The 141878-nt window shown below is 52.1% G+C and overlaps 2 protein-coding genes across 5 annotated transcripts; both read right to left on the reverse strand.

Annotated features, from left to right (window-relative positions):
• Positions 1 to 21968: 21968 nt before the first annotated feature.
• LRRC32 (leucine rich repeat containing 32) lies at positions 21969 to 50612 on the reverse strand. Of its 4 annotated transcripts, none has more exons than XM_060605563.3 (3): positions 50477 to 50612; positions 30581 to 30671; positions 21969 to 25982 (listed from the first exon to the last, which is right to left on the reverse strand). In XM_060605563.3, exons 2-3 carry the CDS (start codon positions 30665 to 30667, stop codon positions 24078 to 24080), a joined length of 1992 nt encoding a protein of 663 aa, XP_060461546.3. In that variant the 5' UTR covers positions 30668 to 30671; positions 50477 to 50612; the 3' UTR covers positions 21969 to 24077. The 4 variants fall into 4 exon arrangements, with proteins under 4 accessions (XP_060461546.3, XP_060461545.3, XP_060461544.3 ...); XM_060605562.3 differs by lacking the exon at positions 50477 to 50612 and adding an exon at positions 35465 to 35790; XM_060605561.3 differs by lacking the exon at positions 50477 to 50612 and adding an exon at positions 34754 to 34992.
• A 195-nt stretch (positions 50613 to 50807) lies between these two features.
• Positions 50808 to 98676, reverse strand: LOC132660583 (guanylate cyclase D-like). Its single transcript, XM_081790164.1, has 23 exons — positions 98591 to 98676; positions 98054 to 98246; positions 87427 to 87811; positions 84697 to 85428; positions 81613 to 81908; positions 79492 to 79846; positions 77354 to 77502; positions 77027 to 77083; positions 75845 to 76029; positions 75123 to 75282; positions 74911 to 75039; positions 73513 to 73593; positions 72057 to 72233; positions 71673 to 71829; positions 71230 to 71379; positions 67609 to 67757; positions 64429 to 64592; positions 63811 to 64003; positions 57432 to 57606; positions 56303 to 56401; positions 55372 to 55466; positions 54967 to 55052; positions 50808 to 51141 (listed from the first exon to the last, which is right to left on the reverse strand). The coding sequence occupies exons 1-23, from the start codon at positions 98674 to 98676 to the stop codon at positions 51033 to 51035; spliced, it is 4362 nt and encodes a 1453-aa protein (XP_081646290.1). The 3' UTR covers positions 50808 to 51032.
• Between the last annotated feature and the right edge of the window lie 43202 nt (positions 98677 to 141878).

The following is a 141878-nucleotide window of genomic DNA, read 5'->3' on the forward strand; positions in this document are numbered from 1 at the left end:
GGGCTCGAACCCACGAACCACGAGATCATGACCCGAGCTGAAGTCAGATGCTCAACCGACTGAGCCGCCCAGGCACCTCTCCTGTGTATCTTTGAGGATAGATTCTTAGAAGTGGATTTGCTGAGTCAAAGGGTAAACACACATATATTTTTGCTAGAAGTTACCAAATTCCTCTTCATGTAGGGCTTGCAGTTTTTTGAATTTTTTTTTAAACATTTATTCATTTTTTGAGAAAGCGAGCAGAAGCAGGGGAGGGGCAGAGAGAGAGGCGGAGACACAGAATCCGAAGCAGGTTCCAGGCTCTGAGCTGTCAGCACAGAGCCTGACGTGGGTCTCGAACCCACGAACTGTGAGATCATGACTTGAGCCAAAGTCAGACGCTTAACCGAGTAAGCCACCCAGGCACCCTGCTTGCACTATTTAGTATTCCCATCAGGTGATCTAAGAGAGAGCCTGTTTCCCCACAGTCTTGCCAGCGAAAGACGTTGTCCAATTTTTGAGTTTTTGCCAATTTGAGAGATAGGATTTGGTACTTCGGCTTAGTTTTATTTATTTATTTTTAAAAAAATTTTTTAACGTTTATTTTTGAGACAGAGAGAGACAGAGCATGAATGGGGGAGGGTCAGAGAGAGAGGGGGACACAGAATCTGAAACAGGCTCCAGGCTCTGAGCGGTCAGCACAGAGCCCGACGTGGGGCTCGAACTCATGGACTGTGAGATCATGACCTGAGCCGAAGTCCAATGCTTAACCGACCGAGCCACCCAGGCGCCCCTATCCTCGGCTTAGATTTAATTGGTATTTTTCTGATTATGAACAAGGTTAAATGTATTTTTGATATGTTTAGATTCTGGTTCACTTGTGGGTCCCCGGTGCCCAGCTGGTGCAGGTGAGGTTCTCGAGAGAGATTTCTGGAAGGAAGGAGAGAACAAATGAACAAACCAATGAGGAAATCAAGTCATGAAGAGGGTGGTTGATTTGCTGAAGCTCTTGTGTCCAATTATCACCAGAACTGGGGCTAAAATTTATCTCTTCCTCCCCGCCTCTGCTAATTAATTTTTTCTAGTCATAAAATGAGTAAAAGTTTATAGCAAGTTTGTTTTCAGACAATAAAATGAAGAGAAGTTTATAGAAGTTTCGGAAAGTACAGGGAAGTAAAAACCTAGGAAAAATTTAACCTTTCTGCCCCAAGTCAACCATTTTTAACATTTTAGTCTATTTCTTCCCAGTCTGTATGCATTTTTTTTTCAGTTATGATCATACTACACATATGGTTTTGTATTCTGTTCTTTTTCACTTAGTGCTTTTCCATGTTAAGAACAACTTGCAAAGATCATCTTAATGGTTGTACAATATTTCACTGTCTGAACAGACATGAATGCACTTAACCTTTCCGTTAGTGCTAGTCTTCTAGATTGTTTCCAGACTTGCTATTGCAAATAAATTCTGCCATGTTCATCTTTGTTCACATTCTAGATGTTTCGCCTTAGGATTAATTCCTGGAAGTGGAGCTCCTAGAATCCCAGCACTGAGTTCCAAGTCCAGGGCTTTTCTTGGCTGCTCTCGAAGAGGACTGTTTGTTAAGCTTTGCCTCTGTAGTTTCCCAGAGCCCTGGGCCTGGCTTGGTTCTCAGTGCCTGTGATCTGGAGTAGGGACATACTCCCACCCAAGTCAGATCAGCAAATGGGCTGAACCTGGTGGAGGCTGCAGGTGGACGGTGAGGCCAAGTGGACGTGGTCTCTGTTTTGGAAGCAGTCACCATCCAGGGAGGCATGCAGCTGGAGTCAGACCCTCCCACCGCGAGAAGGGCTCCAGCGCAGCACTATTCAGAGATGGAAAGATCTGGGAAAGCTGCCTGGAGGGGGCATCAGTTGAGTTCAGTAGTAAGTAACATAGGTCTTATCTCACAGATGAGGTTGGGCAATGGCCAGTACTGAGAGGCTTATAAGCCAGGTTATGGACCCTGGATCTTGTCCTAAAGACAGTGAAGCAGGGGGATGACAGAGTCAGGTCTGTGTTAAGGACAATCCCTCTGGCTTCTGGGGGAGGGGGCAACAAGTTTGCAGGTGGGAACTGGACAGACTGTTGGAATGAGACCAATACTCAGGCAAGAGAGCGTGAAGCCTGAACAGGAGTGGTGGCCACAGGGATGGAAAAGGAGGATCAAGACAAGAGACACCGTGTATACAGTTGTCACTCAAAACGGATAAAGCTCCATCAATGTGTGGCCTTTCTGTGGCCTATGGGAAAGACTTTTGGACTAGCAGCCAAGGTACCGGGGTTCCAGTCCCAGTTCCTTGGGACCCAGGTAAAATTTCTTGCTTGTACCTGGGCCTCAGTTTCTACTTTTGTACAGCAAGAATTTGCACTGGGTCGTCTCTGAGGGCTCTAGTTTCTGAAAACTCTATGATCTGAAGGCTGCAGAGTGGCCGAGGTCCCTGGAGGTGACAGGAAGGAAAAAAACAGAGGCTGAGTCTGTGGGGGCGGGAGTGGGGGAGGGAGCCAGGCCTGGGGTCTTGGGGTCCAGGCTCTCTGTCTCCCCACCCCATCAATCTCGCAGCATTAATGTCAGTGGGCTGGCCTGGGCCAAGGCCAGAGGCCAGCTGCGGGGAGGGAGGAATTGTCTCTGGCTCGAGGACCAGAGAGGAAAGAATGCAGAGCTTCCAAAAAGCCGTGAACCAGTCGTCAGCCCTGGCCGGGAGCCCAGAGGTTTCACAACTGTCCTCTGGGCTTAAGTACTAGAGTGAGCCAGCGTGGGGAGGACTGCTAGTTTCTCCTCTGTGCATTAGAGACTGTCTGCGGATGAGGAGCCCTGAAGATGCCTTCGGCTGCAAGTAAGAGAGACCCTGCCTCCAACATCTCAATAAGGCAAGGACACAATCAGCTCCCTCCACTGCAAGTCCAGAGTGGCTCCAGCACCAGCGGCAGCTCCTGGGGGCACGAGGACACAGGCTTTTCTACTTCTCTCTTGTCCTTAGCTGGCGCCCCTGTGTCCCCATGATGGCTGTCACTCCCCTCTGGGTTGAGAGACGGCTGCCAGTGACAACAGGGGCTGCATGCTTCCATGTACGTGTCTGGCAGGAGAGTGCAAGAGGCTTCCCTCCCAACCCTGGGCTGTAAGTCCCTTTCTTTGGCTTGGATTGGACAGCTAGGTCATGTTTCCAATCAATAACAGTCTCTCGCGGGGACTGCCGTGTGCTGACCGGCTTAGATGAATTGGGATCTTGTGTTATATCCAGGTGGGGGGTGGAAATGAGCAATATTGGGGTCCTAGGAGGACAGAAAAGGAAAACAGGTGCTGGATGGGCACCTAACACATCCCCATGGTAACGAGCTTCCACTCCTCATCAGATCACCCGATCCCTACCCAGCTCGGAGCTCAGTAGGACAGGCATCGCGTCCAAATGACCACTGAGGTCACGGAGGCACAGAGAAAGGGAAAGACTCGCTTGGGTCACCCTGGGTAAGTGGCAGAGCCTGGACTGAGAAAAAGCACGGCAAACAAACCAAGCAGGCCTCAAGCTGCCAGGCCTTGGCTCAACCTCCTGACCCTGTCCCTTCAAGCACCGCGCCTGCTGCCTCCTCTAGGCCGCCACAGTGCCTGCCCACCAGCGACCCCTGACTCAGAGCTCACCTTGCAGCGCTGGGGGGCTACCTCCCTCCTTAGTCTGAGCGTGCACACTCCCACTCATGGCATGAGGCTTCCCAAGCGCTTCAGGATCCAAGGCCGGGGACATGGGTTCGAACCCTGGCTTTGAGCTTCCGTGTCCTCCTCTGTGCAATGGGCCCTTGAACCTCACCTATACCTCTTGGCCTAACTGTTGGGCGATGGAATGAAATGAGGAGATGATGCTTAACTAATGAAGTGCTGTGGGACCATCAGGTGTCCCTTCTCGCCGGGAAAGGGTCATTCCCTGGGCCTCATCTGCACTGGAAAATACCAAAAGACAGGCAGCCAGAGAGACCCATGAGACAGCCAGGTGTGGATCATTCGACCACAAATGCCTAGTTTGAATCTGTCATCTGATAGATGAGGAGATACGTCCAGAGAGGGGCGGTAATCCGCTCAAAGTCACACAGGACTAGAACCCGCCCCCCATCCCCGCCCCCCCGGATCCCAGTCCTGCCCTCCTTGCACCAGGCCCCAAGGATCGGGTGAGGTCCACTAAGCAGTCTGAGGTGGGGTGCTGCGGCTGTAACATTGGTGCCTGCCCGCCAGCACGTCCCCAAGTTTCTCGGGGGCCATTCTTCAGGGGTTCACTGAGGCGAGGCCACATTTCCCCTTGGGCGGCTTCCTGTTTGGGCCAAACAATGACTTTTGCCCGGACATGATGCCAGCTGGCTGCAGCTGTTGCCAAGGCCTTGACTTCTCGCATGCAGAGAGAGGAGATCCTGGCCCGCGGGGATCTGCTGCTGGCCTCCCCCAGCCAGGAACGCCACACTCAAATGCGGCTTTTGGGCCTCACTGAACTCAGTAATCCTTTCATGTACCGATCACACACACGCGAGCACCTTCTGTTTGCCAAGCTCCATCTGGATACCTAGGATACAGATACCTGAGAGTTGGACAATTGTACAAATATTTACCCTCTGCCCGTGAGGAGTAGGTCATCGTACTAGGCACCAGCGATGCAGACCTGAATAAGAAACACCCTACAAACTCACTGACTCACTCAACTGCTTGTCCTCCCTGTCCCTTGCAAGACCTCAGAATTGGTTGTCGGACATTTACGTGCTTGTGTGAATGAGTGAATGCAGCTCCTTCCTGAAATAGTATCTCAGGGCACGCGGGAAAGGGGTACTAAGGGGTGCGGATCAAAAGAACAAAATGTTTGTAATGCCTTTTTTTAAGGGGTGGGAAAAGCACGCTGCAGATATGTGAAGGGATGCACGAAGGTAGGGGATGGAGCTAGGACCTTGACCCAGGTCTTTAGACCCCAAGCCTTGCACACCCAGATGCTTCAGAGAGCTTCCAATCTAGTGTGAGGATTCACGGGACTGGAGATGCTGTGGGGGTGGCCCTGTGTACAGAGGGGGGGATGCTTGCTGCTGAATAAAAGATGGGGGGGGGGAACCTGAGAACAGAGGGAGACGTGGAGGGCTTGTAGGTGACGGCAGCCGGCTACTTATGGTTATACCAGCTCCCCTGATGCGGAAAATCAAGAGGTGGAAAATCTCCCTGAGCATCTGGAAAACAGTGCGGCTGGCCCTTTCACCCAGGCTCCGCACTGTGCGGGCCGTTCTCCGTCTGCCCCAGTCCGCCCGCCATCCTGCTCTGTGTCCTAGGGGGCTGACTTTTGTGGCTGCTTTACCTTTCTGTTAGGTCCTGCCGGTGGGAGGCTGCGGCAGGACACGGATGGGAGCGAGGAAAGGGAGGTCCAGGCTTTGCGTCTCCCTGCTCCTCCCTGCCTGGCCACAGCCCTGGCAGCTCGTCGTCCTCCAGCTCCGGGCACGCTATCGGCTCTGGAACACCTGTTGACCCTGGAGGCGGTGGAGGGTAACCGTTTCCCGCTGTTGCTAGCCTGGGTGCCCCTTTCCCCGGGTTGGTTCCTGTCACCCTGCCCATCTGTTCATTCATCGCTCTCCAGTGCCTCGCTTTGGGTGCCCCCACTTCCTGCTGGGATCCCAGCCAGGCCTGCGCTGGGCACTGCTCCCAACCCCCTGCCTTGTTCTGGGCCTCCATGGGGATGCCCCCCACCACCCATCCGCACCCGCCTGAGACAGGGCAGTGACTTGGCAAAGTTGGCTTCCCTCTGGGTCTCCTCAATTGTTTCTGGGCCGGGGCTGCTGTGGAAACAAGGAGAGGGAGGCTTCTAAGCCCCGGGACGGGGTCCCTCTGGGTCCCCCATCTCCTGGGACAGGCTGGATCTCCCCGGCCCCTGGCCAAGAAGAAGCAGAGTATCCTGCTGGCGGGGATGGGAGGGGGTCTTGGGAGAGGAGAGGGCTGGACCCAGGCTTGTCTGCCTCCATCCTCAAGTTGGTGGGGAGGAAGGTACCGGAGGCAGGGGGGCTGGGAGACTGTTAGGAGTCAGGCAAGGCAACCCCTCTTGATTCAGTAGCGGGAACAGGCCCAGGAGTGACAGATGCCACCCAAGTCCCTAAGTAGACACCGCCAAGTCTACGTCAAGCCCAACTTCCCTCCTAGGGAGAAGGAGGGCTTTGTAACCCACGAGAACCTATACCTAGCATGTCCCCCTCTTCCCGGACTCCTGTTCCGTGTCCCCTCCAAGTTCTCACCAAGTGTGCCAGTTCGACTTTCCAAACCACTCTTGACTCTGACGTCGTCTCTCCAGGCCAGCGCCACCTCCCTTGTCTGGGTTTTGTCATCTACACTCGATACGACCATGGCCTCCTCGCTTGTCTCCCTGACCCCCGTCTTGTCCCCTCCAAGCTGTTCTCCGGGCAGCACCAGTGTGCTCTTTCAGAAATACAGGCCTGAGCATGGCTCCTCCCGGCTTACATGGAGCCAGACCCTTTAACCTGCGTGCACGGCAGGCCTTCCGCTCCAACTGTACCTCTGAAGTGAAACCCTATTTGCTGGTCCGTGATCCACTGGCCTTTCCCGGCTTCCTGCTGTGTGGCTCTGAGTCTGCCTCAGCGTGACCCCTTGGAACGGGTTCCTCCTCATTCCCAGCAGCGCCAGCACTGGGTCTTAATCTGGGTTCCTCCGCAAGCAGAGTATGATGCAAGGTCTCGGTGTGAGTAGTCTGTTTGAGGGTGGGGAGGGGGGTGATCCCAGGAAGCAGGAGGAGGGAAGCGGGAAGAGGGAAATGGGAAGGAAGAAAGGCCGCGCTAGGGCGTGTTATGTCCTTCTCCACGGTGGGGGACGGGGCTGCGTTCCACCTGGACCCTTGCAGAATGCCTCCCAGAACCTGCCAACTGCAGGATGGGAAGCTGGAAGCCTCTCTGCTGACCAATCCCCCCCTCCCCCCGTTCGGGTGAGGCCCTTCACACCTCTTGGCCGTGCTCACCTGCCCAAGCAAGCTCTTATGGCGCTGAGGAGCCTGTAACTGTGTGAAAACTCAACCCAAGCTTGGGGCAAGATGCTGGCCATGGGAGGAGAGCTTCAGCTGAAATCAAAGGTGAGCCGAGGGATGTGACGGAGGCTTCTGGGGTGGCTGTGCAGAAATGTACCTTCATCAGTCCATGTATCTGGGGCGTCTGGATGGCTCAGTCGGTTAAGCGTCCAACTCTTGGTTTCAGCTCAGGTCACGATCTCATGGTTCGTGAGTTCAAGCCCTGCCTCGGGCTCTGTGCTGTCAGCACAGAGCCTGCTTGGGATCCTCTCTCTCCCTCTCTCTCTCTCTGCCCCTTCCCCACTCACGCACGCACTCTCTCTCTCTCTCTCAAAATAAATAAACAAACATTAAAAAAAAATCAGTCCCTACACCTGGCTTGTTGGAGCTCAGCTGCACACGAGGTGCTTGAATTGCCGAAGGGGGACCGTGGTCAGAGTGCACCTGAGGAGCTCTGGAAGGAGCATGGGCTTTGTTGTCAGGCTTCCTGGGTTCGAACCCCGCTTCGGCTGGTATCTGCCGTGAGACGCCCAGCAGACGACATCATGCTGGAGCCACTGTGTCCTCAGCCCTAAGTTAGAGACAGTAATATTTCTACCATACGAGGTGTTTATGAGAATCAAACGTACCCCCAGAAATGAATGCATATGGCAGAGTCTGATGCCAAATACAACTGGCTATGTCCATTTCTTTCTTCCCTCGGGAAGCTGCTGCCCTAGACACTTCCTCACTCCACTCCCTCTGTCAGGAGCGGCCTGTGTTCTCCATGCCATGGGTTTAACCTCCGTTCCCCACAAGCCCTGGCCTCCGGTAGGCAGCACTGGCTTGGCCCTGTCCTGGCTTTGGGGCCAGCACGTGTACAATCCCCAAGCCTGTACAGAGCAGAAGTAGCTTTTGAGGAAAAGTTGACAGGGCAGGCCACATAGCAATCACATTGTTTTAACCCCCTGGAGCTATCTCCGTCTTTCTCCCAAACCTTCTTCTGGCCTGGCTGCCTTTCTCATTTGGGCAATTCCACCTTGAGCTAATGCCTCCCATTTTGCTCCTCCACACTCATCCCTGCCCTTGGGGCTCTGGCCTCTACTCACCTCTTTTGGGTTGAATGTCATGCCTCTGAAATTCATATGCTGAGGTCCTAACCCCTCTACCTCAGCCTGCGATCTTCTTTGGAAATAGGGTCTCTGCAGATGTTAATTAGTTAAGAGGAGATCCCTTTGGAGCAGGGTGGGACCCCGACCCAATATGACTGACGCCCTGGGAATTTGGGCACAGAGACGTGCACAAGGGGCGGACGCCCTGCGACTGGAATTGTGCCACACAAAGCAGGGAACAGCCAGAGCCAGGAGAGATGCTTGGCACACATCCTTCCTGAGCGCCTTCCGAGGCAGCACGGCCCCGCCCAGCCCTTGACCTCGGACTTGCAGCCTCCAGAACTGGGAGACCATATGCTTCTGTTGTTTTAAGCCATGTAGTTCATGGGACTTTGTTCTGGCAGCCCTGACAGACTCATATGCCACCTAAAAGGGCAACTTCCTTCTCTGCTACAAACACCATTTTCCAATCCTTCTCTTCTAATCTCTGTGTCTGTGTTTGTGTGTTTCCCTTTCTCAACTCCCTGGTAGACTGTGAACTCCCCGGAGGCAGGGCCCGTGTCATTCTCACTGCTGTGTTCTCACGGCCCAGCAAAGACGCTGGCCCACAGGAGCCACTCAGCAAAGTTCTTCTGGAAACTTCTTGAAAGAGGTAGCTTCGATGCTTGCCCTTGAAGCGCAGTCCCTTTGGACAGGCGGAGCGGTCAAGGGGAGGCATTCTAGCGGGAGAGCCGCAGGAAAGGGCGGTGTGGGAGGAGCGAGCAGCCCGGTTTTTGTGGGGGGTGGGGGTGGGAAAGGTGGGATGCTGGCAGGGGGCGGGGGCAGGGGCAGGGTGGGACCAGAAGGTGGGGGTTAAGGTATCAGGGTTTGAATAGGCAATGGGGTCACGCAGAGCAACATCAGGGCTCTGGGAAGAGTATTCAGCTGCAGAACTGAAGACAGGAGACCAGGGAGGTCAGGGGGCCCCAATCCAGTGGCCCAGTGATGCCAAAGGCCTGAACCCTCAGACGGAGAGAACATGAGAGACTTAAGAGACGTAAGGAGGATGAAATGTGGGCCTGATGACTGATTTGGAAATACTTCCCCTTTGAGGTGCTTGCCTCCAAGCTCCTCCTTCTTCTGAAGATGCCATACTGAGAATTTCCATGATGTCGGCGGTGACATATAAATCACCCCACCCCCGGTCCCTCTCTGACAGCTGTCAGTCTTGGTAAGGGAGCAAAGGAATGAGCCACCCCCGCCCCAGGCTGCTGAGGTTTCTTCTGGTCCACAATTCAAAATGTCAATTCATGGAAGCAAGTCATTTTTCACCTTTTTTTTTTTTTCAACGTTTTTTATTTATTTTTGGGACAGAGAGAGACAGAGCATGAACGGGGGAGGGGCAGAGAGAGAGGGAGACACAGAATCGGAAACAGGCTCCAGGCTCCGAGCCATCAGCCCAGAGCCTGACGCGGGGCTCGAACTCACGGACCGCGAGATCGTGACCTGGCTGAAGTCGGATGCTTAACCGACTGCGCCACCCAGGCGCCCCAATTTTTCACCTTTTTTTTAATGGCAATTTTTTCTTATCGCTCCTGCGAAAGGTAAGTTAACTGTATAAAAAATCTGACTATACAGTGGCATTGGATAAGGTGAAAACTGCATTCAGTAAAAATGACCCTGGATAATCCCTTAAGTGGAAGGACCTGGGGTATTAGAAATTCAAAAGACAAAGATTACATTGTGTAATTATCTTTACCTCTTGACTGTGACCTTCTTTTCCCTGGAGCTCCAAAGGGGTTTGGAGGTGGGGTGTGGCTGGATTCAGGGTTTTCTGGGTGTGAGTCCAATATACATGTAAGTCAAAGAATGTCAAAATCACCTGAATTCCTCTTCCCGCTCTTCTGTTTTGGCAAATATCCTCTTTCCAGTCTTTTCTCCCCCTAATGCATGTTAAAAGCCACACTGGGTGGATGGAGTATGAGGGGTCTCACGATGCGGTAACCTGAGAAAGAAAACATCGCTTCTGTGCTATTCAAGACCCGACAGGAAATGTCAGACAAGACCGAATTGAAAACCAGTCTACAAAATAATTGGCTCGGACTCATCAAAAGTGTCAGTGTCACAAATGACAATGAAAGAGGAGCTGTTCCAGATCAATGAGATGAAAGAGAGGTGGTAACCGAATAGAGTGCAGGATCCTGGATTAAATCCTGGATCAGAGGGGAAACTGTCAAGAGGACATAATGGGCGGCAATTAGCGAAATTTAGATCTGGCTGGAAGATTAGATGATAGGAGCATAGCAATGTTACATTTCCTGAGTTGATGACTGTACTGTAGCTATGTAAGAGAGTGTCTTTTTTCTTAGGAAATAACATGTTGAAATATTTGGAGTAGTGGTGTATATGCAACTTACTCTCGGATGGTTTGGGGAAAATGCATATATAGAGAGAGAGAACGTGACAAAGCAGAATGTTGACATTGCTACCAGCTGGGGAATCTGGGTGAAGGCTCTCTGAGCATTCTTTGTACTATTCTTGCAATTCTTCTGCAAGTTCAAAATTGTTTCAAAACTACAAGTTAAAAAAGAAAAACAAAAAAACCCCACCACCAATTCCAGTCCAGTTCAACTGAAATTTCAGTGTCTGGGAGAAAATATTTGCAAAAGACCTATCTGATGAAAGACTGCTCTTAAAAAAAAGTCTGTTTGAAAACACACACACACACAAAAGAAACTTCAGTCTCCCACTACACTCGGATTAAATAGATTAACGCACAACAATATCAAGTGTTGCTGAGGATGAAGGAAAACTAGAAGTCTTACACGTTGCTGACGAGAACTAAACATTGAACGATCGCTTTGGAAGACAACTTGGCATTGGCTTTGGGAGCTAAACAAACACCTGCCTTAGGACCCAACAGTCTGACTCCCAAGGTTTTGCCCAAGAGAAACGAAACCTTACGTTCCAACCCAAACCCGTATGTGGATGTTTATAGCAGCTTTGTTTATAATTCCAGCCCCAAACTGGAAACAACTCAAAAGTTCTTCGGCAGGTGAACAGTCACACACACTGTGGCGCATCTGTTTCATGGAGAACTGTCCAGTCATAGGAGGGAGCCTTGGTACTTTCAACAACATGGATGAACTTCAAATGCATTGTACAAACTGAAAGAGCCCAGACCCCAAAGGGTATCTACTGTGTGATTTCATCGATATGACATTCTGGGAAAGGCAAAAACCGTAGCAGAAGACAGACCAGTGATTACTAGGGCCTGGAGATGAAGAAGGGGGCTGACTATAGAGGGGCACAAGGGAACTTTCCGTGGTGATGGCGATGTTTTATGTCTTGACAGTGGTGGTGGTGACACGGCTGTGCGTATTCGTCGAAACTTCTGGAACTCCACGCCGAGGGTGAATTTTACCGTACGCGAATTATACCCCAGTCACACAAGCAAACATGGAGAAACAAACTTGAGTTTCTCAAAGCTTCGCTCCTACCCTACCGCTCTCAGCCTGAGTTCAGAAACCTGCGATAAGGAAAGGAAGGGTTGTCTGCCTCTCTTTCTGTTCCGCGTCTTCGAAGCAAGGCTCAGTGTGGAGGCCGGGGGGGCGGGCAGTAAAGTGCCAGGTCTGCTCAGAATGGGGGTGTTGTAAACTGGCCTCAAGCTCCTCTGGGTGGCAGATGCCCAAATTCTGGCCCTTGCTTTCTTTTTTTTTTTTTTTTCTTTTTTTTTAATGTTTTTAATGTTTATTTTTGAGACAGAGAGAGGCAGAGCATGAATGGGGGAGGGTCACAGAGAGATGGAGACATGGAATCCAAAGCAGACTCCAGGCTCCAAGCTGTCAGCACAGAGCCCGACGCGGGGCCTGAACCCATGGACCATGAGATCATGACCTGAGCTGAAGTCGGATGCTCAACCGACTGAGCCACCCAGGCGCCCCTCTGGCCCTTGCTTTCATGAGGCAAACACTTGCGGGTTGCGCAGAGCTCCTTTTGTGGTCTCTTCCCACTGGTCCCTGGGCTTAGGTGACATACACCTGCTGACCACCTGAGCCTGTTCTCTCCACTCCTGCTGGGGAATCCTTCTGGAGAGACAAGGCAGACATCTTGGGTAGAGATCTTTCGGGATGACTCATGCTCAGCTTTGGTACACCGTGTCCAGTAGGTCCCACAGCAAATATTCCTTTCTTTTGCTGGCAGGCTCTGGAAACACAAGCCGCTCCCGCAGCAGCCCCCTCCCACCTTGGGCCATCACACTCTTAACTTCAGACTTATCCACGTGAGAGGTGGGCTCAGCTTCCGTGTCCTCTGAGCTCCGGGGAAGCCACCGTCTCTGGGCTTGAGCCGTGTGGGGTAATGCCAGGCACTTGGTCAACTCTCCCCACAAAAGCTTCAGCAACCACCCTCCTCTCCCGGGCCAGTGCCTGCTGCGAGGCTGGTGGCAGGGGCCGGGGGTGAGGACATCACCGTCTCTGCTCTAGTCCTGCTGGTCTGTGTCTGGTGCTGCTTTCAAGGCTCTGGGGGACAGCAGCAGTTCTGAGACGGAGAGGTCCCATTTAGCGTCCTGTTACATGTAACTAATAATGTTATTTTAGCCAAGTGGGATCTCACACATACTTTATAACCTGTTTATTTTTCACTTCATACTATGTTTTGAGCATCTTTCCATGTCACATTCAGATCATTTTATTTGTGTTTTAAATGTTTATTTTTGAGGGGCGCCTGGGTGGCGCAGTCGGTTAAGCGTCCGACTTTGGCCAGGTCACGATCTCGCGGTCCGTGAGTTCGAGCCCCGCGTCGGGCTCTGGGCTGATGGCTCGGAGCCTGGAGCCTGTTTCCGATTCTGTGTCTCCCTCTCTCTCTGCCCCTCCCCCGTTCATGCTCTGTCTCTCTCTGTCCCAAAAATAAATAAAAAACGTTGAAAAAAAAAATTAAAAAAAAAAATGTTTATTTTTGAGAGAGGCAGAGCAGGAGTGGGGGAGGGGCAGAGAGAGGAGACAGAAGCCGAAGCAGGCTCCAGGCTCTGAGCTGTCAGCACAGAGCCCGACGTGGAGCTCGAACCCACAAACCGTGAGATCGTGACCTGAGCCCAAGTCAGATGCTTAACCGACTGAGCCACCTAGGCACCCCATACATTCGTATCATTTTAAATGACTGATCAGTATTTCCCCGTATGGATATACTATAACTTCCTATGTCAAACTCCAGTTGTTGGCTGTTTTAGGTTATTTCTAATTTCAGATTATCATTACTAACGCTATGGTTGCATCAATTTACGTGAAGCCGATGAAGCTTTAGTTGCAGGGTCCCTCTAAATGGTATAAATTCAGGCCCCACAAAAGCTGGATGTGCCCTTGGCTCTGATAAACATCCTCACACTCCACTTTCCTTTGGCTACATCTTTATTTCCTTAGGATAAACTCCTAGAAACAGAATTGCTAGGTTAAAACAGATGCACATTTTTAAGATTCTTGGAACATATTGCCTAAGAGGCCTCCAGAAAAAGTGATCTAATTTACACCCCAACCCCGCCCTAAACAAGAACACCCAAGACTCGGCTGGTTTCTATGGGATTATGTTTCTCTGTTGTTGTGGCTCCGTTGTAACTGCCATTAACATCTTCTCCCCGAAACAGAGTCCTTGACCTGAGATCCACGGGACCCACGGGTAGAATTCTTGATGTCTGTGAACTTGGATGAGAAAAACAAATACATCTTTATTTTCAACATTACCTTTGAACTGAAACGTAATGGCTCTTTCCGTCATGGGTGTAGGCCTTTGACAAACCCCTGTAATAAATATTAGCAGTACCTGTTACGTTAGCAGTCCCTTCATCAACCAAAATCACAGATGTTTTCACGCCTTATTACAATTGTTGTTGCAGAGCTCTCAAAATCTTGTTCGTGCTCATCTGTGCTTTGAAAGTACAGTAGTTATTAGACCTCCCACTAGATCTCATCATTTACTATGTTAATAAAAACATATAGGACTCAATCACAATTATTACCTTAATATTTTGATAACTGCATTCAGTGCAATTCGCTTCTTTTATAATCGTGTATTTTTTGTCTTAAAAATTAAAAAAACTTGTTCTGAGAAGGGGTCCGTAGGCTTCAACAGATTGCCAAGGGGTCCACGGCACAATAAGTTGTCAGGGCCCTCACTGTAAGAGACTCCTACCTCATGTGTTTCTGAAAGTTGTGCACGATACAGAAAGAAAGAAATTGAACTTTCATGACCGCTGCCTGGAGCCGGGCTTTGTGTCAGGTGCTGGGGGACAGAGGAGACAGGATGACACCAAGCTTTTGAGAAGCGCAGAGTCTAGGTGGGAGATACCATTTCGCAGCTCCTGCCACTCATTGTCCTGCGGGCTGGGGACCAGGTTCTCAGATTTTCCAGGATTTTGCGAAAAATCAGAAAGCCAGATTCTTACATGTTTTCACATAAAACAACTCTTCCAACTTTTAAATGTTGGCAATTAAACCGGACTTTAATAAACCACTGTGTGGGCCAAATCAAGCATGCCTGAGGGCTAAATCTGGCCCATAGGCCACCAGCTTTCAACCTTTGCTCTAGGAGGAGGACGGAATGAATTCCAGTTCGGGTGGAACAAAGCAGCAGAGCTTGAGTTCCCCTCACCCACCCCTCCACTCTGCTCCTGCAAATCAGGGAGACAGAGGATGAGAGCCCTGGTCTTGGGAAAAGAGGACATGGAAGAAGAAGCTCTGTGGTGGGCAGTTGAGGGGGGAGGGGGTCCCTGCAACCTGGCTGCAGGCCAGATGAGGAGGGGCCTGGCTGGAGGCAGATGCTGCTGTAGGGAGGGTAGCAAGGGAGTTGTGGGAACGATGAGGTCATTAAGTGATCGTATACCTAGAAAACCCAAGAGGCTTTAGCAGACAAACAGAGAGCAAAAACACATGCAAAAACAAAAGAAACAAACAAAAAACCTTATTTGAATGAAGACAAATTGATAAGGTTATTGGGTGCAAGATAAATATACAAAACCAAGCACCAGCTCTCTGTTTGGACAATAAACACATCAAAATGCAAATAGAGAAAATACTCCATTTACAATAATGACAAAAGAGGAATAGATTTCACAGGAAAGACACAGGGCTCACATAAAGAAAGCAATACAATCTTGTAGGAAGGTTGAAAACGAGTTCTGAACAAATGGAAAGACACATCATGCTCTTGGACAGGAAGCTTTGATAATCACACAGATGTCAAAACTCCCCAGATCAATTCCAAACAGCATGAAATGTTTATTTGGAAGAATAAATGCTTAAAAATAGCCAAAAATTTATGAAGATAATAGCAGTGCAGGACTTACCTTATACATGTCAGAGCGAACTCTAAAACCAATCACTAGAGTATTGGTACAGGGATAGAGACACAGATCAGTGAAATACACAGAGGAGGAAATCCACAAGTAGATACCAAACATATGTCAGAATTTGATATTTGACAGGGTGACCTTTCAATTATTTAGTAAATGATGCGGGCAAAATCACTGTCCATCTAGAAGCAAATTAAAATTTGCCCAATTATCCAACTTCATAATCAAAAAGACACTTCCGATTATTTAGAGATTGAAATGTAAAAAATAAAAGAAGAAAAAAATCAAGAGACTTTATGAGCAATCCGAGTGAAACAATCGAATCAAGAGCTGTAAGGGAAAAATGAGGCCCCAAAGCACTGTGGAGCAAAGATACAGAAGCAGAGTCGACAGACAAATGAAAGATTTGGAAAACATTTGTTTAAAAAGTGCTAGATGAATAACTACAGTGCACGATGAGGTTTTACAAATTGACAAGGAAAAGATAACACAGAAAAATGGGCAAAGGACAAAAATGAGTGATTCATGGAAGAGACCATCCAAATGGCAAACAAACATGAAAAGCTGCTCAGATCCAGCCTAGGGAAATGTGATTTAAAGTAACAATGAGAGGGGGGTGCCTGGGGGGCCCTGTCAGTTGAGCTTCTGATGTGAGTCTGACTTCCTCTCAGGCCACGATCTCAGTTTGTGGGCTCGAACCCTGCGTCGGGCTCTGTGCTGACAGCCTGGAGCCTGGAGCTTGCTTCGGATTCTGTGTTTCCCTCTCCCTCTGCTCCTCCCCAGCTTGTGCTCTCTCTCTCAAAAATAAATAAATAAGCATTAAAAAAATATATAAAGTAGCAATAAGAGACCATTCTATACCTGTAGCTACCACCTGCGTTGCTGGGAGGGAGGTGCAGAAAAAGATATTCTCATAAATTGTTGACGGAAAGGTGAAACATAACCGTCTTTTAAATGAAGCTTTATTAAAATTGACATAACTTGTATTTCATATCTATCTGTTTGATCTGGAATTTCACTTGTAAGAACTTATCTGACAGAACTACAACTCCCAGAGACCATGAGCATCTGAACAAGGATGTTTTTGCAGCAGGTTTATAGTTGCAAGAAAATATAAAAGAGTGAATGTCCCTCCATCGATAAACAGCTGAATAAATTATGAATATTCACACTACGGAATATTAGGTATTGTCAAAAATGAATCAGAGCTATATCAGTTGGTTTAGGGGGGGATTTCCTTGCAGTATTGTTGAGTAAAAACAAGATGTAGGAAAATGTATTTACTGTGATCCTATTTTTATATAACAATGTACATGCATATGTGTATTTGCATATAATTTACATGTATCTGTCAGTGATAATTATGGAGACAATACGCAGAAGGCTAAGAGATGAGAATGTTAATAAGTTACCTAGGACGAAAAAGGAGGGTCGGTGCAGGCTAATATGGGTGATACCGGAATGGAGGAGGGAGCCAAGCCCATTGTACCTGTCCTACCCCCGCATCAAAATTAAACAGCAAGAGCCTTTGGAATTGGACTCTTAGCCTGCATCTAGCCCCCCCTACCCTCCCAATGCTTGGCTCCTGGGACCCCTCCCTTGGTGATCCCTCCCACCAATCTATATGTGGCCTTCCCTATTTTTCTCCGTGATTCTAGAATAGGACAGTCAAGGCACTGAGAGGGAGAGAAGGCAGAGAGGGTCCCAGTGTCAGGGGCTCCTTTCAGTGCGTGAAAATTGGCCTCGGGGTCTAGAGTGCAGCTCTTACTTTCCTGGGCATTTTGGCAAATTCACGCGAGTGAGGGGAAGAGGCCAGAAGGAGTGTTATTAACTCACTCTCTCGATGTGAGTCTTCCTTTAGGCTCAGCTTACAGGTGGTTGTCCTCCGAGAGGACATCTCTGTCTGCCCGTCTCAATGACATCTCCCTGTGGTTGTCCTCTCACGGGACTCTTCACAGTTGGCCATTTTGTCCTCATTTGTGTGTGCCGGCCTGTGTGTGAACGCCCATTTCTCCCAATAAACAGCGAGCACCGCAAGGGGAGGGGTGGTATATGTATAGCACCTAGTACGGAATGTAGCCGGGGCTTAAGAAATGTCAGTTGAATTTAGTAACTTACTCACTTATTCTCTTTCTCATTGACTCACTCTTTTATTCATTCCCTTATTCGTTTATGCCCTTATTCATTCCAGAAACATGTGCTATTGGGGCCAATGACTTTTCCCCTGATCTGGGTCTTCCACTTTCTAGGGTGGTTGAGGGGGGGTGGGGGCGGCGTGGGGACATGACTGCAGAATTCCAGGAACATGTCCACAACTTGGGAGAGCTGGATGAGTCGGAAGCTCTCCAGGGAGGGAAGGAAGATTCTGGAAGGCTGCAAGGTTGGGGCAGAAGGTGCTGAAGGATCAGAGGAGACACGGTTGGGAGCATGGGGGGGAGGCTGGCATAGGCAGACTCCTCTCTGCCCCACCCAGACCCGGCTTTTGCCGGCTCCCGGTTGCTCTGCCTGGAGGAACCTCTCCCCGGGCTCCACATGTTGAAATCCTACCCTTCCCGGCCTGGCCAGCCCAGATGTCCTCGAAGTCTCCCCTCACTCCTCCAGCTGGAAGGGCCACTCCCTGCTGCAAACAATCTTCCCGAGTACAAAATCTGGACCTCCCTCATGGCGCTGACCACTTCCTGCCTGTGCTATGGTGTGGCCCCTCCTTCCACCCAATAGACGGTGGCCCTGTCCGACTGTTCCCAGGAACCCTTCGGGGCCCAGCACAGAGTGGGTGCTCAAGCTACTCAGGCCTAACCTGTGAACCGCAGCGTGCGTTCGGGCAGTGATTGTGACCCCATTTTAGGGATGGGGAAATGGAGGCACAGACAAGTGGCTTGACTTGCCCTTACTCCCAGAGCAGAGCCTAGACTTAGCCCTGTGTTTCTGGTCCCAGAGGCAGGGCTCTTTCCAGGGCAGCTTGGTGGGAGGTGGGAGGAGGGTGGGGTGGGGTGGGGTGGGAGCTGGGTCCTGAGAACCAGCAGGCCAGAGAGATTTGAAGTTCGAATGGCCAAGTTCAGGAAAAGCACAGCTGGGGAGGAGCCAAGGTATTTATTATGCTTGGTTTCCCGCTCCAAACAGCTGATGGATGGAGCTGCTCCCGTTCCTATAAACAGCTCGGGCCTCCCTCCCCTCTGCCCCTCCCCACTCTCAGCCACCACAGCCCCAACTGCTTCTAGGGAGAGAGGGGTTGGGGGAGAGATGACCAAGGGAGGGAAGGGAGAAGAGTGCGGGGAGGAGGAAGAGAAGGAGGAGATAAGACGGGGTCTCAGAGACAAGAAGAAAGTGGAGGGAAGTAGGGGGTGTTGAGAGAATATTCTTCCTTTGACTCTTCCTCTGCGTCTTCTGTGTCCCCTGCATCTGTCACCCCCTTCTCTTTCTGAGGACTGGTCTTAATCCCAAGTTTTTAAGTCCTGAAGGGTGGGGGCCATGCATTCAGGAAGAGCTTTCTGAGCTCTCCTTCTGTGCTAGCTCACGGGCCCTGGGGACACAGAAAGGATTCTGGGTAGAATCTCCCCCCAGGAGCTCTTAGTCTGGTGGCAGATCAGGCAGAGATTCCGCCCCTCCCCCCAGCCCCCTGTGGCCTACAGCAGCCTGGGGCTGTGGAGGGAAATCAGGGCAAACTCCCTGGAAGAGGTGGTGCAGGGAGGGGTTGAAACAAGAGTTTGGCAGGTGGGTCAGTGTAGGTGAGACACTGTAGGTGGAGGAGGCGGGAGAGAGCCTGGTGTTGGCAGGTGGACAGCCCCATGGTTAAGACGGCGGGCTCTGGAGCAGCACATACCTGCGTTCCATCTCGGCTCTGGAGGTTTACAGCTGCGGGAACTTGAGCCTCAGTTTCTTTAAAATGAGGCTGATAATAATAGAAGTCTCTTCAAAGATGCTAAGAATTGCACATAACAATGTACATTAAGTGCTCAGTGCAGGACTGACTTAGAAGTGCTCAATAATTATCAGCTCTGAGCACCGGGTTGGAGATGGCCAGAGAGAGACAGAGCACCGGGCCCTTGTGAGCTCCCTGAAGAACAGGGGCACAGAGAGCAGACTGTGGCTCCTGGGCCCTGGGCAGGGGTGACAGCACAGGGGACTGAGAAGGTGAGGCAGCTTGCGGGGCCGTGGGTGCTGCCTTCCTCCCCTCCTGCCCGGCCTGGCCTGTGAGCCTGGCTCCTGCGGGGCCCTGTGCCTTCGGGGAATGCCACAAGAGCTTACTGAATTGAATGGGCTGGGCGACCTGGCACGCAGGCTGTGACGTGGGCGGACAGGGGCCTCCCCTCTCCCTGGAACTTGCCGGATGCTCTGATGACCTAGTTGGCAGCTGTGTCCCTGTTTGGCCGAAAACAGGAATTTCTGCCTTGCTGGGGGTCTTGGCCAGGTGAGCAGACTCCCCTGTTTGCCAGGAAAAGGGGTCAGGGACCTGGTGGGTTCCAGCTGGATTGGAGGTCCGCAGAGCCCTGGGCCGAGCTCAGCCTATGCTATTGCCTTCCTTTACGCCTTCACTGAGCACGTGGTCTGTGCCAGGGCACTGAGTCACATGCCTTCTGACGCCACGAGCCCCATCTATGAAATAGGCATTTAAGATTTTCCTTTAGGGCCCCTGGGTGGCTCAGTGAAGCATTCGACTTCGGCTCAGGTCATGATCTTGCAGTCCGTGGGTTGGAGCCTGCATTGGGCTCTGTGCTGACAGCTCAGAGGCTGGATCCTGCTTCGGATTCTGTGTCTCCCTCTGTCTGTGTCCCTCCCCCACTCTCTTTGTGCGTGTGTGTCTCTCTCTCAAAAATAAAAAATAAATAAAAATAAACATAAAATGTTCTTTTGGAGGGGCGCCTGGGTGGCTCAGTCGGTTAAAGCGTCCTACTCTTGGTTTCGGCTAAAGTCATGATCTTGCGGTTTGGGAGTTCGAGCCCCACATTGGGCTCCACACTGACTGCTTGGGATTCTCGTTCTCCTCTCTCTCTGCCTCTCCCCTGCTCGCATACTCTGTGTCTCATTCTCTCAAAATAGATAAATAAACTTAAAAAAAAATTTTTTTTTTTTTTTCCTTTGGAGTAGGAGCTCTGAGGTGAGAGGTCACAGCCCAGAGGAGCTACCGTGGAGAAATCTCCAGGGTGCTTGGAGGACAGAGGAAGTGGAGCGTCACTAAGCGGGAATTTGTGGGAGAGGAAGAAGGGAAGAGAAGGCACTTCTAAAGGGGATAGTGTCTGGGTGTCAGGCAGCTGAGAAGGGCTGATGGGTCCACATGAGGACAGGCACAGGGGTCTGGAAAGTGGAGGGTGGGGTAACTGCCTGCCCTCCGGACTCCACCTCAGAGCCCCTCACCTGTCCCCCACCTCCACCCCAGGTGAGGTGGCTCTTGTCCCCTCCCCCAGACCTCACAGCCCACACCCTCCAGCTCCCTTCCAGGGACCAGGAATGCTCTCCTCCTTGCCCCCCTTCCCACGGTCTTCTTTTAAGCTCGGTCTTGAACTGCAGCCATCCATTCAACTGACCACCGATTCAATTCCCTGGCCCCCGGGAGAACATTAGCTCTCCAGCTGCGGAGGCCTCTGGGTATCAGGGCCGGATGCTCAGGGCTGACTGGGGCTGGAGCTAGAGATGTGGGCATCGGAGCAACGGAGTGGCTACAATCATGAGGGTGATGGCATTCCTGAGGGAAGAGGGCCTGGAACAGCGTCCTGGCAATCACCACTCAGAAAGCTGGATGGAGATGAGCACATAGCAGAGTCTGAAAAGGAGCGGTCTCAAAGGAAGGCAGACACCATGTGTGGGGGGCCTAGATACCAAGGCGAGTGTGCTGAGTGCCGGGCATGAGGGACGGGGACTATGGGGTGAGGGACCCCCGCAGCTGAGGGGTCGAGGAGGTACAGTCTGGAAAGTGCACTGAGTCTGGCAAAGGATACCCTAGATGACCTCGGTTCAAGGCAGTGCGGGGGGGGGGGGGGTGCAGAGGGGCAACGACACCTGGGGTGGGTGAGAAGGGAGGGGAGAGGGGGGCTACTTCACCAAGGAGTTACCTATGAGGTAGGAGAAGGAGAGGGAAAGCAGTTTAAGGGTCTTTTACTATCTTTCAGATAAGCCAGACTTGAACACAGCCAAGGTGTGAGAGGAATGTGCGAAGACAGAGGAGAGGCTGCACAGGGAGGAAAATGAAGGGCCCGTGAAAGGCCCCGGAGGGTGGGCGGGAGAGACAGCAGGGCTCTGCGATGAGGCAGGGCCGTGAGCACAGAGAGAGGGTAAGAACAGAAGCTGCCGAAGGAGGAAGGGTCAGGCCTGGTCAGGGCTTGTTGAGTGCAAGGGTCAGAGGTGTGGCAGGGGAATGAGGGCTGAGGCCCCAAGGTCCCGGGCGGTGAGGACCCAGAGCCTCAGTCTCCCCTCAACAGCCCTCAGCCCATCTCTCCATGGGTTAGCCATGAGGATGCAAAGCCTGCAGTGGAAGCAGAGGGGGCAGGGCTCAAGCGGATGCCATGATGCCAATCACCCGCAGTGAGGAGGAGGCTGGCAGGCCACGCTGTTTCTCCCAAATTATTTTTTAATACATTCATGTGGGTTATACAAAGAGCTGGTCCCGAGGCCAGGGCTGTGGCCTGGCTCCTGGGAGGTGAGAGCAGCATTGCGTAGTGTTTTCGAAGATCAGGCACGAAGGGGCCCACGCCCCGCCCTCCAGGCCTGAGGAAGAGTGTTTATGTGCAGTGACCATCTGTGGTTGTGATCCCAACCAGGGCTGGATCCACCCGGCTGTCCCACATACCACCAGGGCCCCAGGCTGGGGCCAAGATACCAGCTTCTAGCCCCGGCTCTGCCACTGACTCCCTGAGTCCTTGGCCCTCTCTGGGCCTCAGTTTTCTTGTCTATAAAATGGGGCCGAGAGAGGGGTGTTTTCATTGTCTCACTCAAGCACCATCGTGAGCCAGACCACGGGCCAAGCTGGTGAAGACAGTAACACAGGGTCTTGGGCTGACCCCAGGGCTCCCTGGAAAGCCCATGATTCCATGGGTGTGAAGAATAGGGAGTTACACCTAGATGAGTATTTCTACTCATTTGTCTAAGAGGAAAAAGTCCCTGCCTGATGAGGACCCGAAAGAGTTTGGAGCCAGCATTATCTTGTGATATGACAGCTGAGAGAGAAGAGAATCACTCAGGTCCAAGCCCTAAACCCCCCTCACACCCCCAGGGAGGTCTGAATCCACTTTTTCTCACAGGCTTTGCCACCGACTTGTGAAGCTCTCAGCAAATTCCATTCTCTTCCCCAGCCTCAGTTTCCCTATCTGTGCAACGGGGAGGTTGGACTCAATAGTCTCAAACTCAGGACTTCGCTCAGTGGAGGAAGAGGGAACACAAGAGCAAAACAGAAAATGGTGAATACACACCAGTCTGCAAAGGAGGGAGTAAGGGAAACTGAGGCAGAGGAGGAGGGGAGGGCCTGTGTCTACCTGCCTAGGAGAGAGGCGGGAGAGGAGTGGGTGGGTATATGTGGCACAGGATGCCCCCAGGGCCTGTTCCCTCGATGTGGGTCCATTTCCTGTCCACCTAACGGCCTACAGCCCCCACAGTGGCAAAGGTCAGGCCCTGGAGACAGGAGGATTTGAGTCTGAATCTCAGCTATGTCGTTTTTTAGCTGGAGGACCCTGAAGGGAGAGTTTTGGAGTTTTGGTGAAATGGGATAAAAGACCAACCTCAGAGGGTTGTCGTAAAGAGGCAGACGTGTCACAGCTGCCGAGCCTGGTGCAAAACAGAACCAGATACCTAAGCTTCTAACTCCTGGCTCACCAGCCGGCGTAGGGCTGGGACTGAACAGCATGCCTGCATGTGCCTGCAGAGGAGCTGGGGGGCTGGAGCGGTGTTTGGGCTAGTGTGGGCACCACGAGGGTGCCAGGTAGGGAAAGAGCCTGTTTGGAGTGGGAAATGGGATGGTCTACCACCCGGCCGGAACCCAGGGCAACCGCCTCTTAAGCAGGACCGCTGCAGCCCGCCTAGTAGCCCGATCCATGTGGCTCCAGTTCTCTTCCGGTCACAAGCTCTTCATGTTCCAGAGAGGCTGAAAGTCATTATCAGAAGATGTGACAAACAGTCTGCTTGGAACCGGCTCAGACAAGTCTTCTGGGTCTCGCCCCTCCTTTGCTCTGGCCCTGCTGAGGCAGGGCTCGCCACTGAGCCCCAGGACTCAGCCAGCTGGGGCTGGAGAGCTTTGGGGCCCTGGATCTCCACACTCCGTGTGGTCACTGCCTGGCTTGGTGACCACCTCCCCACCAGGGCCGGGAGATGCCTGAGGGCAGGGATGTGTCTCAGTCACCGGGCGTCCCCAGTCCCCAGAGCAGGATGTGGTGCAAAACAGATGCCGGGCGAAGATTCGTTGACTGGATAGGTCGACCTTATTTTCTGTCGCTCCTGAAACTGCTTGACTTCCGGCTTCCACAGCTGGACCACATGTGTGGCCTGGGAAGTGGGTCACCTGCCAGTACAGCGGGATACAGGGAAAGGAGCCCTGGGCTGGGATTTAGAGAGCAGAGTTCTCAGACCCTGTGTGACCTTGGGTCAGTCCTCGCCCTTGTCCGTGCCTCTGGCTCCCCAGCTGACCCGGCGGGGCTCCCGGCCGGGCCGTTCTACAGTCTCTGGCCTCTCTAGGCTTTGTACTGCTGGTTGAACTTCTGCCGGCGGACACAGCAACAGGTGGCCAGTGTGGTGAGGAGGACGGCAGAGACCAGTGCGAAGGTCAGGATGATGATGAGGTTGACATTCTTGAGCCCCCCCTTCTCACAGTCCTCAGGACGCACGTGGCTCAGGGATACCTCCTCCCGGGAGCCGAAGCGGCAGGTCAGGTCCTGGGTGGCATCCACGTCCACACGGCCCTGGTGCAGCTGGGCTGCCAGCCAGCCGTTGCCGCAGCAGCTCAGTGGATTCCCCTGCAGGTAGAGGCGCCGGAGGCTGGGCTCGAGGCCGCCCATGGCACTGCCTGGCAAGAGGCTGAAGCTGTTGTTCCTCAGGTCCAGTACCTCCAGTGACACAGCCTGCGTCCAGGCAGGCAGGCGGCTCAGGCGGTTCTCGGCAAGATTGAGTCGCTTCAGGCAGCTGAAGCAGGGCAGGTCTACTTGCAGGATGGCCAGCCCATTGCCCTGCAGGGCCAGGACCTCCAAGGAGGCCTCCAGGCCCGCCAAGGCCCCCGTGGCCACATCCAGCCCTGGGTTCGCAGAGAGGTCCAGCTCAGTAAGCGGCGTGTGGAGGAAGGCACCCGGCCGGAGCACCTCCATCTCATTGTCCGCCAGGTTCAGGATGCGGAGGGAAGAGATGTCAGAGAAGGCCACACAGCCCGAGGGGCCAGGCTCACCTGGCCCCCCGCAAGGCCTGATATGGTTCCCCTGCAGGTTAAGCTTCTGCAGGCTGGCCAGGCTGGCAAAAGTGTAGGGGGGCAGGTCCTGCAGGGCATTGTCCTGTAGGAGCAGTGTCCGCAGAGACCCCAGGGCCCTGGGGCCCAGCTCCAGCGTCTCCAGCGCGTTGTGGCTGACGTCCAGGTGCACGAGGCAAGGCAGGAAGCCCGCACGCCGCACCTCAAAGGCTCGCAAGCAGTTTCGGCTGAGATTTAGGAAGCGAAGGGAGGTCAGGGGCTCAAGAAAGCCCTCAGGGACCAGCTCAATCTCATTGTAGCTCAAATCCAGATTCAAGAGCTGGGAGAGGGGGTGGGTGCTGGAGTTCCGGCTGGGGTTCGAGAAGGGCAAGGCTGACCAACCCTCGGAAGGTGCATGGATGCCCTCACCGCCCTGGGGTGGCTCTGCGGGGAGCCGGATGAGGTTGTTGGACACGTTCAGGTAGATGAGTCTCGGGAGCGCGGCCAGGTCAGGGAAGTGGAGCAGTCTGTTCTCCCGCAGGTCAAGCCAGGCGAGCTGATACTCAGCCTGGGGCTCTGGGGCCGTCTGGAAGGCCTCAATACTGTTGCAGCTCAGGTCAAGCACCCTCAGCTGTTGGAGGCTGAAGTCAGAGATGCAGGTGAGAGAATTCCTGGAGAGATTGAGGTGGGCCAGGTGCGGCAGGGCCTCGAAAGCGCCGTCCTCAATGTCCATGAGCACGTTGCTGTGGAGGTCCAGCCGCTCAAGCGCGGGTGTGCCCCAGAAGGTATGGCGGGCCAGGCGGGTCAGGCTGTTCTCTGCCAGCGAGAGGGTGCGCAGGGCAGGTGCCTCCCCCAGCAGCCGCTCCACCAGGCCACTGTACAGACTGTTCCCAGACAGGTCCAGAGATGTCACATGCGGCAGGGGGCCCAGGCCAGGGGCGCTCAGCACGGTGCCCACTGCCAGGCGGTTGTGGGCCAGGTTGAGGTGCTCCAGGTGGGGCAGGGCCTGGAAGACACCTGTCTGGAGGAAGCTGATCTCATTGGTGCTCAGGTCCAGGTGCCGAAGCTCTGTGTAGAAGCCCAGGGGCGAGGCCAGGATTCTCTGCAGCTGGTTTCCAGATAGGTCGAGGGCCTCGATGTCCAGCGGGAGCATTGAGGGGACCTGGAACAGGCCAAGACCCTGGCACAAGACCTCCTTGTCTACCTAGGGTGGGTCGGGGAGGGCAGGGAGAGCAGTGGGCATTAGTGGGTGCAGTGAGGGGTGGAACCAGACACAGCATCTGGAAAGGATGACTCAACCCCCTCTCCTACCCACCCCCACCCCAGCCAGACCTAGCGAGGGCTCCACATTCCCCCCCCCCCAGCCTAATCCTCCCATGTCTGGATGATCTCCATCTTGCCCCCTGCTCCCATTTCTGGCACTCAGCCCTGGGCTGGGCATCAGGGAGGGACTTAAGGAATTTTGATGGATACACACAGAAATAACAGACAGATATGAGGACAAATGAACTAACAAAACACCCTACATTGATTATTATCCCATTTTACAGGAAACGGAACCATATTTCACCTAGTGTGATCCCAAGCCAGTGGACAACAGGGCCAAGCTGATAGCCGGGACTCCTGGTTCATATCCTGGGTTCCTTCTTTGGTCCCAGAGAGTTAAATTTACCCAGCTGCTATTAGACTAGAAACCATGTGGGGAGAAATGTTTCCAAAATGCAATTTGTACTCCTCTCACTAGTTCTCATTTTGGCCTCCTACCCTCAGACCTCATTCCAGGGGGCAGAGCTCCGGGTCCTAGTGCCTGCCTTCCTTGCTGCCTATCCCCAGAGGAGACCTCCTTTCTGCTGCTGCTACCTGCCCCACCTCCATCCGTGGCCTTGCTTCCCAAGGCCCGATCCAGACTGGCCTCTGGAGATGGGAGCAGGGGTAGGAAGCAGGGGGAAAGATGGCCGGGGTCCCAACCCACATTCTTTGGTGACAAGAATATGATTTTGCTGTGTGAGCCTTACCAAATCACATCATCGCTCTGGTTTCTTATCTAGAAACTTAACAGCCTTCCTCAGCACCAACTCAGCATTTTACATTTTATTTAGCACATTCAGGCCCCTCGTCTCACTGGAGCCTCGCAGCAGCAAGCACGTCAGATATGATCACCCTTATTTACAGAAACCCAAGCTCAGAGAGGGTAGAGAGGCTCCAGGATCGCTCAGCCGATGAGGAGCAGAGCTGGGATTGGAGCCCGGGTCTCCTCACGATCAAAGGCCCAACTTTCGTCCTTCTAGTGCATGGGCCTTCTGGAGCCTGAATGCTTTCTGTGCAGATACAGTCTCCCCTTCTCATCCCTTCAAGGACCCCAGGAAGGCAGCCTTTCCCAGGAAACGGTCTGACTTCCACAACCACCAGTTCAGGCCTATTCCTGCCCCGGGGTTCTCTGTATCCATTGACCCCTTCTGACCCCTCCACCAGTCAAATGCCTGGCAACTGCTAAACAAACAAACAAACTCTGTGCCACCCTCTGCTTAATCCCCTCCAGGGCAAAGTCCAGGACCCTCAGTGGGGTTCAAAACTGTTTGTAGCCCTTGCCAACTTGTCCCCTCTCCCCCAGCCCACTCCTGCCCAGCCCACATGCAGTGACAACATCTGAGCAGTGCCCTTCATACCCTCCCACACCTACCTCTGGGCCTTCTCCTTGCTGTTCCCTGCATTGGTTAGGCCCACCCCCACCCAGATGTGCAGAGTGAGCCCAACATACTGAGCTGGGCAGGTTGGGTCTCCTCTGGGCTCTCCCCAGGCCAGAGAGGCCCCGGTGCTCCCTCTCTCAGAGTTTGGCCCCAGATTGTGACTGTCTGTGTGGGACCTGCTGCGCAGAGAGCTCAGAGCTAACAGGGACTGGTGTGATTGATAGGGATGCCTTGGACCTGGCCCACAAAAGGTGCTCAATCAGTTTTTTTTAATGAATGAGTCACGGACATCTCTGGCTTAGTAAAGGTCTGAGGGATTGAATCAATCACCTTTCTGAAAGGAAAGAAAAAAGAGAGTCGATGTATTCAAACTGGACTCAAAGCCCATTAGAGTAAAAAGACTCTGGCCCACCCACTTCTCAGATGGGGAGACGGAACCTGAAGATGGCAGTGACCTATGCAAGGTCACAGTGAGTTAGTGGCTGAGCCCACACAGCAGAAACAGCAGCCTGGGTGTCCCCTGCCTGGCCCAGCTCTCAGCTTCCTCCCCAGAACCCCAAGGTGAGTGTGTGGTGGTGTGTGTGGGGGGGTCCTCATCAGGCATCTGTGTGACTCTTCCCCGTTCCAGGCAGCCCAGTGACCACTCCTACCACCTCCAGCGAAGCAGCTTCCTGGAGGCCTCAGAGACCCACAGATACACCGCGGTTGGGCGCCCCCACGAACCAGAAACCCAGCCCTGTCACCTTGCCAGCGCTTCCCGTCTCTTGCCCCTTCCTCCCTCACACCCTCTCTGCCAGCTCGGGCCACTAGGCACGGCCTCACCTCCATCCTCAGCTCCCTGGACCATCCTGACTTAAGGAAGAAACAGCAAAAGGAACACAATGACCGCGGCTGTCACGGAGCGCCAGCTCTGTGGCAGGCCCCATGGCGGACTGCGCAGACCCCTTGCCTCATTTATTTACCCTGCTGTACTCCCTAAGGAAACTGAGGCTCAGGGCAGGGGGGTGAGCTTCCCCCAGCTCTGACGGTCAGAGGCTCCAGGGTACCAGTGTGAGTTCCTTTTCCTGTCGGTGCCAGCTGAGTTCTGATCACTGGGCCCTCAGCTGGCCCAGCACCCACATTGACTACTCCAGCACAGTAAATGGTACCATTTGCCGAGCATCTGCTGTATGGGGGGCACTGTACTGGGACCCATGTTATCCCACACCCCATCTCGCCTCTGGATACTCAAAGGCTCCCAAGACACCAGCCCCTGAGAGCTGAGCCAGGACACAAAGCTGGCCAAGCCCAGGGCCTAAGACTTGCTTTCCACCTTGGTGCCCACGAAGGCTGGCAGGGCGGCTCTGGGCTGCCAGTCCAGGAGGGAGCGTGAAGGCCAGGGTGGCTCTCAGAACTCTGTTTCTAAGGGTGTCCGCTACGCCTTCGGCTCTGAGCCTCCAGCATGGCTGACATGGCCAAGTTCAGAGCTGTCCCTGACAATCTGCTACCCGCTGTCTCTGGGATGCCAGCATGCCACTGCCCTGCTTTTTTTTTTTTTTAGGAGGGAAGAGGACTTTCCACCCAACTCCATTTTGCCACTTGCGCATAGAAGGGAAATGAGGCAGAAAGAGGCACCCGGCAGGGGACAGCACCAGCTCGGGAGACATGGGTTCAAGTCCTAGCTCTGTTGCTTCCTGTCTGTATGACCCTGGTGGGTCACATCTCTTCTCTCAGCCTCGGTGTCCTCAGCTGAAAAGAGTTCTTTGTAGGATAAAATGAGAGAAAGCCCTCAGCATGGTGCAGGCACCTCGCGAGCCCTTAGTATGTGGCAACTTCTTTTCACTATTTTGAAAGTCATCGTCACTCCTATATTGATCTTCCATGGTAGTTCAGAAAGTGCTTTCTGAATGCACTTTTACCCAGAATGCAAAGCTCACTCAGCTTCCCTCTGCCTGTTGGGTGGTCCAGCCCCTTCACTAGGACCCCGCCAACCCAGGGAAGGGCTGCCGGCCCTTCCAGCCCCCGAGGCAGCTGCCCCACCTGTATCATGAGCTTCCGGCCCCAGGTCCAGGTGGGGCTGCTGGAGGGCCTGTGCCTTCTCCAGCCTGACTCTGGCCTTCACCTGGGTGACTTATAAGTGGACCTAGGTGGTCCCTTTTCCCTGTATCCTGCGGGGTCCCAGTGACTTCAGGGCTAGTCTGCCTGGCTCAGGGCAAGAAAAAAGACCCAGAGTGAACCAAACCTTATCTCTGCCCTCAAGAAATTCTTGGTCTGGCAGGGGAACCAGGCTTGGACCCACTCACCCACTACCCCACGTGCTCAGTAGGAGGGTCCAGAAAGAGGAAGCAAACAGAACCAGAGCAGCCTGGGAGTGGTCAGGGGAGACTTTCTGGAGGAGGTAGCATTTGGCCTTGGCTGTACTGAGTGAGAGGCATCCCATCAGGGAGGGAAGCAGCAGACAGGCCCAAGTCAAGGACCCCAGTTAGGAAAGGAGATTTTCTGCATGAGGGACCCAGCTGGCCCACCCCCAATTCCCCACACATACACATACTCTGCATCACCCAGATGGGTCCACTGCCCTGCAGAGGCAGCTTGGGGAATAGAGTCCAATATCAGCCCCCTGGTCCTAGTTGAATGACCTTAGACAAGTAACCTAGCCTCTCTAAACAGCTGTTTCCAATTCTATACAATGGGAATAATGGTACTTACCCAATAGGATTAATAGTGCAGAAGGTATTTAAACATTCTAGTAGGTACTTATTAAATGTAAGATTTAAATGCATTAAATGCATTCCCTGGGGCACCTGGCTGGCTTGGTTGGCTAAGCATCCGACTTTGGCTCAGGTCACGATCTCCCTGAGATCTCCCTGAGTTCAAGCCCTGCCTGGGGCTCTGTGCTGACAGCTCAGAGCCTGGAGCCTGCTTCGGATTCTGTGTCTCCTTCTCTCTCTGCCCCTCCCCCACTTGTTCTCTCCCTCTCTCTCTCTCTGAAATAATAAATGAATAAACTTTGTAAAAAAATTAAAAAAACAAATGCATTCCCTTTCCTCTTCTAACTCCTCAGACTTCTGGCTTGTGGGGCTGGGACGGCAGGACACCCTAGGGGCCCTACCCTGCCTAGGTGGGGCTTTCTTACCATCTTACAGGGCACCTTGTCTCGGTGTTGGGAGGTGGCCAGGCCCAGGGTCAGCACGGTCAGGAGCAGCAGGATCTGGTGGCTCATGGCTCTGTGTAGGGTGGGAAGGAAAGGGGAACACTGTAAGATCACTGGCTCCTTTCCACTGCCCCCATCCTGTCTGTGCCTGCCTTCAGGGAACCCCAGATCACAGTGGAGGTGGGTGAGAACTGGGTCCAAAGGCTACCACAAAGGATCCCTAGTGCCAGGCCATTGCCCCAGGCAGCAAGAGTTTTTAAGGAGTGGGTGACTTGGTCAGATTTGGGTTTCAAAAGACCCTACTTGCCAGAAGACTGCCTGGAGGAGGTGAGCAGGAGACAGAGGGACTCTAAGGGCTGCCCTGGGCCAAGCTCAGGGCTGGGGTGAGGTGAGGTGGGGAGCTAGGCCTCTGACTGCATTTCCACCCAGGTCATAAGCAGGTCCCCCATCCTGGTTCCTTAGACCCCAAACGGAATTCCTCAATTCCCCCCACCCCCGGACTTTTATTTTGCCCTTTTTCTTTTGATTTTCTGATTCTGGAGTCGCTGCCATTGTTTGAAGGCTGGGCCTGGAGCCCTGACAGGAAACCCCGCCAGGAGGCCTCTGCCCTGCCCCCAGCACTGTCGCTGTGGACTTCCCCAGGAGCGGGCTCCAGACCCTTTACTTTCACTGAAGCTACTGCCTACTGCCAGTGCAGGGGGACTCTTAGGCCTGCTGGTGTCCTCTCCGTGTAGAGCTGAGGTGGCATTGAGGGGGGCCACAGAGGCCCTGAGCAGGGTTGCATCCCATTGCCGCTAGCAGCTCACTTGCTGAGGAGCTGGGCCAAGTGCTAGAAGTAGACAGATCAAGCCACTGATTTCATTCATTCATTCATTCATTCATTCATTCATTCACACCTAAACTGAATGCCTCCTCAAGTCTGGCTCTGTGCTGGGAACTGAGGCCACATATAAATGCACAGAAGTGATCATAATGCAGAGTGTTAACAAGGAAGGGCACTTTGTAAAGCCCTCCAAGAGCACTGGACTCAGTCACCTGTAACTGACTCTTTCTCTTTCCCCTCCACTTGCCTGTTGTGTGACCTTGCACAAGTCACTTCACCTCTGTGAGCCTCAGTTTCCTCTTTTTTTTTTTAAATGTTTGTGTTGTTTTTTTTTTTTGAGAGAGAGAGAGAGAATGCATGCACGTGCACAAACGGGGGAGGGGCAGAGAGAAAGGGGGCAGGAGATCCAAAGCAGGCTCTGTGCTGACAAGAGTAAGCCCAACAGAGACCTCGGACTCATGAACCGTGAGATCATGACCTGAGCCGAAGTCGGACACTCAACCGACTGAGCCACCCAGACGCCCCTCAGTTTCCTCTTTTGAGGTTAATGCCAACTTTGCCAAGTTTTGTTAACGATCAAATGAGATGCATTCTATGAAAGTGCCCTTACAGAGCCCTTTATCATAAACCAGGCACTCTTCTCGATACTTTACGTGTATTAACTCACTTAATCCTCACAGCAGTTCACACACTTGGTTCTATGATTACCATTCCCATTTTGCAGGTGGGGAAACTGAGGCTCGGAGAGGTTAAGTAACATGCCCAAGGTCACACAACTAACCAGTGGCTGGCACAGGCAATCTGTGCCCTAAACGTCTACACTAGAAGGTCACCCACGGGTGCTTAATAAACGAGCACTGAATCGCCACTCCGAAGGGTGCTTTAGAAGAGGAGGCATCTATGGGACCTTTGAGGGCTGGGTCTTTGTTGGAATCCACCAGTGTCCTTGTGATAAAGTTTAGATTAAGATGGCTGGTTCTGAGGCCACTTCTTGCCCAAACATTCAGGGGCATCTTTTAAACGCCATTGCCTAGGTTCCCCTCAGGGCCATGCCCTCCCCACCCCCCCCCCCCCCCACAGCTGCTCTCCTCTCACCTGCTTTCACAGGAAATTTGGTTCTGCTGTCTAAAAAGCAGAACATCACCCCCCCCCCCTTTGAAAGCTAGTATAGTCAGAATTGAGTGGAAACCTCTCAGGGGGGCCTTCAAGGCCCTTGGGGAGTGTGCCTGCACGGTTAGTTCTTCCCTCCAGCTTCATCTAGCACTGTCCCCTTTCCCACTCTGGGTTCTGGAAGCCTCCTATTGCCTTCAGTTCTCTGAGTGCCTTTTCACTGCCCCAAATCTTCACTTCCTCCCCTCTCTTGTGCTGAATGTCTCCTTATCCTTTGGATCTCAGCTTCAATACCACTTCCTCCAGGAAGCCTTCTCTGATTCCCCAAGTCTGGGCAATGTATAGCCCCTCCTCCAGGTTCCCACAGACCCTGAGCTTCCAGTGAGCACAGCACTGAGCACTCCGTGGCTTGTGCCTCCAACCCCTTTCCCACGGTCAGTGCCCCAGGGCACAGAGGACTCACTCTCCCCTGGGCTCCATTTCACACCAGCAGGCAGGCCAGGGAGGCACTGAGAATTGACACAGGGTGACGCTGGCGAGAGCAGCGTTCTCCTAGGCTCTCCCTTCATCTCCCTGCCGTACCTTCCCCCCCATCAGCGGGTGCTGCCTGTTCTGCCTGAAAAACAGACCCTGGGGCGGTCTGCTGCTTCCCTCCTCCATCACTGCCCCACAATGAGGCACCATCACAACCCTGGGCCTTGAAGCAACACCATACTTCCACCCTGACCCCTTTCAGGCTGCCCTCCACGCACAGCCAGAGTGAGGTCTCCAAATCATATATGAGATCATGAATCTCACAGCTTGAGAACCTCCAATAACATCCAGGCTTTACACAAGCTCTTCTCTGCCCGCATCTCCCATTTGCCCTGCCCTTACCAAATTCCACCATTCCTCAAACATAGCAAGTGCATTCCTGCCTCAGGGCCTTTGCCCTTGCTGCTCCCTCCACCTGGAATCCTAGTCCCCAGATTCTCACACATTTTATTGTTTCCTTGCATTGATCATTTTCTGCTCCTTTATTTCTGATTCTGTGAGAACAGGGGTCTCTTAAGTGGTGCTCACCAAAGATCTATTGAACGAATGGCAAAGTGAGGGGTAAAGGCTCTACTGCAGGGGCCTCCGAGGTCAGGACAAGGTCAGGACCTCTGGGTCCTGAACCTGAAGGCATTGTTGCCCAAAGGGGCCCTCACCACCCCTCCTCTGCCTGCCAAATTTTACCCTACCCCTGAGGCGGGCATCTGTGCATCCTTCCGCAGTGCCCAGGACTCGATGTGTGGCATTGGAGGGCTATTCACCCTCGAGGGAGCACTGCAGTCACTCAGACCCAGGCTTACTTCCAGACTCTACTGCCTACCGACCCTGCTCCCTGGGCAAGTCCCTTAACCTTTCAGTGCCTAAGTGTCCCATCAGTCCAGCAAGCAGCCTGGTTCCTGTTCTGCCACTGGCTTCCCCCAAGCACAGTGATGATCAAGCTGAGAATGGCTGTCAAAATATCTTGGACACATCTTTCCCAGCTGGGGCAAAGACCCACAAGGCTGAATGGCCCAGGTGAGGCATGTTGAGGAGCGAGGCCTCTGGCCTGCAGACCAGTAGCCTAGGCAAGAGAAGGCAGGAGACATTTTAGAACTCTAACTGGGAGGAGAAATGCCAGAGGATAACCGTGCGCGTGTGTGTGTGTGTGTGTGTGTGTGTGTGTGTGTGTGTGTGATAGAGACAGACAGACAGAGAAAGAGAGAGAGAGAGAAATAGTGGGGGCAATGTCTGCTATTATAATAAGCCCATCTCTACTATTTCAGGACGTTAGACACTCTTCTGAGCATTTGACGTATATTATCTCTTTGAAATCACAACCCAATAAGGTGGTTACCATAATTTCCACTTTACAGATGAGAAAACTGAGGCTCAGAAAGGTGAAGCGACTTAGCCCACAGTTACTCAGCTTATTAGCATTTTGGGGGTTAGCCCAGGTCTCCATGACCCAAATGCTGTGTTTTCTCCAGGTGCTGAGCTGCCTGCTCGTCCTCCCTTTGCCCATGAGGAAAACGAGGCTCAAAGAGGTGACTTACCCAAAGTCACACAGTAAACAGCAGAGACTGATTCAGAATCTGGTCTGTCTGCCTTCAGAGCAAATGTTTCCACTACACCAGGCCAAGTGCTCCCTCCCTAACCCCTTCCGACGACCCCCACCCCCACCCCTACCACACACAAACAAACAGGCTCACAGGACTGGGCTCTGGGGTGCTCCTCTCCCTCCTCTCAGCCCCAGTCTCCAGCAGAGTGGGGTCCTGGGAGAGCTGCTGTGGACGTTCATAGCAAGCAGTGAATCACTAAGGGCAAGCCCCATTCTGGAGACATGTGCATCCCACGGGGGAATTAGACCTTAACCCAAAGGAATGTAGCTGTGATGGTGGAATTTCAGGCAGCCTGGGGTGGGGGTGGGGGTCCCTCACATCTTACCACTCATGAAGAAGGCCGGCTTCAGAGCCCCCTGGGAGAGGTGCCCCCCCCACCCCCCGCCCCTACCAATCCCCACCCAGAGATGGGCAAGGAAGCTCTTTGGTGCGGTGGGATGGGAAGCCCCGGGGCGGCCTGAGTCAGAGGGTGGTGGGAGACTTGGATTCAAATCCCGATCTGCCCTAGCCTAGCTGTGAGTTCCCGGGCAAGTAAGTGCCGGCCTTTCCGCCCCTGTTTTCCCATCTGTCAAATAGGAACGCCGGGCTCTCCCTTCGCGGGAAAGATCAGCTGAGACAGGAGCCGTGGGGCCGAGGGAGGGTCAAGCTTGGCTCCACGCGCGAAGTGGGCGGCGGCCGGAGAGGACTACTGGGGGGCGCGGGAGGCGTCCCGACGGACTCGCCGCACCCCGCGCTCGCCAGGGGCGCGGGACAGCGGGCTCCCCGAGGGGCCGGCAGCCTCGCCCGCGGGGCGGCTCCTACCTGGCTCAGCGCGGCCGCCGCTCCTCTCCCGCGCAGCCCCGGCACATTTTGCGCAAATCTGCCCCCCACGGCCCCACCCCGCGCCAGACCCCGGGGTCACGGCCGGCGGAGGCCCACGGCTGCTCCACTGCCCCACGGGAACCCGACCCGCGAGGGGGCGGCTCGGGCTCCAATTTAAATACCTCTCCTGCCGACCCGCCCCACCACGCCCCCCCTCGGCCAAGCTGCGGGGTCCTAGCGCCCGGCCGGCGCGCCCCCGCGTGACTCGGTTTCTCCGGAACGCGCAAGAGGGTGAAGCATCTTTCCGCTGGAACCCGGGCTGGGAAGGGGCGGGGTGGCAGGGGGCGGGGTGAAAGGGCCGGGGGTGGGAAGGAGGGTCGCTAAGGAAGCTCTGGGCGGGCGAGGCCGCCCCGGACCGCCGCACGTGCAGCTCGTGGCCCCGCGGGGTCCGGAGGGGCGGGAGGGGGCCCTCTAGGAGCCGCAGGTCCGCAGAGGAAATCCGGCCTGGCCCCGATTTCCCCGCTGCCGGCGCCGCCGCACTTAGGGGGGACAAACAGGAGAGGTGACGGCGGGGCTGAACGCGGAAGGAAATGACCCTTCACTGGCCCTGGGGCGGCCGCAGAGGGGGTTCCCCACACCGCGGCCATCCCCTCTGACGAGTCCAGGCAGGTCACTTCCCCTCTCTGATTGTGCTCTTGTATCCAGACTCGCCTTCCTCCATCATCTCCCGGACCCTTAAGCCGTCCTGTGAAATGGTACCATCCGAGCCTCCAGTTTTCAGATGGAGAAAGCGAGGCTAGGGATGGGACAGCGAATATATAAATAGAAACCAGTTGTCTGGGACTAGTAAGGTCCCCATTTATGTTTGGGGAAACTGAGTCTCGTAAAGGTTAAATGGCACATCCAAAGTCACATTGCCTAACAGAGCAGGGATTGGAACGCAATCTGTCCATAAAGCTAAGTCCAGGTGCCTCTGGGTCCCCTTTTCCAGGCACCATCTTGCTCAGGTTGGTTTAAAGTGCTGTGAGCACAAGGAGCATGGTGGAATCGTTGTCTTTTACATTACAGGTTGAGGCACACCTTCCCCAAAGCCAACCCCTCTCCTAGATGCCTCGGCCCTACCTAATCATGGGTACTCTGTCCTGCAGGGTGTGGACCCAAAGATGGGGGAGAAGGGTCATGGCTGTCTCCTGGGCCTCAGTCCCAAGGATAGAATGTTTCTCTTCCCAGCCCTGAAAGTGACATGGGCTGCTCCATTTTACAGATGGTAAGTGACCACCCAAAGCCTTGTGTTAAATCAGGGCAAAGCTGGGCTTAGAAACTGGGTTCCCTGAATCCCTAGATGGCTGACATCTTTACTTCTTCCCATCTGGCTTACTGTGGGGACAGGTGTGGGCAGATGGGGATGGTCCAGAGAGAGGACAAACTGTGATAGCAGGTGGCCCAGGGCCTAACCTAATCTGGGAGGAGATCAGGGAAATCTTCCCTAAGGAGGGGCCTGAGCTGGAATGAAGGCATGGGTAGGAAAGGGTGCAGGAACAGGGAAGGGTGTCGAAGCCTCCCCCTTCCCTGTCAGCCGCTGGAGGCCTCCGAGCTATGCTCTTGGAGGTCCCAGCTGGTCATCCCAACCCTCTCTCTTGATTCTAATGCTCTTCTGGTCAAACAGAACCTCAGTTTTCCTGTCCGTAGAGTGAGGCAGATAGTAGCCACTTCTTGGGGTTAGTGCCAGAACGAAGCTTAGCGAACCCCTCCTGGGGCCTGGCCCCAGTGGGTGTTAGGGTAACTCCTTGCTGGCTTTATTGGTGATACCTTTGCTGTACCCTGAGGGCTTCCTTTTCCAGATCCTTGTCCAAGGGGCCAAATGTCCAGAAACTGCTTCGCAGCATCCTTGCAGCATGGGCAGAGCATGGCCAGGCAGGATTCAGGCATTTCCCGGGTTCCCCCACGTGACCTGCTCCTGCCACACCCAGGCCCAGGCCGGCTGAGCGCCAGCTCGTCTTTCCCTGGGCTGCTGCCAAGCAGAAACCACTGGGCTGGCACAGAGCTTTGGCCAGGGTTGGGTTAGGGTGGGGCCGGAGCTATGACGGGCTGGGGACAGCGGCCTGCCTCCCACACACCCCCAAAGGCTGTGGTTGTGGTTAGTTAGTTCATGGGGTTCCACCTCACCCAGTGCCCGGATGGGGCTCCCCGAGAGTCGGAGACAGATGGGCAACCAAGTGTGACCACCTACTGCAGGTGCCTCTTGGGACCAGGGGCTAAAGCCAAGAACCCTACGTGCTCAGTGCCCCTCCCTTCATCTCTTCACTTCTGCAGCAGTCATGGTGCTGTGTGACTTTCGGCAGGTTGCTTGATCTTTCTGACCGCGGTCTGTGGATCTGCAAGTGAGACTGATAATATCACCTGACCTCCTGGCTTGCTGTAAAGAGTCAAATGCAACAATGTATGTAAAGTACCTGGTCAGAGGCCTGCGGCCCATGGTACTTTCTCAATAAATACAACCTCCCTTCCCTGGCGGGCCCCAGAAAGCTGATGAATAAAAATGTCCAAGCTCCAGTCTCGCATCACCAGATGCGAGGCAGATGAGGACAGAGGATGAATGAGTCCAGAGGCCTCGAAGGCCAAGTCCAGGAGTCTGAGCTTGATCTGAAGGAGGGGGAGAGGTTGAAACTGAGCAGGGTCAGAGTTGCCTAGCAGCCATGTGGAGGGTAGCTGTCTTTAAAAGGCCACCAAGGCCGGCTCTCCATCCAGTGTTGGCTAGTTCCAGCTCGCACACCTCCGGGAATAGGGAGTTGTCCTGGTCAGTCCATCAGTGGGCAGCTCAGTCTTGACGGTGTTGGTATTTTTGTGAAAATGCCTCCACTGCCTCATGCGTTCTATCAGTGAAGATAGGAGACGCATGTTTTCCTGTGTCCTCAGGACCACCATTCTGAGATGAGAAAACCCTTTCAGGCACCAAGTCAGGCTGAAGTCTCCCTGGGAGGGCTCCACCTCAGGCCAAAATGATACTCAGGGTCTCAAGTAGGAGCGAGTGGCCCAGGTGACCTTGGGCAAGTCGCCGAACCTCTGGGCCTGGCTGTCCTCATCTAACTGTAAAACTGGAGTGGAAAGGACCATGGCACCTTGGGCCCTCAATTTGGTTTCCACTGTTCTTTGCTAACTATCCACTGTGGACCAGTCTTTCATCTCATGTGCCAAATCAGGATAAAGCCACAGAGAAGACTTTCATTTAGGTGTCTTTATTTTCAATTACTGACTAGGAAAACAGGTTCAGAGGCGTTAAGCAACTGGCCCAAGTCACACAGCTTTGGAGTCAGGAATTGAACCCAGGTCTCTGTCCTCCAGGCCAGGTCTCAGTGCAAAGATATGGTTTGCCCCTGCCCCTTGCCTTGCACCCCTGTGGGCCCCTGGGAGTCAGGAAGTCCCTTATCAGTCCCTACTGGGGCCCTGCCTTCTGGGGCAGAACCCTGGGTTCCCCAGCTCTTTTACGGCCCACCCTCTTTTGCTCCCTAGGGAAACTGGGCCCAGACCATACCAGCTAGGGCCACCTCTTGGAGGGACAGTAGGAGAGGAAAGCAAATGTTGCTGGGTATCAGCTGTAAGGAGTTTGTGAGTAAAAGCCAGTGTTGGGTGCTTGGGAAATAAACACATAAAGGACAAGTGGTATGTCCCTTGCTCTGATGTGTTAAATGGAAATAAGGAAGGCTTGCAAGGCCAGGCCCAGTGCCAGGCACTATATTCAAATTATCTCCTCCTCACGGCCATCTGATGAAGCGGGGAATATTGTTGCCCCCCTTTTGCAAAAGAGAGACCGAGGTTCAGGAGGATGACGGGACGGGGCACAGCAACCATTTCCATCTGAGCCCTCAGACTCCAAGGCCCTCATGCATGGCCAGAGACTCACCTGGCTAATTCTCTGCTCTCTGTAGGGACACAAGCACTGGGAGTGACCAAGGCAGGGGAGGGTGAGGCCCTGTGTACCCCTCGGCCGCCACCCAGAGTCTGGTCCTCAAGAACTGGCTGTGGGGAGTTTGGAGGCTCCGGGAGGCCCCAAGGGAGAGGGGGATGGTAGATGAGAAAATTCGAGACGGGGCCAGGCAGGCAGGCAGGCAGGATCAGAAGCGGCTCCACAGCTTGACTGTGCTGTGCCACGGACCATGAAACCACAGCTCTCTGCAGTACCCGGGCTGCTGGGAACTGAGGGTTTGTCCCTTCCAGCCACACAACTTTTTCCCCCATTTTAACCATTTGAAGGTTCAACCCAATGTAACTGTCCCTGAGGATCCCGGGTTATCAGTACGGGCTTTAGACAAGCCCAGGGGAGGGGGGTGGGGGGTAGGGGAGACAGCAAGCACGGGAGTAAAGTAGAGTCCAGGCTGCCTTGGGGACAGCCCGTCGCAGAGAGCTGGACAACCTGGGCCAAGTCTTTTCCCCCTGGCAGTCTCAGTTTCTCATCTGTGTGCTGGGGACTCATTCCGCCAGCTTCAAGGCGGCGTTGAGATGACACTGTGAAAAGCTGAGTGGAGCAGGGGTTGGATCGGTATGATTACTGATATTGTCTTCCTCATGTGAAAGGCTGTGACTCTGTGGTTGACCTGAACAGGAAGGGACCTGTTTGTTGGCAGGTGGAGCGCGTAGTGATAGGAGACAGCGACTGGGAGGGGCTGACAGTGACTGGGAGGGTCCCGGCACTGTAGGCTCAGTGGACCCAGGGCGGAGGGCCAGACTCCTCAGGCAAGGCGCGGCGCCCGTGAGGGGAAGGGCCGTGGCCCAGGCAGGGCAACCCATGGTGGGTGTACCCTGCGTCCAGGGGCTCCCCAACTTGAGGTTCCCCGCGGTGCTGAGCTCCCGGCGGGCTCTTGGCTCCTGTCTTCCTCCTGGGTGAGGGTGGTGAGGGTGGGTGGGTCAAAGCCCCAAGGTCTGGCAGAGCTTCTGGAAACCGGCTCACGAGTACCCAGGTGATCCCCACAGACAAAGGCCACCCCCCTGAAGTTTCAGAGAATCCTGCTTGCCTCCCCTACTTCCGCTCTAAGAAAGACAGCAGATTCTAGGCCCCGAGAGCGTGCTGAGGGGGTGACTCCACTCCCCCCCCTACTTTTTTTGACCTGCCCCACGTGAGGTGCTCCTGGGTTCACACCACAGAGGCCTCGCCCAGCTCCTCTCAAACTGTGGAGACTATCAGAATCCCCGAGGGCTCGTTAAAACAGACTGCCAGGCCCTACCCCAGAGACTCTAGTTCGGGAGGTCCGAGGTGGGGCCCAGAAGCTGCATCTCATGCAAACCCCCAGTGGCGCCGGTGCTGCCCGGCCACAGGCCACCCTTGGAGAAGCGCCATGCCTGTGAGGGTGAGGGGCAGCCTTCATCCTCTGTGAGATGGAGGTGACCACAGCCTCTCCTCACGAGCCGCCCAAATGAGGGCGTGAAATGGGAAGCTCTGGTTAACAGGAGTATGAGTCTTTCTTACCATGAGTAAAATTCCGAGACCAGTGTGAGGCCTCTGTGTACTCAGAGGTGGGAAGGGGACGGGCTGGCCCAGGAGATTGCTTTCTTTCTTTTTTTTTTCTTTTTTCTTTAAAAAAAAAAAAAAATTTTTTAACATTTATTTATTTTTGAGACAGAGACAGAGCATGAACGGGGGAGGGTCAGAGAGAGAGGGAGACACAGAATCTGCAACAGGCTCCAGGCTCTGAGCGGTCAGCACAGAGCCCGACGTGGGGTTCGAACTCATGGACCGCGAGATCGTGACCTGAGCCGAAGTTGGCCGCTTAACCAACTTAACTGAGCCACCCAGGCGCCCCTCTTTTTTCTTTTTTTAATTTTAGGGTGGGGACGGGCAGAGGGCAAGAGAGAGAGAGAGAGAGAGAGAGAGAGAGAGAGAGCATGGGGTGGGGGAAGGGCAGAAGGAGAGAGAGAGAGAGAGAAAGAGAAAATCTTAAGCAGGTTCCACACTCAGCGCAGAACCTGATGCAGGGATCGATCCCATGACCCTGGGATCGTGACCTGAGCCAAAATTAAGAGTCAGACTCTCAACTGACTGAGCCCCCCAGGTGCCCCCCAGGCGGTTTCTAATGCAGCTTTCATGTTGTGACCCATTCACTGCTATAACACCCAATGAGGTAAATATTTTATTATTATTATTATTGCTATTATTATCTCCACTTTATACAGATGACATACGAGGAAACTCAGAGAGGTTTAAGTGATTAACTCAAGCTTGCACAGCCAGTACAAATCAGTCCAGGCAGCAGGGTTCCAGCGCCTATATTGTCCCTTGATGGAACGTTAATTAGCCAAAAGAGTAAACGATCTAAAAGTTTAAATTTACATGATGCCCCTTGTGCGTGGCATTGTATTTTCTCCCCTCTTGGGTGGGATGAGGAGTGGCCTGAGGAGGGCAAAGCTGAGGGAGAGAAGCAGCCTAGATTTCAGAGAGGGACCCACCCGGGTTCCCATCCTCACTGTGCTGCCCATTGCTGTGTGACTTTGGGCCCGTGGCCTCACCTCTCTGAACCCATTCTGTCTCTGTAAAGTAGAGCAGTGATGGAAGGCTAGGGCTGTTTGAAGAGCTCCTTTGTGTCAGTGCCTGCCTGCCTGCCTGCCTGCCTGTGGCATTCATCCATTCAGTGGTACTGCTTGTGATTTCTGGCTGGTTATTGTTTGCTTTTTTTTTTTTTTTTTTTGGAAAGCAGCTCTATCTTCCCATTTGGGGAAGGAATGGAGAGGTCTGTGAAGCTTCCCCTGGCTGTGCTTAGAGAACGTGGGGAGGGGACCTGTCTAAAAGGTAGCTGTGGCTGCCCCAGGGACAATGAGAGTGAACAGCCTTCCCATTCTGCAGAGGGACAGGTGGGGCCTCCAGGGAAGGGCTCGGGGGCAGAGGCCTGGGCACACCCAGCTCCTATTGTAACCATCTTTGGCACAGGCCACTGTGACCCCTTCTTGTCCTCTCGCGTTGTCTTCCTCATGACCAGAGGCCCTTCCTAGAACACTTTAAGTACTGGTCTTTGGGGGAAATCTGAGGCTTGAGGGGGACAGTATTAGCTCACGTCACAGAGTCAGGACATGTGATGTTGGGCTGTCTCACTTCCCCCCATGACATCCCTTCACACATTCACACACACACGCTCTCCCCCCGCAGACACAGTGCACCTGCAAAAGCACACCCCAGGCCCCTTTAACACACACACACACACACACACACACACACACACACACACACAAACACACACACACTCCCTTTATATATCCCCTCAAAGACCGTACAGGACACACAGGGCCACGACTCATGAACACAAGCATCAACCTTACACAAACGTGTCGCACAGGTACACACTGGCTACAAACATTGCAAACGTTCCACAGAGACGCCCTCGCAAGTTGCATAATCACAACTCACAGACACACACGTTCAACTCTCCTGTTAACACTACACACGCAGCATCCATCACAAGCATACACGTGAAGCATACGTGATGTGCACGTGATATATATCCCATGCAAGTGCCAGTCACAGACACAACACACACATTGTCCACAAACACACTTTGTATCCCCTATACACAGCAAAGACTTAAAATAGCCGGGCTCCCGCGCCCAGGGCACATACACAGACACATGGGCACATGCTTGTAGGCAATGGGCTGTGATCTCACATTGCTTGTAACTCCGATGTTCTCCAAAGCAGATCATACAGGAGTCGGGTGGCTGATTTGCCGGGGTGTCAAAGGGAAGAAGGGAAAGGACAGTTTGACAGATTCCTGTGGCCTCCCAGGGAGCCTGTGATTCATCCCGATGGGGTACTGTGAGCTTAGGACGCCAAGAGCTTCGAGGCTGGGCTGGGGCTGCAGGATGCAGAGGGCTGGATCCCATCTCCTAAGGAGTGGATGCTGGCCCTGACCCCAAAGCCAGCCCCTCTCTCTAGGTCTGGAAGCTGGGGAATGGGTATTCAGCCTTCCAGACTGCTGTTCTCTGGGTTCTTCTGGGCTGTGACTTCTGCCTGCTTGCCTTCCCTCTCTTCTGTGTGCTGGGGGCAGCAGACCTGGGTTTGAGGCCTGATCCAGACCCCTGAAACCAACCTCACCTCGGCCTGCATCAGGGCCCGCCTGGCCTCCTGGGGGCCGGGCTATGCTTCCTGCTGGCAGAGGCCATCTTTCAGGAGAACAACGCAGCCCCTCTCCCTGCAGGCTCTGCCATCAGCGTGAATGCTCTCCTATTTAACAAATTCCTTCCAGGCCAACCCATGTCCCCTCCAGCTACTGCCCTGTCCTCTTGTCTCCTAGCCGGACCTGCCAGGGCTGCTGCCTACCCTTGCTGTGTCCATTTCCCACCTCCGCCACATGCCTCCCTTCTCCCTCCACTTGTCTCCGGCCTCATCGTTCCAACCAGCTCATCCCCAGCTTCCACATCTAGAACTGCTACAGACGGAAACTCTTCCGTCCCCAGCTCCCTCGGTCGCTTGGTCACTTGGCTGCCCACTCCCTCCTTCCTGAATCGCCCTCTTCCCTTAGCACCTTGTGATGCCCTCTCCTGGTTCTCCTGCCACCTCTCCAGTATCTCCTCCTGGATCCTTCTCTGGCCCCTCCTCTTCTTCCTCCTTCTCCACCTGATCTTTAAATGTGGAAGCTCCCGGGTCTCCCTGGCTTGTTTCTCTCCTTGCCCTCCCTCCAGGAGACCTTCCTGCCCCAGGATCCCCCTTTCCTGTTCACCCATCCAGCCATTCATCTTCCACGTGGCGGCCAGATGGAGTCTCTCCAAAACACAGATTTGACCAGGTCACTCCCTGCTTAAAACCCTTTGATGGCCCTGGGGGGTCCAACCACAAGTCACATTTCCCATTTTCCTGTCTCTTTCACTGCTCACAGGGACCAGATTCCATATCATGCACCGACACACATCCTCCACCAGCTCCTTTCCTGCTCTCTCCCAACTGTGCTCAGTTATCTCTGCCATACTCCCGCTCTCCCTGCCCCCACTCTCTCCCACTCTTCCCCACCCCCATCTCTTCCCTCTGTCTCTGTCCCTCTCTCCATTTAGAGTTGCCAGACCACCACCCTCCCTTGGGCTGCCTGCCTTGAAGACATCCTTCCCAGTGTCTGGAAGGCTCTTCGAAGGCTTCTGGATGGCCACAGTTCAGGGGCATCCTTGCTATTTCATTCTCCCACTGCCCCACTTACACTGCAGACACAGACCTTGACCCTTGTCTATAGCACACTCTGATGTCTGCCCATTCAGCTCCTCCTTCCGCCGTCCGGACACATGGCTGTTGGCCTTGGCCTCACCCGGGGCCCAGCCTCACCTGCCTGTTCCTCTGGACCTCGCCCCAGAACTCACCCCATTTCCTTTGGCTGCTCCCACCCTGCAGCTGGGGACTGAGGCCGTCACCGTATCCATGTCAGCTCTTTCTGTGTAGTATGTAGCTCTGGGGGGACAAGGCAGGCAGGATGGCACACGTGGTGGGGGCTTTGGAGTCAAGGTCTAGGAGTCTCAGTAGCATCATCGAAAGATATGGGGAGAATAACATCTACCTTGCATGATCGTAGTGAGGGTTGAAGGGCAGGTATCCTACCCATATCAGTTCCTTCTTTTCAGTGGAATAAAGACCCTCCTATGGGCTGCCCACAGGTGAGCCGTATGTACATACTGCCCAGTGCCCGGGAAGGCCTGATTCAGCCCTTTTAAAGGCTCCTGGGCCTTTGATCAATCTTATAAATTGCTCTTTGGCAATTTATAAGGCAGCAGCCCTGGCAGGTCCAGCTAGGACACAAGAGGACGGGGCAGTAGCTGGAGGGGACATTGCTCTACCAATGAAGCAGGAAGCAGAGGCCGGGTGCTGGTTGGCTCGGGACGACAGTGGGTTCTGGAAGCAAGGCGGAAATGTCTGTCAGGGAGCAGACTGGCAGGAGAACCAAGAGGCTGGTGTGGGGGGTTCACGAAGCCCTGCTGTATGATGTGCGGTGATGTGCTTTCTTCTTGACTCCCAGGAATTCTCCAGCAAACTCCCCATTTCTTATGATGCACGGGGAAGTTGCACTGGTTTTAGGGCTATATCAAAGTGCTAAGTGCAGGTTCAAGGTGGACACTCAGGGAGAACAAAGACTGCCCTCCCCCCAGCCTAGCTTTCCCCAGGCCATGCGCTCAGTGACAATCCCGGAAGTGGGCCAAGTGGATATTGTGATCTTCCTCAAGCAAGGATTTGGGACTTGGGCACAATGGTCGCACCGTCTCCAGGCCACTGAGTCCAGGTCTTGGGTTATTAAAAGTACTAATAGGAATGCCTCACAATAAACATCCTCTAGGTTGAAACTGGAGGGTCTGAGCACTTTGAGAGGACAAGGTGGGGCTGGGCATGGGGGTGGGAAGGTGCTGGGCATCAGAGGAGACGGTGGGGGAGGGTCCACTGGCAGGAGCCCCCTGGCGAAGAGCCCTGGCCTTCAGCAGTGGGGAGCACGCTATGTAGGAAGGTGGCATGGCGAGCCCTGTGCTGCAGGTAGGCTGAGGATGTCACAGGCCAATGGGGAATGGAGGCAGGAGAGTGGCCCGGAGGTTGATGCCATCACTGAGTATGCTGATGGTGGGGCTTGGGTAAAGGCAGAGCCCAGTGTGGTGGGCGGGACAGGCTTGGGGAGAGGGTCACGGGAAGGACGGGGAAGAGAGGGTGATCATTCCTGGTTCTGACCAGGTGACTGGGCAGAGCACAGTCACGATGGTCTGTGGCTCACTGGGGAGATGCCCAGTGGGGCATCACTACACCTGCCGCTCAGGAGAGGGTCTGGAAGGCCAGGCGAGCATCACCCAGGTGTTATTTAATAGGAGTTTCAATGACTGAGACTGGACAGAACTCTGACAGAAGCCAACTTGGGCCAGGCCTCTCGGATGGGGATGGGACCCGGATCTGCTGTCCTCTGCTGTCCTTCACTCATCAGAGGGGAGTCCCCCAGCAAGATTCCTCTGTGGGGTGGACCCCCGCCTATGGCTCTGTGTGGTCCCATCCTCCCTTCCGGCAGCAGCCCCTGGAGCCTGCTGGCTGGGGAAGGCCCCGGAATCTTGGGGTTGCCAGCGGGCTCCTGGTTCTCTCTGGAACAGCTTGCCTGCCCCCTAGTGGACTTCTGAAGAGTCTCAGGTACTCACGGAAACTGGAAAGGGGCCTTGAAGATTCAGTCCACCCTGTCCACGTCCTGATGGGGAGACCGAACCTCCCAGCAGGGATGGCTAGTGCAAGTCCAGGGACGGAGCTGGGACAAGAGGTGGCATGGCTGGCACTTGGGAAAGAACCCCAGGCTTTGGCGTCCCACAGCCTCAGGGGAGCTCAGCAGCAGTGGGGGTGATGACGCCTCCCCTTCCATTGCCCGCCCCCGCCTAGGGCTACAAGGACCGCTGTCTGAGACAACACACACACAACATGCTCAGTAATATGTGGCTCCTTCCTCCTGCTCTACGTTACTTCTCCTCCCCCTGTAAGAGTGGAGGCTCAGCTCTAACAGCCTTTGAGTAAATCAAACCTCGATCTTCGTGCAGGTAGATTTCCTTAAAGTGGGGTTCACCTGCCACCACAGTGGCCTCCTCTACCTCCCCTGCCCTGTTATATTTGTTCTCCTTCTGGGGTCACAGAAAGAGGGTTTAGACCCAGTCCTGCCCCCAGTCTGCAGCGACAGAGCTGGACAAGGTGGCTGGGGGTCCCGAGGGGCAGAGGAGATGCCCCTCCTGCAGTATGCGGGGGTGAGGGGATGGTTTCCAGGAAGGCTTCCTGGAGGAGGCAGCAAGGGAACAGAGGTGTGGAGGGTGAGGAGGAGCTGGCCAGAAGGAGTAGGAAGCAGAGGGACTAGGGAAGATCATTCAGGCTAGTGTAGGGGTGGAGGTAAGAGCATCTGTAGCAGTAGGAGGGGTGGTGGTGAGGAGAGACAGGGCAGACAGGAGAGCCACGGACTGACACACTGCCCACACATGGCACGCAGGATCCTAACTCAGCAGTAGACTACACGAGCCCTGTGCAGAGAACATCCGAGGAGGAGAGCTTGCAGGGGAGGGCAGGAGAGCTCAGGAGCTAGCATTGCAGGAGGGGAGATTGCTCGCTGACAGCCTGTGGGCTAACTAGTTCTTTAGTTTGTTAGCTCATCGGTTCACCATCCCGCTGCACACCTCCATCTGGGCTTTGGGCTAAAGGAATGAACCTGATACGGTTCCTGCCGTCAAGTGAGGGTCGGGCATGGCAACTAATAATTGCCTATCGAGGGTGCCTTGGGAAAGGGTTTCAGGAGGAGGTGGCTTTTAGGTGGGCTTTGAAGGATGTTTGGGAGTCTGCCAGATATTGAAAAAAGGGTAGGGTCATGTAGGTGGAGAAAACAGCAAGAGCAGGATGTGGCATCACTCTGGGTTTGGGGAAGGGTAAGCAGTCTGTCATGACCAGAGAGTTGAGTGGGAGGGGCAGGGGAGGTGAAGCCAGCACGAGTAGACGAACACCAGGCTAAAGCATTTGGCTTTTCCAAGGAGTCTGTCCTAAATCGTGCCTGCCTGAAGAACACTGCACCCAGCAGTTCCAGACCACCGGAGCCTGCAAAGACCTTCTGGAGCCCCGTGGTTGTGCCTGCCACCATGAGAACTCCTCTCCCTAGAGGAACCAGGAGCGTTCCGTTGCTGGAAACCGACCAAGGGACAGGAACATGGCCCCAGGCTGATGGCGAAGGTGGAGGACTTCATGGGGACCAGCCGGCACTGGCTCGTCATAAGACGAGGGGGAGCTCCTGAAAGCCTCCTGAGCCTCATCAGTAAGGTTTTGTCCTCACCCCCCACTCACAGAAAAGCCATGCCCTCTGGAGCCCCCTCTGGGAGCTTTTCAGGGACGATCGCTATTTCCCGGGGCTTTTGTAGCACTGTGTAATCGCCTCAGATCAGAAGACACATAGAGGCTGGCGTGGACAAGCCACTTCACCCCTCTGAGCCTCTGTTTCCTCATCTAGAAAGTGGGCACATAACTCCTGTCTTGGTGAGTGTTGTGGCTGAGACAACGTACATGGAAGCTCCGGGCACAGGGCCTGGCCCACAGCAGGAAGCAGTGAGTGTAGAATAAATCAGCACTAACATCTCCCAGCACCAAAGAAACTGGCCCAGGCCTGGGCACAGGCACGATGTAGCAGCCAGGCAGGCACTGGCCTTCTGCCTCGGTGACCTTGTCCCCAGCTGCTGAGGGAAGGGTGGGGAGAGGTGAGGACCACAGTGTGGGGGCCTCTATTCATCTGCAATGTATCAGCTTTGGAGACAGTATTCCCTCCCCGGGGCCCCAGGCCTGCCTCGCAGGGTCTGAGCAGGGGCCTCGGGGACCAGAGCTGCCTCAGCCCTTCTCAGCCTGGGCAGCTCAAGGGTGGGCAGCAGGACAAGGGCTACTCTCCCCACATCACCATTCTGGGGGGCCCAAGAGCAAGGAGACCCAGGGCCGGATCCAGGCACAGTCTGACATATACCCCACACGTGTACAAGGCATGCACTTGGACACACCCCCCAAATGCGGGCGCACGTCATGTGCGCAGACACAAATATGTGGAGATCTGCCGCTGCTCCCAGACTTTGGTGACCAGCCACACACGCTTGGACACATAACATACACAGCTAAAGCAGGGTACGTGCTGACACAGCAAGGCCCACGTATACACAGATGCACACACACAGACCCATACGTGCGTATACATGCGCACTGACAACATGCACAGGGACATCCATAGACAAGCACACACATGCGGACGCAGACGCACGCACAGGAACGGGGTCAGTCGCCTGCCCAGAGCCCTTTTAACTCCAACATCCACATAATGCACATGAAGCCATGCGGGGCTGTTCACACACATGTGCACGCTTTCACAGCTGTTGTCACCTCTGACCCAACAGCATCTCTATAAGGCAGGCACGGCAGGGGCCTGGTCTCTGCTGTGCAGTGAGCAGCTAAGGGTACAGAGAGACCCCCTGCCCGGGTCATGGTAGGAAACCAGAATCTTGGTTTGAATTCTGGTCTCCTGGGTCTGCCCTGCACACCGGGCCTCCACGGACCCACACGTGTGCTCATGGAAACTGTGTTCGCAAAGCCTCAGACCCGGAGGGACCTCGCGGTCACCTAGAGATGGGAGAAAATTCATAGGCTGAACGTGAGCCACAGAGTTCAGTAGGGGACCCAGGGCCGAGCTTCTGTCCCGCCACCAACACGGCTGCGTGCAGGTGCAGACGCGGTCGTGCACAAAGCCGTGGGCTTGTCCCACAGCTGGTGTGTGCAGGTCCTCCTTCCTGCACACCGCTGCAGCCTCGTTTGGCTGAACGCACTGTCCCCAGGAGCTCAGGGTGACTGGCCGGGTTCTGCATTTCAGGAAGCTGAGGTGTAAAAAGGTTAGGCCCAAAGCCACATAGGTCAGGAGTTCAGGAGTGGCATCTCCCAAAGCTGAGTCTAGCACTTTCCACACAGCAGCTAATGGCCCCATTCGCACCTCATCCATGGGCCTCTCACATCTCCTCTCTTGCTCCTGTGTGTGCGAGTGCGCGCGCGTGCGCGAGCACACACACACACACACACACACACACACACACACGCAGCCTCTGTGAGCACAGCCCCCACCAGAGTATTTTTCCAATGACCCCCAGTTCCGTGTAGTGCCAGCTCTGCCTCCCGAGGGGTCTTTTGAAGAAGGACAAGTTTGTTTAGGGCTGAACCTGCTCCCTGGCCCCTGGCCCTCTCCCCTCAGTCAGGGAAATGAATTCCACCTGCACCAGTCCGCCTGCTCTGAAATCAGCCTCAGGGGTTTGGTGAGCAACTCTTTGATGTTAGAAGCCGCTTTAATGAGTTGGTTGTGGGTTTGTTTGCTTTTTTTCCTGTAAGACAGAAGTCTCATTTTCCTAAGAACTAAGGAATTATCAGTCCGCTCCCCTTCTTTCCCCTGAGATTCTGGGAGCCCAAGACCTAGACTCCCAACGCAGTGCTCTCAGATACCCAAAGGGTTAGGCAGGCTAGGGCAGGAGAGGAAGGGAAGGGGGCGGCATACTTACAGTGTTTGCTGTGGTCGAGCCCTGTCTTGGGAACAAGTCTTACGTGGGCCTCGTCGACACCCATTTTAGGGATGACAAAAGTCTCCGTCCTCGGAGACGACAGACCGCCCGGCTGAGTTTGGGGCCCTCCTCTGCCTGGCTCCAGCTCCTGGTCCCCGTCTTTCCCTGTGGCAGCTGTGCCACTTGGGGCACATGACCTCCTCCCTCTGGGCCCAGGCACTTGGGGTATACAGTGGGAACTGTGTTCTCCATGTGAGGAATAATAAGCCCTATGATAACAAGATCTCAGAGTCCCAACGATTTGTCAAGAACAAAGCACGGCGTGAAAGGGAGGGAATAATTCTATTTTTATTGTTTTTGTATCAAGAGGCAAGTTTGCCCGTAGGATTCATAGTGGAATGCATCAGTTAATATCGCTCTAGGGCACTTCTTAACGAGCACTCTGTTGGCTTTCAGGTTGCTGGGCAAGAGCATTCTCTGCGGGGATTGGAGTAGAAGGAGGGTTTGGGGGTACGTAGGCACAAGAGTTTCTGGGCAGGGGCCACTGTTTTCATCCTCAGGGCCCAGCGAAGGCCTGACCCGAGCTCCTGGGCCTGGCCATACCCTGGCGCGCTTTGGCAAAGGCCACCTTGATTTCTTGGTTTATGAGGTCCTGCCAGGGATCCCTAGGGGGAAAGGAGAAACAAGAAGAATAAAACTACCATCCAGAACAACAGTGGTGGGCGTTGAGAGCCCCCAGCTGCTTACGGGGAGCCGCTTCTGCTTCTGCGCCTTCCCCTGATCCTGGCAGCAGCCCTGCCACAGGCGTACCCCGGTCCAGGCTCAGGGAGGTGAAGAGTTGTAGAGACTCATTTGCGTGTGGGGCTCCGTGTCCAGCCTCCCAGGAGATTGGGAGCCAGCCCCAGGTCTGTCCCCTGCTCCAGATGTGAGCTTGGGAAGCCAGAATGCCAAGGGCCGAGGGGCTCTGTGGATCTTGAGGTACGAGGCAAATCTGGGTTGGGGACACTGGGCCCCCACCATGCACACTCTTTCGTTTTCTCATTTGCTTCCCATACGTGCCTGGAGAACGGTAGGTTAGGGTTATGACCTTTGCATGGAGAAGAGAACAAGGCTCTCAGTGACAGCCAGGGCGTCACATCAACCTGGCAGGGGACACTTTTGAGCCTGTAGAGGGAAGAGAAGCGACCATTCTGTGGAGCGTCTCTGTGACACGTGACAGGAGGCACTTCCGTGGGCACTGCTGCTGTGGCCATACCAACACATGGAAGGGGGCTTTGTCTCCTTCCCCTCATCTTCACTGGCTCCCAAATACACGAAGGTAAAAGGTATCCCAAACACCCCCAAATACACGAAGGTAAATGACTTCTGTAGATCCGGCAAATACAGAGAGTAAGGATAAAAGCATCTTTAGAAAACTTGGCTTTAAAAAAAAAATCAAGTTACAGTGTATCGCTGAAGTAAGAATTTGGAAACTGCCTTTCCCCCTTTTTTAAAGTTATTTATGTATTTATTTTTAGAGAGACAGAGAGAAGGAGAGAATCCCGTGTTGGGGATATCTGTTGGTCTGTCTGTGATCTCATCTCCAGCCACGCAGAGGGGCACGTAGTGGCATTTCCATGTGTGCATGTACCGGAGGCCCACGAAAGGTGTGTGCCCACTTATGTGCGTGGGCCCCATGTGTCCGCGTGCTGGGTCTGATTCGGGGGGCCTAGGTGGGTGCCGATTCTCCCCTGCCTGCCCGAAGGCCTCGGAGGCTCCCAAGTCAGGTGGAGTTCACGGGGACTAATCTCAGCTCTCTTCCCTCCCTGAGCCAAGAAGATGAAAACGTTTCTGGCGCTTTCTAAAGTTTCCATCAAGGAGTGGGAAAGTCATCAGCTGAGCGAGCTCAGCCTGACAGATGTTTGCCAGACCTGCCATTCCACTCCCAGGATGGGGTGGGCCAGGGCCCAGATGGAAGCCGGCGGGAGCTTGAGAGCTCACCTTCCTGGGGTCCCGGCACTGGGAGACCCGTGGGTGCATCAGACGGCCAGATCTCTTGGGGCTTGTGTGAGCAGGGGAACGTTCCATAAATGAATCGAAAAAACAAGAGTCAGGAAGCAGCAAGTGCTATGGGGAGGCAGTGCCGGGAGATGGGAAGGAGGTGACAGCAGGGCTTTCTTCAGCATGTGTGATCAGAGCCGCCTCGTGAAGGAGCAGCATCAGAGCTGAGGCCTGCAGGATGGGAAGGGACCACGCCAGGGCATTTCGTTACAGGAGATAGCAAGAGCAAAGGCCCTGAGGTTAGAGGGCAGCTCAGTGTGTTTTGCGGCAATGGTAAGGAGGCCCTGAGGAGCAGGTGGTGTGCCGTGGAAGGTGGCCAGGGAGCCAAGGCCAGGGGCAGGGGCAGGCCCAAAGGAGTGGGCCTCCAGGGTAGCATGAAAGAGTTCGGGCCTGAGCCTCAGAGCAGTAGAAAGACCTAGAGGGTCTGTTCAGTAAACAGGGGGCTTTCCTATTGATCATGTTGGTGTTCGTCTTAAGAGCTCCCTCTGGCTGCCAGGTGGGGGGCGGAGGGGCACAGTGGATGGGGGGCGGCCCCTGCCCGGGCCAGGAGAAAGGTGCCAAAGCCAAGCCCCCAGGTGGAGCTGTGATGGAGGAAGGGCTGCTGGGAAGCGTCCTCCACCTTTCTGACTGAGGATGGAGAGGCCACCCACCACGAGAGAGCCCTGGAGGAGGGCCAGGCTGCCAGGTGAAGCTCCAGAAGGATCTTGCTGAGGGACAGCAAGAGTTGTACAACCCAGAGCTCGGAGGGGAGGCGGGGCCAAGGCCCATGATGGATGTCATCAGCATCTGGATGGGAAGGGAACCCCTGCATTTCAGAGTCCGGGGCTGGCCAGCTGGCGGGGAGCCTGCGAAGGGTCAGTTGGAGAGGAAGGAGCACAGCTGGGGAGCCAGGGAGGCCTGGGGCATATTTCCGGGAAGAGGGAAATATTTCTGGCAAAGGGGAAATGCTGTCGAGCAGTCAAGTTGAGAACTAAAACTGCCCACGGATCTAGTGACATGGATGGAGGTCACTGGTGACCACAGAGTCTTCTGGGCGCGTGGGAGTGGAAGTCAGACTGCGGGGGCTGGGCAGGGAGTGGTGGGTGAGGAAGTGAAGTCAGCGTCAGCAGACGGGCCTTCTGAGAAGTACTGCTCCCCACGGGGGCGGGAGTGGGGGGCACCTGGAAGGCTGTGAGGCAGAGGAGGCTTGCTCTTTGAGGGGCAAGAGAGGTGGGCCGGAGCAGGGGACCCTCATGGACGAGAAAAGGCCACAAAGGGCCACGGCTGTCCTCCTGGGGATGGGTGAGCCAGGGAGCTATGGCACATGGGAAGGCCCCAGGCCATACCCTGTTCCTGTCCCCACACTGTTGCCCCAGCACACTGTCTGCCCAGAAACCGGGCTGCATGGAGACATTTATGTGAGCATAAGCTGGTTCTGCACCCAGGAGCTGGGGTGTCCTTGGAAAAAGGGTGCACCTGTGTGTCCTGTACGCTGGCCAGTACCCCAGTGTGTGCCTACCCACCCCCTCCCCTGTCCTACAATGCTGGACCCCGCTCTGTGTATGTCCCGCGCATTTCTTGTCTTTGAGAGATGGAAGGGGGGCAGCCTTGGGTGGGGGGCCATCCCGGAGGAGGTGAGAGGAGCCAGTTTGAAGTTCTGGTGATGGAAAACCCTGGGCAGGAAGCTCCAACATGCTGGTGCTGCTTAGTGGGGCTCAGCTTCCACACCTGTGGTCCCCAGGACCTTTCCAGTTCTAGGAAACTGTCATTTTCAGCCACCGGTAACACCGTGCGCCCTGCCCTCGGCCCCCTGTGGTCCCTTCTACTGCTTGAATGGAAGGGAGTGAGAAGAGCACATTGCAGTGGAACCCTATTGCTTTCCTCGCCACCCCACCCCCATTGCCCTCTGGGAAGGACGCAGGGTCATGGAGGACAGGGGACAAAGGGAAGGGCCAAACTGCCAGGCAGGCACAAGCTCTCTGAGGATCTTACTCACTTGGCCCCTAAAGTGTGAGTGTCCTTTCATCTATAGATTCCTCATCTGCAGAAACAGTCCGAATTGACATCAAACGCCCAGTAACTCTTTACCAAGGCTCCAAATGGGGAGACGGTCACGCGCCCAGCACCGAGGGAAAGGCCGACCTAACCATGGCACGCCCGCATGTTGCGATCCCGATGCCGTCACTGCAAATGTGTGTTTATAAAGGGCTCTGAACCATACGGACAGCACAGACCAGAATGAGAAATTATCCAGGCACCATGACCTCATCCACAACAAACGCATCAGCAACAGGCTAGCAGCAGCGGTCTCTCGGGACTGGAAAGAGGTAACTATTTAATCGTGAAAGAATTCTGTATTTTCCAAGTTTTCTGCATTGGGCAGGTAATAATACTCTTATGATCAGAAAAATAACAAATATCAAATTTCAAACAAAAGACGCTGAGCTCTGCGGGCAATTCCTCTTACTCACCCAGGTTTGATGTTCAGCGGTGTGGGGAGGGGCCTGGGGAAGCCTGCCTTCCCCACCAGCCAGTAGGTCTCCTCTTTGCCCTTCCCCTGGAGGAGAGAGGAAAGGGGACTGAGCACGCCTCGGGCAGGGAGTGAGGCCGGAGGAAAGGGCGCAGATCCAGACAGCTCTGGAGAAGCGACTTCTCCATCCCGGCCCTTCTTCTTATGAGGAGTCAAAGAGGGAGTGGCTCCCAGGAAGAAATATATTTTTTTTAGAATTTGGGGAGTGATTAAGACACGTAAAGGCGATCGGCTCCATCCTTGACTCCAGGCAGGCATTTCCTTCTCTATCAGATGAGTGAGGATCTGTCCCGCTGCCCCCAAACACTGGATTTTCCATCAATGCCAGGAAAGAGAGTCCCCTCACCTTTAGCTCAGTCTGGCCTCTGATGTCAACTGTGTAGCCTTCATCCAGGCTGAGCAGCGTCTGGACCGTGCTTCTGTTGACATGAATCCTGTATGCTAGCCAGAAAGGTAGTAATCTAGTCACCGCCAGGTGGCAGCATACCTAGTGTTTCGTACTATCAAGACCCTTAACAGCCCCCAGTTCCAGCCAGTAATACACCCAGTTCTGATTCATACGGCACCCTTCACCTAACCTTCCTGTCCCTCTGGTAGACCAGAGGCCTCACTAGGGGCCTCAAGGAAAAGCGGATTCCATAGATTGAGTGTTAAGAGGGACTCACGATGAAGTCAGAATGTCTAGGAATGTGATTTTTAGTGATAGGGAAGTCAATGAAGACAGAGTCAGAGGGACAAGCAGTCACTTTCTTTCAAGAGCAGGACTCCCCGGTAGGGCCACTGCATCTAGTCACGCAGGACGTGTCGAAACGACGTTAGGGAGCAGACAACTCTTGCAGCCAGAAGCACATGTCCCAGGACTTCAGATTTGACAGCTGTTCTAACCAAGCCATCAGTGTGGCCTCTGATGCCAGCAAGGGCCTAAAATGACATTGAAAAATCGAGAGGGGTCTCCTCATTGTAAAGGTGCAGAAACCCAGGCCTAGAGGAAGAGTATTTTCAAGGACAAGCCGGTGGCAGAAGGGGCTAGGACCCAGGTTTCCTGCCTCCCAAGTCATTGTTTCCTCTCGGCTAATTCTCTCACGAGATCATCCCAAAAGCCCCATGGAAAGTTACAAGAACCAGCGACCTACGCGATCTCCTTACAGTTGTTTCATTGACAACTAAGGTACACTGCCACCAGGTGGTGATTTGGTTACTAAGCACTCTTTCAAACAGCCAGGCTGCAGGGGTCACTGAGAGTCCTTACCCACGCAAGATAGAAATGTAACACTCACGCAGTCCTGTGGACTCCATCCGGGATGCGGTGTTCACAGTATCACCAAAGAGGCAGTACCGAGGCATGGTGAGACCAACGACCCCTGCCACACAGGGCCCTGAAACTCAAATGTGTCCGGTGAGCGCCAGGAGGTCCTGGACCCAAGGGAAGTTCCCATGACAGTTTGCCCTTGCCCACCCCCTCTGCTGTCAACACATCCTGGGCTCCAGCTGGGGGGTGAAGATGAAGCTATATGGAGTCTCCAGTTATACCCAGAGAAGAGAGGATATTGGTGGCAGTCTCTGTGCCAGGGGTGGGGGTGGGCACACAGATAAATCAGAGCCAGCGTTTGCTCTTGGGGAACTCCCAGCCTGGTGGGGGAGACGTGTAAACTGTGATCGATGTTGTCAAATGGAGGCACCAGAGCTGTGCTGGCCCCAGAAGGGAGTCTGACCCAGCCCAGAGGACTTCCTGGAGGAGGCAGTGCATGAGCTATGTCTTGAAGGATGAGAGAATGAGTGGGCAGGGCATGGCAGGTGCCAAGGCACAGAGGCAGAGAGCCCACAGGTCTGAGGGAAGCGGCAAGCAGCTGAGTCTGGATAGGACGGCAAGTAGGAAGTTGTGGGAGATGATGTTGGAGGGAATAACAAGGGCCTGGGAGGCTGGGGAGGGGGTGGGGAGGGGGGTGCGGGGACAGGAATTTGGACTTTATCCTGCAGGTGAAACCATGGAGGTAGGAAGGGGTGGGGACCTGAGAAAGATGCCCCAAGGTCTCTCCTAGACCCATCCCAGCAAACATTTAGTTGTTTGCAGAACCACAGAAGGTCTCTGTCCTGCCTCTCCTATCAGACTATCAGCTCCTCAATATAAACTCAAAATAGCTTTGACAGATGCTGAGACAAAATGTGTGTGTGTGTGTGTGTGTGTGTGTGTGTGTGTGTATGAAACCGAACATCACAGATTCTTTAACTTATAACATCTTAGAACCTTCAAATAATAGAAGAAAAAAAGGAATGTAAAATTTTCTATCCTAGAGTTTTAGGATCTCAGAATTCTAGAAGCACACCATTGGGGTTGCCCCAGCCAATGCCCCCAGAATGATTGGGAGGTTGACGTGGCCCGTCGCCCCCACAGCCCCCAGTTTGTACCTGAGTGCAGACCAGCCCGGATGTAAATGGGTACATCGGGCGCGTGCCTCATCCGGAAGCCTCTCACAGAGCTGAGGATGTCCAGGGCCATGTTGGCGATCTCGGCCGCATGCCGGCTCCCGTTGCGCCGGGGCAGCCCTGAGGCCACCATGTAGGCATCCCCGATGGTCTCCACCTAGAAGTCACAGCCTTCACGCTCCAGTGCAAGAACACGCCCTCCTTGGACCATCCCAGCTCACACAAGGCCCTTCTGGGGAGCCCTGACCCACCCCTCAAGTCTCTGGCCCACAGCGTCGTCTCTACCAGGCCTCCCGTCCCAGGTGCCTCTGGCAACACTTAGATCTGCACGCTTCACATCGCCTTGGTCTGAACTGCAGTTGACCGTGGCTATCTGGGCTTCTCTGGCCCCAGGCCATGAGCCCGTTGGCATCGGACCTGGGCGCCCCGTCTGCACAAGGCCACAGCAGCAGATCAGGACTTCATCTGGAGAGGAATACATGTATATTCGATGCATATACACCCCAGGGGGTTGGAAAATAAGTATACCTAGTATGCCTTCCAAGGTGTACTAGGAACAAATGTAGGTGTTGGAATCCTACAGATGCGGGTTCAATCCCTGGCTCTGCCATTTACCTTGGGCAGACCACTTCACTTGTGCGAGCCTGTTTCCTCTTAGGTGGAATGCATATGAAAGATAAAGTGTTGAAAGCACTAGGCTCCGGGTACCAGAGGGGAGGTGGGCAGGGGGATGGGTGAAACAGGTGACGGGGATGAAGGAGGGCACTTGTGATGAGCACCGGGTGATGTATGAAGTGCCGAATCACTAACTTCTACACCCGGAACTGATATTTCACTGCATGTTACCCCAAAAAAATTTTTAAAAAGAACTAGGCTCATCATAGATGCTCAGTGGATGGAAACTTCCATCACCATCGCCATCATCAGCATCCTTTTCCTTGGCTGATGGTTGTGGGGATGAAAGAATCCCACAGTCTCAGAAGGGCTTTGAAGGCCACCCACCTGCCTCTTCAGTGGCTGGCCTGGCCTGCTTACACCTCTTGATACGAAGCCCCCCCCCCACTTCTAGAGGTGGCTGCTTCTTCTTCTAGGCAACTCTGACTTTCAAAAGTTGAGTGGAATAGAAACCTGCCTTTCACCCGCTGCTCTCAGCTCTAGCTCCTGAACTCTAGCCACAAAGCGTTCCCAGGCCCCTTCTTTCTTCCGAAGGCCCTGTTCCAGCTACTGGGGATACAGATGTGCGCCGTGGCCCTCCTCCCTGCCACAGGCCAGGCCAGCCAAGGTGAAGATGGTGACTCTACCCTCCAAGTCTTCCCCTCTCCAGGATGAAGAGCCCAGCTCCTGCACTGCCTCTCCCAAAGCCAGCAAATGCTGGCACCTCCCGGACCTGGGGAGCAGGTCCTGGCTGGCTCTCAACATCTGCTCTCCCTTGGCACCTGGTGTGCAAATAATCATAATCATAATCATAATCATAATCATAATCATAATCAATACTTCCCCTGACCATAGGGAGCACTGCAACTCAATAAATCTCTTACACAACATTTGCTGTAGACTGTGCCTTACTCCCCATATTCCCCAAACCTCTCCCTCATCCTCCCGGGCGATCTCTACCCCACCGCCAGGAAGTGATCTGCCCTAATCATGCCACATTCTGTTTGGATACTTAAATTTGCTCCCTGTGGCCTGGCAGTCAGGGACTCCTGTGATCTGCAGAATTTCCTGACGAAGTGCTAATGGTCACTCCTTGTTCCCCATGCGTCCACCAATGGGAACATTTCTGCTGTCCGCAGAGACACTCAGGGCTTGCTCGATGGCCTGCTCCCCCTGCCCGAAATGCTCTCTCTCAGTCCCTGTTTGTTGAGATCCAAGCCCTCCATCAGCCCAGCTCACACTTCGTGGAGTCCCTAAAATCTTCCTGGTCACCAGATGTTTCCCTCCTCTGGGCCGTGAGCCCCGTCTGCCTCCCCATCACCTGCGGTTGTCCACCCTGCACTTGGGGGCTGGCAGTGAACGTGGCAGGGGTCGGGCACATGGCTACGCCCCACTGTGTACATTTTCACAAAGGAGAAAGACCTCCCACCCCATGCGCCAGGAGGGAAAAATATGAGCGAGCCCTGGCTTTCCCTCTGCCCACCCACCTCTTCCCACAGGAGGAAGAACCCATTATCTGACTGGCAAGATTGAAAGGACGAAGCGCTTACATACTGGTATAGCAGTTATCACATGCCAGACGTCGTTCCAAGTCCTTTACAAACATCAATTCGTTAGACCTTCACAAGAACTCTGTGAGGTAGGCACCATTACCGTTGCCATTCTGCAGGTGGACATCGGGCCGGAGGATTGAGCCACTTGCCCATGTCACACAGTGCAGATGTGACCTTGATCAGTCCAGCCCCAGAGCCCGTAGACTGTGCTGCCTCTTGATACGCATGGCTTGCGCCCCTTCTCTCTCTCTTTTGGGGACAGTGCCTGCTGTGTGGGGTTTTCCTCAGCGACTGCCCTGTGCAGTCAGCACCTGTGCGTAGGTCAGTCTGGCCTCCCAGAGGCAGCCCCGGAGAACTACAGCTCGCTGGCCTGACTTTGAGTCAGCGGCCGAGCATACAGCTGAAATTCAGGGACGGTACATGTGCTTTGGAGACCCAGCGTTGCCTCAGTCAGGTGACCCCAGGTCCGGACTGGGGAGGAGAAGCACATGGTAGTGTCTCTAAGCTGTTAGACTGCCCTCCACCTGCCTGTAGTGTCATTAATAATCACCCCTACAAATCCAGTGACAGCAAGATGACCAGGCACAGGCCCCACTCTCTAGGAGCTCAGACCCATGAAGATGATCACTCAGAGACTCCTATCATAGTCGGCACTCAGCTGCACGCAAGGGTATACGCAGGCGTGGCCCTTCTGTGGATGGGAGAACACAGCCAGAGAAGCGAGGGCAAACGTTTCCATACTGGCAAAACACAGATGTGAACTCCAACTCCGCCACTGACTAGCCGTGTGACCTTGGGCCAGTCACTTACCCCTCTGAACCTGTGTTGCATCTGAAGGAATAATGGTCTGTTCCTCTGAGGGCCATTGCGAGGGTTGAATGAAATACCCTGTGATAGTCCCTTGGCTGGGCGAGTCCTCTGTAGATGCCTCACTAATGCTGGGGCCCACCCCAGACCTCTGCCCCATCTGTGCTTTCAGGGCAAGGCCTCGGCACCTGCTCGTGGTGGTGGTCGTCATGGCATTGGTGAATGAATGATCCGTAGCCCTTCCTCTCACGCTGCTCGCTCTGTAAAACGATCCTAAGCCATAATAGGCAATTTCACCTCTTTTTACAAATGGGTGCTTGGAACTCGGAGAGGTAAAGTGATTTGCCCAGGGTCTCTTGGCAGTATGGCTAAGGCCGGTCTCTCCCGCTGGGGCTGAGGGGCTAGGGTAAGTCCCCTCCACCCCTGTAGCCCACACGGACTCTGCCGGAACTATGTGCATAAAGTGCTCATTCAGTGCGTGCTGGGAGGGAATCACAAACCCCTGCAGAACCAGGAAATGATTGCCTGGCTGCCTCCCAATCCAGACTGGATTAAAGAGCAGTAACCAGATCCTGCTGGGGACGAAGGGGAAACCGAGGCGGATGGCGTGAGTGATGAGAGACGCGCTCACACATCGTCAGGAACAGGCCGCCTGTTTCCCCACATCTGGAGGGGTGTGCGGGCCTTGTTTTATTCCATTTCATCCTGCCAGAAAGATGCAGACCTCTTGGCCAGAGTTCAGAGCAGATCAGAAAGTATGATTCAGAGCGGGGAGGGGCACATGTGTGAGAAAAGATTAACAGGAGAGGAAAAGGCAAGGCCAGGGGTGACTCAGGGCACATCAAAGCTGCGGGGTTCAGCAAGATGAGATGAGGAATCTTTTCCTGGGGCCCACAGGGCCAGGGCGGCTCTGGAAGCAAGAGGGAAACTCAGCCAGCATGAGAGACAACATCTCAGAACCAGGAGCTGAGGCAGGAGTATAGGCTCCAGAATGGGGAGCAGGAGGGAAGCTGTGTCCTTGGCATGTCAGTGGCTCAGGTCTCTGAGGCTCAGTGTGTGGCAGGGTGGTATAGTGGACAGAGCCAGGCCGTGGCGGGAGACATTGTGGGTTCTAGTCCTGGCTCTGCCACCTACGGGCTGGGTGACCTTGGGCAAGTCACTTTCCCCTCTGGGCCTCAGCGAGCTCTTCACTCAGTCAATATGTATTTCCGGAGGACCTACCATGTGTTGGACTTTGCCAGGCACTGGGGACAGAGGGGTTTAGGTTAGAACCATACGGTGTGGCTGTGCTTTCCAGGGGGAGTTATGAGAGCACCACACAGGAGCTCCTAACCATGTCTGGGAGGGGAAGGAGGCTAACTTGAGGCCAGAAGGATGAGTAGGAGGGGGCCAGGTGACATGGAGGGAGACCAGTGTCCCTAGAGGAGGCAACCGCATGTGCAAAGGCCTAGTAGCCCCGTCAGCAAAGCATGTGTGAGGAATACGAGGTCTGCAGAGATGCAGCGGCCAGAGATACAGGTAAAGAGGTAGGTGGGGCCAGCTTCTGGAGGGTCTTGTGGGCCACTATGAACCTTTGGTTTATCCTGAGGATGTTCATCTCTTAGGGATGGTGAGCCCCAGAGAAGGGAGGTCTTGGGATCAGAATGCCCAAGTTCAAATCTCAGCTTCACATGCCACTGGAAATATGTAATTAGATGAGCCCATTAATCACCTGTTTCCTCATATATACAGTAGGGGTACCATTACCTACCTTACAGACTGCAATGATGATTAAGTGAATTAGTACATATAAAGCACTTAGACTACTGTCCAGTATACAGTAAGCACTCAATAAGTACTGGCAATTATTGTTGTTGGGATACTGTACATAATGCTATCAGCAGACCGCCTGGCACCTCAAAGAGGTGCCTCCCTGGAGGGCTATGGCTGGAAGGGGACTGGTGGGTCACAAAAGGAGGTTAAGGCCAGTGGAGTCTGAGTGTGGCAGTTTCTGGGGAGCTCCCCACCCCCCCCGACCTCCTCCACTGTGTCTGAAGTGACCCAAGACCTCTAGCAACTGGACCAGAACAAGGGGCAGGACTAGGGTGGGGTCCCCACAGCAGGTACAGAGGTACAATTTGCTTACACAGCACTTTTTCAAGGGGGTTAGGAACTACCCATCATCTGCCAACCCCCAAGGTTGAGGTCACCATTCCTCATGTTTTATACATAAGGAAACAGAAGTCCAGAGAGGGAAACCATTTGCCCAAAGCTACACAGAAGCTGGTGGCCAAGCTGGGACTGAAACCCAAGGTTGAGAGATGCACAGGGACTAGATCGTGGAAGGTCTTGACAGCTCTGCCCCTGCTCCCCTCTCCAGTGTCCCTCAGCCGCCACCCACTCCACCACCAGCCCACTTCATGTCCAGCCATTACAACCCGTTCAGCACTCTTCATACTCACCAGGCCCATCCCCTCAAGGCTCAGGCTTTGGCACATTATTCCCCCATGGCTTGCCTGGAGGAACCACACCCAGACTGGACAGCGCTAGGAAGATAGCACCTCCTCCAGGAAGACTTTCTTGCTTTTTACTCCACACGTCTAACCCTAGCTGGATTGGGGGACCTCTCAGCCTCCTTTGCCTGCCCTGACCATTGCTTTTACTGTGGGCTGTCTTCATCTTTTATCTATAGCAGTGAGCTCTCCCTGAGGACAGGCACAGGAGATGACTCATCTGTTGGCCCTTGCCCAGCACGGGTGGAGTTAATTTCCCCACCTCTTGAATCTGGGTTGGCCCCTTTCTAAGTAAACTTTAATGCCCAACATGGGGCTCAAACTCAAGAGCCCAAGAACAAGAGTTGCATGCTCTTCCGACTGAGCCAGCCAGGCACCCATGGGTTGGCTTTTTGACTTGCTTTGACCAATAGAATATGTCAGAAATAGCCATGTGCCCAATCCCAGCTTAGACCTCAAGAGGCTTCTGTCTTCTTTCCCAGAACCCTGCCATACCATGTGAATGATACCAGCCAACCTACTTGGGGTTAACAGACCATGTGGGTCACAGCTGTCCCAGTCAAGGTTCCAGACACATGAGACGTCCCAGCCAAGATCGGCAGAACTTCCTAGCTCCCTTGCAACTGACCACAGATGCATGAGTGGTCCAGCTGAGTCCAGAGAACTTTCCAACTTCCCTATAGGTTTGTGAGCAATAATAAATGCTTATCATTTTACATTACTGGGTTTTGGTGTTATTTGTTACACGGCAATAGCTAACTGATAAAGCCAGGTAAATGACTAGAAGTGAATGTATGACACAAACACAGCAGTGCAGGAAGGAGAGCTGGAATGCCAGCCTTCTGGTGTTCTCACCTTATACACATCATGGCTGCCCAGAACAGCATCAAACAGTGTGTAGAGGTCGTTGAGCAAGCCTACCACCTCAATGGGCTCGCTCAGGGCTGAGATGATGGTGAAACCCACAATGTCACTGAAGTATATGGTAACCTGGTCAAAGTACTCTGGCTCCACAGTTGCCCCCATTTTCAGAGCTCCAGCCACAGACCTGAAGAATGGGAAGGACCAGAGTCACAAGGTAGGAGGACTCCCTTCCCATAGTTTGGAGGGAGGGATTTCGGGGGGAAAATTCTTGGGTTAAGCACTGGGGAATCTGGATCAGGCCTGCTTGTATCCTGGCTGCCCTCCAGCACATACCTGTCCCTCTCTGGACATCACTTCCTCTGAAGTCAGATGGGGGACACTGTGCCCTCTCCTTGCCCCCGAGGAAGTGAGGTAGCAGAGTTAATAGAAGGGCCCAACATAGTGCCTAACACAAATAGGGGTTCTGTGAAAATATGTTAGATAAATAAACAATGACTAAATTAAATGAATTCATGGAACCCAGACTTACTAAGCACCTACTATGTCCCAGGTCCCATGCTTAGAGCCACAGAGGCTAGAGACATAATCAAGTCCTAAGGGGCCACTCACGGAGGGAGCATCTGAGAGAGTAGCCTCTCTGTCTTCTGCCTCTCCAGCTCCAGTTCCTCAGTCCGCTCCTGGATCAGGTCCTCCAGGTTCTGGGAATACTTCTCCAGCATCCACAGCATAGAGTCAGCAACACTGGTCTTCTTGCCTTGATTGAGGCTTTTGAACTGAAAATGGAACAAAAGTCCCAATTCATCCATGAAGGTCAGCACACTTGCTCTTGGGTTGGCAATCTGGGCCACGAGAATGAAGCAGACATAGTCCCTGCCTGGAGGAGCTCCATTGGTGAGGAGCAGATATGTAATAGACAAGGGACGGCAGCTGGAGGGAAGCACAGGGGAAGCACAGACAGCTGGAAGGAAAAGTGAGTTAGTTCTATATGAGGCGGGCCGGCAGGGAGAGGACTTTACAAAAGAGCCAGCTCATGGCCAGCATAGCATTACCATTATCAAACACTAACCCTACTGCTCTGGTTCTTACAACAACACTGTGGAGTGGACATTTGTTGTTCTTCTCAAAGGTGGATGGATGGATGGACAGATGGACAGATGGATGGATGGATAGATGGATGGATGAATGGATAGATGGATACATAGATGATAGACAATAGATGGATGGATGGATGGATGGATGGATGATAGATAGACAGACAGACAGATGGGTGGATATGATGGATAGAAGGATGAATGGGTGGGTGAATAGACAGGTAGATAGAAAAGATACATGTAGATTAGTTATGTATATAATCATTTCTACCTCTATTTCTCTCCTTGTTCAAAAAAATGTTTTACAAAATAAGATAATAAATACGTAAGGCCACTGGGACCAAAGGAGGGAAAATGCCTGCTATTTTGGTCTAGCAAAATGCATGTTAGAATTTGGTCACAATTTTGAATATAAGCTTCCTAGCAACAAAGCAAAGAGGGAAATATAGATTATATGATCCAGAGTCCATGAGACAGCGGAGCATTAAATTGGTTGCTCCAAAGAAACAAAACTGCTGGCTGCTGAGCGAGAGAAATGCCTGTCTTAGATCTTCATATGAGGACATTCATATGTGGTCATAAATCACATCTTCAATGAGAAACTTACAGGAAATACGGCAGTGCGTTCCCTAAGGAGATTTACTAGAACCTTCCCCAGTCTGGTTTGTACCTTCCCAAAGTGCAGTCAGTGGGAGAAGCAAATTAATGATGGTCAAAGTGAAGGAATCCAACCCTGTCTAAACCCAGAAGCTTAGTGTGTGGGCATGTGCGTGTGTGTAGGTGCACATATCCAACCTCCATGAATACCACTTAGCTCAACCCAACATCTGTAAGGTGGGGAGTGGCTGCAGCCCCTCACGTGCACCTATTTTATACCGCCCATTAAAAGCAGAGGCGCAAGCTTAAAGGGCAGTCGAGGTGGGCGTGACAGCTCCTGACCCTGAGGCACCAAGAACCTAATGCTGACCAGAAGCTCACCTCTGCAAGGAAGGCCCTCGTTATACAAATGAGAAAACAAAGGATCTGAGAGGTGAGATAACTTGCCAAGGACTTCATAATGGTGGAACTGAGTTTCAAACTGAGATCTTTCACGTATTAATTTTATCATTGGCCAACCCACTGAATTAGTTTAAAAACTGGAATGCGCTTTCCATTGTTTCCCCCGGTTGCCCAGGAACGCAATCATAGGATCTGCAAATAGCAATTAATTTCTTCTTCCTTTCCAGTATTCATTTTCCTGTCTAATTGCATTAGCCGATACTCCCAGAACAATGTTAAATGAACATAAACCCAAGCCTTTTGATTTCCAGGTCCATGTTCTTTCTCTAATGCCTCACTCACTCTCTCTTTCTCAGAGAACCACCTTTTTTCTTAACTTAGTTATCTCACCTGATGGTCACTCAAGTGTGGGGAGTCAGGCCACAGTTAGTCTTGCCAGGCAACTTTTAAGGAGGTTGAAGCTCAGCAGAACAATCAACGTGCCCCAGGTCAAGGAGGTAAACTGCAATGTACACGTGAACGAAGGCATTCTGGCCTTTAGCCTCCCCACGGCGTGGTCCAGTCCCTGCCTTTGCGCCGAATGCATCACATGCCCATCTCTGCCTTCTCCACCCCAGAGCCTTGGGCAGGATCTTTCCCCACAGTCACCCATCGCTGGCCATGGCAATCTCTGATCCCTGGATGGATTCCAGGCTTGTGTTTTAAGAATTGCTGGTCCTAGCTCTGCAACCCACCCCCACGGTGGCCACTGAGAGCTCATTTACTCTAGATCCAGATTTCTCATCTGTGCAATGGCGACGCCACGCCTGATACCTGAGCTGAGGTGAGGAAAGGAGGTGGGAAGTCAGGGGATGTGGAAAGGATTCTCAGGGGACACCTGTGTGCTCCTTTTGTGTGTCTTCCTCGCTCCCGCTCCCTCATCACCTGTCTGGACGCCCCTCTTGCTCGCTGAGCCTCTCCTTGGCAACGTTTGCTGTGGCTGGGAGTAGAGGGCAGAAAGGGAGGCACAAAGATGTCACCTCAGGCTTGATGGGTTAGTCTTGTGGGAGCCATTAGCCAGCTCAGTCAGGCCCACACTCTCCACCACCACCCTGCAAACTCGTACAGACTTGCCTCACCCCTCCTGTTATAGATCCCAAGGCAGGCCTGGGGGTGGGGGTGCACCCGAGCTCCTCACTAATTCCACTCACGGACAAGAGGAAACAGCATTGATTGTCTCCACAGCTACAAACGACCTCTTTGCTCTGGGGCCAGGAGGCCGAGATTTCCAGCACCAGCTCTGCAGACAGACAAACCTGAGTTTGGATTCCAGCTGCACCTTTCACTCCCTCAGTTACCTTGGGCGAGTCCCTCACCAATCTGTGCCTCAGTTTCTCTCCCGTAAAGCCAAGATAATAACAGTGCTTTTTGGGAGGGCTAGCCTAAGGATTAAATGAAGTAAGCACAACATAGCATGGGCCTCGGCACTTAGGAAGGCACTCAACACACATCCCCGGATCCCAGGGATCTGAGAAAGTTTTCCTCAAAGGGTGGACCTCGGCCATCCCCCCTTCTCCCCCGCAGGAGTGATGGTGCTGGCCTGTTGCCCCTTTGCTACATAAGGTTTCTAGGCCCCATAGGTAGTATCTGGCTGTCACTGAGCAAAGTGAAGTGAACCGATCTGCTAGGTCTTGGGAGCACTGGCCTGGGGTGCACTGACCTGGGTGTAGATCTGGTCTAGACTGGGTCTGTCCTCTGGAGCCTCCTGCCAGCACTGCTCCATCAGCTGGATACACTCGGGTGGCCCATGGTCAGGGGACACCAGGGGCCGGCACAGGGGAGGGGGCGACGCCACCTTCCTGATGATTTCTGCAATAAACACCATGTGGACGATAGGTCAGACGGGCCCAGGAGGACTCGTGGCAAGGGGTTGGCCTGGGGTCCTGAGAAGGAGGGCAGGGTAGGCCCGTGGGGGTGTAGGGATCAGGTCCTGAGGGTACTTCTTGCCTCCCCTGGGCATGCTGGCCAGTGGACCCAGGATTGCCCAGGGTGTGGCCTGGGAAGGGGTCTCACGCTAGGAGCCGAAAAGTGGGTTTTGACTTCTGGATCTGCCCCCCCCCCCACCTCTCTAGGAGATGGTGGACAAGACAGTGACCTTTCTGAGCCTCAGTCTTCCCATCTGTGAAATGAGCTTAATAAACTGCCTTCTTGAAAGGAGTGCAGAGGGAAGAGATGATAGATGTTAGGCACCTGGCCCCTAGCAAGCACCCCCCCCCCCCAACCCACAAACCCAGCTGCTGCCACTTGCCAGCGATGCCCCACCCATGCACTTGAAACCTTGATGCTGTGGCTCTTGCCTCCAGTCCTGCCACCTGGAGACTTTCCGGTGCCAACTCCCCATGTGGGAAACAAGATTGTATGCTTTCATTATCATCATCATTATCATTATTTTCCCAAGACAGCCCCTGCCATGATCTTCCTGTCCCCACTCCCTGTGATAAAGACCATCAGACTAAGTCGAGGTCCGATAGATCGGCGTTCTAGTTCTGGCTCTTGCTATTTGCCATCACTCTGTGCCTCAGCCTCCTCATCGGACAACTGGCCGGGAAAAGCTCCCCCTCAGGAAGCTGTTGGGGGCACTGGGGGAGCTGAGAGATTCACAAGGGCATTGGGAGGAAGTGGGGCTCAGATTTTCAGCGGATCAGGAGGGGACTTCTATATCACCCTCTTACGTTCTAAGTCATATCACCTCTCTGAGCCTCAGTTTCCTCCCATATAACAAGTACAGTTATAAATAGTACAGACCTCCTAGGGCTACAGGTTACTCCCTCAGGAGGGCTGGGATCCTCCTCTCTTGACCGAGGAGGTGGGGGCCCTTGGTGCCACCGAGGAGAAGTTTCCTTCTGGATTTCAGTTCCCTCCACATTCTTTGTCGGCCCCCTTGTTGGGGGGTAGTGCATGAGTCCCTGTCTAATTTTACATATAGGGAAACTGAGGCTCCTGGGAGTGAAGGAGTTCACCCACAGCTGCAGGGCTGGTAAAAAGCAAACTGTAGAACTGAGCCCGATCTCCTCCAGGCCTACATGATTTTCTTTGCCCAGAGGCTTCCAGCCTGCAGGCATCAGACCCTGAGGGCCTCTGAGTAAAGGACCTGGAAAGCTGTGTGTGCTTACAAAGGAGGGTATGCAGATGGAATCAATAACACATCACACACACACACACACACACACACACACACACACACGTACGACTCTTTTTCAAAAGTATTCAGATGGGGTTGTGATGAATAAAATACAAATCCATTTCAAAGCGTTGCTGACTTCAGAGCCGATTCTGTCTTTGGGGATTGTCTCAGTCAGCGGATATTAAAAATCACATAGCATGTGAGGCTCCAAACGTTTTTGACATTAAAACGGAGTCCTCGTATGTGAATGTGCTGAAAACAGCTGTCCCAGGCCAGGCCAGCCGCGGTCTCACGTTCCCTCCCCCTGCCCGGCCCGCTGTCCACACCCAACGCATCATGGTGACGGACTGGCCATGTCAGCGCTTGAGGGAGGAGGCCACACACCCAGCTGTATAGGAGTATGCTCCATGGATGACTCCAGGAGATTTTAGGGCAAGGACACTGAGCTTGTCCAAGTCCCAGACCCATTTCTTCCCCACCGAGAAGCCCCTTCCCCTCTCCGGGCCTCACTCAGCTATCTCTAACGAGTGCACCTACAGCCTCCCAGGGTTGTCCAGTGGAATAAAGCATATGACAGAGAGAGCTCTGGAAGCTGCAATTCCACCCCTCACCCCCACTGCACACACACACACACACACACACACACACACACACAGGATCTTGAAAAGATGTTACTTCTAAGATCAAGGAGCGTTTGCGTCCAAGTTGGGAATTCAGGAGAGAATGTGGGATCCCCCATTAGCACCTCCGTAAAACCGCCCAGGCAAATACTTGAGTGCCCACCATGTGTCAGACACTTGGTCTAAAGAAGTTCACTGACTCCTCACAACTACTCTAGGAGGCAGGCAACATAGTCCCCATTTTACAGACAAGGAAACTGAGGCTCGGAGCCTGAAAGGGATTTACTCAAAGTTATGAAGTGAATTGGCGTGGAGCTGGGCTTAGGTTGGTGTCCCCCAGTACCTGGGCTCTTAGTGTTTTACTCCCCGAGACCAGGGACAGCATGCCCTGGGACGTAGCAGGCCCTGGACTGACAGCCTGATCCAATGGCGGCCATCAGGTTCCAGGCCTGATCCCTGCACCTAAAGCCTCATGGAGCCCAGGCCTGAGGGCCATACACTTATGGACCCCATCTGGCTGGTCTTTCCTCACCCAGCGGGTAGATGTGGGGGGTCGGGTCACTGAGGATGTTGAACAAATGGCCTGACAAAGATCCCCCTCCTTCCCACTCCTCCACCTCATAAATTTGGAGCTTGGAATGCTCATTACTCACTGAGCAGTGCTTTAGTGGAGAAAGGAAGCAAGCCAGGCCTCCCATGAGTTAATGATTTTCCTTTGGGGGTGGGACGGAGTAGTGGGTTCAGCTCCATCACTGCTCTGGACTGTGGGCTGAGATGCCGGGGTGTCTGTGAGGACAGGTCCCTGGGACTGGACACAGACAGGAGGGGGACAGCTAGAAGAACAGCCCAGGGTCTGGGAAACCCTGATGAGAAACACAGAAAGGGAGGAAAGGTTTCTGAAGTTGGTCCTCCGCACTGGGGTCAGAAAAGAAAACATCTAAGACTGAGTGATGATGGGGAAGGTGTGAGTGACCATCCCGCACACCTAAAGTATAAGGACAGAGATGTTCTTGAAGGAATCCTGTCTGGGCAGAGAAGCAAGCCCCTAAATACTGAGCAGCCTGGCCACATCAGACGAGGGCCAGATGTCTGGCCCATTTTTATTTCATCCCCATTCTAAAGATGAGAAAACTAAGGCTCAGAGAGGGTAAGCGATCTGTGTAAGGTCACGTAGTAAGTTAAGTGATACAGCTGGGGAAAACTGGGGTCTATATGGACACAAAGTCTATGCAAATCAAGGCGGGGTGGTTAGGGCATGAGCATCCACAGACATGGCAGTGACCTTAGAAGAGGCAGAGGGGGTTGAGGTTTTCACCCAGAAATCAATGTCTTTACCTGGAGCTGGTCAGCTGCCATTTTGGTGGAGCTGATAAGGCTGCCTGGCTTGAGCCAAAGAAACTTAATTCTCGTGGTCAAACCAGGCAAGTGTGTCTGTAAGGTTATTTCCACCAGGATTTCCTGGTGGCCACAGAGCTCCCCAACCACACGGGGACTCCAGCCAGCGAACGGCCAAGGAAGGAGGACAAGGGCACTGTACCTTCTGCGGAGAGCCCTGAGGAGCAGTAGGGTGGGCCTCGAGTCAGCACCTCCTGCAGGATGATGCCGATGCTGAAGATGTCTGCTTTGAGGGTGCCCCGTCCCGGCGCCCCGGGCCCCCGCAACAGCTCTGGAGCCGTCCACAACAGCTCTGCAGTCACAAGGCAAGGCCACACTGTCCTCACCCACTGACCACCAAACTGGGCCAAGATGGGCAGGCACTTCACATATGTGGCGTCATCGCCCTCTACCTACAGCCCCCAGGAGGACACAGGTGCTTCTGTTCTCCCCCATTCATAGGTAGGGGGCCTGAGGCAGCCCAAGGTCACACCACAGAAAGTGCTAAAAGATTGGACATCTCCCCTGTCCCCCTGCCTCACAAGCATCCAATTTAAATAGAGGCCTCAAAACCCACTGGCAGCGCCCGCCCATCCCTGAGCTGACCTTCTGGGGCTGGCCGGGGGCGGGGAGCCCGCTGAACGTCCAGGAGCGCTGCATAACCGTGGTCAGTGACCTTGAGAACAAAGCGCCCATCCACCACACAGTTTCGGGACTTGAGGCGTCCGTGAGGGAAATGTCGATGGTGCAGATACCGCATGCCCTGGAAAGGACGTAACGGTAGCCCATTATGTGATGAATCAAAGGGACCCTAGTCCTCTCAGCATCTCACAGACCCCAGAAACACTTCCTGCCTCCTCTCACCTTCTCCCATACTGTTCAGATTTTTCTTAGACAAAGTAGGAGACCAGGTCTTGGAAATCTGAGCATCTCTTTTCTCCCTGCCCTCCCCATGGCCCCCATAGCTCTAGGCCCAGGGATGGTTCTCACACGGATCAAATCCAGCAGCAGAGAGGCCTTGAAAGTCCAGTCCAGCCTCAGAGCTTCATTCCGCAGCAGGTCCTCCAGGCTGCCCCGGGAACAGTGCTCCAGCACTAGAGCACTGACCCCAGGGGCCACAAAGAAGCCCAGGCAGGCAGCAACATTCTCATGCCGCATCTCCCGCATCTGTTGGGGCAGTAGGCATCTTAGCATCCCCCAGGGGCACAGTGAAGGCTGAACCAGGTACAATCCACATCTGGTCTCCAGTATTTAGCACCCAGTACAGGGAAGAGCACAGAGAGGCACCAGAAATGTTGGGTGGATGGATGGATGATGGATGGATGGAGATGGATGGATATGTGGATGGATGGGTAGATGGATGATGGATGGTTGGGTGAATGGATGGATGGATGGATAGATGGATGAATGGATGATGGATGATGAATGGATGCCTGGATAGATGGATGGATGATGAATGGATAGATGGATATGTGGATGGATGGGTGGATGGATGGATGATGGATGGATGAATGGATGGATGAGTGGGTGAACAAGTGAATGGAAGTGTCATGGGAGAATAAATGAATAAGCTGTAGCGAACTCCACAGTGTAGGGATCTAGGCCTGTTTCCCAACCTAAGTGGAACCATGGACCTGAAAACTGTAAAGTTTCTCCCCTAAGACTTAGAGACTGATAAGGAGAGGAAGAAGAGCAGAAGGGACCAGGCTCAACCAGAAAATAGCCTCTGTCATGGCTGCCCAGCAGGTCAGAGAGCTTGAACCCAAGCAGTGATGCTAGCATTTATCAAAGGCTCACTTCTGCCCAGAGACAATTCTAGGTTATTTCATATGTTCTCTCCAATCTTCCTAATTCCCCAGAGGGTAGATTTCATTAGCTCCATTTTACAGGAAAGCTAAGCGTTTCATGGAGGCAGAATTCTACCTGGGACCTTCCTGATTCCAATCCTGTGCTCTGTGCTCCAGCCACAGTACTTCTCAGGATACTGACAACCTCGGGGGTGAAGGGGCTTATGTGGTTAGTGATGATAAGTGACCGGAAGCTCCTTGAGGGAAGGAACCCTGTCCCTCTTCTCCACAGCTGTACCCCCAAACCCAGAACATGGCCTGGCTCATAGGTGATGCTCAAAACACAGTGACTAAATGGGTGGATGGGTGGAGGGATGGCGGGTACAGGATCAGGTCCTTCGAGGGTGTTTCTGAGACTGATGGAAGGGACTGTGCCCCTGGGGGTCGTGGTGATGGTCACGTTGAGGTGGTGACGTGACTTGAGGAATGCTCGTGAGTGAAGATGAGTGTGTAACTGTGGTTGAGGTGTCGGCCATGGGGCAGCAATTGTGATGATAGAAAGGACTCCTTTCTGAGGCTAGAAGCTTCCACGTTGAGCGGGGACCACTCCATACCAGTAGGGGTCCCCTGCCAGCGTCCCCTCCCCTCCTTGGCCCTACCTTTCTCAGGAGGCTGAGACAGCTGGGCCGAAGCTCAGGGGCTGTGCCTGCTTCAAACCTCTTCAGCCACACCCACTCCCCCTGTTGGAGGAAGTTCAGAAAGTTCGTTCACTGCTGCTGGTCTCCCGCTGTGCGACCTTGGGTTAATCCCTCTGTGCCTCTCAGCCCCAGTTCCATCCCCATAAATGTATCTTTTCTGTGTGCTGCAAGCCAGGCAGGGCCTGGCCGGCAGAAACCGAAGTTAGACTTTCACTTTGGTGGGGCAAAGCCAGGGGCTTTGGCTGACAGACCCGAGTTCAGTCCTAACCCCGCCACTGTCTAGCTCCATCTGTGAGCTTGAACAAGTGACTTTGGTTCTCTCAGCCTCTTGTTCCAGTTCTGTAAAATGAAGATGATACCCCCCTCGCCCTGCAAGAGCTAACACTTGTTGCATATAAAGCATGTCAACATGCTCCCAGTGTCAAGGTCAACTTTACTCTGCAGACCTCAGGCACCCACAACACCCCAAAGCCTGTGAAGTGACGGGGGCTCTGTGACCCAGAGACTGTAGGAGAGGGGACGGCGGGAGAGAAGGAAGCCTCGGGCTGGGGCTTGGTCCTCGCCCCGGCCTGGCCCAGAGCTAGCTGCACTCTTAGCCCTCTCTCCCCTGTCATGGATGGATTTCTGCCTTGTCAGCCTCACCCACAGACTGTCAGCTAACTTAGAGAAGCAGACAGAACATGCTTTGTACAGCATTAAAGCCTCCTTTCAGCATAAAAGAAGAAAAGATGGGATTCCCCTGGGGAGGAAGTGGAAAAGAAGGATAATAAGCCTCATGTCCCTTCCTGTACAATTAGCCTGGCTCATCAGCTGTGAGTCACAGAATTTGAGAATCGGAACATCAGTGAATTGTCGAGTTGGAGAACACAGCACCTGAAAAGCCACAGTGTCCTCAACAACTTTAGAATCCTGCCGGTCTAATCTCTGACTTTGTGGCCTCCCTATCGGCTGACGGTCTGGGGCTGTGTGCTTCCCTCACCTCTGGGCCTCAGGGACCTGGGATCTCACTGTCCCTTGCCGAAACAGGCAGGAGGGTGACCTAGACTGGCCCCCGTGCTGAGAGAAACCCTGGGTGGACCCACGTTGGGAGAGCCCAGGCCCAAGTAGCCAGCAACTTGTTGTCCCAAGGTCAGATCACAAACCATGCTGAGCTGGGAATTGAGAGTCCTTCTCCACTCCTACTATGCCACTGATTTGCTGTGGGACCCAGGAAAGTCACTGGCCCTCTTCAAGCCTCGGTTTCCCATTCTGTAACAGGAGTAGGGCATACAGAAGCCCAAGAGGCTGTGGGCTCCCTCAGCTTCTCCCAAACTCACTGCAGCTTCTCAGGCCCAAACATGTGGTGGCAGAGGCCCTCACCTGGTACAGGGCCACATTGGTGGGCTCCTGGGGGGCCTGCAGGCTCCTTGCTGACCCCTGGGCCACCGACCTCAGGCTCCCGCCATCTGCCACACTTCTTGATTCACTCACGCTGTCCACGTGCAGCCTCTGGAGGGGGCAGGTGCGGTCAAGAGCCTGGACCAGGCCTCAGTCAGCGGCTTGCCCACCCAGCCCAGTGCCTGTCCCCCTACCCGTCTGCTTGGCGGCCGATGGATGAAGGTGAGCTCCTGGGCTGTCAGCAGGATCCGGTGGGGGCCCCGTACCAGCTGTAGCTGTTGGATGCCCAATCTGGAGGCAAGAGAAAGGGCAGGGCAGAGGGAGGGCACACGTATCACTCCCACCTCGATTTGGCTTATTGGGCCTGCGCTGACCCAGAGCCCTCAACCTGTTTCTCTCCCTTCTCCCCAGCAGTCCCAGCACTGAGGGGTCACTGCTGAGCACTGCCCCCTACCCAGGCCCTTGGCCTGGCTCAGGCCTGATAAGCCTACTGGTCCCTAGCCTGGGAGTTCCCAAACTGCCCGGAGGCTTCCTGAGGTGAGGGCCGGGGGCAGGCTCAGGGAACACAGAGGATTTCAGACCCAGGAAGAATTGCTTTCAAAACTGAAGGGCCCTGGGAGTTGTCCTGGTCAAGCCATCATTGTGCATGTTCATAGCCTGAAGCTCAGGGATGGACAGTCTTACATAAGGTCCCAGGCTTCTTCCCCGACTTTTAAGTGGACCTTTTCGCAAGGCCCCCCAGCCTCAGCAGGGCCATGACTGAGGCTCTAAGGTGGACAGGAGTGCTGGACTGTCCTGAGGTCCTGGGATGGGAAAGCCTCCTGAAGATTGCCAGGACTGTGCACACACAAGAGAGGCCCTGTGGGTGGGGGGCACAGAGGGGCAGAAGGAGGCTCGGGTGCAGACAGAGTCTCACCTGATGAGGCAAGTGAGGGTCCCGCCAGCCAGCAACAGGACACATGCCAGGACAAAAGCGAGGAAGCTCCCCGGGAGCTGTGCATCTGCGGGCGGAGCAGGATGGACGTGAGTCCTAACAGTAACAACCACACAAGGAAGGCAGCCCCCTTCACCCAGCTCCTGTACCTCCTCCTGGGCCTTCCTCTGGGAAATGGAAACACAAACCCCAATCCAGACCGACCCCAGGGATGAGGCTCAGAATGACACTCATGTAGGAAAGTCCTATCTGTGGACTGGTCATCACACGCAGGTATTGAGTCCCAGTGTTTCAGCCTGGGTTCTTGGGCTCCCTGTCCCCGGATCCCCATGGTCCCTGCTCAGATCTCATTACAGTCCTGGTCAGACTATGGTCTTTTGTCTGATGGCATATCAAGTCCCTTCCCAACAGACAGAGTGGCTGGATAGCAGGGCCTGTGTCTTATTCATCTCACTGTCCCTGGCACCTAACACAGAGCCTGGGCATGGCGGGTGCTGAATAAAAATTTTGTATCCCTGTCGATTATTGTCCTACTTCTTGCATATCCCCTCTGATGGGCCCCTCGCTATCTGTTTGGACAGCCAGTTTCATTGTCCTTCACTCTGACCATTAAGAGAGCCTTCCTGACACCAAATCCAAATCTCCAGGCCTCATGTCAGGAGTTGGATGTAAAGACGCTATTAAAGTTCACTGGCAAGGTTGGGAGGGCACCCCTACTTTGCTTGGGCAACCCTAGCATCAGCTTAGGCTGGCAAGGACGCTGAATGCCCAGCCCCAATCTGGAGAGAGGACATTGACCTCTGCTGCCACAGAAATGGGGTCATCCCTTCTGCCTTCCATGCCTCCTCTCCCTTCTTCCTTTCGCTGGAGGATGAGCTCTGCTGTCTGCCCCCTGCTGAAGCCCTCCAGTCTGAGTCCATCATAATAATAGCAGCAAATACCTTGCAATCCCTATTATACTATTGCACATTGTATTGCATTAAGCACCTATTCTGACGATGTTATGTATTTCGATTCACCTTATTCTGCACAATGACCCCTGGAAGTAGGTATGGTCATGGTCACAATTTTGTAGAGGAGGAAACAGTGAGAAGTAACTGTCTGTGAGTGGCAGAGCCTGGGTTCAAACCCTGGCACTTTCGCTCTGGCGTCTGGGCTCCTAACCACCGCATCATCCTGCCTCTCGCCCAGGCTCCGAAAGGGTAAGCTTTGAGTCTTAATCTGGAGGAGACAAGGGAGCAAACGCACAGGGTGCGGCAGAAAGCACAGTGTGCCCCAGGCCTAGGGGGCAGCGAGTGCCAAGGTTCTGAAGCAGGAGCGGTCTGCGATCCAGGGAAGGACAGAAGAGAGCAGGAGGAAGACAGACCAAGATGCTGAGTGGGACAGGGTGCTGTGAAGTCAGAGGCCAGGACTCTGGCTTGGCTCCGGGTGAGGCCAAGCCTCTACAGGTCCTGGTGGGGGAGTGATTATGTTTCCAAAGGATCCTCCAACCTGCCAGGTTGCATGAGGACGAGGCAGAGGCAAGGCAGTGACCCAGTGAGAGATGACGAGGGCCTGGCCCAGGATGGAGGCAGTGACTGGTGAACAGCTCTGCTGCCAGGCAAATTCTAAAGATGGCGCCCCCAGGGTGTGCTGACCAACTGGATGGGGGGTGTGAGGAGACAGAGCGTTCCTGTGCCTGTGGGAGGTTGGGGGTTCCATGACCTGCAACGGAGAACATCATGGGAGGCAGATTGGGGGACAGATCAGGAGTTGAGCTTCAGACAACATCAAGTTTCAGATGCCGACTAGATATCCAGGTGTCAGTAGAATCTTATTGGACATGTCAAGTAAGAGGTTGGGCAGATATGGAGTTTAGGAGACAACAATGTCCATCTGGGGGCCACGAGAATGGATAAGACACTGTGGGAGTAAGTGCTGAGAGAAAACGGCTCAAAGCACCAAGCCCACAGGAGTGGTGTTAATAGGTTAGAACTCTATAGAACAGAAAAGGTGACTGAGAAGGTGACGAGTGAGGGGGCCCTGGAGAGGGATGGAGCAGCAGGGAGGACGGGAGTTCGGCTCTCTTGGCTGAGCAAAGCCAAGACTAGCGGCTGGCTCTGGGCCTCAGCACATGGAGGCTACTGGGGGCCTTGATAGGACTGCTCGTGTTAAGAGAGTAATGGAGAGAGTCAGCAACGAGGACTCCAGAGAAGAGGGGAAGGGACATTTAATCCAGTTAGCACCCACACCCTTTCGACGGATCTTGCTGCCAAAGGGAGTCAAGGAATAAAGCTTAGGCTGAAAGGAGTGTGAATGAATGGCTCTCTAGGGCTAACATTCCAAGACACAAACAATCAGAGGAAACAAAGAACACGGCACATTGTCTTGCTGACAAGACCCTGAGACCCAGGGAGGAGAGAAGCCAGCCCTGGACAGGAAAAGTCCAGCCGGTCCCAGCGCTCCTAGGTGCCACTTGAGGAGTGCTTCTCACTGAGAGCACGTGACCGCATAGCTCCTTCCCATCTCCTTGGAAGTACAAGCCCTGCTCCTGAGGTCTGCCCCACCCCCACCTCACGCAAGGACAAGCAGTTGAAGGTGTCAGGTCTTTGTTCCTATTTCTACATGAGAAATGGAGACCCAGAGAGGGTATGCAACTTGCCCAAGGTCACACACCTAGTCAGGGGCAGCACTGAACTGCAGCCCTAAGTACATTTGCCCCAAAGCCCCCGCTGTCTGGTCTCTCAATCCACGGTGGTGATCAGTTGTATCGGTGATAATCATGACAACACAGGCCAGAGTGTGAACTGTCACTTTTAGATCCCCAAGAGAAGATACATCCTGAGGCCGCTGCTCAGGCTCCCACAACCCCCTAGTGTCCCCTCTCAGAGCCCCCTCTCAGAGCACCTGCCCTTACCCCGTCCCCCTTTACCCAGGGAGCTCCATCCCACGTGCCGGCAGTGACCACGGGTCTTATCTGCCATTGTATCCCCAGTTCTCAGCACTGAGCATGGGACACAGTGGATGCTCAATAAATGTTTGCTGATTGATTTGTTGAATGAATTAATTAAAAACCTGTTGGATGGTGAAATCTGTGAGCCAGGGCTGATGGAGAAGGATCTCCTCTGAGCTCCGTCAGCCCCTGGCTGCCCCCTTCATGGCTCTGATCACACTGTCTTGTATTGTTTTCAGCTGTCCCTGTCTCTGTCACCAGACAGAAGCCCCTGGAAAGCAGGCCCTGGGGTTGGTCTTTGAGTACATCAGCTCAATGAGGGCAGGGACATCATTTCATTCACTCCTATATCCCTGGGGCTGAGCATAGTGCCTGACACGTGGGAGGTCCTCCAGCAAATTTTTGTGGAAAAAGGGGCAGAGAAACAATTGGGTGAAGGCTTCTTCTCATGAGCTACCTTCTAGTCTGGGGAACAGATGGCACTGGTTCTTCCCAGCACAGGACACACACCCTTATGAACATGAAGCAATTCACTCAGGGGCTGTGGGGATCATGGTGGCCGGGGTGGAGGGGCAGCCCTGATTGGTAAGACAGGTAAGATTTAACCAGGCAAGGTGGGGAGCTCTCCAGGAAGAGGAAAACGCATTGGGTGATTGGATGGATGGATAGATGAATGGATGGAGGGATGATGAATTACCTCTCATGCATAGCATATTGGGGTCAAACCAGCAACTGGAGTCACGTGCTGGAGGGGCCCCTCCTGGAAAGTGTATGGCCCTGTCCAGGGGCTGCACTTGCCACGTGCCTGTGTCCAGAATGTGGGTGGGGACCAGCTGGCTTCCCTGACCATCTGTGTCCAAGATGACGTACTGAGCCAATCTCCTGCCCTTCTCATCCGTCCGGATCCTCTGGCTAAAGCCAGCCACATTCAGAGCCCCTGTATGGTCTCCCAAGTGGGCCCCCGAGAGTCCTGCCCCATGGCTCTCAGAGCGGTTCAGGGCATGGGCTAGCAGGACAACAGCATCATAGATGGTCCCAAAGAGCGGGGACACCTGTGGAAGAGAAGGTCCCTCAACCCCATAACCCCGTGGCACAGGCTCCCAGACATCTCTGAGCCCTGCCAGCAGCAGGTTGTATGGATTATCACCCCCACCCCGCCCCCAACACAGCCCTCTCTCTGGTCCCACCATGACCTCAGTCCCCACTCAGTGGAATCACAGTCTCCGTGGCCACCGCCAACTCCGACGTCTCACAGGCATGTCAAACCTGCCTGACATGTCCAAAACAGAACTCCTGGTTCTTCAAGGTTCCGTCTGGTTCTCCCACGCTAACCCCACTCCTCCTGAACCTTAGGAAATGGAGCTACCACCTGCCCGGCTTCTCGAATCTAGGTTTGATTCCTGACGCCGCTCTTTCTCTCTTCCAGTTTGTCGTTGAATCTTTTTGGTTTTATTTCAGAACCTATTCCCAACTCAATTGACCCCTCACCCCTCTACTCCTGCCATCTGGATCTGAGCCCCTCACTGCTTACCTGGCCTGCAGAGGAGCCCCCTAAAGGTCTCCTTGCTTCACCTGGGTCTCTTCAGACCCTTCAGGCAGCCCAAACGATATTTTGTAAGAACATGAATCAAATTATTTCTTACTTAAAACCTGCTGATAGTTTCCCATTTCACTTATGATCATGAGCTGAGACTCCTTTTGCCCTGGCATAAAATGCCTCACATGGTCTGGCCCCCGCTTATCTTGGACCCCTGTCCCGACCTGTCATGACAGTCCAGCCTCTCCACGCCCTCTGCCTGTTCCTCTAGCCTCCGAAGTTCACTCTGCCTCTTGCTCCTTGCCCCTGACCTTTCATCTACCTGGTCACTCTTCACCCAGACCTGCACCTGGCTGCCTCCTTTCTGTTCCGGATGCAGCTCACGTGCCATCTCCCCGCAGTGGGCTTCCCTGCCTATCTTAGCTCCTGTCACCCACTACTTTATCCCAGCTGCTCTCTGTCACTTTATCCTGTTTAGTTTTCTTGGCGACATCGTCACAATTTGGATTTGGCCATATGGTTGCTTGGGTGTTACCTGTCTTGCCCTAACATAATGGAAGCTCCCTGAAGGCCAGGTCTGTCTTACCCATCACTGTGTCCCTGACACCTGGCCCCATGGCACGTGAGAGGGACTCAAGTCACATTTGTCAGACAAATGACCGGTTGCAAGGCCCTTCATCCGCATCTGCATTCCTGTCATCACATGCAGACACTATTGTCTTCTTGTCACCAAGAAACAGACGTCCCAACAGGGACCCGAGCAGCCGAGTCCTCTCTGCCCAAACTGAGCTGGCAGCCACACCCCCACCGCTAACACTCCTCAGATTCACAGCAGTGACTCCAGAAAACCTTCCCATTCCCCCACGCCCCGGCATCTCTCCTACTGATCTGCACACTTTGTTAGACAGACGCAGAGGAAGGGGAGGGAGAGAGTCTGCACGAGGAAGAAGAGCTGGGCCAGAGATGAGAATCACAGGCACTAAGCTGGAGATAGAAAAATAGGAGGCAAAAAGTCACAGGAGAAGGTGAATTGACAAAGCAGGCCAAGAGTGAGTAACACACACGAGAGAGAGAGAGAGAGAGAGAGAGAGAGAGAGATGGAGACAGTGTACCGAGGGAGAGGCAGAGACACTGTCAAATAAGGGACAGGTCACGTGCCCACCAGGAGGCGGGACTGGTCGGCCAGGTGGGTAGGGGGCCCGGGCCGGGAAGGCCTAGAATGCACGCACACCTGCCCACGACCCAGGGCTCCGGGCCCTGTGCGGGCCTGCATCGACCTACCTGCTCTGGCTCCAGGTGGGCAGCCACCTCTCCAATGGCCCTGGCAGCTTCCAAGGCCTCGTCCACAGGGCCGGACTCCAGGCTGACGGTGAGCACTGCGTCATAGACCTCCTGCAGGGGCCCGCGGTCGCCAAGGGCCGCGTAGGAGCGGTTGCGGTAGGGCAAGGCAAAGAGCAGGGTATCGTAGGGCAGGAAGACCAGCCTCCCATCTGCCAGGCCCTGGGCCCACGCTCGGCTCAGCAGGGCCGTCTGCTCCAGGCCCCCCAGGAGCGCCGAATGCATGCAGAGCACCACCACTGGGGGTAGGAGAGGCGTGCTTACCTTTGCAGGCCTCCCCTGAAGCCCAGAGTCTGTGGCCCTGGAGAGCTGCTCGTAACTCTCAGGTCCACGACCCTACCATGAATAGATTCCTCTTTGCCTTAGCGAAAGAAATAGGCCCTTGGCGATAAGCAGCCAATTCCATCCCCAGGCACCCAGGACAGAAGAGAGCCCTTGCTCAAGATAAGGGTCCTTCCTCTCTTCTCCACTTGGGTCCCTGACCAGGGGGACCGCCTCAGTCAACAAAGGGCTACCACTTACTCTGGCTGTGGTCTAGGTTCCCTACTACAATCCCTTTCTCTAGGAAATCTGGGAAAACAGAGCCACCAGGGAAAGCTGAGAGTCCCCTTGCTGGGGCCCGAGGACCCCGGTCATGTGGAAGTCAGAGCCTGGAGCCCTGATCTCTGCTGAGCCTGGAGGGCCATGCTGTATGGGCCATGGGCCACAAGCCAGCTGCTCCCTGCCCCAGTATAATTGGGGGGGGGGGGGGGGCGGCTCGGAGACTCACTCACTACAACTGGGGGTAAATAGGACCCGAGCTTCCTTTTTCCCATCTCTTCCACCCGGGGGTTATTCTGGACGCTAACCAAAAGACCCATTTATTTTGTAAGTGGGGGGTGCCATTCTGCATTTTCCCTGCTTTCCCTGCACAAGGGAAAGCCGATCCCCACAGTCTGGGAGGAAGCCGTGGACTGGGAAAAACCCACACTGATGGCAAGCCGTGCTCGCTGTGTGCTGGGAACTGTTCTACGCCCCTTATCTGCAGTAGTCCTCGTCCTCACAACCCTGTGATGGAGGGGAGTCATTAGCCTCATGTCACCGATGAGGAAACTCTAGCACAGAGAGGTTTAGTGAGTTGCCTGAGGGCACACAGCTGGCAGGAGGTGGGGTCAGGAGTGAGACTCTGGCAATCTGACTCCAGAGAATATGCCCTGAACCACTCTGCCCCCCTGGCTCCTGAAAGCCACCAATGTGGTTGGAACTCAATATCCAGCAAAAGGGTTGGAGGAGTCTGATGACGTGCCCCCACCCACTGCCACCATGCTCCAGTCATGCAGAACTGAGCCGATCCTTCTAATCCCAACATGTTACCTCCATTCCTCTGCCCTAGCGGGTTCCTCTGCCTGGAACCCCTTCTTCCTCATCACCGCCTGCAACAACTTCTCATGCTCAGGCCCTGCCCTGGTATCACCTCCTCCATGAAGCCCTCCCCACCCCTAAGCAAAGCAGCTCCTACCAGACTGGAGCTCCTCACTGCCGGGACCTGGGTGCTTCCTCCCCACCCCCTCCCCAGAGCCCAGCCAGGGTCAGGCACAGAGCAGTGCCCAGTGACTCTTGGCTGAAGGAAGTGTTTACAAAGCACTCAGCCACAAATATCTGCTCCTTGTGACCCTGTGAGGTGGGTTTCAACTATCCCCATTTCACCTGCTGGAGAACTGGGGCTCAGGGAAGTGGGCTACTGGTCCTAATGGGCAGCAGGCTAACCTGGGCCGGGTCTCACTCCCTACTTGGGGCTGACTCACTAACCAGCAGCCACATCAGCTTGGGGGTCCGCCCACCCCGCCCTCCCCCAGGGCGGCACTGGCTCCGGTTCCCTCAAATGAGAAACATGGTGGTTGTGAGTTTCACAGAACACTTTCCCCTGCTACCTGCAATACATTCTCGCATTCACCACTTTTATTCCATTCTATGTTATCTATTCTGTTTCATTCTTCTCTTTCTCTCCTGTTTTCTTTCTTCTTTCTTTCTTTCTTTCTTTCTTTCCTTCTTTTGTAATGTTAGTCTTGATTCACTAAACTGGTTTGTTGATCACAACCCATAGTTTGAAATCATCCCAGTCTAGATTAACTTTAAGGTCCCTCCGGGCACGCCTGAGTGGCTCCGTGGGTTGAGTGTCCAACTCTTGATTTCAGCTCAGGTCATGATCCCAGGGTTGTGGGATTGAGCCCGTGCTGAGTGTGGAGCCTGCTTAAGATTCTCTCTCTCTCTCTCTCTCTCTCTCTCTCTCTCTCTCTGCTCTTCTCCCAAGCTTGTGCTCTCTTAAAAAAAAAAAAAAAAATCCCTTCTGTTTTCCAGGTGCTACCTCTCCTCTACAGTCTACCCACCATGCCTCACCTTAGCTAACAACTTCCTTCAAGACAGGCAAATGTCACCTCCTCCAAGAAGCCTCCTCTGATCCCCAGGGCCCCAGCCTTGTACTTCCTCTCATTCTTCAGGCCTCTGTTCCCTCTGATGGCCTTGAGCTCTCTGTCGTAACCACCTGTCTCTTATTACTTATATAGCTGTCTCTCCATTACCTAGTCAGCCCCTGGAGACCCACCACCTGATCTGTCCGGTTCACCTGTGTGTCCCAGCACTCAGCACAGCAGGGCTCCATAAATGCAAGAAACGATTAATCAGGGAAAAAAAAGTGATTCTGAGTCTAACTACCTTCCCGGGCTCAAGTACCCCTACACTCTCGTTTCCTTCAATATACCAGACATGAGGCAAGAAAGCCCTTTGACTCCCACTCCACAACCAACACTTGAATCAGAGCTCAAAACCCGACTGCCCTGCCTGCCAGCTGTGTGACTTGGGCAAGTTACCTACCTTCACTGAGCTGTGAAGCGCAGACCTCAACGGGACTAGCTCAGGGGGCTGCTGTGAGATGAAATGCAGGGCCGTTGTCCCGAGCTCAGCCCACTGTCTGATGCTGAGGAAACTCCCCACCAGCAGCCATATGAAGTCCATGCTGCCCACACGAGGAAGGCACCCGTGGACACTTACTTTTCAGACCGTCCACGCGGCAGAGCTGCTCCAGGACCTCCGTGGCCCCCTGCTCCCCAGGTCCTAGAGAGGTCACCAGCCCCACAGGCAGCCCATGCGTCCTCAGAGTCACGGCCACCTGCCGGGCTGTGGCCACCCAGATGTCCTGGTGGGAGGACACGATGGCCACGCGAGCCCAGCCAAAGTGTCTCATGATAGACAGCAGCACATGGGCAGCCGAAGGCAAGGTGGCCACCAGCTCACCTCCTCCTTCTGGAGCTCCGCAAGCCCAGGAGAAGAGGGTCTTGCCCCAGCCTTGGGCCAGCAGGGCTGCCGCTTGACAGTAACCGGGATTGACAGGGCCCACAAAGGCAGCCACGGTATTCTTGTGGGCCAGGAACGTGGCCAGAGCATGAGGGGTGTCACAGCCTGTGGCAAGGACCACGGAAGCCAGCCTCGAGCCCAGCACCAGTGAGGAGTCCTGGTTGGCTCGGTCCACAGCCAGCTGAGCTGCTACACTGGGGAGGGCCCTGGCAAAGATGGGGTCACAGTCCCAAGGACCCAGCACCCCCAAGGTGAAGGTCCCTGACCCGAGGGCCGGATCGGGGAGGAAGCCAGCCCACAGGATGGCACCCCAAAGCACCACAGACAGAAGAGGTGGGAAAAAGGCTGTCCTTGGATGACTGAGAGTGGACCCCCACGGACCCTGGCAGGACAGGCACGTCTTCCCGTGTGGCAGCATCCGATACCAACCTTCAGGGGACAATCCCCCCCGTAGTCCTGGGAAAAGGGGACAAAAATAAAGTTTGCTTTCTAGCATTTTCTGCCACTACTTTCTGTATGATTTTGAGGCACACAGTACCTTCCACCAGAACCTCAGCCTCCTCATTGATAAAACGAGGGATTTGGACCCATCATGTCCGAAGACTCCCAGCTTTGGGGTCTAACGTCCTCCCCAAGACTGACTCACAGCCTGGGCAGAAACCCAGTCATTCGGTGTGGGCTCCAGAGTCAGAGCTGGTGAGACCTGGCTCGCTGCTTTCCATCCTCGTGGGCCTAGCCCAGTCTCTGAGGTTTCTGAGCCCCACTTCCCTCTTCTGTGAGAATGCGGAAAACAAAGCCTACTTTATGGAGTGGCCATGATGGTTGTGTGCCATAACGTGCAGCACTCAGCGCAGTCCCTGGTCCTTCCTTAGGTGTTCAATAAATCCTGCTTCTTTCAACCTACTATTACTGTTGTTTCCTGCACTCATCATCCTAGGTGGACTGGTGCTCGGGGCCGCTGTGAGCCTCCCCTGCCCCTTATCCTCAAGCCCAGCACCATCCCCTGGCACTTGACTCCACTGGACTCCAGGGCCCTATGGTGTAAGCAAAGCCTGGGTATGGTGAGCACAGGCACAGTCCCATCTCGAATCCCCTCGGGCCTGTTCTCTCTCCACTGTTCAGATGAGGAAACTAAGGGAGACTGGGAATGGGGTTGGCAGAGAGACAGGATGAGGACAAGTCTCTCCAACTCATCCTCTACCCTACACAGGACCTCCTTGACCAGGACATTTGGACTAGAGGACCCCCCACTCCACCCTTCTGTCCCAGGACTTTGACGTCCAGCCTATAGTCCTGCCACCCCGGCTCAGTCTCTGCCCACAGCCTTGACATGGTCCGTTCCCCATCCGGGGCACCCAGCCAAGTCCTCCCACCTCCTTCATGCAGCCGGCAGCCTTGCACTCTGGGGGCCACAGGAAGGCATAAGATCTCATCTTACCCTTAAGAAAATGCCAGGCTGGGGGGTGCCTGGGTGGCTCAGTCGGTTGAGCATCCAACTTAGGCTCATGTTATGATCTCGTGGTTTGTGGGTTCAAGCCCGGCATCAGGCTCTCTGCTATCACCCTGTTAGTGTGGAGCCCACTTTGGATCCTCTGTTCCTCTCTCTCTCTCTCTCTCTCTCTCTCTCTCTCTCAAAAAAATATTAAAAAAGAAAGAAAGAAAAAAATAAAATGCCAGGCTGGTAAGAAGGTAGGTTCCAGCCAAGAGAAGAGTTGACCACAAGTGCAGGCAGTAGGCAGAACCAATAGGGAGGTACTGTGAGCTCATGGAGGGCTTCCCAGAGGAGGCAAGCTGGAAGCAGCCTACACTTGGAAGTGCTTGTCAGGAGAGTTCTTGCCTGGGTGGCTCAGTCAGTTAAGTGTCTGACTTTGGCTCAGGTCATGATCTCACCATTTGTGAGTTCGAGCCCTACGTCCAGATCTGTGCTGACTGCTCAAAGCCTGGAGCCAGGGACCTCTTTTGGATTCTTTGTCTCTCTTTCTCTGCCCTCCCCTGCTCTCAGTTTATCTCTCTCTCTCTCTATCTCTCTCTCAAAAATGAATAAAACATTTAACAAATTTTTTTCAAAAAGCAAGTCTATGTCAGGAGAGTAAGGGGGTGCCCTCTCAATGCCAACAGCCGTGGTCTGTGCAGGGAAGCACATTAGAAATTACGTTCAGTTCAGAGGAATAATAAGGTCCTTGGAATTACACAGAAGAATAAACCCTGATTTTATCCCTCATTTGTCCCTAACTCTGGATGAGACGTTTAACTTCTCTGAGCCTCTGTTTTCTTGTCTGTAAAATGGAGATGATGACAGCTATCTGGCAGAGTTGTGGCAAGGGCTAAATGCATAAAGTCTCTATGGTGAGGATATCACTGTGGCAAGCAGGTAAGGAAGCAGTAAGCGGTACTGGCCAAGCGGAAGTAAGTAGGTACAGTACTTACTATGTGGAATAGTTATCATCCCCAGCGCCATCGCAGTCACCATCATCACCATCTTGGGATCTTGGAAGAGCGGCAGGTGTACTTTGGTGTAGAAAGCGCTAGACAGGGAGGTGGAGGCCTGAGTTTCAGCCCCCGCTGCCCTTGAGGCCTCAGTCTCCCTATCTGTAACAGTAGCCAGTTTTTGCAGGGCGGGCCAAGCTGAGCCCTTCAGGCCTGTGATGCTACGGTTCTCCCAGCTCAGGGCTCGGCGACTCGGGGAGGGCCCTCTCCTGCCAGCCTCTGAGGAGCGCTCTGTGCCCTCCCTCCGCTTCTGCCATGATGCGCCAAGTGGTCTCTTCGCTCCCTCAGGGCTCAGGATGAACCCCTCTGAACAGCTGGGCTTGTTCTGGGCTCACAGAGAGCTGATCATTTCTGGTTGGAAACATAAGCGTACGTGCACCTCTCCCCCTCATTTGTGCTTTCCAAATCACCTGTGATCCACTGCTTTGCCTTGTCTTCCCAGAGGTCCCAAGAAGAGAGCTTTTACCCTCTTTTTCAGAGAAGCACACTGACTCCGGGGGGAACAGCAACGTGTCTGAGTTCTCACCAAAAGTTAAGGCTGAGTTGGGACTGGAGCTTGGCTTCCTACCTCCCAGCCAAAGACAAAAATCACCCTTTTATCAAACACCTAGACCACCACAGCTGAAGGATCCTTAAAGATGGAACATCTAAACCAACTCCCCTGTGTACAGATGGGGAAACTGAGGTACAGAAAGGCATATGGACTTCCTTCAGTCCCACAAAGCAGCAGCAGGGTCCCCGACCCCTGCAGTCCTGCTGGCCACACTCAGTGTCCCAGGACCCCTCCAGCTGATGGCATACAGGGACTTAAGGAAGACTCCGGCAGAGCTGCTTTTAGCTCCAGCTCTCCTGCTGACTTGTGGAACAGGGTCCACACCCCTTTCTCTGCCCTGGTTTTCCCATCTGTACAGGGAAGGCTTAGTTTAGCTGTGCAGGTCTCCAAAGATCCGTCAGCTCTGATGTTCTGTCAGTAAAAATCAGGAAATGGGTGGTGTTTGTCTCTGAAGCTGGCCACGTCCCCTCTCCCAGCCCTTCCCCCAGGAGCGTGTGAACAGTGCCGGCACTGTGGGTTAATTCAACCCCATCCTGGGGGAAACCGTTTGTATTTTTAGGCTCTAGGAGATGGATGCCGATGATTAGGCACAGGGTGCTTGGCTCATAGAGCCAGGCTCATGGAATTAGTCAACTCATAGTATCCTGACCCAAAAAGATGAAGATGCCTGTGGTTACGTTAACAGACAAATGAGCAAAATTAAAACGGTAATAGGAACCCAAGGAAGGAGAGTGGAGGATTTCTGTTAGAGCTGGGACCTCTTCAGCTCCTGTAGCCAAAGGTCATCCTGCTGACCTCCCAACCCAATTTCTTGCCTTCATTCAGGACAAGCTCCCCGATGACCCACCTGCCATGCTGTCTCATTGGGGCTGACTCTTTGCAGGTCCTAAGGTTGCTGCACCAGTGTCCTCAGATGTCAAGCCCTCCAAGAAGACTCTAGCCTGGAGATTCCTCATTCCCACCACAGCCCCTACAGTTAACACTCCTGCTGCCTGTCAGCTTCCTGGGACTCCTGCCCAGGGAGTGCTTCATATATGGCTCATTCCCTTCCTGTCCCCAACAGGGGCTTGAAGAAGCCACTTGGAAAATTCGATCTGTTCATTTGGAAAATTCGATCTGTTCAGATGGTAGGGCTCTGGGGAGCCAAGCAGGGAAAGGAAGGAGAGAAGGAAGGAGAAAGGAGCTGAGGGAGGGAGGATGTCTTCAGCACTCCGGACAGCTCCAGGCCAGGCTTGTTCTCCCTGGAGGAAGGAAGGATGGGCAAACACTAAAGAAACCAGCAATACTGAAAATCCAGTATTATTGTTATTCCAATTTTATCGATAAGGAAAGTACACTACCCAGAGAGGTTAGGTCATCTGACCAAGGGCACAGAGCTAGTAAGTGGCAGGGCCAACTATTTCTGCTCATCGCGCCACATTGATTCTTTGGGATTCTAATGGTGGTTTTTCTATCTTCCTTTTTGGGATGAAGCCTTTTGTGGAGATAGATACCACAGTCCCCTGGATATTCAGCTCTTCCTTCTCTGTCTGCTTTCTCCAACCTGGGTGAAATTAACCGTTACTAAGTACAGTAAGTATTTACTATGTGCTAGTAACTATATATCTCAACTAATTTAACCCTTGCAACAACCTTGCAAAATGCGTGTTGTATTTTGCTTTCTTCACATCACTTTATTCATGCTAACATGAATAAAGGCACTGCCCAGTTAAGATACATCAACGAACCAAAAAAGCAAAATTGCTTTCCCCTTCAAGAGCGAACTTTCTAGCATGGGTATTCAACCAAAAAGAAACATAATAATTAGGTTTATTTTTTATTTTAGAAAGTGATAGGTGATATAAAAAAAGAAAGGTAAAGGGGGGTAATAATGTATTATAATTCAGTATAAGTATTTTCTATACTGCTGCACAATCTTCATGTTTATAATTTCAATGGTCAAGGAACACACCGGGTGGATGTGTCACAAGTTAGTAATTATCTTTTTTTGGATATTTTTATTTTGTTTTGTTTGTTTTATGTTTATTTACTTTTGAGAGAGAGAGGCAGAGCATGGGCAAGGGAGGGGCAGAGAGTGAGGGGGACACAGAATCTGAAACAGGCTCCAGGCTCTGAGCTGTCAGGACAGAGCCTGACGCAGGGCTCAAGCTCATGAACTGCCAGATCATGACCTGAGCTGAAGTCAGATGTTTAACCGATTAAGCCACCCAGGAGCCCCTTTTTTTGGGATATTTTTGGCCTTAATCTTGTCCTGGACGGATTTTAGGGCCTTTGTTTTTGTGCCAGACTTATGCCTGTTTGCTCTCTCAGCTCCATTTCCTGACCTTCCCAAACCTGACTGGGCTCCTAATTGGGAGACTAGGGAGGGACCTCTGTCCCAAGAAGGGCAGATCCTGAAAACTTCATTCCCAGCATCCCTTGCCACTGTTTTCTGGCTGGATTTAGCCAATAGGAGACCCTGACAGGAGACTGGAGGGAAGGAGAAAAATAGAAGCCAGGAGACATGTCCCCCCCGCCCCACCGCCCACATGTGGAAGGTGTCCCAATGATAGCTGTGTCTCCTCTCTGGTCCTAGCCTCATCAAACACCCCTCCTGATGTGGCTCCAATGTCTGGGCTTAAGTACTACCACCTCCTTCTTCTTTTTGTCCCTCCCCGACCAGGGGTGGAAGAGACTTCCTGCTGTTGCCAATCTCTGAACTGCTTCATATCCCAACACCTTTGTAATCACTCTCCCACTCCAACTTCCCACTACTGAAAGTACTGATGAGGACTCTATTTTCCAGGGGGTATCCTGATCTATATACTATATATCTGAGTTGCTTGCAATTTCCCACCATTATGAATAATTCTTTAATAGATATCACACTTTTATCATCTTTTAAATTTTTTCTTTATGATAAACTCTCAGGAATAGCCATACTAGATCAAAGAATAACAAAACCTTTAAGGTACGTTACATATTGCTTCATATTGTAATGTATTAATGCCAAGATATTCTTTAGATAATTGGAGACATTTGCATATTGCCTGAGCATTAGCTGATACATGGTTATTCTGAAGATTTTTAGGTGAAATAATGGCAAGGTGGTTATGTAAAGAAATTTGTCATTTGTTTTCAACTCTGCATACTTGAATTATGTAGAGGGAAATGACATGATGTCTGGGATCTATTTTGAAATTATTATACAAAAGGCGAGTGATGAATGAAATATGAAAAGATCTTAATTTTTGAATCTAGGCTATGGTTGTACTTGGGTTCATTGTAACTTTTCTTCCTACTTTTGCTTGTGTTTAAGAACTTTCATAATAAGAGAAAATAGTGTTCATACCAATTAACAATGTAGGTATACAACTTTCACCAAATCATTTTTAGCATTCAGTATAATAATTTTTAAAAATATAACCAGCGTTTTGAAAAATCATGCATTGTGTTAGTTTTCTGTGTTGTATGATAAATTACCACAAACTTAGTGACTTAAAACAACACATGTGTATTATCTCAGTTTCTGTGGGTCATAGGTGTGAGTGCAGCTTAGCAGGACTCCAGGTTAGGGTCTCACAGGCCACAATCAGGACATTGGTCAAGGCTGAGTTCTCATCTGGAGGCTCAACTAGGGAAGGATCTACTTCCAAAATCATTCAGATTGTTGGCTGTCGGATTCATGAGAGCTTGCCGCTTCAAAGCCAGTAACAAGTCTGCTAGCAAGTCTTAGAAAACATAACATAATCTAATACAACCTAATCAACAGAGTAACACCATACTGTATTCTTTACTATATTCTATAGGTTCAAAGGAAGTCACGGGTCCAGTCACATTCACAGGGAGACATTATACAAGGGCACAAATACAGGGAGGTAGGAGCTGTGAAGGCTACCTTAGAACTATACCTTAAGCATATAATAGTGAAAGAAACTGACAGCCTTGGAGAGTTCATTCCGCAGCAAGCTGGGTCAGGGCTAGAACAAGAACCCAAGCTTCCCTATGAAAATTGTAATCATCTGCTTTATGACTTTGCTAAGGGGAGAGCCAGAACCATCTTCTTTCCTTCCCTCCACACTCCATCCCTAATTTCTATCATCTCCCTCTTACTCCCTGCCATACTCCGGGCAGGACATTGTTCTGTAGTCTAAAATCTCTTAGGAAGGTCACATGAAGGTCATTCTCATACTAAAGGTCTGATGGTAGATACAGACTTGCTAGGATTTTCCAACGCGGGGTATCTGCTATGTAACAAAGACAACAAGATGATTTGCTCCAAGAGAACGAAGGTTTACTTTTAGACACGTAGGGACATAAACAATCACTGGGGACAGTATTTGGATGGAAGGAACAAACAGTTCCTATCTCAGAGTGGATAAACCCGTCCTGGCAACAGTAACCAGGAGGGAACTCTGAGCTCCACAGACTTCAGTTAAAATCCTCAACCATAATACTCTCTGAGTGACCCTAAGCAAGTCACTTAGCTTCTCTGAGCTTCAATTTCCTTATCAATAAACAGTGATACTATTATAATATCTACCTCACTAGGAAGCTATGAGTGAGTGTTAAAGCATTCGGTAAATGATGAGCATTACTAATAATAATCACTATCATCACCATTACTGAGCACTGACTAGATGCAGATACAGATCACATGATTCAAAACAGAATGTGTTCAGTGCCCTTGAGACAGGAAAGGGGGATGTTTAAAGAAAGAAGATTATGGCAGTCAGGATCTCAGCTAGAAGCAGAGGCACATGCAAATTAGGATAATCCTGGGAGGATTTATTTACCAAAGAATTATTAACAGAAGGATGTAGAGCTTGTGCTATAAACTGGGGTTAGCAGCAGCAGAGCTGCTACCATTCTTGGCCCCAAAGGGAAGGGAGGGCACAGTTACCAGACCTTGGAAGGGTAAAGTTATGAGAGAAGGCTGCCTTGATGGGGGCAATGACCTTTGGTTGAGGGATACAGCCAACCCAAGACAATCCTGCATGGAAGCAGCAATGGAAACAAATATCTTGATCTCACTCTTCTTGATCCTCCAGTTCTCTCCTTGGTCAAATCCAAGCAGAAGCCGGCGGGCATAGAGGTTTGATGGTGTTTCCCACGCAAGCCAGCCTCCCAGGTCAGAGTAGGCGAGGGGAGGAGATCACCTGGCAGGCAAGGAGAAGGTATGTGGCACAGTCCACCCCTTTGCCTCTCAGCATTCACTCCTGTCTTTCATCCAGTGAAGTCTTGTCCCTAAGATAGACATGCAAAGTCTCATCGGCTACCATATTAACAAGGTACTGTCAATTCACCTTGCAACCACTTGAGACTAACACATTAGTCATGGGGCACCTGGGGGGTCAGTTTTTGAGCATCCAACACTTGACTTCAGCTCAGGTCATGATCTCAGGGTGCATGAGTTTGACCCCACATTAGGCTCTGTGCTGATTGTGCGGGGCCCGCTTGGGATTCTCTGTCTCCCCCTCTCTCTCTCTCTCTGCCCCTCCCCTGCTCATGCTCTCTCTCTCTCTCTCTCTCTCTCTCTCTCTCTCTCCTCTCTTAAAAATAAATAAATAAACAGTAAAAAAAAAAAAAAACATTAGTCACTACTAGTGTCCTTTATATAACAAAGTGGGCACAAAAGAAGCAATTTACATAACACGTGGCTGCTATAGTCCCCATCTCCATAGCTGATTGGTCATCTAAAGTGCTTAATCAGGGGCACTTGGGTGGCTCAGTCTGTTTAGCGTCTGACTCTTGATTTTGGCTCATGTAATGATCTCAGTGTTGTGAAATTGAGCCCCACATCAGGCTTGTGCTGGGTGTGCAGCCTGCTTGAGATTCTCTCTTTCTCTTTCTCTCTGCCCCTCTCCCACTCACATGCGGGAGCACGCATGCTCTCTCTTCTTCTCTCTAAAAAAATAATAAAATAAAACACAAAAATACAGTGCTTATCAGAGCTGTCTCCATTTGCCATTATTCTATGTCCCCCTCATCCTCTTACAGCACCTCACGTGGGGCTTCTCCACCTGGTATAGGGATCCAAACCCTCATTCCTAAAAAATCTTGAGTCCTCAGTGGTCTGCTCTTTACTGGGTTGCTCCGTGGATTATTGACCGGGACTTCTGGGCAAGGGAGGACTGACAGGCTCATCCGTTAATGTCCTGGGTGCCAGTCACAGTCCTCCCTGCAACAATGACATTTCCTCATAGCAATGGGGACCCATCGCTTTGGCTTATATAGTGTGACTTCCTTCTCTGCCTATTGATTCAGGGTCATGAAGATCTCGAAATGGTCAAGGGGCAGTTTCAAATTCCAATTCCTAAGATGAATTACTGCATTCTCTGGTGGAGCTGTTCCTCTCCTAGACACAGGGAGCTCCAAACTGCCAAGTCCAAGATCGGGCACAGGTGACAGCAAACACTCTTCCAGCGAGAGGCCACTCCTCTTCATTTTTTGGTTCCCAACCTGCTCATTCTGTCTACAGGAAGACCACACACTTGGCCATTAATATAAAGCGTATATTGCATCCTGTGAGTACGAGCTAGTGTCTCCCAGCTCGTTCTATAGCTGAACCTTCAGCAGACCAGTCCACAGGTCCATCAAGCCAGATGCTTCTGGATCATGGGAGATGAAGCCAAACCAGTGAGCCACCTGCTACAGCTCCTCTGCAGTCATCTGTGCCCCTAGTCAGATCATTGTTGTAGAACACACTATGGTAATATAGGGCACTCCTGCAAATGCAGGAATAACAATTCTGGCAAAAGCACTGGGCAAGGAAAGCAAATCTATGCATAGTTCTATTCCTATCTCTGCGAGTAGAAAAAAGGGTTGCCTCCTCTGTGAGGGGAGAGATCTGATATAACAGGTAGCTGGCTGATCCCTCCCCCCAAGGAAATGGTGCCAGTCTGTGCATTTGGTGTGGTCTCTGCTGTTGGCAGGCTGGGCACTAAGCTGTGGCAATAGTCAGATGAACCATGGAAGTCCGTGTTATGGAACCCACACGCAGCCTCCATTCTGGTTCTTGTGGCCATTCTGGATGTGGGCCCATTGAACAAGCATTTGGGGTGGCTGGAAAGCAGCTGACTGATAGCCACAGCTCATCTTGTTCACCTAAGTATTGAAGACTTCCTCTGTCATAGATACCCCTCTGGTGGGGCATTCACACCCCGTGCCTATTCTGAGAGATGCATCCACATACCTCATTCACACCAATTTTCCTATCCTTAGGATGGCCTAAGACCTTGGCCATCCAGATGACCCATTATCAACTACCCATGAGTCAAAGTGAACTAAGACCTCAGGCCATCTCTCCTTCTGCACAAAATGGACAACCGGAGGGATCCTCTGAAGTTCTGCCCACTGGGGAGATTTCCCTTCACCACTTGTATTTCAAAGCCAGCTTCGGTTGGGGATTGTAATGTAGCTTCCACTCCTGGCCAATGCCAGAGTATCATGATATCCACCCTTGAACAAGGCCCACTTTTTCCTCCTCCACTAACTGGTAATAAGGAATTCCCAATAAGGTCATGGGTGTGGGTTGAGGGAGAAGTGGCAGAAACAGGAGTAGGTACCATGGGAGCCTCAGCCACCTGCTTGGTCGTGTCTGCCACCTCCATTTTATTAAGGAGTGGTTCTGTGCATGTCAATATTATGGTTCAGTGCATCAGATAACACCCAGTTCACTTGTAATTCTGGTAGCACAGTCACTGAGTGTCTGTAATGTGTCTGTTTCCATCTCTACCAGGGCCAGGAGCAAGTCATTAACTGCTTCTTAAATGGATAGAAGTTGTTCACAGAAAAGAATATGAGTTCACTCTGCCACCACCACCTGCTGCCATGAGTGAGTTCCTCATACTTTAGTGAAGGGAGCGTGCTCCAGCTTCTCCTAGGGGTATGAGCAGCTTGTGTATAATAGATCTGTTTCAACATGTTTACTTTCCTGAGACCTTAGACTCTTTCCTACACAGAATTCTAAGGAAGTTCTGGCATTTCCACCTCAACCAGTGAGATCATCATCGTGTTCAAATTTCAGTTAGGCAAACTAGAGACAATTAAAACCACTCCTAGGTGATCAAATGAAAAAATGAAACCCCAAATCCCAGGCTAGGCCATTTGGTCCTGTCAAGCCTTATAATTCTTCCCCTGGGTCTAATGTCCTTGTAATCCACTCCCACAGGTTCCTGCCAATATAGATTGACAAAGTCTTCTTTTTATATAATGTTTATTTATCTATTTTTGAGTGAGAGAGGGACAGAGACAGCAGGGGAGGGGCAGAGAGAAAGAGAGACAGAGAATCTAAAGCAGGCTCCAGGCTTGAGCTGTCAGTGCAGAGCCCAATGTGGAGCTCAAACTCACGAACCGTGAGATCATGACCTGAGCCAAAGTTGGACACTTAACCGACTGAGTCACCCAGGCACTCCTTGACAAAGTCTCCTAAGAATTTCACTGTATAGACAATCTTCTTGTGGTACAGGCTTTGTATTTCTCCTCCATGCCATGCTGGGATTAAGCCCCAGTTATGGGCCATGAAGAACAATGAGGGTGTGTTCTCAGGAGCGTAAGGATCACCTTCCAGAAGGACTCCTCCTGGTTCGACCTCCGAAAGGCTTTTGTGCAGAGAAGTGGGTGCATTCTGACATGGAGGGAGGGGCTGGCAAAGGAGGTTTGGGGGAATTTGCAGGTCAAAAATTCTCAGCCCCAACCATGTCTCCCCAATGGCCATTCCTTCCTTGTTAGTGCCCCATGTGCAATGTAAGACACCTGGGCTGGGGATCCTGTCACTCTGCAGCCTTTACCACCAGAACTTGGGTTTGGTCCTGCTCTATCTCTCTGGTAGTCACAGGACCTAAGAGGCTCGTTCCTTCAAGCTCTCATGGAAGCCTCCCGTGGCTCATGCATCTTCTCAATTATGTGATCGTAAGTTTTCATTTATTTCCTATGTATTTTCTCTTGGGCTGTAGGAAGAAACCGGGTGTCTCCCCCGTCTTTATGACTAGTATTGTTGCCACTGGGCCAAGTGCCAAGGACACTTGATGTGCCGACTGGTCTTCCAACGTGCACTGCAACCCGTGCTGCCACTAATGTTCATCTGAGCCACAGTGACACTACCAGAGGCCGTGAACTCATCCTGTTTGCCTCAGATTATCCCTATTGTAAAGCTGAGGATAGGGGTGCCTTAAAGAGTGTTGCAGTAACTCGAGGCTAATGGTAGAACTGTTGCCTCCCCAGGCCCAAAGAAGAGGGAGGAGAGAGTTTTCTGGAGCCCAGAAGACAGCTATCTGCCTCGAAAGGTGAAAGGGCACAGCCAGACTGCAGCATCCTACAGGGAGGAATCTAGAGGGTAAGAGACCCTGCTGACGTTGTGCATACAGGCCAGCCCCCTGGAGCCCAAAGAGGGTAAAGACTTGACCTGGGCGGGCAGATGAAAGACACCAGTGCAGCCACTTTTCCCCAAAGAGAGTCAGGAGCAGACAGCTTTAGTCCTTCCAGGCCTTGAAGAAGGAGAGGTTTGCCCAGGAGCAGATCACAGGGGGCACCTCGGGAGAAAGGAGCGACACAAGCAGATGTGCAGAGACCAGAGTGCGGCAGGTACATCCAGATGTTGGCTGCGTGCCTAGAAAGAAGGTCAAGGTCAACACACACCGCTCATGCGCTGGCCTGGGCCCAAATCTCCACTCATCTGGAAGACGCTATTTCTGGAGTCTGTCCATCTTTCTGGCTTGGGACCTCCCGCACTGGGCATCCAGAGACCTCAGGAAACACTGCTCACTGTGGCCCACACAGTGAGGGCCCCACACATTCTACCCCGCTGTCTGCCAGGATCCACAGCCTTCCGGCACTGCTGTCACCAGGGCTCATCTGACCAACTCTGTCTTTAACTAGTTTGTCCTTAGTGCCCAGCCCTGCGATCAGAAATGGCCTCCATGCCTGATGGGGTCGTGGTCTGCTGTCTGCTTCCAGAGAGAAAGTCCCGCGGCAACAACAGCCCTGATAGAAGAAAGTGCAAGGTGCACACGGAGCTTAGAAGAGGGGACCAACTTCCTGGGCAGAGGCAAGGAGGGCTCCAGGAGGAGGTGTCACCGGCCAGGTCTTGGGTGTCCACAGCAGTCCTCCAGGCAGGTAGGAGAGGAAGGCATTGGAAGCAGTGGGACCAGCATAGACAAGTGTCTGGAGACGTGGGAGCGTGAGAACAGCAGACTTCCTGTGGCTGGGGACACGGCAGGGGATGAGGCTGGAGGGACAGAATGAAAAAGGGTCTCAAATACCAGGTTCAGTAGTTTAAATCTTACCCTGAAGACAAGGGGCTGGTATGGGGGTAGGGGAGGGACACAGAATACATTTTCAAGACCTTACTGTTGAAAGTACGTTTGCACTTTCAAGATGTTACTATCGTTGTGCCCATTTTACAGGATTCGGGAAAGGTATATCACTTGTACAAAGTGACCTGGCTTATGCAAGACGCATCCATACATGCTATAAGCATATGATCTCTGAATTCTTGGGGAGACCAGCACAGTGCCGTGTGACGCTCTAATTATCTACTGCTGGGAAACACCCTCACACTTAAAGTCTTACCATGACAACAGCCACTTATGTTGCTCGTGAATCTGCAATTCGGGCAGAGGCCGGCAGGGAGGGTTTGTGTCTGTGGCACGCGGCATCAGCCAGGCAGCTTGCCTGAAGCAAGTTATAAGGGTGGCGGCATGTCTAGGACCAGGAGGCAGTTCCCGGGAAGGCTGGCAAGGTCTTCACTGGTCTCCCAGGGTCTGGTGGAGACTGAGTCACAAGCAGAGGGCTTGTCGCCTGGCATCAGGGTTGCTAGCAGGAGGTGGCCTGGTGCTTCTTCATCTTGGGAGGGAGTGCTCTCTACAGGAGCGTTAGGGTCCACTCCATCTGTTCCCCCTGGAGAAATGGAAGCCTTCAGCTGAGGAAGAAGCTGTAAGTGGTCTCTGTGCCTCTCACACAGGGAAGGAACGCCCTGTGGTATCTCTACCCCTGCTTGCACACGTCCACTGGTGAACCACTCACTGTCCCTGGGCCAGCTGCCCTGATGTGGGGCTGCTTGGCTGTTAAGGCTTCTGTCCAGCCTCCCTCCGGCCTCAATACCTGCGTCCCTGTTCTCCACTCTGCCCACAGAACAATGCTGCCCCCCATCGTCTTCATCAGCCCTGGAGAGTCAAGAAGCATCACCAAACGTAAAGTACCAATAAATAGCCAACAGTCAGGATAATGACAATAGCCAACACCCAGTGCACGTTATGTTTAGAACTGTTCTAGGTGCTTGGCATGTGATAATCTATTTAGCCATTACACTCCTGTGAGATAGGACAGACCTCCCTTGTCTTGTTCATTCCTGGGTCCCCAAGACCCTGCCTGGCACTTACCAGCTAGATAATATGTGTGTGTCGTATTGTTGTATGTTGTGTTGTATTGTATCCTCGGAATCCTTAGGGTTGTCGTGAGGACGAAGTATACAATGGATGTGACAAGCAAGAAAGAGGCACACGGTGTGGGGCTTCCTCGTCTCCTGCTCTTCGTCACTGAGGCCCACGCAAAGCCAGGTGTAAAGCCTGAGCTGGGGGTGCTTCAGGGGGCCCCTGGGAGTGAGGGTGATGCTGCAGGACGTCAGAAAAAAACGGGTGGGCGGGTGAATGGAAGGATGGACGCAGAGGGATGGATGAAGAAATAAGGGCTCTTTCAAAAGACAATGTACCGGTGTGGACTCAGGCTGGTATTTCAGTCTTTATCCAGCAGAGGGCACCAAGGCTCCAACAATTGGCAGAGGAGCCTTTCTTGGCCCTGCAGGAGGGCACTGTAGCCCACAGAGGGCCTGGCCCGCATATTGTCGGCAGCCCTGGCAGGGTGGCGAGGGAGGGAAAGACATCAGGGTCCATAGGGGTGCAGGGCGAGGAGCAAAGAGCACAGGCTAGAGTCAGACCCAGGAGTCCACCTCCCGTAAGGGGGACCTTGGGGAGTACCTCACACCCCGGAGGGGTTCCCTTTTGTAACATGATACACAAAATACGTGTACCTTCTAGGCTGGCCCTGGGGACTAAACGAGATGCACTCTAGGGGATGCGCAAACCTCAGAGAGGTTTGTCTGCCCTCCCTGAGGCCACCCAGCAAGTACGAGGTGGTCTCTAAGGATCCTAAGGAGATTTCTATGAAAATAGAGAGTTGTATTAGGATAAAAGCCGTTCTGGGGAATAGAGACAGTTCTAGGTGAGTGTGGAAGACTTGGGGGAGGGAAGCTGCTCAGAGGCTAGGGAGATTCTTGGAGACACTGAGGTAAGGAAGCCCACCCTGTCATGATGAGTAGATACCTGATCCCCCCTCACAGCCAGCCTAGGAGCTCCAGGTGCACTTCATTAATGTGGGAAATTAAGATTTTGTTTTAAATGTTTTTGGGGGGAGAGTGCAAGTGGGGGAGGAGCAGAGAGAGGAGGACAAGGGATCTGAAATGGGCTCCATGCTGATAGCAGCAAGCCCAGCCGGACGTGGGTCTCGAACCCACGAGCCACAAGATAATGACCTGAGCCAAAGGCAGATGCTCAACTGACTGAGCCACCCAGGTGCCCTGGGAAATTAAGACTTTCATGTGGAACTTGACTTGCCCGTCTTCTGGCAGCTGGGTGTGCATTTGCCATCTCGGCGGGTATTTCAGGAGTGTTTCCTTTGGCATTTATTTTATGTATTGTGGTCACTCCTGCTCCCTGCCAGGGATTTATCGAAGGGACCAGGCCTGGCTCACCCTGCCTCAGACTGGGCTTGTGTCAACAGGCCGTCCCCTGCAGAAAGCCAAGCCTGGTTCTATACGGCTTCAAAGACATAAACAGCAAACCAATGCCATGTTTCCCTGGAGCCAGCGGCCTTGCCAGGCTGAGGAAGTGTCCAGCCAGAACACAACAGCAAGGGGGCTCCCAGTGGTAAGCCGGTGCCCTAGCCTGGGCCGTGGCCTTGGTCTTGAGCAAGAAGGTGGTCCACACTTGCCGTGCTGCTATTTCTGAAAGCGGCTTGCGCAGGATAGGCCTCCCTTTTTGGGACAGGACCCCAAGGCAGAGCAGGGATGCTTTGTTTTGCCCTTCTTCTTCTCGTAAGGCAGCATCTAGAAGCCGCCAAGGTGCTGCGGGCCAGGGTAGAGCTGGGTGGGACCACACCGGGCCCAGGACCCACTCGGGTTTCAGGAGCCCCCAGTGCTGCTCGTCAGGGTGAGCCGCCAGCCTCTGCCACCTGGAGGGTCTGCGTCTTCCCGGGTGGCAGAACTCCCCGGGCTCGAGCGGGATCTTTGCATTCATTTCTGATAAAGCTCCTCTGGGCACATCCTATTCGCGAATCCAGCTTGTTGAGACTCGCGTCTTCATTCGCCCGTGACATCAACACTTTCTGATGTCCCACTCGGTGCCAGCTCCGTCTATGATACTAGGAGACGGGACCACTAAGCCAGGGCCCCTGTTCTAAGCTCGTGGAGAAGGCGGAGGATTGCAGCCTAGTGGAGGGCGGAAGCCCCTGAGGAGGTGGGAACAACGCTTTGGAGTGGACCCTGTGGCCTGGGCAACCTCGTCCCCTCCCTCCTCACGCGTGTGCGGGACATCGAGCCCGCGGACTACCGTTTCACCCCGATCTCCAGCAAACTGATTGAGCAGCGCGGAAGCAACAGAGGGCAGCTTGGTGGAGACCCGCCTGTGGACAAAGAGCCAGCAGCGAATGGTGAGGAGCAGATGGGAGAACCGAGAAGACAAAAACCCACAATGTGATGAGAAAGTGAGCCACGCTTGTCACATGGGCCCCTGCCAGCGCCCTGGAGGGCGTGAGGCTGAGATTTTGCAGCCTGAATTGCTATCAAGTTATTGTCCATGGGCTCAGGACCCTAGACGAGGCAGGTCTGGCACGGTGTCTGTAGAACTAACCATGAGCTGGGAACAGAACTGAATGCACAAAGCAGACACTAGGCCACGGAGGCCTAAGGAGCCCCCTGTGGCTACATATCAAGGGGTCCTGGGCAGCCAGTCGGGAGGGAGGCCACTCTTCCCTGTGCTAGAAGACCACCAGCAGCTGCCTCCAAACAGGCAGCCTGCTGCTTCCCACCTTGACATCTCAGCCCACCCACCTCTTGGGCACTTTTTGCTTCCTTTAAGGACACACTACATGTGATGTGGCTTGTCCCCAGCCCTGACGGTCACACTCCTTCCCCCCTAAAATGCAGATCTCCAGCCTTTGGGGTCAGAAATCCAACAATACCATGGCAGCTTCTGGGATAGCAGATCTGACTTTATTTCTGTTGTGTCTTCTCCAGGACTAGAACCATCCGTCCAGGTCTGCTTCGAAGGGTCTCTTGGCTTCTCTTCCCACTGCCACATTCGCATCCTCGGGTTGTCACAGTGGGTGGAGGACAGAGTGAGCAGGCTAGACTTGTACGGGGTTGAAAACTCTTCCTGATGGGCCTGTGACCTTGGGAGCCTAAGCCTCCTCACCCGTGAAACGGAGGACATTTGCACCTGCCTCCCGAGACTGCTGTGAGGCTTGTGTGGGGTGGCAGGTGCCCCTGGCACGGGTAGGGAGATGCTCAGTAAACGTCTGTGAGGTCTGGATTCTGGAAAGCACAGGTCCGGACTGCAAGGTGAAATCCCTGTGGGTTTGATGGTAATCAAGCCAGATCCTAACCCTCGGATAAGTCAGAATTCTCTCTCCCTACTGAGTCTTGCTCCATGCCTACAAGGAGAACATTCCAAGGACTGGAAACTTGCAATTAAGGCCAGAGTAGACTTCAAAGAGAGGAAACACTGTTTACAAGAACCTGAGTGCCAGCAGCAGTTCCTGATGAGAAATGACTGCCAGTGCTCATGCCCAGCCGTGCTTGTGTGTGTGTGTGTGTGTGTGTGTGTGTGTATGTGCGTGCATGCATATAGTTGGGGATTGCTTGTGCAGTCGATGCCCACTATCTGGGTCTGGGCTGTGACAGGATTGGACGTCCTCTCTGAGTGCTGTGTGAGACTTTATGAGCCTTCTTTGAGACAAAGGCAGCCAACAGGGCCCAACATGCCCGCTGGGGCCAGCCTCACAGCTGCTGTTTCCATTACAGGGAGGAGCCTGGCTCTGGTAGGGGCCGCGTGGCAGTGGCACCTAGCTCCCAGCCCCAGGCCAGGACATGGATGGGAAAGGGGACTCTGGGCAGGGACAAGGAAGGAGGGGGGACCCAGAAACACTGGTTCAGAAATAGGCTGAGAAAACAAAGCGGGGCAGGGAACTGGGGATCAGTGATCAGAAAGAGAAACAGAATTCAGAGCAACGTTGTCACAGACAAGGAAGAGGTAGAAAGCCAGAGAGCAGGGCAGAGAGGGACAGAGTCTATAGTTCTAACTGTAGAGTTGGAAGCACTAGAAACAGAGAAAGGAAGAAGGAGAAAGAAATGGATTCAAGAGGGTGCCTGGGTGGCTGAGTCAGTTGAGCATCTGACTCGGTTTCAGCTCAGGTTGTGATCTCACAGTTTCACGGGTTCGAGTCCCACGTTGGGCTCTGTGCTGACAGTGTGGAGCCTGCTTGGAATTCTCTCCCTCTCCCTCCCTCTCTCTGCCCCTCCCCACTCATGCTGTCTCTGTCTCTCTCAAAAATAAATAAATAAAATTTTAAAACATTAAAAAAAAAAAAGAAATAGATTCAAGGAAGAAAAATTAAGATAGGGGGTAGATATTCAGAGTCACAGCAAAGACTAAAGTCACAGAAAGAGAAAGAGAAATTCTAAGAGAATCAGAGGCAGAAGGGAAAGAGTATATGCTAAGTAGACAGGGAGCAAAAAGAGAGACGGCAGAGATGGGAGGTAGGAGAAGGCAAAGCCAGGAGGGCCTTAAAATCTACATTCGACCCTCCCTCTATTTTCCTGAGGAGAAAATTGAGGCCCAGCAAGCCAGTGGCAGAATCAAGCTTAATATACAGGGGACAAAGATGGTGAAAAGAGAAAGAAACCTGCAGAAAAGATGAGAAGCTAATGTGCTTCGCCACAATTCATAGTTATCAAGAACGGGTGACCCACCGTAGTGCACGCTGCTCACCAAGATATGGAAGAATAGCATGCAGCTGAGGAAAAGCGTCTCAAATCAGGAGTCCAGCAATGTTTCTGAGGGTATGAGATTTCTAAGGGGAGTTTTAACTGTGTGTTTTCCCCATTTGACATTATTTTTAAAATTCTCCTCCCGGTTGATCAAGAATACACTTATCGCGGGGCGCCTGGGTGGCTCAGTCGGTGGAGCGTCTGACTTCGGTTCCGGTCATGATCTCACGGTTTGTGCATTTGCGCCGCATCAGGTTCTGTGCTGACGGTTCAGAGCCTGGAGCCTGCTTCGGATTCTGTGTCTCCCTCCCTTTCTCGCTTTGCCCCTCCCCCACTCAGGCTCGCGCTCTCTCTCTCTCTCTCTCTCTCTCAAAAATAAATAAACATTAAAAAGAAATGTTTTTTAAAAAAGAATACACTTATTGTGATGAGCCCCGAGTAATATATAGCACTGTTGAATCACTAAATTGCATACCTGAAACTAATATAACCCTGCACATTAACTATACTGGAATAAAAGAGAAAGCAAAAAGAAAAAATTATCTTCCCAGGTATGAAAACAAATGGTCTCTTTTTCATTGACAATTCAAAATTAAAGGAGATTTTGGTAGAATAAGCCTTGAATTTCTTGGTGAGGGTTACTAAAGAAAGACTGAGCATTGCGTGAATCAGTTCAACAAATGTTAACCTTTATTTCCCATTGCCAGGCCCCTGGACCCGTATGAGGGTCTAGTCCGGGATGGGGTAGCAGAACACAGAAAGGGTGAGAAGGGTGTCCACATAAAGGAAGGCTCAGTGGCTATAGAGATCGGTTCTATATCTCAAATAAATAAACATACTCAGTATCATGGAAGCCATGTTTCTCACTGTTGGAGGAGAAGGTCATAAATATGGAAAGAAAAATATAGAATTAGCTGTGTGGTGTTGGAGTGGAACTGGAGGGAGTGGAGTGAACTCACAGTTTTCCAGATAGATAGGCTTTTTAAAAAATGTTTATTTTGAGAGAGAGAGAGTGCATGTGTGAACGCAAGTGGGGCAGAGAGACAGGAGAGAATCCCAAGCTAGCAGACTCCGCTGTTAGCTCGGAGTCTGATGCGGGGCTCAGTCTCATGGTTCGTAAGATCATGACCCGAGCAGAAATCGAGTCGGATGCTTAACTGACTGAGCCATCCAGGCACCCCCAGATGGATATGCTTTTAGCTCTCTCCACTGAGAAGACCTGGGAGAATTAAACCCCAATAGCGATGAGCACCCCAAGTATCTAGATCTTGGCTTCTAAAAAGATCCAGGGCTCCTTTTAGAAATGGCTTATTCCCGGGGCAGGAAAAGAACAAGATGAGCCTTCTGTTCTGGAAAGTGAGGAAGTACTTAAGGATGGGGATATATCAAAAAGACACAGAAGTCACTGTCTAATCTGGAACACTTTGTACATGAAAATAAATAATGATAGTAACATTATAATTCACTGAATAAAATAAGAAACCATGCGTCCAAATTGTCAGGGAGGAAGGAAGGAGAGGAGGAGGGAGGGAGAATTTGACGGGGAACAGGATATTTATATCATTTCAAAATACCCACAAAAATACGTTTTCATTACAGATGGAAAAGGAATAATTTTCTGCAGTAATCTTCCTGTGCAGAAGCTTGGCAAACACAATCAAGGTGATCAAACAGCACCAGTAATGAGACAAATTGAAATCACGTGCAGCCTGATAGGATGCACTGAGAACACAGCGTCACTTCTGTGATATTCCTGCTAAAGATTCAAAACCTGAATCTAATCATGAGAGAACATCAGACCAACCAAAACTGAAGGGCATTCTACGAGGGCAAGGCAAGAATAACTGGCCTATAATCTTCAAAATACCAAGATCCTGAAAGTCAAGGAAGGACTGAGAAACTGTTTCAATGTGAAGGAGACTAAGAAACACAACATAACAGGAGATTTTGAACTGGATCCTTCGGCCACAAAGGCCATTATTGGGACAACTGGAGAAAGTTGAATGGGGCCTGAGGGCTAGGTTATGGTAATGTACACATGTTCATTTCCTGATTTTGATGGTCCTATTGTGGTTACGTAGGAAGATGCCCTTGTTTGTAGGAAACACTAAAATACTCATTCGGGAAAAAAATAAATTCTGTGTACTCTAGTTGCAACTTCGCTATAAATGTGAAATCGTTTTAAAATTTTTCATTAAGACTCTCAAGATGAAGAATTTTTCACATGTACAACACCAAACCTTCAAGGAACTAAGAACCTGGATTCATAAAACATCTCCATAGCAAAATCAAAGTCAGTGTGGTAAGGGAAAATTGTAGGCCTACAGGACCTGTGAACGCCTTTGTGAAAACCCCAAAGAAAACACAAGCAAAGTCTAGGGCATCACACTCCAGGAGCCTTTCCCGAGAACCGGGGGGCCGGCCCCTTGCTCCCGCGCAGGAGCCTGTGTGGCTGGGGCGCCGCCTTGGGTCATGAGGTCCAGCCTGGTTGACCTCTGAATGCCTACCCCTGAATGCCTACTCCAGACTTGTCTGCGAGAAAGGCATAGACCCCTCTTATGTTTAAGCTAGTATTATCTTGGCCAAATTTTATCTTACCTAATATTCAGCACTAACAGTTTAAAGGAGAAAAGCCGCATTTTCATCTCATAGATGGGGAAAGAAAGGATTCAACACAATTCAGTGTTCATTCATGATGAAACAAACAAAAATCTCCTAGACTCGGAAGAGAGAGAAGCTTCCTAAACCTCACAAAGAATACCTATAAAACCTCCACCAGCAAATAGATTCAATAGTGAGTTGTTTTTTAAAAATCCTCTTTAAAATCAGGAACAAGATAAGTGTTCCTGCCGCATAGCTCCTGTGAAACTCTGTTCTGGCGTCCTTAGCCAGCACAATAAAACAAGAAGAAATGGGAAGTATAAAGCTAGGAAAGGAAAAAGCCAAACAAAACTCTCATTGTTTGCAGATACTATTGTCTACAAAGAATCCACAAACAGCCCTCAAACAAATAATTTAAATAATAGAGTTTAGCAAGATGAGTGAGTATAAGATAAATACATAAAAAGAAGCTGCATTTTTTTATACTGGCAACATAAAGTTCAAAAATGTAATTTTTAAAAAGATGCCTTTATAATAGCAACAAAAATTAAAATGTACCTTGAAATCAACTTAAAAAGACAGCACAAGAGGGGTCTATACCTCTTTTTCAGACAAGTCTGGAGTAGGCATTCAGGGGTAGGCATTCAGAGGTCAACCAGGCTGGACCTCATGACCCAAGGCGGCGCCCCAGCCACACAGGCTCCTGCGCGGGAGCAAGGGGCCGGCCCCCCGGTTCTCGGGAAAGGCTCCTGGAGTGTGATGCCCTAGATTTTGCTTGTGTTTTCTTTGGGGTTTTCACAAAGGCGTTCACAGGTCCTGTAGGCCTACAATTTTCCCTTACCACACTGACTTTGATTTTGCTATGGAGATGTTTTATGAATCTAGGTTCTTAGTTTCTTGAAGGTTTGGCATTGTACATATGAAAGTTTTTTTTTTTTATGGAGAAAGATTTTAAGCTTTCTTGAAAAACATTGAAGAAGACCTTTCAAAAATGGGGACGTATTTAAGATGCATGAATAAAAAATGATCAATTATCCATGTCAATGTTCTCCAAATCAATTTGTAGATTCCATATCATCCCAATAAAAATTCCAACAACTTTTGGAGAATTTTGCAAATTGATTTTAACTTCTTAAAAAAATTTTTTTTTTAACGTATATTCATTTTTGAGACAGAGAGAAGACAGAGCATGAGCAGGGAAGGGGCAGAGAGAGGGAGACACAGAATCTGAAGCAGGCTTCAGGCTCTGAGCTGTCAGCACAGAGCCCCACGCGGGGCTCGAACTCACTAACCGTGAGATCATGACCTGAGTCGATGTCGGACGCTCAACCAACTGAGCCACCCAGGCGCCCTTAACTTTCTTTTTTTTTTAATTGACGAGCAAAAAGGCCAAGATACTCCCGAAAAAGAAAAATAAGGTGAGCGGCCTGCCTGACCAGCTGTTGAGGCTTATAAAACCCCAGAAATTAAGGAAGTGTGGGTGTCGGCACAAGCAGTAAACAACTAAAGCAATGGGACACAGCAAAGACCCTAGAAATGGGCCCGTGCGCATGTGGAGATATGACAGCTGACAGCAGCACTGCAGATGAACAAAGGACCATTGACTGATTGGCGTTGACGCTTCTGGTTATCCTTCAGCAAAACACGAAATGCGACCTGCACCTCACACCAAACACAAAAATCGATTCCAGATGGGTTAAGAGTTCAAATGCAAGAGCCAACTTTTCTGTTGTTAATTTTTGGAGAACGCGTAGGAACGCTCCCTTACGAACTTCCTTTATGGAATAAGATACTTAAAAATGCAAAAACGCCAACCGAAAGGGAAACGGGCAGTAAGTTGGACCGCTCTCGACCTCAGAACTTCTGTTCGCCGAAAGATACCCTGAGGTCCCAACAGGAGCTGCAAAAGTGGGTGTGGCACGTTTTATTTTCCAAAGATTGCAGCTACAGTATCTCCCATCTCACCTGCTCTTGCGGAATCTTGCCACTCCCCCTCAGGAAGTAGAGTTTAGGCGTGCCTACACCTCAGTCGGTTAAGGAGCCGACTCTAGCTTTCAGCTCAGGTCATGATCTCACCAATCGTGAGATTGAGCCCTGCGTCACACTCTGCACTGACATTGCAGAGCCTGCTTGGGATTCTCTCTCTCCCCCTCCGTCTGTCCCTCCCCTGCTCATTCTCTCTTTCTCTAAATAAATATATATTAAAAAAAAAAAAAAAAGTAGAGTTTATACCCTCTCCCCTTGGACCAGACAGGTGCTCATAACTGCCTTGACTAAAAAGGTACAGCCAGAGTGATGCCATGTGACTTCTGGGGTTAGGTCATGAAAATGCCAGACTCGTGGGGCACCTGGGTGGCTCAGTCGGTTGAGCATCCAACTCCGGCTCAGGCCATGATCTCGAGGTTCGTGAGTTTAAGCCCCACACCGGGCTTGCTGCTATCAGGGAAGAGCCCATTTCAGATCCTCTGTCCCCCTCTCTCTGCCCCTCCCCTGCTTGTGTGCTCTCAAAAATAAATAAACCTTAAACAAAAAATTGCCATACACATTAACCTCCATGTCCTGCTTCTGGCCTTCTCTCCCTTCCCCTTACACTTTGTAGGCGACACAGAGCTGTTTTTTGGCTCAGACCCCGACTTCATCACAGCTGTTAGTGCTAATGTTTGCTTGGGTTTGGCCTCTCCAGCTATCTCTGCAAGACCCTCCCACAGGACCATCTGGCCTGGAGACCTGCCTTGGCCTTACTTGGGACATATATTTTCGCAGTCTCCAACGTGAGAGGTGGAGAAAGGCATGGAAATCAAAGGCATATCCAACATCCATTTGTGTGAGATGTTGGGGAGAGAGGGGTGACCTGGAGTGAGCATGCTGGGGTACACTTAGAATGGGGAGCTATGTCCCCACCAGCTGCCTATTGCTGTCCACCAGAGTCGTGCCCAGTAAGGGTGGGAAAAGGTTGGGACTTGGAGAATTCTGAGTCCTTGCTTTGCCCCTCATATGCTGTGTGACTCGCGGGATGTCACTTTGCCTCTCTGAGTCTGGGCTTCCTTAAAACCAGGGTTCTTGTGTTCATCATTTTCATCCATTTAATACCTAGCAGGGGGTCTGATAATATGGAGCAGGAGCTCCATAAATGGAGTTGAAGGAATACTCTCTTGCCCTGCCCCCTACATCATTCCTACCCAGTAAACTTCTACTCATTCGTCAAGGCCCTCTCATATATCATCCCTGCCTTAAGTTCCCCTTGACCCAGCCAGCCACCTGGGGGTCTCCATGCTTCCCCCATCACAGTACTCAGCTCTGTCTCCCATCTTAGCCACTCCTAACTGTGAGCCCTCTGAGAGCAGAAATCCTATCTGAACCCCCTCTGTGTCCCAGGACCCGGCCCAGGAAATTGGCCGCTAAACTAATTATTTAATTAGCACATAAAGAAACCTGTTCCTTTAAGAGGACCCAGAAGGGTCTGCTTTGGCTGATGGCCACTCTGGCTGAAGGCCACACAATAGCCAGACGGGGAACCGAGTCCCAGGCTTCTTTGAGATTCCCATCAGCAAGGCCAGTCACGGGGCTGTTGGGGAAAGTCACCGGCTTCCAGACAGCTGCTTTCTCAGCTGATCTCATGACACACATGAGTCTCTCATTTATTCATTTATTTTCCAATAGTGGCAATATTCCAAGAATGGCATACTTTTTTTCTGGTAAGATCTACAGATATATATATATATATATATATATATATATATATATATACACACACACACACACACACACACACGCACACATATATAGTCATTATTGCTGTCATTATATATAGTCATTAGTGCTGATTTAAATAATATATATCGTCATTAGTGCTGATTTAAATACATTGTTATACCTTTTGTGCCGTAGTCAAAAGGCACAGGGTAAGCTCTCCATTATCTGCATGTGGACCGTCTGTGGCCAATGCAGACACCCTGGTGGCTTCCCTGGGCCTCCTCCTGGGTCACCTCTTCCTCTCACCTGATGCTGAAGACTCGACCTTTCCAATTTGACCTGAACCAAATAAAATCGGGTGTCTTGAGGACTGCTCGCACACCATGGCCTCCTCCTGTCTAGAACAACCCAGCCTAGCTCAGCTTGGCCTGAACTCACACAAAGGGCGGTCCCTCAGGGAGCCCCACTCTGGTTGCCAATCTGTCCCACCGCCCCTCCACCTGCTTCCTCATTTTCATACAGTTCAGCCTGGAGCACCATGTCTCTGAAAGACCCCCCACCGTGGATGCAGAGTGGAGACCAGAGTCACAGATGCTAGAATGTCCCGCCCTGGGTCACCTTAAACCACCTGGAGTTCGCAGGCAGCCTCAGGAAACAGTTCCAACCATGCTGATAGCTTCTGGCCCCAAGCACCTTCCTCCCTCTACTCTCTGTGTTTGTTCTCCTCACTTTCTGTGCTGCTTGATTTACTTCTAGGGTCACCCCCAAAATAAACTATGTGCACCCAAGTCCTTGTCTCAGAGGCTGCTTTGGGGGGAACCCAAGCAAAGACCGCCAAGGAGATTGATGTAACAGTGCAGGGACAGGTGATAGGGCCTGACCCCGAGGAGGGTGGTGAGGAGCCAGAGAGCCCGCAGATCCCAGAGGAGTTTCAAAGGCAGAACAGATAAGATCTGGCAGCTGGCTGGATATTCGGGCACGGTCAGAAAGTGGGAGGCCCGAGTGACACTCAGGTTTCTAATTCGAGTGACACCTTTACTGCCATAAGAAACGGTCAAGTAAATTTGGCAAAAACAAAACAAAACAAAACAAAAAACTGTGACCAGCTTTGAATGGATCACAATTTCAAATTTTACATACAGTAGAGTTAATCCTCATAACAATCTTGCAAGATATTCCTAAGTCTATTGATTTCCCATAATGTCGAAAAGAAAAAAGGGATTTAAAGTGGCTTTATAAGATTTTATAAAAGTACGAGATGGTGTATATATAGGATTGTGTATCAGTCAATGGAGTGTTAAAGGCAGTTGTGAAAATGATGATGTAGAAGAATATTTAATGACATGGAAAACTGTTTAGGGAGTTTTATAAAGTTAAGAAAAATTAGCCTACAAGAAAACAGATGAGCCCCAATTGCGGAGGTATGTATATACATGGGTACATGTAATGGGTTCCAAATGCAAATGACTCAGATGTACACAAAAAAGCAGTAAAGGCTTTTTTTCTAACCAAATTTCCATTGTTTTACAAACCCCCATTCTGTGAGCTAGAAACTTACCCTCAGTCCCTTCTGAGTCCCCACGTACACCACCAACTCCACCTCCTTTTCCCCGTTCCTATAGGTAGGTCCTTAAGTGCCATCTACCCACAGTGGTGTCCCCTGAGACACCCCATCAGCCTGGCTGAGCCCCGGTTGTCAGCCCTCACGGGGCGCTGCCGGGTCAAAGCCTGTTCCCATCCACCAGACCACTCAGTCGAGGCAGGTTTCTGGGCCCCTGTGGTAGGCGGAGAAAAACTCCCCCCACCCTTCAAGAGATATTCACTTCCTAATCCCAGAACCTGTGAATGTTAATTTATGTTTGCAAAAGAGGAACATTGCCTTATATGGGAAAATGTGTGATTAAGATAAATAATCTTTTTTTAAAGTTTAAAAACTCCCATCCCATGATTTCAAAGAGGAAACTGAAGTCCAAAGAAATGATTTCCCTTACCCAAACCACCCCTAGAGGCTCTTGACTTTTCCCCTTCTCTTTCTCACATCAGAATAAAACACAACGGAAAAGAAAAAAGAATAAAACATAATGGGGCCTGATAATGTGCTATCAGTAGGCAAACTGAATTCATTCATAACTTCAGCATTTACTAAGAACCTATCTACCACATGTTCCGCTAAGTGCTGGGGCTCCTGGACCCCGACCATCGCTGAGCTTAGTTTCCAGTGACCAGAAGGAATCTTCCTCACCTTTGTTGAGTCAGTCTCTTTTTCTCTCAAAACTCTACATATACACCTGCAACCCATCAGAGGCGAATAAAACGTTCTCAGTCCTTTATTCCGGACGTAGTTCATACACTCAGTTGGGTGCCTTAACTCAGGCAGAGACAAACCGAAAGAACAGCAGGGACTTGAGTCCACCTCATTCAGCTCTGCTTTGGTTCCTGTACGAGACGCAGACAGGTAAGGATAATGCACATGTATGCACACATGGATAGAGACAAATGAGGGACCCAAGACTGATATCTTTATTCTATTTTCACCTAGGAAATAAATTTATGGGTGTATTTAAATCATTACTTATTCACAATTTTTAATGATTTGCCTATTTTAAATTATTATTTTCTATTGGTTTATAGTTTTAATTTTACTTATTTTTAAAATTGTAGTTACAAAAATAAATGCAAAATGGATGAAAGACCTAAATGTGAGACAGGACACCATCAAAATCCTAGAAGAGAACACAGGCAGCAACCTCTCTGACCTCGGCCACAGCAACTTCCTACTCGACATGTCGCCAAAGGCAAGGGCAACAAAAGCAAACGTGAGCTATTGGGACTTTATCGAAATAAAAAGCTTCTGCACAGCGAGGGAAACAATCCACAAAACCAAAAGGCAGCCTACAGAATGGGAGAAGATATTTGCAAATGACATATCTGATAAAGGGTTAGTATCCAAAATCTGTAAAGAACTTATCAAACTCAACATCCAAAAAACAAATAACCCAGTAAAGAAATGGGCAAAAGTTATGAATAGACACTCTTCCAAAGAAGACATCAAGATGGCTAACAGACATGGGGCACCTGGGTGGCTCAGTCAGCTGAGTGTTGGACACTTAGTTTCGACTCAGGTCATGATCTCATGGGTTGTGAGTTGGAGCCCTCCATCAAGCTCTGTGCTGGCAGCATGGAGTCTGCTTGGGATTCTCTTGGTCTCCATCTGCCCCTTTCCCCACCGTCTCTGTCTCTCTCAAAATAAATAAATAAACTTAAAAAAATATGGCTAACAGACAAACGAAAAGGTTCTCAACATCACTCATCATCAGGGAAATACAAATCAAAACCAAGATGAGATACCACCTCACCCCTATTAAAATGGATAAAATTAACAACACAAGAAACAACAGGTGTTGGCAAGGGTGTGGAGAAAAAAGAACCCTCTTGCACTTTTGGTGGGAATGCAAACTGGCACAGCCACTCTGGAGAACAGTGTGGAGATTCTTCAAGAAACCAAAAATAGAGCTACCCTATGATCCAGCAATTTCACTATTAGGTATTCACCCAAAGGATACAAAAACACAGATTTGAAAGGGTACATGTGCTTCAATGTTTATAGCAGCATTATCAACAATAGCAAAACTATGGAGAGAGCCCAAATGCCCATCAACTGATGAAGGGATAAAGAAGATATGGTATATATATACATACATATACATATATATATATATATATACATATATATATATGTATATGTATGTATATATATACATATATATACATATATATGTATATATAATATATATATATATATATATTTACAATGGAATATTACTCAGCCATCAAAAAGAATGAAATCTTGCCATTTGTAATGATGTGGATGGAGCTAGAACGTATTATGCTAAGCGAAATAAGTTGATCAGAGAAAGACAAATACCACACGATTTCACTCATATGTGGAATTGAAGAAACAAAACAGATGAACATATGGGAAGACGAGGGAAGAGAAGAGAGAGAACAAACCACATGATAGATAACAAACTATGGGTTGATGGAGGAAGGTGGGAGGGAGATGGGCTAGATGGTGATGGGGATTAAGGAGGACACTTGTGATGAGCACTGGGTGTTGTATGTAAGTGATGAATCACTGAGTTCTACTCCTGAAACCAATATTGCACTGTATATTAACTAACTGAAATTTAAATTTAAAAAAGGGGGGGAACCAATAAAAGTACACATTTTAAAAATAAAAATAAATTTAAAAAAATTAAATTTTGTTTAATGATTTTCTTATTTATAAGGGAAGTTTTTTATTGAGCTCGGATTGGCATTTAACATTATATTAGTTTCAGATGTACAACATAATGGTGTTTGTATATATTGTACCATGATCATAATAAGTCTAGTTAACATCCTTCCCTATACATAGCGGCAAAAATTTTTTTCTTATGATGAGGACATTTAAGATCTACTCTCCTAGCAACTTTCAAATAGTGTCGTATTGCAACTTGTAATACAGGGTTATTTACTATAGTCACTATGCTGTACGTTACTTTTCCAGGACTTACTTATTTTATAACTGGAATCTTGTACCTTTTGATCACCTTCACCTATTTCACCCACCTCCTACCCCCACCTCCACCCCACTGCTGGCAGCCATCAGTCTGTTGTCTGTACTAGTTCAATTTGGGAGGTTGTTTTTTTAGATCCCACATGTAAATGAGATCACGCAGTACTTGTCTTTCTTTGTCTGACTTACTTTACTTAGCATAATGCCCTCAGAGTCTATCCATGTTGTCACAGATGGCAAGATTTCCTTCTTTTTTATGGCCAAATTATATGCCCTTTTTTATATATCCGCCACATCTTCTTTATCCATCCATCCGTCAACGCACTCGGGTTGCTTCCATATCTTGGTTACTGTAAATACTGCTGCAATGAACATGGGGTTGGAGACAGCTTTCTGAGTCAGTGTTTTCGTCTTCATCTGATAAGTACTCGGAAGTGGAATTGCTGGCTCATGGGTGGTTCTATTTTTAATTTTTTGAGGAACCTCCATACAGCTTTCCGTAGCGGCTGCACGCACCAGTTTGCATTCCTACCAACAGGATACAAAGCCTCCCCTTTCCCCACATCCTCACCAACACTTGTTATTGTTTGTCGTTTTGGTAACAGCCATTCTAACAGGTGCGAGGCAACATTTCATTGTGGTTTTGATTTTCGTGTCCCTGACGATCAGTGATGTAGAACGTCTTTTATTTATTTCTTCCTTTTAAGTAGGCTTCATGCCCAGCACAGAGCCCAGTGCAGGGCTTGAGCTCACGACCCGGAGATCAAGACCTGAGCTGACATCAAGGGTTGGACTCTTAACCAACTGAGCCACCCAGGCACCCCTAGAATATCTTTTCAATGTCTGTTGGCCCCACCTGCATATTTTCTTTGGAAAGATGTGGGTCCAGACCCTCTGCACATTGTTTCATCAGGTTGTTCTTTTGTTTTATTTCATTTTGTTACTGAGTTGTAGGAGTTAAATGTTTTGTTGTTATATGCGTAACCTATTTTGGATATTAACCCCTTATCGTATATATGATTTTCCAATATTTTCTCCCATTCAGTAGGCCGCCTTTTCATGTTGTTGATGGTTTCTTTTGCTGTGTAGAAGGTTTTTAGCTTGAAGTAGTCCCACTTGTTTATTTTTTCTTCAGTTTAAGATAAGGATCTTAAAAGAAGGAGCTTATCTTGGATTATCCAGATGGATTTTAACAGCAATCACGTGTATCCTTGTAAATGAGAGGCAGAGGGAGATTAGACAGATATGAAGACAGGACAGATGTGTAGCCACAAGCTAACGAATGCCAACAGCTACCAGAGGCTGGAAGAGTCAAGAAGATTCTCCCCTAGAGCCTCCCGAGGGAGAGTGGTCCTGCCAGCACTTTGATTTCAGTCCCGTGAATCTGATTTTGGACTTCTGGCCTCCAGAACTGTGAGCGAATAAATTTCTATTGTTTCAAGCCAGCAAGTGTGTGGTAATCTGTTACAGCAAGCAGCCCCAGAAAATGGTACAGCCCCACATCAGGGCACTGTGATGGTCCCACTTGGGTGTGGGCCAAGGAGAGCACCGGGGGGTGCCCCCTCCCCAGGGACCCAGGATCTCCCTCTCTCACCCCTGGCCTCTCCAGGGCGGAGGGGCATTCTGTGGGGCTTACTTGGCTCACCCGCTTGGACTTCCCAGTCATCTCTGCTCTGCAGTCCAGCACCTCAGCGGGCTGGCAGAAAGTCAAGGGTCCTGGCCTCCTCGGATGTGCTGAGAGGGAGGGCTCAGGTCCACCATCTGCTCATGGTGTTCTACAGCACCCTTCTGCCACGCTGGGGCTGGTCCCCGTGCCCCCACTGCCGGTGGGGGACAGACAGGGCCTCTTTTCAGCACCCACATTTCCTCACCTTCCCTCCAACCCGTGTCCCTCGGCTCCACTAGAGCATTCCTGTCTGGTCTGGAATCTGGGTTGCTGGACTTTTCTTCAGTTCTTCCAAATGTGCTGCTTATCCTCAAACCTCAAATGCCAAATGTTGGCTTCCTTTATTATCTGTAGCCCACTGTGGCATGAGGGTGCCATCCCCAGGAGCCCACATGAGGAGAAGGGCAGGGGGTTGAAGGAACTGTGGGAGAAGGAAAAGCAACATGTAGTAGCTCAATGTTACATATGTATTACACATGTATGTTATGTATGTGTAATATGCATGTTATATATTGCATGTATGTGTTATGTGTGCATGTTTATATATGTAATACGCATATACACATGCATGTGTAATACATATATATGTTATATATGTAATATACATGTTATATGTGTACAATTGGGGTGTATATGTCTGTATATATAAACAAATGGAAATTCTACCCAACAAAAGACAAGAAGTGGTTATCTTTGAGTCACATATATTTTCCCCGTGGTATTCTACATGTCCGTTTCCCAAAACATCTAACATGAACATGCATTATTTTTGTAATTGAGGAAAAAATTGTTATCACAAGGAAATTATTTAAGAGGTATAACGTTCAAAAACAACTGTACAGTAAGTAAGAAAGCAACAAGCACAAAAATAAATCTGTGATGACCTAAAGATCAACGCATTTGCTCCGAAAGGGCACGTGCTTTGTCTTCTGCTTCTCAGCAGCCAGTAAGCGCGAGAAACACAGCCACAGTTCAGGAGATTGAAACGGACCAACTGCTCAGAAGGACTGCTATTCTTAGGCCTGAAAGCAGACAGGAATTTCTGCCAAGGATCTGTTAGACACATATTCTTAATCTGCTTTTTTACAGAGAGGAGAAAAATGAAGCTGAGTGGCAAAATGTCTTGCCCAGTGTCGCAGCTACGAAGAGGCAGAGCTGAGATTTGAACCTGCAGAACAGCCATGCAGAGTGATCCTTTTGAAACATAAGTCAGGGGTAAAGGTGGTCCAAAGGCACCAGCTTCTAGTTATAAGATCAACGAATTCTGGGGACGTAACGCGCAGCATGGTGACTAACTATGGTTAAAAATACTGTGCTGTATATTTGAAAGTCACTAAGAGAATAGATCTTAAAAGGTCTCATCACAAGGAAAAACAATTTTTTAGTAACTATGTGTGGTGTTGACGTTCATTAAATTTATTGCGATAATCATTTGGCATCTATCAAATTATTAGGTTGTATACCTAACACGAATACAATGTTATGTGCTAATTATATCTCCATAAAAATAAGTAAGTATTAAATAAATCAACTCATGTCTTTCCCATGCTCACAACCTCCCATGGCTCCTTAATTCGTTCAGAGAAAAAAATCAAAGTCCTTCCATGGCCTGTTAGGCCTGGTGAACTAGCCCAGTAACCACCCTGGCCTCATTCCCTAATGTTCTCCCGTCCCCCTTCTCCACCCCAACAAACCATATCAGCTCCACCTTGGGGCCTTTGCCCTGGCTGTTCCTTGGCCAAGAACCGCTCCCCACCCCTACCCCCCACCGATATAACTATACGGCCAAGTCCCTACCTCCTGCAAGCTTCAGTTCAAAGGTCCTCCTCTAAGGAGCCATATACCAACCGCCCCATTTAAGATTGTAACCCAGTCCCTTTACCCCCCTCACCCCCCTGCACTGCTCTATTTTTATTCACAGCACTTGTCACTTTCTAACACTCATGTTTGACTTTTGGCATCTGCTCCCTCTTCTAAAAGGCAAGTTCCCTGAGGACAGGATTTGTGCCCCGAGGGCCCCACCCACCTTACCTGAGTGCCACTGACGGGACCTGACATATAGTAGGAGTTCACCAAGTATTTGTGAGGTGGTTGAATGATGCTCAGAGGACGCTCCCCACCTTGCCTGGCTCAGAGTTAGTACTCCGAGTCGGAGGCTGTCAGGGTCAGGGGCACTTCCCTCTGCTTGTGCTGTATTGGGTCAGGTCCTGGGTCAGGCACCGGGGATAGGAAAATCCTGTCCGCAAGGATTTCCCACTCTCATATGTGTGTTGTCACTAAATGCTCATGAGACCCACAGGTAGGCGTGAACAGTCCCATCTTACAAGCAAGTAAACTGGAGCTCGTGGAGTCAGGTAAAGTGCCCGAGGTCAAGTCAGAGAGTGAATTGTTCTCACTCAGGGAGATCTCAGCATGATTGCGGTAGGGCTGGCAGCGGAGAAGACACAGTAGTGGAGGCTGGACCGCACATCCCGGGTGGCAGGGACAAGGAGAGCCAAGGCACAAGGGTGGTTACGCGGGGATGCGTTCAAGGGCAGCCAGAATCAGGTAAGGGCAGATCTGTGGCCCCCGCCAGCTATGGCAGCCTGGGGATAGGATGTGCCCAGGTCACTACCAAGATGGGGTGAAGCTTACAGTCAGAGAAACGGCCTCACCCCTGGCCGCCACGTTCACTGGCAGGACAGGCCCCCTGACCCTGGCCTACTTGGGTCTGTTCCAGGCTGCAACTTCCTTGGGTTTAGAGCTCTAGCTCCTCAGCAGTCATCCTGGCCACTTGGTCAACAGTCTAGTAAAACAACTCCCAGGCACCTTCACGCAGTCTGCCGTGAGCTCGAAGGACACTAAAAAGCAAGCCAGACCCTTTACCCATACTCCTTAGCAGTGTGGGCTTAAATAGGGCAAGTGGTCCCATATAGAAGAGTAAAGGTTCATCCTTATACACTAAATTCTTTCTTGTAAGTCTTATGCCATGATTATTATGGCTTATCAGGATTAAGATTAATTAATCTTCAATCGAACGTTCAATTGAATGCTAACTATGTACTTGTACATTCCTTACTGAGTTTCATTCTTATAACAACCTTGCAAGGTCAAGACAACCTCTCCGTTTTACTGAGGACCTGTGGTTCACACGAGGCCACCCCTGGTCAGTGACTGAGATTTGGGCGCCCATCCTCTCCTGCCTTCCTTTATTTATACGTTGCCGTTTTCTGAGCATCCTCCCCTGCCCAGCCCCGTGCAGGCCTGAGAGGAGACAGATGGGATCTGAACGCAGATCCCCTGACTCTGCGCTCATTCCTCTGTCAGGCATTCGGACTCCATCTCAGGCGACATTTATTGGGAGCCTTCAGTGTTGGGTGTTTTTTCCATACCTTAACACTGAATCCTTGCAACAGTGCACTGGGAGGGAATCTGCTGTCTCATTTTACAGGAAGGAAAACAGAGGCTAAGAAGGCTAAGAAGGAAGTGGCTGGCCTATGACCAACCTGCTGGTAGGGGACAGAGCCTGGGACCCAACAGACCTCTTGTGTTTAATCCCCACCTCGGGTTTCAGATTCCAGTCTCACATGTGCTCTTGGGTTGCCTTACGCCACTCTGGCTGGGTCCTGGGGGTCTTATTCCTCTCAACGGAAGCAGCCCCGATATCTAATAGCCCAGCTGCCAGCAGGCTGTGGGGGAGGAGGGGGGCAGAGGGAAGCAGCCCTCTTAGGGGGCCCATGAGTGCAGCCATTGTTTGGGGGACCGCTCCCTGGCCAGGACACGGGAGCTATCCGGGCCAGGCTGCTCTGCACAGGGTGGGGACAGTGTGTCTCCAGACCACCTGGGGGCCAGGGGTCACAGCCACTCCCTCCTTCCCCCCAGGGAGGCAGTGCTAGGATGTGGTGCGTCCAGCAGGCTCCCCCTGGCTGTGCTGGTGCCCTTCACTGTCCTGCAGCACCTGCCTGGCAGAGGGGTGGGGTGGGCATTCAGGCTTGCCAGGCCCAGGCTGGTCTGAGTCAAGAGCCAGGAAGGGGCTTTGGGAGAAACTAAAACCACCCCTCCGCTGGGTTGGGGGACCTACGGGGGCCGCTAGGGTGGAAAAGGGATCTGGAGAGAAGAATCCAGAAAAACCAAGGCAAGGAGAAAGGAATGGAGAAGGCAACACAGATGCAAAGAAGAAATCGAGAGAAAAAAGCAGAGAGAGGAAAAAGACAAAGCCAGAGCACAGAGGCCAGGAGACAGACAGACAGACAGAAGGAGAGGGAGAGTCTGAGAGAAGAGCGGCGGGACTACCCCCCCACCTCCCGGACAGGGAGAGGCCTCAGCTGGGTTCGGCCACAGCCTGCTGGACTCCAGGCAAGAGTCAGGGACCGCACCCATCTGGAAGCAGTCAGGGTCCCTCAAGGAGGAGGGTGTGGGGAGGAAGCCAGACATGAGCCACGTCTGAAAAGAGAAGGCAGCAGAATCTTGCAAAGGCCTGAATTGGCACAGGGCGGGGATGTTACACAGACTGGCTTCCCTGGCCCGATGTTGCTCCAAGGGCAGAGGGGACAGAGCGCCCGGCAGTCTTGGGCTCCAGAGCAGAAGGACTGGGTGGGCGGGGTTGTCAGAGAGAAGCCTGCCTCTCTCACCAGCGCGTCTTTGCGGAATGAAAACAGAGGCCCAAGGAGGGAAAACGTCTGGCCCAAGTTCACACGGGTTCCAGGTTTTCTATAAATGCAGCCCCTGACATTCATTCATTCGTTTATTCACCCAGTTACTCCACAAGCACTGGCTGAGCAACTGCCCCGTGCTAAGTGCTGTGCTCGGTACTAAGAGGACATTGGTGAAGAGTAGATGGTCCTCCCCTCCCCAGGGTTCACAGTCAGAAGGGGGAGGCAAGCATGACGACACAGTACGCTAAATGCTGTGATGAAGGGGTGTGGAAGCCAGTATGGGGGTTTGAGGGTACATCCCCAAGGAGGAATAACAGGGCTAAATTGAGAGGTGGTGAGGCGCCAACCAGGAAGGCGGGGTGGGGGTGAGCCCGGCAGAGGAGACAGAATGAACAGAGTGCGTTGCATCAGGGCCACAACATTCAGCTCCCGGTGCATCCCAGTGCACCAGGAAACTCAGTTATTTTGGTTGTTATTAATCTGACGCTCCTCCCAAACCACTCCTGCCTTGGGTAGCAGGAAAATATTACATAATGTCATCTAATACGGTTTAAAGCTGGGTCTGATCTGATTTCAATGATTTCTTTATGTAACTTTCAGTCTGTCTTATTTACAACTGTTCCCTCCCTCAGATGGCTTCCACCTCCACCTGCCTCCCCAGGGGTGTGTGTGTGTGTGTGTGTGTGTGTGGTGTGGAGGGGGCCCTAATGTGAGTAACCAGGCAGATACAGGGTTGCCCTAAAGAGCAGGTGCAGTCCATGCCATCTGCCTCTCCAGGGTGATGATAGAGTCCTCGTAGGAGGTCTCCAGGCCAGACCCCGTGGTGGCCCTGGCTGTTTTGGCTACACCTTGACTGGTGATGCTTACAAACCCACAGTCTCTTGTTTGTTCCCCAGCTGACTCCCTGCCCAGTGGTCTCCCCTCAACCTCCGCTGCCCAGGTCCTTTACCGTCCTGGGCCTATTTGCTCCCTTGTTCTCAGTTCAACCTCCAAGGTTACTTGGAATGCAGGATAGCCCAGGAACGCAGGTGCTCAGGACTCCCTCTCCTAGACCACAATGCAAGGCTGCATGATCCTGCTAGAGTGAATGCACCATCCTCTATTCTTATACATTTACCTCCAATTTTCATTAGTATGAATGATCCTGTAATACACATCTTTGAACCTTTCTCTTCGTGCATGCATGTAAATGCTTCTCTGAGGCAGATACCAAGAGGTGGTGAATCACGGGTCAAATACACCACGGGAGGAGTATTCTGAATTCTGAATTGAGCCTGTCAGTTGGTCCCCAAAAGGCTACACCCACTTACATTGCCAACTACTCAACAACATTGGATATCATCGATACTTTTCACAATTTGTCAAATTTTGGAAGTTTTTCAAAACGTCCTCTTTGTCAAACTAATTTCCCACGCAACGTTCCCTTTAAACTTCCATTTCCCTGAGGAGCCGCAAGGCAGGCATCTTTGCAAGCATAGATCCATTTTGTCTTGTGACTTTCCTGTTCAAACACTTTGCCCAGTTTTGTAGCAGGTTGCCTATCTTTTCTTGTTGATTTATGTAAGTTCTATTTTCCAGGTATTGATCTCTTCTTATGTATGTGGCAAATATTTCTCTTGATTTGTCATTTGAGTTTTGACATTATGCTGTCTCCTTTTACAAAGAAGTTCCTAACTGTTATGACATCAAATGTAGCAAACTTACCCGTTAGAGCTATTGTCTTTTACTTTCTATTTCATTTTTTCTAAATTAAAGTTAAAGTTTGCCCAGGTCTCCTGAATGGCCTCCTACACAAGGGACTTAGTGAACCACAAGGGATTTAGTCCCAATTTCCCAGCTAGTGAGAGAGCACCTGTGCCACCATCACTCCTGTCTGCCCCCCGGCATCATCTGGACCCACACAGATCTGAGAGTTGAAGCAGGGCCCTTTGCCGGGCCACATGTTCCTCCAAGGGGCCACCCCACCTTCTCCATTCCAAGCGCAGATAAGGGTGCTCAGCACCTGGGCTCCTTGCCTGGAAGGTCTTCCTATTTGGCCCACAGCCATGGGCAGTCCTGGTGGGGCGGGCTCACCCTCCATCCTCCTGTGGATAAGACTTCAGTCCCTTTTTCTCCTCTGGGATCTGGCAGTTTTTACTTTTAAGCCCACAAAACACTCTAATTACACTCTAATTACATACACTTCCCCTCCCTGACCACACTGTTGGCCCCACCCAGGGATGGCTGTGCTCCCCAGAGCTGGGCAGAAGATGCATGTTCTAGCATCTGCCTCACTCCCTCGTAGCCCCTCACACCCTGACAGCCTGAGCCCATGATGTGGCAGCTTTTCAGAGTCCCTGTTCTCCCTTCTCATTCCCAGGCAACCCCAGAGCCAGGGATCCAGGCTGTTTCCAGTATCTGCCTTCTCGAAAATGCTGATCCACTGTCCCCTCCCTGTGAGGACCCCTCACTCTTGTAGGACACCCAGGGGCTTCCCCTGCAGCAACTTTCTCAAAAAGGCCACATTTAGGGGTCACCTGGGTGGCTCAGTCAGTTGAGCGTCTGACTTTGGCTCAGGTCATGATCTCATGGTTCATGAGTTCAAACCCCATATCAGGGCTGTCTGCTGTCATCACAGATTCTGCATCAGATCCTCTGTCCTCCTCTCTCTGCCCCTCCTCTCCCACTTGCACTCTCCCCACCCCCCCCAAAAAAAGACAATATAACTTAGTTCCTTACAGGACAGTCCTTCTGAGCCCGCTGCTCATCTGAACTCTAGGGTGACGACTAAGGTGCATAGAGACATTCAGAGTAGCACCCATCAACCACTGTGCCTGAAATGTCACCGTATGTATACCTCATTCCATGGTGTAAAATGCCTTTTTAGGGGGCTTTCTTTAAATGTAATCATGTTCTGCTCTTAATGCTTTAGTATGAATTAGATTGTCATTGGATCCCCTTGTGACAAGACAATAACCAGACAGCCCAGATTTTCCAGGAACATCCTGATTCTAAACACTAAAATATTATATTAATTGATATCTGTATAACCAAAATCTGTACTCCCTTTATGTCATTCTGTTCTTTTCAACGAAATGATCTATTAAGTGTGTGACCACATATGGCTTAATTTTGGTAAGTTAGAGGCACGAAGACAGGGGCCAGGTCATGAAGGGCTTTGCCTTTACTGGGCTAGAAAGGAGCTTGTGGGTTTTATCCCACTTGCAATTTTATTTATTTTTAATTTTTATTGACACACAGGAAAATTCACATGTCATAAGTATACATGATGAATTTTTACAAGTACACCCATGTAAGCAGCATCCTGATCAGAACATGGAACATTCCCTGTACCCAGAGGTCCCCCCTCAGGCCTCTTCCGGTCTTCACGTTCCCCACCCCCAGGTTAGCCACTGTCCTGTCTTCCAACACCATAGTTTCATCTCACCTATTTTGAATGTTATGAAAGTAGAATCATACAGTATAAACTCTGTGGTGTGTTTTTTCATTCAGCAGTATGTCTGTGAGGTCCACTGATATGGGAGCGGTAGCAGGAGCTGGAAGGAACTCTCTACTGTGTGTGTTCATTCCACTGCTGATGGGCTTGTGGGCAGTCCCACGTCTGGGCTCTCTGGCCTAGTGCTGTGGACGTTGCTGTGCATATCTTTTGGTGCTCATATGTACACACTTGGGGTACTATTTCAAAAAGAGGAGTTTCTGGATCAGAGAGTACACATATGTTCGGCTTTAATATGTGGTGCCGAATAGTATTCCAGAGTGTTCGTAGGTGAAAAGTCTTAAGCAAAAAGGAGGCAGGAGGAGGCAACCCCTCTCTGAAAAGGCAGAATAATGAGGGGTGCAGGGACATCCCAGTGGAACTGCCCTGAGGCTGGTGGATGGTCGGTATGGAGCTGGGGGGAGGTTGCCACCTCGGCTGGAGAGGGAGATCAGGGAGTGGTCAGAGCAGGGAGGACAGAGAGCATGTGGCATGGGGGAGGATTGGGAGTGGGGACAGGCCCTGGCCACAGCCATGGTGAGGGAGCCATGGAGACAGAGGAGCCTTCAGAGGCTACTGAGAAGGCATAGCCTGAGGAAGAGGAAAGAACCAGCCAGGGGAGGGGAATGAACCACAGGCACCAAGGGGGAAGTGTCTGAAGGAGGACAGGTCTAGAGCACTGAAGACACTAAGAGGGCCTTCCTCTGGTTTCCATGTTTGGACCTCCCCTCTCCCTTTCCTGTCAGAGGCCTGGTCCTTTGCATGGATGGCTCTAAAGCTCTTTCTTTGATGTGAGATCCAGACAAGGGCTCGTGTTTGCCTTGGGAACCCAGAATATCTCCTTGGACCCTGACATTAGCATCCTCCAACCTTTCAGCCTGAGGGACCCCTTGCCCCAAGACACTGACAGATCTTACAAAAAAAAAAAAAAAAAAAAAAGTAGGGCTGGAGTCTTGGCTCAGAGCTGCTGAACGAGCCTACCTAGCAGGCTAACTGTTGGGGACCTCATCTGAAACCCACACCTTGACTCAAAGGCCAGTAGCACTCGATGGGTCTTCGCTCAGTGTTCTCTGACCTTTTTAAATTCAGTGAGGTTCCTCGTGTGGGCGCATGATCTCACAGGCAAGCTTCACTCACACTTATGGTCACAGTCAAGCCCGCAGTCGTGCACACGCACGTGCACACACACACACACACACACACACACACACACTCATAGCCAAGAGTATATACTCCAAGGAATCACCGACTGCCAATTGAGTGGGAGTGCTGTCAGCAGCCAGCAAGCAAGATACAGGACTCTGTGACATGGGAAATGTCATGGTCCTGCACAAATGGGGTTCTATGTCAGCCCTCAAACTCCAGAAAGGGAGTGATGCTTTCAGGTGGGAGGGGCTTTGAAGCTCCCCCCAATACAGTACATGGGAGCACTCACCTCAGAGAGCTGTGACACAGGCCCAGGTTGGAGACAGGGATGGGCTGCCTCAGCTACGCTCATGGGTGCAGGAGTGTGACCTCCATGCTTAACTTCTGCTGCTGCTGGTTGTAACTCTGAGCAGGTGAAGGTTCTCTCAGACAATTCAGGGATCTGGGGTGCTAGAGTTCTAGAGGTGGGTGGAGTTCAGAATGCCAGGGCAATGGCAAAGGCCATCTGTCCTTGGTCACCTTCATTCAAAGGTCACCTGTCCCATATGCATGACAGCAACCCCTGGTGTCCCCTCATTTCCACTGGTGGCCCTGGTCACCAGCATCTGTCCCCACTGGCATCTGTTGAAGGGCACACATTCCCATCTGATCAGACCCATCTTAGATCTGGGCAAAAGGACCCCTACCTGGTCCTTGCATTCTAGAGGGTCATGCATATCACAAAGACTGAAATACAGCTATATATATATGTGTGTGTGTGTGTGTGTGTGTGTGTGTGCATATATATATATATATATATATATATATATATATATATAATCTTGTAAGAAGTTATTTTGGAAGCCCACTAACCGATTGAGCAAACAAAAAGACCAGAGATGGAAGTCAGAGACCAAGTGCTTTATCCCTGCTAGGCCAGAGGCCCCAGGGCTGAGAATACATCATTGTGTAAGCACCAAGCATCTCTGTGTCAGACACACTGAGGTGTTAGGAGGCAAAAGGGCATTGGAGAGGCAGATCTCTCACCCCTCACATACCCAGGTGGGCTCTTGGCTACCCCCAGCCTCACCGGACAAGCCAAGCACGGATCAGCACGGCTGACACCTTAACCTCACAGCTAGTCTGAGCACCCCTGCAAAGGGCTTTGGCATGCTAATTCAATCATGGCCAGGAGGACGGGTGGTAAGTGGATGCAAGGAAGTGAGGCAGCAACCGGAAAGTTCCTGAAGGGCAACAGAAGCCCCGAGACACTCACCTGGGACCTGGTCAAACCTCTGGGGATGACATTTGGGAAGCCACAGCCATGGGCTCCCCCAGACTTGCCGAACCTCAGAGCTACAGGTCTACAGGTCCCGGCTGCCTCTGTACAGCGGAGGGGACAGGCCCGGGGGGAAGCAGGGACTCCTTCAAAGGCATAGCGCTGCACTGGAGTAGAAGCCAGGTCTTTTGATATAAGGGCTGTTCCTACCTCCCCAAACACTGCAGGAGCTGTGGAGGTTCCAGACCTGTGACTTGCTCCCTCATGAGTGGAGGTTCTTCATTGTGACATAATGATGTTAATGAGACCAAGGCACTGAGCCTTGTCCCTAGGCTGGGCTCTCATCCCTTGTCTACAGTTCCTATCCCCAAAAGACAAGCATAATCTTTTTTTTTTTTAAGTTTATTTTGAGAAAGAGAGAGAGTACGAGTAGGGGAGGGGCAGAGAGAGATGGGGAGAGAGAGAATCCCAAGCAGCCTCTGCATTGTCAGTGCAGAGCCTGACAGGGGGGTGGGGGGGTGGGGGGGGGGGGAGGGTTCAATTCCACAAGCCATGACATCATGACCTGAGCCGAAATCAAGAGTTGGACACTCAACCGACTGAGCCACCCAGGGGCCCCAAGGCAAACATAATCTTCAGAATAATTGGGGGAACCTGCATGGCTCAATCAGTTAAGCATCTGACTCTTTTGATTTCAGCTCAGGTCATGATCCCAGGGTCATGGGATGGAGCCCTGCATCAAGCTCCACGCTGAGCATGGAGTCTGCTTGGGATTCTCTCTCCTTCTGCCCCTCTCCCCACTTCATGCTCTCTCTTCTCTCTCTCTCTAAAAAGAAAAAAAAAAGAATAATTGGTCAAATTCAGCAAATAGATTTTCTGATGGTTGGACTGCTTCCATGTTATCTTACATCCCACCCCCCAACTCCTCAGACCCACACATGGAAGCAGGCATCCCAGAGCACAGCTCAGGATGATCTATCAGTGGTTTGTGAGCAATTCAAGGGCAGGATTTGGATCCCACTCCTGCCTGGACCCCCGGCACCCAGAAGAGAACATCTCATAGAGGCTTCAAGAGCACTTGACAACGAATGAATGAATGAATGAATGAGTGAATGAATGACTGGATGAGTGAATGAACAGACAAATGCACCATGTTCGTGTCGCCTGGAATAATATCCCCATACCAATAACAGAGCACATGTGACATGGCCCAGTGCCAGGAGAGATGTGTAGGGTGGATGGATGGATGGTGTACAGGATGTCTTCCCTTGGCCCCTTCACCTCTGTTCTCCACCTTTCCACAGCTGCTCTGTGTCCTGGAGGCTGACCTGAAGGGGCTGCATCAACCAGTCACAGTGACCTTTGATTTCTGGTTGGATCAGCTGAAGGGAATCCCAGCAAGATACAGAAAGGAAGAGAGAGGAAAGGAAGAGGCTGGGGTATTTATTCCTCAGGCCCCCCTCTCCGTGGGTGGATAGAACTAGCATAACTTAGTAGCTAAGGGCCCAAGTCTTATACCCTGCATTTGTATACTAGCTCTATGTGTTAGATGTCTGAACTTGAACAAGTTATATAATGTCTACAAGATTTTGTTTTCTCAGCTGTAATATGGGAATAAAAATAGCAACTTATAGAGCGGTTGTGAGGGTCGAATGTGATAATAAATGCAAAGAGTTAAGCATCTTGCTTGGCACACAGTAAGTGCTCAATAAATGGCCACCACGGCTACTACAGCTGGCCAGTCAGATGGTAAGACGGAGGCCCACAGTGCCTCCGTCAACTTGAGCCGCCTGAAGTTCAGGAGTGAGGTCCCCTCGGGCTGTGGTGTAAAACATCTGTGAATTCTTTCCCTGGGGGCTGCCAGACTTCCCTCCCTCCCCCGAGCCTGGCTGTGGAAAGCACTGGTGTTGTTCTCACTCTTCCCCCTGAGCTGGGTGGGTGGTTATATGAGGTGGGGAGACAGACAACTCTGTCTGTCTCCTGCCAGGTGTTCCCATGGTCTTGCTCCTCTTTCTCTAGGGTGGGAGCAGGGAGCATGGCTGAATATTCGGTGATATAAGTGACTGTAGCAGTTCAGCTCTGGACACGGCACCTGCCCCCCACCCCAGGTTCCCACCCCCACCTTTCAAGAGGCCAATAAAGTTTAAGAGCTGCAGGCCTTTCTGGTGAGGGGCATCTCGGGCTATGAGCACCCCCCGCGGTGAGGTTGAGAGGGATCCCCAGAATCTCCCTCTTCGGAGGCCTGTCTGAGGCCTGTTAGGGAGGCACAGACAGCCCTGTCACCAGGAAGGGAGCCTTCCACCCCACAAGGAACTGCCCTGGACTCCCTGCCCCTCACATGGTGCCCGCAAGCCTCCCACCCCCAGGGTAGCCACACAGGCTCTCTCCCTGGCCCCCATGGTCGGTGAAAGTTCACTGAGGTCCCCTCTGAGTGAAGGGCCACCCCAGGCACTGGGAAGCCTTCCACACACACAGCACACATCCAGAGGTGGTCACGGTGGGAAATGGATGAATCCAAACCCACTTTACAGATGTGGACAGTGAGTCCCGGGGAGGGGAGGGACCCGAGGGACCCGCCCAAGGCCATCCAGCACTTTGGGGAAGAGCCTGTTCCGGACCGGTTTTCCAGCCACCTGAGTCAGCAAGAGTTTCAGGAAAGGAGACAAAATGGGTCATGGCTTGGGGCCATGGAACTGAGGGGCCTTGGAAACTGACCTGAGCTCAAGGCCTGGCCCCACTGCTGGCTTGCTGGGAGATGTTAATAAGTCACCTGAGCTCTCTCGGCTTTAATTTCTTGGCTTTGAAATCGGAATAATAACTCCTTTTTGCAGAGAATTCCCAGCAAGAATATAGAGAGAACATCCTGCATTGTGCCTGACTAACATGTATTAGATGGAACTTAAGAAATTGTCAGTTTGGGGGTGTCTGGGAGGCTCAGTCAGTTGAGCGTCGGATTCTTGATTTCAGCTCAGGTCATGATCTCATGGTTCTTGAGATAGAGCCCTGCATCAGGCTCCGCGCTGGCATCCTGGAGCCTGCTTGGGATTCTCTCTCTCCTTCTCTCCCTCTGCCCTTCCCCTGCTCTCTCTGTCTCTCTCTCTCTCAAAATAAATAGGCTTTAAAAAAAAGAGAAATTGTCAGTTTTTCAAATAATGGTTTCACCTAATTATCGTCTTTATCAGTATTAGCGTAATTATTATCAACTGTGCATTCTTGTGCATATTACTTTGTCTCTCAGTTTCCTCATCCCACAAAACGAAGATGGCACATGCAAAGCATCTTGCGTAAGACACGGCACATGGTAGACGCGCACTAGAACTTGGTCTCCTCGGCTCCTCCCCCTCCTCATGCAGTCACTGTGGGAGGTCACTCTTTTCTGAGCACCACAGCCCTGCGAGGATGAGGATGAAATTGTGACTGAGAGACGGGGGAAGAGTAAGGAGCTGACTCCGAAAGTCATCGTCTCAGGGCAACTTAAAAGGCTAAAAGAAAAAAAAAATACCAGGTCACGTTTTCAAACACCTGACACGGTGCAACCCTGTCAAGGCATGCCTGGGACTTCAGGTCTCAGGGACAGGAGACCAGAGCCCTGTGGATAGAAACTCCCTCTTCTACTCCTCCCCCCACCTCACCGCCTCCCTCCTGAGGGATTTAGCAAGACAGTCAGTTCAGTGTATTCTGGGTCATAACTGAGCAAACAGCCAGAATGTCCTTTTGGCAGCTGGATGCCACCTGGAGCCATAGCGGAACTGAAGATTCCAGATCTGGGAACGCCCCTCCTTTCTGAGTCCAGCCTCCTGCCTCTGAACGGGTGGCTGTCGGACCCTGAGTGCAGAGGCTGGAACCCTCCAAGGATGGAGAGGCCACCCCGACTTTAATCCCCTGCAGGGTTTTCTCTCATGCCGGTCAGGAAGCCTCCCTTTTGTCCAGCCTCGGCCCTTCCCCCCCTTTATCCATCAATCAATAAGTGAGGCTTATCAGCATCTCTGTGCTGGCACGCGGGACACAGGGACAAACAAAAACAGTCCCTGTCCACTCCCCAGTCTGTCTCACTGGATTGCTGTCACTTGTCAAGCACCCAATTTCTCCACCGGTCTGAATACAGGTTAAGGCTAGACCCCAGGTGAGGCAGGACCCAGGTGAGGCAGGACCCAGCTGGCACAGGGCATGTGGGAGGTACTCCGTAAACAGTTGTTCAGTGTTAAATGAACGAACAGCCAGGCTCTACAGGAACATTTTCAGGAACAAGGTGCTCACTGTTTCACAGGTAGCCCATGCCCCTGAAGGAAACAGGTTGGAAGTGATGGGCCCAAGCCGAGGCAGGTGCAGCTGGCCCCCCTGGTCTCCTTCTGCCCCTGGGCTGGCTCTGCCCACTGGAGAGACCACGAACCTTCCCACACATGCCTGGGCTTCAAACCAGGAGCTGGGGGATCCCCAGGTCTGGAAATTCCCTCAAGCCTGGCACTCGGCTTTCCTATTCCATCCCACCTCCCCCACAGGCCTGGATATTCTCAGCACCATTTCTTGGAAGGAGCTACTGGCTTATGATCAGAAGTGCTGGAATTCACTACAGGAAGTGGCCATTTGAACAATGGGGAGAGGACCCTGCCTGAGGAGCCAAGGACTCCAGGTTCTGGTGGCCCCTCCAGCAATTACACGTGTAGGACGTGGGACTGGGTTCAACTCTAGCCCTACCGCTGAGGCGTTGTCCGATTTTCTGGCAAGCCATTCACCTCACTGAGCTCCGGTTTCCTCTTTTTAAGAAGGGATTATAGTATCTGCCTCAGCAGATTCCTGTGAGGATTAGATGGGGAACCAGATATTCGGCTGGCATGCAACGATTCTAACTTACTGCGTGGTAAAATGGCTGCTGCTCCGAGTCCCCTGAGTGCCCTCCCATCCAACACGTCACCACCCCTACCAACTAAAGGGTTCGGCGATGAAAGGGTTAACGTCTTGCCCGGTAGAGGAGCTCCAAGACCCTGCTGACCCTTCTGATGTGTTGGTGCCCATATTAAATTAATGGGTGTGAGTAAATGCTTTGGAAACTGCCAGGTGCTAGCTAACCCCTAGACCCACACCTCCAGCTCGGGTCCGTCTCCTGATTGTGGATATTTTGCCCTGCCTCCTGGACCCTATCTGGATGCCTCATGGGCACGGCATGCTCTCCGCTCCCAGGCTGAACTGGGTTCTGTTAAACCCAGCCCAGGAGCTGGCTGCACCGTCTGTCCCTGTCTGGCAATTCTGGTTCCCATCAGTCCTCTAGATCCGTCCCTCCTTCCTGCCTCCACTCACCTCCTGCCCTCACCATTCCTCTGTCGATCGGATCAACCTCCTCACTGGCCCCTGCACTCCAGCCTCTCCCCCCATTCCATTCGCACACGTTGACCTCCCTCGGTGATGGTTGTAACAGGCTGGGTTCCTGGGGAAGGAGATTCTGAGATGAATATTGGCTGACAGGAGGCTTATTGAGGATTGATCTCGAGATCAATCCCTGTGTGTGTGGGGGGGGGGGGGGGGGGCGGTGACCAAAGCAGGACTGGGTAGAGGGACAAGTTGGGCTGTGGTGCAGACCCCACGAAGGGTTCAGCCCACCGCTCAGGGAGCTCTGTAGTTGGAATGAATTTTCACAAGTTGAACCAAATTGAGGCATGGTGGCTGGGCAGTATACCCCCATAGGGATCAGTCACTAGATGTGGGCTGGTCCCAGCAAGGGGACTGACATTAGGTGAGAAGGGTCTCTTCAGCCTAAGGCAACCGGCAGGGAAGAGCATCTCAGCTTGTGAGCTGTCAGCCATCAGAGGGATGAATGTCCCAGTCTGAGTGGGGAGGCACGGGGAACTGGGTGGTGTATACGGTGCCCCCTAAAGGTGCTTTGGGTAGGGTAGATCCTCAGGAATGTTTGTTGCGTGATGAACAGATGAACCCTTCATTGCCTTCTACATCCATTTTGAATCAGCACATGAGGTTCTGCGTGATCTGCCCCCAAACGTCCTCTCCATCCTGCTCTCATCTCTCACCCCGCCCCACTTGCTCTCCGCTCTCTTCCCATATTGTGCTTCTCGCAGTTTCCCAAGCCCCACGTGCCATTTCACACCTCCCTGCTTTCACACATGCTATTTCATCTGCCCGGGATGCCTTTAAATGGAAGAAGAAATCCTACTCTCTCCTTGCAGCCCACCCCTGCTCCTCCATCGAGATTCTGGCCAAGCTCTGCCTCCCCCGGGGAAACCTTCCACCGATTCCTCCGCACGTGCTGCTGCTCCCACCACACCCAGGGTGATGAGATCTTCATCCAGGCTCCGATCCATGGGGCCTGGTGCCTCGAGGGCCCCCGGCAGCCCAGGACGCATTGCGGAGCTGTGGTAGGAGAGTGTCGGGAATGGCAGCCAGGGAGAAGGAACGGTAAAATGCAGAGCCCGGAAGCTGGAAAGTTCGGGCACGCTGGGAGAGGGCCTCGCAGTGTCTCATGCTGCCCAACGTGACTGTTGTTGTCATCCTTCTCCCCCACTGCCGTCATCACCATCATCATCCTGTCAGCAAGGGCCACACTGTTGAGTGCTTACTATATACCAGGCACTGGGCCAAGGTTTTTACAGACACTCCATTTAACTCTGTTTTATCCTCACTATTAATAAATGCCCCCCAACAGTAGGGGTTATTATTAAGTTCAGGAAGGTTAAGAGCTCTGCCCAAGGTCAAACAGCTGGTTAATGGTCTGTCTGGCCCAAGGACTATTCACTCACCAGCAGGCAGCTGGGCCACACTGACCTCATCCCTTCCTGCCCCTCCCGTCCCATCACCGTCTGTGGGAACTTTTTTCGTAAATGAAAGGACATTCCGCCAAGAAGATGTAGGGTGGACCCGGCTGCGGCCCCGAGAGAACTGGAAGGGGTCTTGGGAGAGGATGGGGGAGCACATTCGGAATCACATCTGCCCTTCCGGGTCGGACCAAGATGGCGTTTGATTCAGCTACAGCTACGAGTGCTGCTTGAAGAGCTTGTCTGAAAATAGGAAATCTGAAGCCCTGAAGGGAAGGAGCCCCATTCAGGGTCACACTGTGTTACAGGCTGGACTCTGGGCTCCCAGACCGGGGCCCTGCCCACTGCCAGGCTGCAGCAACAAAGGCCCCCTTTAACGGAAATTTGGGGATTCAGGGAAGAGCCCCTCTTCACCAGCCCAAAGGTGTACCTCCCAAGGCTGCTGGGATGTCAGGAATCCCTCCAGGGTGCTGAGCCTCCTGACCCTTGACTCAGGCCCAAAGTCTCCACCCCAGCTGGAAGCCACCCGACCAGCTCCCTCGTCTCAGGAAATGCACAAGCAGCCAGGGACTGACTCCGAGGAGGCTCTGGGAGTGAGCAAACCCCAAATGCGGTCATGACAGGGCCAGATGAACAAACAAGAGGCAGCATAACCCAGTGAGAGGATTTAGCCAGACTGGTTTTAATCAGGCTCCAAGAGTACTGGCCAACTACAAAATGGAGTGGCTATCTGGCGAGGTTGTTGTAAGGATTCGACAAGATAGACATTGAGGGTGTTTGATGAGGCCACAGGCCCGGTGCCCAGAAGGGGATGTAGGTGGCAGCTGGATTATAACTGAATTTGGGGTGGGGGGGGGGCACCTGGGTGGCTCAGTCTGTTAAGAGTCCGACTTCAGCTCAGGTCATGATCTCACGGTTTGTGAGTTCAAGCCCTGCAGCGGGCTCTGTGCTGACAGCTCGGAGCCTAGAACCTGCGTCAGATTCTGTGTCTCCCTCTCTCTCTGCCCCTCCCCCACTCGCACTGTCTCTCTCTTTCTCTCAAAAATGAATAAACATTAAAAAAATGTAAAAAAAAGTAACTGAACCTGGGGTTGCACAGAGCCAGTGGATTTGTCCACATCTCTCCTATCCTGGCTGGACAACACAGAAACTTCTTGGGCTGGCACCTGGGACACTCCCCTGCCTTTTCACCTCTTCTCACTCAGGCCTTCTTCCAGCGGTTCCAGGGCTCTCTGTCGTCACAGAAGCTTTTACTGAAAATTTGCCTTCTGGTCTGTCTCCCCAACTTGGCAATGATCCCCTAAAGGAACAGGACCATTTCTGGTTCTCCTGTGTCCCCAGAATCCAGCACAAGGCCTGGCCAGGGTTCCCAATGCTGAGGGTTTATTTATTTATTTATTTTTTAATGTTTATTTATTTTTGAGACAGAGAGAGACACAGCATGAATGGGGGAGGGGCAGAGAGAGAGGGAAACACAGAATCGGAAGCAGGCTCCAGGCTCTGAGCCATCAGCCCAGAGCCCGACGCAGGGCTCGAACCCACGGACCGCGAGATCGTGACCTGAGCCGAAGTCGGACGCTTAACCGACTGAGCCACCCAGGCGCCCCGAGGGTTTATTGAATTACACAGAGCTCTCTAGCTTCCGAAGGCAGGCTTCCCAGTGGTTGGGGGTTGGAGGAAGAAAGATACAGGGTGAGGGCGGCCTTTCTGCTAGAACTCTCCAAAGGCAGAAGGGAGCTGCAGATGTGGTGAGTTTCTTGGAAGCCTCCAAGCAGAACCTGGGTGGGTATTTGGCAGTCACGTGATCACCAAGGACACCTGGATCTGCAAAATTTATGCACCTGGGAAGAATGTCTGAGTTGGAAAGCCACCCAGAGGCCCTCAAGCTCAACCTCCTTAACATGCAAATGGGGAGACCGAGGCCCCAGGGTACCTAGGGTGAGCCAATGCTAGATCCAGGATGAGGAGCAGGTCCCCTGGCTCTGCAGAGAGAGGGCAGGTACCGTTAACATCCATTTTACAAAAGGAGAAAGTGAGGCCCAGAAAGAGGCCGAAATTTGCTGAGGTCACCGATAGAGTGTGCGATCGACAGGCATCCATCTCCCCGGCTTCAGGGCTCCGCCATGTCTGTCTAGGCTCAAAGGTTTCTGGCTGGAGAAGTAGGAGCCAGGGGACTGATCCCCACCCTTAGAGAGGCTGGAACGAGTCACATTTCCTGGGGCCATCCTGCAGTGCCTCTCGGCTGGAAAAGTCACCACGTGTGCCCCAACCCAGCTCCACCAGCCAAAACACCAAAACTCGAGGAGGGGAGGCCTGCAAGGCACTTATTACCCAGCTACCGAGAGTCTGAGGAGGAAAGGGGCTCGGAAAGGGGAGCGGCTGCTCCAGGATCTTGCCGCCATCCCAGCCTGGCCAGGCGGGCCTTGACCCCAAGCCCGTTCTCTCAAGAGAAAGGCGGGGACAGACACCATTGCAGAGGGGAGATTGTGTTAACCTGGGAAAGTGGGGCAGGAGGGAGGAAACATGTGCCAGCACTCAGCGCAAGTGACAGACTCTGGGCAGCCCTGCCTCTCACTAGTTGGGGGGCCTTCGAGAGCTGGGAGAAGAAACAGCTCAGATTTGCACATCCCTCAGCTGTGCTCCCATCAGCCCCCCTGCTGTCCTTCCAGGGACCCCCTCCCTACCCTAGTACTCATCCTCCAAGTTGCCGCACTCATTGGCCCTACCCTGTCTTTATAGCATCAAACAACCTTAACTTGAGGTACGTGGGTGTCTCAGTTGGTTAAGTGCCAACTTCGGCTCAGGTCATGATCTCACGGTTCGTGGGTTCAAGCCCCGCGTCGGGCTCTGGTGCTGACAGCTTGGAGCCTGGAGCCTGCTTCCAATCCTGTGTCTCCTCTCTCTGCCCCTCCCCCATTCATGCTCTGTCTCTCTCTGTCAAAAATAAAATAATAATTAAAAAAAAAAAAACACCTAACTTGACATGACCTCTCATGCCTCCATGTCTTCCACATGCTGTTCCTTGCCTGGAATGCTGTTCCCTCCCTTGTCCCCCTAAGTTTTACTCATCCTTTACTCCTTCAGCTGAGGCTTTCCTGAGAGGCTACCCAGGCGCTCCCATCCAGCCCTCTCCTGCTCCCCGAGGCAGGTCACATGCCACCTGCCCTAACTTCCCCCAGCCCAGGTGGCTCTTTCATTCTGTCACAGGGCAGGTCTCATCGTGGTAACTGTCTGCGTCTGCCCTCCCCAACAGACTGGAATGGAAGCCTCTAGAAAACAAGGTTAGGCTGTGATTTAGGCAACATCCACAGATGCAGCAAAGAGTTGACCACAAAGGATTAACTCATTCATTCATTCATTCCACAAATAACGACCAAACATGGACCATGTGCCAGGAACCGTTCTATGTGCAAGAGACAGAGCAGGAACAAAACAGACGAAATTCCTGCTGCATGATTACCATTCTGTGGGGGATAGGGAATGAGAGGTAGACGATAGTGAAAATGTAATAGTCCAAATAAGCTTGGATGGTGACAGGCGCAATGAAGAAAGTAAAACAGTGTTTCTTGAACCAGGAACTGCAGAGAGGGAAGCGGGTTTCAGACAGGCACAGTAGGCTGGAGGGAGGTACATTCCAGACCCACTCACCTGTAGGGCCCTCTCGTCGCATTCCCTCAAGCTGCCAGGCGCTGCGGGAAGTAGGCATGTGGGAAGGAAGCCTTGGGGGCCCCCTGGAAGTGCCAGACGTCTCTCCCACCCACAGGCACACCTCCTGGCTCTCCAGGAATTCGATTCAGCAACAGTTACTGAGCAGTTAGTTATGAAACAGTCACAATAGCTGCCATTTATTGCGAGCCTGGAGGATTCCAGGGGCAGAGATGGCCTCCCTCTCTCATGGAGCCTCTCAACAGCCTGGTGAGGTGGGGGACTTGTCCAGAGTCACACAGCTAGTCCCTGGCCCAGCTGGATTTGGGCCTAGGTCTGGTGACTCCTGGGGCCATGTACTTCCCACCACAGCCCACAGCCGCCCAAGTAAGTGGTCCCACTGATGGAAAGAGCCAGGGCCTAAGTCTGGATTCCAAGGTCCTCATCCCAGCATGGGGTTGCTGAGTTCAGAGGAGCCTCTGAAGTCCTTGGGCCTCAGTTTCCCTTTGTGTCAAGAGGAGCCCATTAACCCAGCTCACCTGAAAGGGTTGCTATGAGCATGAGATGAGATTCAGTGTGCAAGTATGTTAGGAAATACGACCACAACACAATAGTCAACTCCTCCACCCCGAGGGCCCCCCGGTCCACCCTCCCTATCCTTCCGACCCTGCCCTGCTGTTGGGGCCTAAACCAAGCTGGCCAACAACTCACAGCAGGTTTACTGCTGAGCTCAGGCAGAAGCAAAACCCTCTGTGAACCCTGATGACCTCACAGCCCGGCAGACAGAAAGCCAGTGTCAAGGCCAGGGGTGGAGCTGAGAGCAGCATTGCCAATCTGGGGAAAGATGAGTTCCAGGTCAAGGGTCAGGGGTCCTGGAAGTTCATGCTGAGGCAAGATGACTCAGTAACATCCCTATTCCCCTCCCCGGAGAGGAGAGCCAGCTGCTGTTCCCATGCTAAGAGGGGAGGCAACACCAGCATTCGCGAAGGACCTACTATGTGTTGGTGCTTTCTCAGGCATTACCTAATTTAATCTACGAATGACACAGAAAGATTAAGGTCTACGCTCGATAATGCATAATGAGTATATTAGTTTGCTCAGGCTGCCATAACCAAGTACTACAGACTGGATGCCTTAAACAGAATTTTTTTTTCCTCACAGTTCTTCAGGCTAGAAATCTGAGATCAAGCTGTCAGCAGGGTTGGTTTCTTCTGAGGCCTCTCTCCTTGGCCTGTAAGAGGCCATCTTTGTATTCACATGGCATTCTCCATCTATACGTGTCCAAATTTCCCCTTCTTATAAGGACGACGGTCATACTGGAATTGGGTCCACCCTAATGATCTCATTTTAATTTAATTACTTCTGTAAAGACCATATCTTCAAATATAGGCACATTCTGAGGTACTGGGGGACAGGACTTGAACATACAGAACTGGGGGGGGGCAGGGGCGGCAGGGCGGTCAATTCAGCCTATAACAACGATTAAGTGGCAAAGCCAGACTTTGACTTTGGGTCTGCCTGCCTCAAACATCTGCCCTCTTTCCATCATACCCAAACATTTCTTCTTCTTCTCCTCTGAACCCAAACATTTCCCAATGGCCAGCCACAAAGGGGAGCTAACATACTCTAGGCATCTACTGTGAATCAGGGGCTTTGCCCCACTGCTTCATGGAAAACAACAAACTTGTGGGCTTGAAACTGAGGCTGAGACAAGAGAAGTGTTCTGATGGCACACGGGGAGTGAGTAGCCGAGGCAGGGCAAGAACACGCGTGCCTGACCCTCTCCACCCTGCCATGCTGCTTTCCCTCCCAAGCAATATTCACATTACTCAAAGGTGGTTCGGCCACACAGCAGTATGGCAGTGTGGCCAAATGGAACACGGCATTCCAGGCCGGGGCAGAGGGCTGGTCAGGCATGAACTACCTAACTGCCAGGGTACCCTGGGCAGAATAGAGAACACCAAGGGAAGTTAAGGGAAATGCAGAATATTAAATTCTTTTATAATCAGTAAAGCACTTCTGACGCATACCAGCCCTATTCTCCGCCATCAGTCATTCCTTTGAGAGTTAGGTCAACACTAGAAACCAGAATTTTCTGGTGGAAGTGGAAAAACTCCTCCTGACCTAGAAGGTGCTGGACAAGGAGTTTCCTTCCTTTGAAAAGACAAGCCAGGTCTAAGGAGTTGTAACTCAGAGCGGAGGGGGCAGGGCTGGAAGGGGCCTGAGAAATCATACCCACCAAGCCCCTTACCATACAGATGGAGACACCAGTACCCAGGGACAAGGATTTACCCAGGTTTGTGCAGTAAGCTGGGTCAGAGCCAGGCCTGGAACTCCAGGATCCTGCCTCCAGACTACATCTGCCTATGCCCCGACCTCATCAGAACCAGCCCCCCCACGACCATCCGTGGCCTCACCCCAGGAGGACTTCCTGTGAGTTCAAGGCTGCTTGGTCTGCTGGTTGCCCCTGGAGATAAGAATCCCAGAGCAGTGCACCAAAGTCCCTAGAGGGCCTAACCTGCCCTTCCCTGTCCTGCTCTGCCTGGGCTGGGCTGAACGAGCCTGGGGGCCATCCCTCTTGAAGATGCCTCATCTACTGGCCTGTCCAGGGCCAGGCTAGCTGACCTTGGTGTCCATTGCAGGGTCTGGTTGGGCCCCTTTCCATGAACTGGGGGGAAGGGGCCTCGTGGCATAATTGGAACTCCCTCCACCCTGAACTCCCATGTGAGTGAAGAGGTTAAGAGTACAGACTCTGGGGGCATCTGGGTGGCTCAGTCAATTAAGCTTCCGACTTCGGCTCAGGTCATGATCTTGCAGTTTTTACGTTGGAGCCCCACATCTGGCTCTGTGCTGACAGCTCAGAGCCTGGAGCCTGCTGCAGATTCTGTGTCTCCTTCTCCCTCTGCCCCTCCCCTGCTCTCTCTTTCCTTCTCTCTCTCAAAAATAAATAAATATTTAAAAAAGAAAAAAAACCACAGGGGCGCCTAGGTGGCTATGTCTGTTAAGCATCTAACTTCGGTCAGTCATAATCTCATGGTCCATGAGTTCGAGCCCTCCGTCAGGCTCTGTGCTGACAGCTCAGAGCCTAGAGCCTACTTTGGATTCTGTGTCTCCCTTTCTCTGCCCTCCCCCACTCCCACTCTGTCTCTCTCTGGCAAAAGTAAATAAACATTAAAAAAAAAAAAAAAAAAAGCACAGACTCTGAAACCAGAAGGGTTAGATTCCAGTCTATTGCACGTCCTAATTCCATGAATCAAGCAAGTTTTTTAACTTCCCTATGCCTGTTTCCCTTTCTTTAAAATAGAGATGACAGCAACAGAGCCTTCCACATGGAGATGCAAGGATTCGATGAGTTAAAACAAGAACCGTATCTTGCCCGTTATGAACTTCGGCTAAGTTGTTAACCGAAGCCACTCTCACAGGGGCCCAGAGCACAAAAACTAACCTCAAGTCCCAGTTCTGCCACTTTCTCACTGTGTGAACCTGGACAACCACTTCTGGTCTCTGAGCCTCAGTCTGTGAAATGAGGGCATGAGCGCCAGCGCCCCCCCGCCCCCGCCGCCCCGCCCAGGGTCATTGTGAACATCAAAGGTGGCCACAGCGTGAACCCTGAAAAACACACACGTTTGATTCCTATGACTACCACCAGAAAATTGAAATGAAAGCAGGCTGACAAACAAGTATCCTTTTTTCCTTCGTGGGTCAAGGCCTGCCCCGCAGCTCCAAATAGTAGGACTTCGATCTGGCTGGGGCGTGAGGGAGACCACTGCCCCAGCCATAGGCAGGTCACTGACGCTGACTCACCGAGCTCACCCTGCGCTGAAGCAATCCTCCTTTGTATCAACATTCCCGGGGTATCTGTTCTGGTAGCACAAAGCCCACGGCTGATGAACTTTCCTCACCTACCTGGCAGGGCACCTGAGTTCCATCATGCACTGGCCTTGAGCCTGCACCCATGCATACATGCACACTGGTCCTGCCCTGGTCTTTCACCCTCTCCTCTCCCTCCTCCCCCTGGCCCCCTCTCCTTCACCCCTTATTTTCTACTTTCTGCATCCTTAAACTCAGACCATCCTACTCAGGCCCTGGTTGTGAGGACAGACCTTGACCTTCCACCTCCTTAGGCCTTTAATTAGAGACGCTCTGGATGTCACTCTTTGGTGATGGGGGAGCGGTTACTGTGACTAGCAGAAATATCCAGAGTAAAGTGGAGACGAGGGAAAGCACTGAAGCGCCTGGGGGCTTGTCACCCAGTGCAGGTGACTGGCAACTATATATGGGACTGGCAGACGCGTGGTGGGATCTGAGCGGGACGGGCAGGTGGAACCTCACCTCATGATCCCTCCAGAACAAGGAGAGGTTCGGAGTAGCAGAGGCAATG

The sequence above is a fragment of the Panthera onca genome, chromosome D1 (genome assembly GCF_046562875.1).
Source record: "Panthera onca isolate mPanOnc1 chromosome D1, mPanOnc1 haplotype 2, whole genome shotgun sequence".
NCBI lineage: Eukaryota > Metazoa > Chordata > Mammalia > Carnivora > Felidae > Panthera > Panthera onca.

What these genes read in the sequence shown, in the direction of transcription:
- LRRC32 (XM_060605561.3), bottom strand. Translation starts at nt 34,875, where the DNA reads ATGGGGCTTGCCCTTAGTGATTCACTGCTTGCTATGAACGTCCACAGC. An exon ending in GCACCCCAGAGCCCAGTCCT is followed by an intron (nt 30,672 to 34,753) that starts GTGAGCCTGTTT and finishes CACCCTACACAG; the next exon opens with AGCCATGAGCCACCAGATCC. An exon ending in ACAAGGTGCCCTGTAAGATG is followed by an intron (nt 25,983 to 30,580) that starts GTAAGAAAGCCC and finishes GACCCACCCTAG; the next exon opens with GTAGACAAGGAGGTCTTGTG.
- LOC132660583 (XM_081790164.1), bottom strand. Translation starts at nt 98,676, where the DNA reads ATGCCGCGTGCCACAGACACAAACCCTCCCTGCCGGCCTCTGCCCGAA. An exon ending in GTCCTCATGCAACCTGGCAG is followed by an intron (nt 77,084 to 77,353) that starts GTTGGAGGATCC and finishes TGTCTCCTCCAG; the next exon opens with ATTAAGACTCAAAGCTTACC. An exon ending in AGAGGCAGGATGATGCGGTG is followed by an intron (nt 76,030 to 77,026) that starts GTTAGGAGCCCA and finishes TCCATTTCCCAG; the next exon opens with AGGAAGGCCCAGGAGGAGGT.